This window comes from Notolepis coatsorum (genome assembly GCF_963971535.1).
Source record: "Notolepis coatsorum genome assembly, chromosome: 5".
NCBI lineage: Eukaryota > Metazoa > Chordata > Actinopteri > Aulopiformes > Paralepididae > Notolepis > Notolepis coatsorum.
Window position 1 is genome coordinate 99798903 of NC_140169.1, and position 121232 is coordinate 99920134.

The 121232-nt window shown below is 44.8% G+C and overlaps 1 protein-coding gene across 1 annotated transcript; it reads right to left on the reverse strand.

The window, feature by feature from the left end:
• Positions 1–10563: 10563 nt before the first annotated feature.
• coq8aa (coenzyme Q8A-a) lies at positions 10564–100501 on the reverse strand. The gene is made up of 17 exons (XM_084314554.1): positions 100431–100501; positions 59538–59639; positions 59094–59188; positions 58517–58788; positions 55652–55859; positions 49364–49430; positions 43058–43132; positions 42137–42262; positions 41239–41324; positions 40957–41097; positions 40663–40744; positions 39003–39096; positions 31346–31487; positions 21982–22089; positions 18692–18757; positions 12370–12456; positions 10564–12203 (listed from the first exon to the last, which is right to left on the reverse strand). Exons 2-17 carry the CDS (start codon positions 59632–59634, stop codon positions 11907–11909), a joined length of 2043 nt encoding a protein of 680 aa, XP_084170680.1. The 5' UTR covers positions 59635–59639; positions 100431–100501; the 3' UTR covers positions 10564–11906.
• Positions 100502–121232: the final 20731 nt, after the last annotated feature.

Consider the following 121232-nt stretch of genomic DNA (forward strand, 5'->3'; position numbering starts at 1 on the left):
CGAAAACCCATACCGAACCGTGACTTCAAAACCGAGGTACGTACGGAACCGGTTCGGTAAGGTTCTATGTATTTTATTTATTTTAAGTGTAGTAAGGTTCTGTGAATTTTACTTATTTTAAGTGTAGTAAGGTTCTGTGAATTTAACTTATTTTAAGTGTAGTAAGGTGTATTTAACTGTGTTGGTAGCAGAACTGTCTTCCAGCTCAGAAGGTGTGGCTGCGGTTGTTGCTATAGGAGACTGCTGAAACCCCACTGTTTCACTGTGGAGAACAAGCTATTGTGTGCGTGTGTGTCCATGGGTGTGTGTGTGTGTGTGTGCGTGTGTATGAGAGAGAGAGAGAGAGAGATGGAATGTTGTGTATCATTATTGTTCCTTCAAGAAGCTGATTGGTTAGAGAAGAGACATTTCCTTATTAGGAGGAAGGAGTCAGCCAATGGCATGCTCCAGAAATCTCACAAAATCTCCAGGATTCTAAAACACAAACATTCTGACAACAAACTTCAACCGCTGCAAAGACTGTCCTTAAAGGAACACGTCAACTTTTTGGGAAATTTGCTTATTTGCCATCTACCCTGGAGTTAGACAAGCAGATACATACCCTGTTCTTCTCTGTGCATGCATTAGGCTTAGGGAACAGCCGCACCATTAGCCTAGCTTAGCATCATTCACTGGAAGTAGGTGTGCCAGTGTAGCCTAGTTCCCAACAGTCATGCAATTTCCTTTTAAGGCTATACTAAGGCTAATAACAGCATTCGGTTATTTGCTTAATCAGTAGCTTTTCTGCTCTACTTACCACTGTCTGTTTTTCTTTTTTCCTCCTCCTCATCTTTCTTTCTCATCTTTTTTTCTGCTCCAGATAGATAATTACTCTTTTACAAGTTTACATGTCGGTCCTGATGCTGGCTCAATGTTTCGGTTTCACGTCAGGGTCTTTTTTATAAACACGAGTGACAGGGGGGTTCTCTACTGTCATTTCATTGCATATCATCCATTGATTGTTTAAGGCACAATGGGTTGGTCGCTGCAGTTGCCTGGCTTGCCTGTTCAGACGCTTCGCCTCTGGTTCTAGGTCACGTTATAATACATTCCATGATTCTGCTGCACTCATATAGAAAGCAGTCTTGCCAAGATTAGCTCGGGGAACCTCAAGAACTAAACAATCACTGGAGTGTGTTACACGTGGACCAGTGTTCCAGAGTAGCATAGATGAGAGATAAGGTGTCAATTTACCAAGTAGGGCTTTATAAATAAACAAATACCAATGATTATTTTGTCTGTCAGATAAAGAGGACCATAGCTGTCACCAGTAATAAACCTCAGGGCTGAGTGGTAAACAGAGTCTAAAGGCCTGAGTGTGGAGGCTGCAGCATGTCTGTATGTTACATCCCCATAGTCCAAAACTGCCATGAAGGTTGATTCAACAATCCTTTTTCCTGCATGTAAATGGGAAACAGGCTTTATTTCTGTACAAAAATCCAATCTTTTGACGCAATTTGCCTGCAAGATTCGCAATGTGATGTTTAAATGTGAATTTGCAACAGTGGCAATAGTGGCTGAGGAGGTAGAGCAGTCGTCTGGTAATCCGGAGGTTTATGTCGCAGCATGTCGAAGTGTCCTTGAGCAAGACACTTAACCCCCCCCATCACTTAGCTCCCGATGTGCCTTGCATGGTTGCCTCTGCCATCAGTGTCTGAATGTGTGAGTGAATGGGTAAAATGTGAGGAACAAATTGTAAAGCGCTTTGGATAAAAGCGCTATATAAATGCAGCCATTTACCATTTTGTCATCAATCCAGATCCCAAGATATTTATATGCTGTGACCATCGATATTTGAACCATTTATAGTAGAGATATGCAAATTGGTATAGTATTGTTGCTATATCTTTCGGGATTTTGAGAAAACCATGAATTTAGTTTTATTTGCATTTAGAAAAAAATTGAGATCAATAAGGGCTTTTTGGAGGGAGTTAAATGAAAGCTGCAGGTTGTTCATTGCCAGGTGAATAGAGTCTGCTACACAATGCACAATTGTGTCATCCGCATATGAATGGGCCTGACAATCTTTCAGCGAGGTACACACACTATACAGCCAGCCCTGGTCCTGCATTTGCGGAGCTAATGATGCTAATGATGGAGCATCGCCGTTGGTTGTGTGATAGTAAAGGGCTAACCTTCTGTCGTGTGGCAGTGAAAGGGTTAAATACTTTAGATACTATTGCTACTATGTATGTATGTATGTATGTATATGTGTTTATATATATGCATATACATACCAATTATTAGCTTGTTCTATTCTCCATCCATCTATCATCCATAGCAACACCATATATTAGGTTTTATACAAGGTTTTAGTGGGGCTGTCAGTGGGTTTGAGGCAGTAACGGTACGAATTGAATAGTAAGCTGGATATCTAGAGTCTGTGTATTTCGCCGTCGACTAAAGACGCACTTCTTCAACCATTATCTGAAATAATTTATTTTTTAAATCTAACCCTAACTAACCTTACTGTCATGAACATTGTTACTAAGCTGATAGAGTTGTGCCCTTCCTGATGACTTGTCGTACAGAACTTGTAAGTCGCTTTGGATAAAAGCGTCAGCTAAATGACTAAATGTAAATGTAAATGTAGAGGTGATGTGTGTGGGAATGAATGAAGGAGTTAGCTGGTTAGTGGTAACAGGGGGACTACAATGTTGTAATGACGTTTCACTTCTCACGTTTGTTGAGAGAAGGAAGGCGCCTGAGCAGTTTGGGAGAAGACGATCCGGAGTAAAAAGTTAATCTCTGTCAGAGAGAGTGGTGGAATTGTCCACAAGGACATCCACACCAGAAAGCGTTGTGGGATAGTGCTTCTTGTTGTTTACTGGCACTGGGGACCATGTACTTGATCTTAGGGGGGTCGAGCAGGCCAAGGATTTATGCCTTGCTCCCAGAGCAGGCCAGTGGTCATCCCCTAGAATAGATGGCTGGACAGCATGATAGATGTTGTAGCGTTTGATTTTGTGGGATTTCCATCACAAAACTCGGTGGGTCTGGTGAGAGGCACCTACATAACGTGCGTGCGTGCGTGCGTGTGTGTGTGTCGCAGAGTTTAAAATAGCTGGTACCAATTACATTCATTATTTTTCAAGTCAGCCAATGAGATGTGGTTACCGTGGTAACCAGCCCACAGAGCCACTGGCTGACAGCACCACAATACCAGCTAATTAAATGTGTGTGTGTGACTGTGTGTGTGATCTTTATGTAACAGGGTCAATTATCCCTGCTTAGTTAGGGTGGGGTTCTACACAGAACGATAGGTTATAACTATAACCAAGTTCTGTTAGTAATGGTGACGCTCGGCGTCACTTCCGCACTGTACCTCGCTTGTGCACGCGCACTGAATAAAATTCCACAATGTACCTTTATATCCCAGTATTCGTCTGACCACACCCCCATCAGCTTACCTTCATAAGCAGGTGTGTGGCCACCTACTCGCCTCCTTCCCAAGCTTTCACCACAAGGTGAGATCAAGGGCTGCAGCGGCATAGGACGCCGAGCGTCACCATTACTAACAGAACTTATATATATATATATATAACCTATCGTTCTGTATCGTAACGGCTCTCGCTCGGTGTCACTTCCGCACAAAGGGAGGCCGAGCGAGAGCCATCGGCCGACAAATACACCCCGCTGAGGCCCCCCACAACCATCAGATCAGGGAGGACCGAGCCCCCCCGACCCCCCCTAATGGAGGGTACCCCCCCTATTGGAGGATCACGGGAGGGCAACGGACCCGACCGTGCGAAGAGGCACTCAAGCAACTCAACGCACAGGGTGAGCAGACCGTGGCCTGACCCCACGACTACACACACGCACAACCCGCATGCCACCCGGGAACGAACGGAAGGAACAACCTCGTCACTGCCCCCAGAAATCATGGGGTCAAGAGCAAACCCAACCCCGTGGCAAGGCCGTAGCAGCGGAGCGCGAAGGAAGACCCAGACCCACCAAAGGGACTGGATCCCCTGGAAAACGGGGGCCCGGAGAGGTCCATGATGCCCAGCATCAAGACCCCACCAGGTGGTCACTTAGTGACACCGCCCCCCACATCGCCAGCGTATTCGGACAAGGCCCCTCACAAGAGCGGGCCCTGTCCCCCCAATAGCACACCGCCTGGCACACTGACCCTGCAGCACAGGTAGTCAGCATGGCCGTAAGCACCAAAAAAGGCTTACCACGGAAGCAGGCAGCGCACCGGGGAAACCAGGCAACAGGCTGTAACCCGAGCCTGGAGCACTGCGGATGAGACAGGCGCCAGAGGGGTCAGCTGAAAACAGCCGCCCCGGCGGAAGGGGCGTATGCTGGCGTTGTTGATCACCATGACAAAGCCTCCCTTAATGAGGCAGCGAAGGCCGACACGATTGGCAGACGTCATGAACGTGCAGGGGCACACTCAACCGGGCAACCCGGGAGTTGACTCTGCTCCAACACACCAGAGAACCAACCACCCAGTCGTTACCCTATGCAGTGGTTGGTCCCATAACCCCTCAAGAAAAAACTCCAAAACGTACCTGCGGGCACTACCGCAGTACAAGTGTTTCAGTTTCCAACAGGGTTATCCCAGGCCTACGGGTCAACGAAACATTACTTCGGACCGGGCCCGGCGATACGGGGAGCACAGGGTCCCCCGAGGAGGTCAAAGACCAACCCAACAGGCCCCTCTTCGCCATGCGTAAGAGAAGAGCGAAAAGAATGGAGAACCAGCCCCAAGCACCCCGTACTTGGTATTCCCAGGAGGTCTCCCAACCAAGTACTAACCAAGACCAACCTGCGTAGCGGCCGAGATCTGACGAGATCGGGCGTGTACAGGTTGGCACGGCCGTAAGCCATTACGTCAGTGCAGAGTACAACGTACCCAACAAGGGTCTCCATAGCGCCTAACCCTGTGACACCCGGACCGACCTGGCATTTCTCCCCCTGGAAAAAGCCCAAGTCCCTCAGGGTACCAGAACAGCAGATCTGCATCCCCGGCAGACAACGGGTTTAACTGATCCGGACCAGCGTGACCAGAACCAGTCCCGTGCCCTAACCACGCCGACATGCCTACTCCAAGAGAAGGGGCAGATATGCGTGTTTGACCTTAAAACATGAAAAGAAGGCGCCACCCAGCCGTTCGGTGCGAACCGCGCCCGGTGGCCCACCCCCAGGGCGTGAGACCCCTCTACATATGTTCAGATCCATTCCGTCATCATCCCCCAGATATGAACGAGAATCCGTCGACAACCAACATAGGTCGTCGGAAGAGGAAAAAACCCCCATCCCAGTTGCTTTATAAAAACGCTGTTTTAACCCCAAGCAACCAAGGCACGCCAGTCAGTCGCCTGATGTTCAACAGAACACCCTGAGCTAGCACTATGTGTGCATCGGGCATATCCACATCAATAAACAGGCTATTTAGACCTTTCATTGAATCCCCAAGGCGCCCAGGGGAACGACAAGAGGGGTGTGATGCTCCCTAACCCCAACTCCTTTTAATAAAAAAGAAGGAAGCATCAACAGCATAAAACCCAATCTGCACAGCCGGGAGTAAAAACTGTTTATATTTTTACATCCAGTCACCCCTTATTTAGAGGGTTTAGACCGAAAATCCCCAGAAAGCCTTCCCACATGAGTCGTAGTATGAAAAAGACATGGCAACTGTGAGTCACGTGACCAACTGACTCAAGTTTACACATAAAATCGAGCGTAGCAGACCCGTAAGCCCTACGCTCTAACCCGACACTTTGACACCACAGACCTTACGTAAAGATCTAACTCGCGGAAGCCGTCGTCATAGCAACGTATATGCTATGACGGGGGGAAACCCTGCACACAACTCCTGTTTGTAATAGGAGCCGCGTCAGGACAACCCTTCCCCCCCCCCCTCCCCCGCCAAGTCGTTGAACGGCTTGGCCCTGACTGGCTCAACAGGAGATGAGAAAAAATCCCCTCGACCAATCAAGTGGGAAGGAGGGGTTTATTCGGCACCCCCTCACAAAAAACCCTTTACCCCTACACACCATAACAACTGTAGCATTTGAGACATTTGGTAGAACGCTAATGCATAGCGTAAGCTAATACAATGCACGCTACCCACAGACTGTGAACAGGATTTATAACAAAACCAAGTCGCGTGTGTGTGTGAATCCTACACCCGCATTCTATGTTGTACATAGAAAAAACACTGACAGAGAGTATAACGGCTAGGCCGTGGAACGTGTGTATACGAGTATTACTGCAACTAACACAACAGTGTTGTGGATCAACATTACTTTGTGTAAGCAACAGATCATACAACCAGCTTCTACCTGCATGTGGAGCGTCAGGCTAAGATAGAACCTTTCTATGACTGAGTGTATGCTTGCAGACCTTGCTTAATCTCATAACACGAACGTAACTCATCCCTCAATGTAAACAATGCAGATTCACATTTCGCAGCCTCATCATATGTATTGGTGAAGAAACACACAGTTTGTTTGGCCAAAAAATACAGTCCCCCTTTAAGGGGACTTTTTATTTAGGCACAAAATATGAGAGGGCCGGGGAGGGGTATAGAGGGGACCACAGTTTCCAAGTTTCCAAGTTTCTTTAATAGTTGTCATACAGAAGTACAGAATACTTTTATACAAAATGCTTCTTACTGTTTCACTCCAGATACTGTGTTAGACAAGATAGTATGAAATAAAATAGTATAGCATGTAAAATAGAAGTAAAAATAGAGGTCACAGTGTTCAGTATAGACATATGTACAATGTTCGATGCAGAATAGAAGTAACTGAGTTACCATACAATATACAATATACTATGCAATGTACTAATATACAATACTATATAGTGCAGAGCAGAAATGGGATGAGGTACAATTTAGGTACAATTTACAGTAAGGTGTGCGAGTTGTAGTGCAAATCCTTTACCAATAAATATAAAGTGTAAAGTGTGTTTAGGTGTTCTAAAGTGTGTAAAGTGGGTGCTGCAGTGAGTTGCCCGTTTAAAGTGAGTGTGTGCGTGTGGATGTGTGTGCTGTGTGCATTTGATGGTTGCTGCATAGTGTTTATTGTTCGTTGAGCAGCCTGATGGCCTGGGGATAGAAGCTCCTTCTGAGTCTTTCTGTGCTCGCCTTAAGACTCCGGTATCGCTTGCCTGACCGCAGCAGTTCAAAGAGGCAGTTGTTTGGGTGGCTGGAGTCCTTGATGATTCTCTTAGCCTTCCCCCTGCACCGCTTGTTGTAAATGTTCTGGAGGGTGGGAAGCCCCCCTCCAATCGGCTGAACGTGTCACTCTTTGTAGTCAGCTACGGTCTTGTGCAGTGCTATTCCCAAACCAGGAGGTGATGTTGCCAGTCAGGATGCTCTCGATTGGGGGAAAAAGTCACTAATTCAGCGGCGTCTGCTGCCTCGAGCCGCTCGGGTTTTGTCACCCCGAGAAGCCTGAGGTACCAATGAATGTACGTACTATTTCTGTATGAGAACAGTAAAAACAAAATCAAAGATGCTAAGAGAGAGAAAAGGGGAGGGGGGAGGGGGTATGTGGGTATACGTATAATCTTGTGGAGAAAAGGAATTAAGAATAACTGACGACAATGAAAACCTGAAATGTGTACTGTAAAACCCAATAAAAATATTGTACTAAAAAAAAGAAAAAAAAAACTAAACGACGTCCCCCGCCCCCCCTTTCATGCATACATGCTCTGGGACAGCCCGGATCATATGCAGTTTGAGTTATTTCATTAGCATATATAAAACGGAAATGCCGTTGAATATAACGTTAGTAGCCATTAGCTCCATAACTAGCTTTCCAGAAAATATATGAGACAAAATCTGCGATAAAGCGCTATAAAATGACAACCTACCGATGCATTTTTTTTTCTTTAAGCCATTTTGAAGGGACGGTTTATGAACTCAATTGACAATGAGAATGGACAGATAGCAACACTATAAAGCATAAGATATAGTTGTACAAAATTAGACTAAGCCCAGTGGTCGCCAAAGTGTTAAAGCAAATTTGCATGTTATTTTATTGTTTGTTATTGTTATTATTATTATTGATTGTTAGCTAAGTTGTTTGTTTTAATTCTTTAGTGTGCACTTTACATTTCTTCTTAATTTTCTTTGAAAGCTAATTTGCACATTCTTTTATTGTTTGTTATTGTTATTAGTTAGCTAAGTTGTTTATTTGTTTTAATTCTTTAGTGTGCACTCTACATTTATTCTTAGCTCTTGTTTGTAAAAAATAAAGGTGCAGTACTTTACTGTATAACTCTTAACCCTTTCACTGCCACACGACAGAGTTTACTGCCACACGACAGAGTTTACTATCACACAACCGAAGGTCATGAAAGGGTTAACCTTCTGTGTATTGTCGCAGTGAAAAGGGTTAACCGTTTTGTAGCGCGGCAGTGAAAGGGTTAAGATGTTTTGATTTTTGGGGGGGGGGGGGGGGGGGGGGGGGGGGGGGGGCGCAGTGGTGAAGCTCGCCTAGGGCGCCAAATGTGCTAGGTCCGCCCCTGACTAGGGATGTCCGATATTATCGGCCGATATTGGTATTAAAATGTGATATCAGAAAATATCGGCATCGGTTTTCAAATTATTTGTATTATTATTTATTGTCAAAAGTATGCATAATGTTATGTTAATTCCACAACAAGACATATGTCTTAGAGTAGACGACAGAGTACAGCAACTTGCAATGGGCCTGGTCTACAAGATACACTACACGACCAAGGTACCCAGGTACATGTCAAAATACTTCCCAAAGGTCAGTGAATACCACGATCACAACACCAGAGGGAGCTCCACAAATCATGTTAAACCCAGATTCGGCTCAAATAAGGGACTAAACACGTTTCGCAATTATGCCACATCAATGTGGAACGCCCTACCCAAAGCTGTAAAGGAATGTGGATCACTACCCACTTTCAAAACCTCTCTCAAGGGACACCTACGGGAGACTGCAATTCAACACTGGCCCCTGTAAATATCCTAACCCAACCCCCTCCAATGTACAGTCATTTACCTAGTATGGTTGTCAATAGTCCAATGTACAATTTTGTTTGTTTGTACAGTGTCTCCCCCCCCCCTCAATGTACAGTTTTGCTTGTTTATACAGTGTGCCCCCCCCCCCAACCACCTCCAATGTAGATTACCCAGTATATGGTTGTCAATATCCCAGTGTACCCAACCCCCCCCACCCAACCTCCTCCAATGTACAGTTTCTACGTCAAATGTATATACTCCCTTTTCCTGACTCCTTCTGTATCACAAACAGTACTGTATTTGCAAATCTGGTATGTCATAAATGTATAGATGTAGCAGTACTGACTATCTGTATGTCATGTATGTCATATGTCCTGATGAATTGAAAATGGGGGACCCTGATGTAAACAAGACGAAAGTCTTTCTCTGGTCTGCATCCCCTTAACAATTGTGTGTATTGAGCTGTACTGTATTGTACCCATTCTGCAATCTGTTAATAAAGTTTTCAATCAATCAATCAATCAATGTAATGTTAATTACCTGACATTATTCAGTTTTTTTGGGGGGGGGGGGGGGGGACCCTGCATATATCGGTATCGGTTGATATCGGTATCGGAAATTAAGAGTTGGACAATATCGGTATCGGTAAAAAAGCCAATATCGAGCATCCCTGCTGCTTGTTTTGACTCAGTGCATTCGGACTGTTTTGACACACAACACCAAGGGAATAGTGCAATTTTCTTTTATACCCCCCCTGTTTATGTCTATTATGTCTCACTCTTATCTTTATTATTTTAATACTGTGTTGTTATTATCTATGACTGTGTGACTGTTAGCACCTAGGGCTGCATTTTAAATGACGTACCATTCTTGTGACAATAAAGATCATTCATATTGTTCCGACTCTGTGTATTGACTGTTTTGACTCCCGATAGTGTGTTGTTTTGACTACTTCAAATGTGGTCTCTTTATAGCCATGTTTTAATATTGAAGTGAACACTTCCACATCCATAACTCACATTACATCAAACTCGACGAGGTGAATAAAGCGAATTGGGAACCCCCTCAGCCTGTAGTAACAGACATGAGTATGTACAACAGCGACACCTGCTGTTAATCTGGAGGTGCTGCTACTGTAGCTAGTGCTTCTATCCTAATCAATGGCCTACTTACACAAATAAAAGTTATTTCAGGCTGAAAGAGACACAGAGACAGATAGATACAGAGAGAAAGATACAGATAGAGGGGAGAAAAGGAGACACAGTGATAGAGACAATGTGTGTGGTTTATGTATTAGTATATTTTGGTGTGACTGTGTACCTTGTGTGTGCATCCGTTTGTCTCAGTGTGTGTATATACAGTATGTGTGTATATATGTGTGTGTGTTTATATATATAATGTGTGCATGTGTGTGAATGTCTTTTCCCAGGCTCCTCCTACGAGCTCCAGCAGACTCTGTTGAACAAGACTATATAAGGAAGTCTACAGCTACAGCCCAGAGCTGATCCTTAATATCCTGTTCACACACACACACACACACACACACACCAGAGACACACAAACAGTGTGGAATCAGACTTTATTTTCCCCAGATAGTGATTATAAAATTGAAAGGTGATCTGAAACAGAAAGAGACTACAGGCACCTTGTTTTAAGATTCACACACAACATATGATGTCATTATTCAATATTCACACAATAATAAATAAACACACATTCAGGCCGCTGCTACATGATGGCATCATGGATTATACCTTTAAGAGACAGTTACTGCTTAAAAAGGAAATTCCCCCATAAATATACTTTTTAAGTTGTCAAATATGGTCAAAGCAGAAATCATGGGCCAACCTTTGTTTGAACAGTTATACAAGTTATTATACATTTTAATTTCATACAATCTTTCTTACGCAAAACAATCTTAATGACACAACATTCCGATCGAATTCCTGTCAAATAAAACCCACCACAACCTGGTGTCAGCCTGATGGAAGATATGGCTGACTGGGCCGTTACCATTGTTTCACCTTCTATTATATCGGAAACTGAGCAAAAAAAAAAGAAAAAAAAACAACAAACAAAAAATCACTGTGGAAACGATAGAGGAGGAGAGAACACATTCCTTTAAACGTCCCATGTCCTAGAAATGTTTTTGATTTTAAAGCACGTCTAGGTGCTACAGTATATAAATACTGTGAAAGTATCAAAATGTTCAGTCCAGAGAAATGCATGCAGCCCGTATTCAGAAACCGTACCTTTTAAAACGAGCCGGTTGGACTTCCGTAACTTGGTGATGTCAAAACTACACACCCACCGTTCCAACCACATATACGGAAGGAAACATTCATTCCGTCGTGGACTCGGAGCTACAAAGCTACAAGACAGGAGAAAATGTTGAGGAAACGCTGCGCAGCTGTTGGCTGTCAGGAAGCTAATCAACACTTATTGGTAACCAGGAGCCTTAACCCTTTCACTGCCACACGACAGAAGGTTAACCCTTTACTATCACACTATGTGTGATAGTAAAGGGTTAACCTTCTGTCATGTGGCAGTGAAAGGGTTAACAGGCTGTCGTGTGGCAGTGAAAGGGTTAACCTTCTGTGAATTGTCGCAGTGAAAGGGTTAACCGTTTTGGTAGTGAAAGGGTTAAAGACAGACACAAAACAGCCTGGTCTTGATATTATCACAAAAGTGATAATTTTTCCAAGCAAATTTCAGAGACGTATACAAACCTATGTTGTCATGGCGTGACTCTCTGATGTGGAAAAGCAAAACAGGTTCTTAGAAGGTTAACACGGAACAAAACTGCCAACCAGTACCAGCACCAGCCCAGAACTAGAACCAGGTTTGAAAGGTGGTAAGAGAGTTGAACTCTGTCTATCTATGGCTAAAACCCACACCTTTGATGATTGACTTATGCTGATTCAGAAGGCCGAACACGGCCTTCCCAGTATTTATCATATATGTTCTGAAACATATCCTTACACGCCAACTTGGCGTCCAACCGAGAACAGATCAGAAAAGACCCGCCCATTTTACGATGCAGCGAATAGGTTTCCTCTGGGGGCGGGGTCAGCCGCTGTTTGAGCATCACAGGGATCAGGTTGTGGATTCGCTCCGTCGTGGACTGGGCGCCGAAGTCGAAGGGCTTGATGGATCCAAAGGCCTCGCCAAGGATCATAACAGCATCCACGTGGGCCTCCATCATCGCCTGGAGAGAGACAGAGAGAGAGCGAGAGCGAGAGCGAGAGAGAGAGAGAGAGAGAGAGAGAGAGAGAGTGCGGTTGAGTAAATATGAGGTAGACAGACAAACGGACGGACAGACAGGTAGATAGACAGATAGACAGGTAGATAGACAGACAGACAGATGGTTTAACCTTAGTCTCGTATCCGGTGAGAAACTTCATCACAATGGATTTCTTTAAAACCATCTCTCTATCGCCCTCTGCTGCCGAACGTATGATCTGCAACACAAATATGCATACAACATGAAACCAGATCACATTCATACAACATCAGCATAGCCTAGCTTCACCTGTGTAACGTTACTTAGTACTTGTTGCTTAGCTGGGGAAGACCACTCAATACTGCATAGTTTATACAACGTTTAATCCAAAAGCCAGTTAGGAAACTTTGTATTATGTAATAAGACAGTCAGGGGATGTCTGGTCACGTATTATCCTCCCGGTTTGCATTATCCAGCTGGATGTCAACGCTATGGGAAGCGGTTGGGGTCAAAAAAGGTAATGTGATAAATTGTGTTATTATTTTAGAAAGTTAAGGTTTTCAAATTAATCTAATAAGTTATATAGAATATAGTTATAGCCCTGCAAACAAGGTGACGGACTCCATTGGTTTAATGCGTGGCAGCGCATAGCCATATCCCGGAAACAGCGTGGCAGCCAATGATATATATATAATATAATGTTAATATTGACAGACCTAATATAAACATAATTACAAACAACATAATATAAACATAACTATATAACACCATTTTAAGTTTTCAGAAGAACAATGTTTTAAAACTTTATTATCTAAATGTAGCAGCCTGAAAATATTGTATATTATTCAGAACTGCTGACTGGTGTTTTATATTCCCTTTGTACACAAAGACATCATTGATATTCCCACGAGCAATGATATGAGTTTCTCTTCCTTCTATCGACTGAAGTATGGACTATACACAGTATCGCTGGACCATAATCAACATCCTTCCCTGTGTGACGTAGGCGGGACCAGCAGGGGGCGGTGTCTGACAGAGAGTGTTGGAGAGAGATGGAACGTGATATATGGGAGCGGAAGACGGAAAGAGAACCTCTTCGGCAGTGAACTTGAACACAAACAGTCGCGACGGATGGGGGCTCTGGAGAGCCCTGTTGCAGAAGTTATGCCAGAGGGCCCCGTGAGATAGCAACGGGTGATAGGAAGTACTTGCTAGTGGACACGATATCCTAGCAGTACCAGCGATAGTGTGTATTTATAATATTTTATTTTCAGCTTTTATAGTTTCACAAACACACATCAAGACAAATCACAAACAAAGAAAATAAAAAATAAATAAAAAGAACACAAACAGTATGTTGCCAGACACTGTCACATCAATGAACAAACATACACCATGTCATATGCTATACACTAAGGACGCAAGGGGCTGATTCTCTGACATATATACACATACATATATATATATATATACACACATACATAGTAGTGTTGTCGAAAATATCGAAACATCTACACATATCGATTCTGAATACCCAAAACTGTTTCAATACTCATTTCCCGAAATATCGACACCTAATCATTTATAAAAAAAGATAAAAAAAAAGGAAGTTGCATTGTTCACTTCAATACCCGCAATAGTAGCCTACAGCAGTCCACACACACACATGTGCATTCAGTTAAGTCGGAACATGACTGCAATACAAACAGTTCAGCCCGTCAGGCACATGCAACACAGACCAGTGTTTACATCCGTCTGCCTGAGAAAACACCATGCTCTGCAACAAAAAACGATTGAAGTGAGATGAACAGTTATTTCCAAATGTATGATCTAAAGATAAACAAAGGGTTTCAAAAGTGCCATATCTATCCTCTCCTACAGTACCAGAGAGAAGCTGAGGAGAACCAACCAGCAACAGAAGCAAAACCTATCAAAAAAAATTATAATTTAAGATTGAACCTTTTTCCCTGTGGTATCGAAAAAGGTATCGCATCGAAGCTCGAAATTCCACTATCCTGACAACACCAATACATAGTACAGAAAATACACAGGAGGACATTGAGAAGCACTTATGTTCTAGCTAAGCATTCCAAAAAGGGACCCCATATAATTTCAAATTTGTTCAAGGTCTCAGACCTACTGTGACGAATGCTTTCCAGCTGCAGAGAGGAGACCATCTCAGTGAGCCATCTTTTAAAATTTGGAGACGACGTGTCTTTCCATTCCTTCAGGATAATTCTTTTGGCCACAGCCATACCAAACATCAGGGCCTCCTGCTCATTGTAAGGTAATTCTGCAGTGTTAGCTGAACAGCCGAGTAAAGCTAGAAGGCAGTCTGGGGCAATCTCTCTTTTGTACGCCTTGGTATACCAGTCAAAAATGTCTACCCAGTACTTAAATAGCTTGGGACAAAACCAAAACATATGTGAAAGATTACCCTCTGCGGACATGCAACGATCACAGATAGGCGATACAGAGGGATAGATTCTATGCAGTTTGGTTTTAGAGTAATGTAGTCTGTGAATGACCTTAAACTGTATAAGTTGGACTCTGGCATTAATAGAACATTTATGTATCCTGCTAAGTCCCTCCTCCCACATCTCATCAGAGATTTCCATACTAAGCTCTGTGGACCATACATCTTTAATGTGGTCGGAGGAAGCCATAGATTGGACAGAGAAATATGAAACAAAATCAGAGATCAGGTGTTTTGAAACTGGTGATCGGCTCATGAGATTATAAAACTGGTAATCAGCAGGACATGTCTCAAAGTCTGGGATATTACTGCGGACATAATTTCTAACCTGCAGGTAACGAAAGAAGTGTGAGCTTGTAAGATTAAACTTAGACTTAAGTTTGTTAAATGAGGCAAAGTGACGATCAACATATAGATCTTTAATAGTGGCCAGTCCCTTTCCCTTCCATAGTGAAAAAACAATATCAGATTGTAGTTGTACCCTAACAACTGGCATGATACACATCATATGTTATAGTCCGTGCAGGTTTTGGTGATTAAGAGTCAGACACACTTAGTGGTCAGACATTCCTAATAGTTCTCGAGTTCTGCAGCTGCTGGCAGCAGTCCATGACCATGGTTGTGGAGCCTGATGGCTGCTGGCACGAAGAAATGTCCGAGTCTCCTCAGGAAGAACAGCCTGCTTTGTCCCTTCCTATAGAGGGCTTCCGTGTTATCCGACCATATTGGAGCATATGCCGAGGTTGAAGGTACTTTGAAAACCTTTTTGATTTGACTCAATATTCTCAGTGAGTTCCGAAGGATAAAATTGTTGAGAGCCATCTTATTAATCGTATCACACTTAGAAAATAACATTGCAGGAAGAGAGCTTTTTAGGTTCACATGCGCCTCCATGTCTAGCCACCTGGGGGCGTCCATGGCTACTGTAGCATCACCTATGAAGTAATCTTGCCAGAAGGTCATGGCCCTTGCATTAGCAGCCCAGTAGTATAGTGCTGGAATACCGGCAGGGCCAGCCCCCCCATATGCTTTGGCTTCTGCAAGTGTGCTTTTGAAATACGATGTGCTTTATAGCCCCAGACAAATGGCAGAAGTATAGTGTCTATCTGTTTAAAGAAAGAGGCAGTCAAAAAAATAGGCACGCTCTGAAAAAGGTAAAGGAACCTGGGGAGAACCACAATTTTTATGACATTCACACGCCCCACCAAAGACACTGGCAAAATTCTCCACCTCTCCATATTTTTCTTCAATTTTGAGACCATTTCACCAAAGTTCAGTTTAAATAGGAGTTTGGGATCCTTTGGTATAACTACTCCCAGATAGGTGAAGTGGTCATATTCTATTTTAAAGGGTAAGCTGTCAGTAAAGGAAGAGTCTAGGCTCCCTGAGATGGGCATGAACACACTTTTCTCCCAGTTAATGGAGTAACCAGAGAAAGTACCAAACTGCCTGATTAAATCTAGGAGGCATGGGACGGAGGAGGCAGGATCAGCAAGATACAGGACCACATCATCCGCATATAGCGAAATACGGCTCTCATACTTTCCCAACTTTATTCCTGTGATGTTGGGATGACTCCTGATACTGATAGCCAGGGGTTCGAGGGCTAAATTGAACAGTAAGGGACTAATACAACATCCTTGTCGGGTGCCGCGATGGAGTGGGAAGGAGTCAGATCTATCAGAATTGGTAAGAATGGAAGCTCTGGGATGAGCATACAACATTCCAATAAGAGAACGAAACCTGTCACCGAAACCAAAGCGCTGGAGGACACTGAACATATATTTCCATTCGATCTGGTCGAATGCCTTTTCAGCGTCAAGTGATATGATCACAGGCTTAGTGTCCTTTCTTTGGTTAGAGTACAATATGTTTAGTAATTTCCGAATATTAGAAAAAGCAAGCCTGCCAGGAATGAATCCCGTTTGGTCGGAGTGGACGAGAGATCCGACATGCTGAGCCAACCTAGTGGCCAACACCTTGGCAACTGTCTTTTGGTCAAAATTTAACAAACTTATAGGCCGGAACCCTGCTGGATCAGTCCCATCCCTACCTTTCTTGAGTAAAAGGCACACATTTGCTTCGTAAAGGGAGTCAGGGAAGACATTATTAGTGATAGAATGTTGAATCATTCTAAGAAGTAGAGGGGCCAAAATGTCACTGTAAGCTTTATAAAACTCCGCCCCATACCCATCCGGGCCAGCGGCCTTCCCGCTAGGGAAAGACTTTATTGCACTTGTTATTTCCTGCAGGCTGAAATCAGCATCTAGCTCATCCCTTGCCTTATAACTAAGCACTGGCATATCAATATTGTCCAGGAAGCTCTCAACCTCAGAGTCTGGGGCATGGCATCTAGAGGTATAAAGGCCAGTATAAAATTCTTTAAAACGGTCATTTATGTCTTTAGGGTTAGTCAGCAAGCTGCCTGGCTGGCCTGTACACCCCTCAGCTGCCTAGCCAACAGTCTGTCTGGTTTATCACTTAGTTCAAAGTGCTTCTGTCTGAGTTTAAGGAGGAGGGCACTAACCTGCTTGCCCAGAATAGAATTGTATTCATATTGTGTGAACAATTAGTACAGAGCCAGGCACTAACAATCGGGTTATAATAGTTACTGTGTGCGGTATAAGTAACGTGCGGCTAACCAAGTATCAAAGTCCTTAACAATAGAGTTATAGTAGCTACTGTGTGCGGTATAGAGTGCGAGCCCAGAGACGAGCGTGGGCCAACAACCGGGCTGCTCCGGCTGACTTCAACCAGATCTGCACCCGGCTGCCTGCAATCAGTCTGCTCCGGCTGCCTTCAATCAGACCTGCACCCGGCTGCATGCAGCCTACGGGAGTTCGTCCCGTCCAGCAGGGGTCGTCATCGCTCAGCACACGCTCTCAGCCGGCGCTGCCTCTCTGCCAGCTCCGCCTGCTAACATCCTCACCGAGAGCGTTTGACGCCATCTTGCTTTCCGGACAACAGTGGCGTGGCGAGGCGGCCATTTCGGATGAGTACAAATGGGCATTGATGCTCCCGAGTTATTATACAGTATACAGTGTGGTGCAGCCTGCAGGCGAAAGTAACGTTGCTACTACCATTCCATAGGGGTACCCCAAACAATACATGCCGGCATTAAGATAGGACTTTACTGGTATTTTGTGGGCCCACTCTTTTGTTTTCTGATTATTTCTTTTGAGTGTGATACCGTGTTGGTGTAATAATATTTTCCCATTCAGTGAACCCTGTTATTCCTCCCCTATGTCCTCCCTTCTTTCCCCATATTACGGAGTAGAGCAGTATATGTAAACCCTTAGGGAAGGTATTGATATTATGTCTAGCCCAGACGTGGGCCGCACATAGTCTGGGTACAACGAGAGCACTTGGTGCCTAGAGCGTAATCATCTAATGATCAGACTGTAATTATTGTTTAACAATAACCATGGTGCAATAATCACCAGACGTAGCTATGGTGTAACTAGGCCAATGATATAATAATACTCAGACTGATGGGAGCACGGTGTGTGTGTCTTTTATTGAGCCTAATCCTAACCCTTTGATGCGGGTAATATATCTATTATTAACCCCTTCCTATTCAACCTTCCCTTTTCCACTGTAAGGTTTCTGGTGTTAATGAGGGAGGGTACTGCTTGCGGGGGGAACAAAGTTATTTATTTACCATTCGGTCATTAGGTGTGGGGGGGTGCTAAGGGGACAATTGGGGAGAGTGAGGGCGTGTTGGGGAGTACTGCTGACTGCCCAAGAGAGAGGGAGGAAGACCAGAGTACCGGACTAGGTTTGTAAATCCTGGGCCTCATACACCCCACTGCCAGCCTCCGGTTGACGCTCCTGACCCCAAAGACGGAGGTGCAGCTAGCCAGAGTTCTACTGTGTCTCGCTACCTAGTGACCGTGCACCACAGTTCCCACGAAGCAGGGATAATCCACCCTGCTACATAAATATTGTAAGTTAGTGTTGTGTTCATTCACATTTAAAGACAGTAGAGGTTGAGTACCTCAATGTAAAGATCAGTGAAGCTCTGGTCAAATTCTCTGGTTGCTCCAAAGTCCAACAGCGCCACCTAGAGGCAGAGGGTACAGAATACAAAGAATTGTTTTGGGTGCTGCACCTTTTGGTGTGAACACACAAATACAAGGAGACAGATCATTCTAGTTCAGTGTCGCAAACATATTTAATATATGCAACGGTAGGACATCAGCTTTAGATGTCTGATGCCTACAAATACAAATTCTATGATCATAGACAAATCTCAGAAAAACCTCAATGGTCTAAAAAAAAGGTTCGATGATGATAACAATACAGAACCAATGACAACACAGTGAATCACACAGCTTCCCGCAGCTCTACACCAACTATACATCAGCTATACATCAGCTTCACACAGCTATGAATAAATAACATAAGATATTCCATTACTGACATTACCTGGTATGGGCAGGGTAATAGAAGAAAGACATAAATATAGTCAATAACATAAAATCTGAATATAAAAATCAGAGAAAAATAAACAGTATACACAAGGTGCAAGTGAGGGTCTGTAGTTGTACCCTAACAACTGGCATGATACACATCATATGTTATAGTCAGTCCGTGCAGGTTTTGGTGATTAAGAGTCAGACACACTTAGTGGTCAGACATTCCTAATAGTTCTCGAGTTCTGCAGCTGCTGGCAGCAGTCCATGACCATGGTTGTGGAGCCTGATGGCTGCTGGCACGAAGAAATGTCCGAGTCTCCTCAGGAAGAACAGCCTGCTTTGTCCCTTCCTATAGAGGGCTTCCGTGTTATCCGACCAGTCTAATTTGTTGTTCAGGTGTACTCCAAGGAACTTGCATGTCTCCATCTCCACCTCATCCCCTCGGATGGCATTGGCAGTTGGGGGGAGCTCTTCTTGCCTCTCCGGTAGTTCACCACCAGCTCCTTGGTCTTGCTGAGTTGGAGGTGGTTGCTGTCGCTCCACTCTACAAAGATCTCCACCAGGGCTCTGTACTCGTCCTCATTGTCGTATGCGATGTAACTTTCAATGGAGGAGTCATCTGAGAACTTCTGTAGGTGGCACCCACTCGAGTTATGGCAGAAGTCAGAGGTGTAGTGGGTGAACAAGAAGGGTGACAGCACCGTTCCTTGAGGGGCACCTGTGTTGCTCACCAGTACATCAGTGATCCAGACCACCAGGTCATGCTCCAGCTGCATCACCGTGAGCTTCTTCGCTAGCCGTAAAGGCTGGATGGTGTTGAAGGCGCTGGAGAAGTCGAAGAGCATGATTCTCACGGAGCTGCGCGGCCTCTCCGTGTAGGCTATGTGGAGCATGTAGATGATGGCATACTCCACCTCGATGTTTGCCTGGTATACAATCTGCAGGGAGTCCAGGGAGTCATGCACCAGGGGCTTGAGGTGTTGCAGGACCAGTGTGACTTCAGAGCGACTGGCCTGTAATCGTTGAGGGTCCTTGGGCATCCCCTCTTGGGCACCTGGACAATGCAGGAGGTCTTCCAGAGCTGGGGCACCCTCTCCAGCTTCAGGGAGAGGTGCTGAAACGGTGCTGCCAGCTGCCAAGTGGAACTGTATCCCTCCTTGATATTAGCATACAGCAGGTCCAGTGTCTTTGTTTTGCCTGGTATTGCATGCCACATACTGGGTGAAGTTTGTCAGGGTCTTGTGGAGTTTAACATGGTTGAAGTCCCCATTGATGAGGTTGAGTGCATCTGGGTGTTTTGTCCGAAGTCCGGTGTCCGTGGAGTGGATGGCGTCACTCGCCTGTGCCACCACTGTGCTCGGTGGGATGTGAACAGTCAACACATGTGTTAGCTTATCTCACGGTAGATAATATGGTCCCATACTTAGTGCTCTCCTTCTGTGAGTCTTAATCTTGGCCGGGAGGTTCTTTGGCGGCGCTACAACTCAGTCTTTGAAACCGAGGAGCGCATCACATGTATAAACAGTCTTGCCAGAGTTGTTGTTGACGACCTCCATTGTTCTACCTAGACTAATCCTAACTGGAAACTAATATCTAGCTGGCTACAAGTTATTTACAATAGCAAAAAAAACGATATACATCAGCTTCAGGCAGCTATAGCCTACATGAGCTTCATTTACATTTACATTTTGTCATTTAGCTGACGCTTTTATCCAAAGCGACTTACAAGTTCTGTACGACAAGTCATCGCAGCTATACTATCAGCTTCACGCAGCTATACATCAGCTTCAGGCAGCTATACATCAGCGATACATCAGCTTCACACAGCTATACATCAGCGATACATCAGCTTCACACAGCTATACATCAGCGATACATCAGCTTCACACAGCTATACATCAGCGATACATCAGCTGTACATCAGCTATAATACATCAGCGATACATCAGCTTCACATCAGCTGTACATCAGCTTCACACAGCTATACATCAGCGATACATCAGCTTCACACAGCTATACATCAGCGATACATCAGCTTCACACAGCTATACATCAGCGATACATCAGCTTCACACAGCTATACATCAGCGATACATCAGCTACATGTCATGTGAAAGATTGATAGTTATATTGTTATTGTTTTCCCTTTTGATGTGAATAATGTCTGAACTACTCAGGAATTTAACCGGTAATGATACTTGAATTACATCACCACTACAAAATAAACATGATCTGCGCTGAGGTTGTGTTAGAAGATTATGGATTTTGTATGAGAACATGCCAAAATACATGTCAGGCTGTAGGGAGGGATGATCATTCATTAGAATAGACCACAGAAGTGTGCTGTGGTTTTAACAGCTAGTTAAAGACATTGCCTCCTCAACTAAATAGCTATGAATGTAAAATGTAACGCTATCCCTTTAATATCATAATGCACTGCATGTCTGCTCACAATCACAGCTATTTGCACCACAATGGCAGAATCTTTGCAACTCCTGGTGGCAGATAACGGAACAGCACTTCCAAAAGAAACAGCAGAAGCACCAGCACTAGATTAGATTAGATTAAAATGTATTGCCAATTGTCATTATACAGCACAAGTACAGCACAACGAAAATAAGGTTAACTGAAAAAATGCTTTGATGGAGCTGTTTATGTAGGAGATATTGTGTTTATGTAGGATATACTAATTTATGTTTATGTAGGAGATGTTATGTTTATGTAGGATATTATGTGAACATTATAATAATAATAAACCACTGTAAATCAAATTAATAAATAGACGACAGACAGATATACATGTACAGACAGACAGACAGACCGGTAAACAGACAGACAGACAGGTAAACAGACAGACAGACAGACTCACTCTGTGTGTATTTCCATCGTAAAAGAAGTTGGACCAGTTTGGGTCAGTCTGCATGAATCTGAACTCAAACAGCTCCCTCAGACACAACACCAGAATATTCTCACAGATCTAGAGAGAGACACAGAGAGACAGAGAGGGAGGGAGACAGAGACAGGGACAGAGAGTGTCCTGTTATTGACTGGTAATATTACCGGTCCTCTTATTGGCTGGTATTATCACCTGTCCTCTTATTGGCTGGTAGTATCACCTGTCCTCTTATTGGCTGGTAGTATCACCTGTCCCCTTCTCACTCTTCAGGACATTTACACCAGGCGTTGCATAGGGGTGTGAACATGTTGCATAGGGGTGTGAACATGTTGCATAGGGGTGTGGACATGTTGCATAGGGGTGTGGACATGTTGCATAGGGGTGTGGACATTTCTCGATTCTAAGATGCATCGCGATGTGGACGTGGACGATTCTGCATCGATGCAGTGACGGAACATAATCAATTATTATAGCCTACTAACCTCGCACTGTCGAGTCTTGACTTTAGGCACATAGCGCACATGTACGCATATAACCTAGAACATTTGCGCATATTGCTGCGGTGAAAAATGGTTAGTACAAGTTAGATGTACGTAGTACCTACTTACTGGTCACAGGAGTCTTCAATAACGTTTGGATGGTAAACAATTTTGTGAATCCATTTGTTTAAAAAACATATTTGTTGGCAGACGGCTCCTGCTATCTTAACGTTAGCAAGCTAAGCATGCATATCGCAACCTGTATAATGTTAAGTAACTTGTGTTCCACTGGGAAAGACTGTTCATCACTGCATACAACTTGGTTTAATCCAAACATCCATTCAGAAACTTTGTATTATGAAAGAAGATATTCAGCGATATCTGTGACTATTCCTATGCCTGTGTGTTCAGCTGACACTGTTGACACGCCCACTACGCAAAGCTAGTGCATCCATTCAACTCATAGAAAATACAGCATCAGGCTATTCTAAAGGTATTGATACTAAATTACTAATACAATTATTGAACGGCTTTTAACAGCTGGGTATCGAGATACTTTTCTAGTATCTGTGTATCATGCAACACTAGTAAAGACATTTATTTTGACATTCTGATTTAAGAACTTTCTAAATAAAAGATAATTTATCTGACTGCTTGTATTAATTGATGAAAAAGTATCCATGTGCAGTAATATAGATTATAAAATTGAGGATGTAATATATTATTATCGAGATGCATCGTAGAATCGAATCGAAGACAGCTGAATCGTAATCGAATCGTGAGGCCAGTAAAGATTCACAGCTCTACCATTGCAGGGCCAAGGCTAAGAGAATAGTCAAAGAGCGCTACCGGAGTCACATGGCCAGTACAAAAGAGAGACTCAAAAGGAGCTTCTATCCCCAGGCCATCAGGATGCTCAATGTGTTAGCGTTTGTGGCTAGGGGAGGTGAGTGACCCCAAATTCTGGACAATGGTTATGAACCAAAGAGAGGAGGCAGAGTCGACGGAGTAAAGTATAATGAAAGACTTTACTGAGCAGTAGTAAACAAGGCACGAACAAAGGTACACAACACTAAACTGAGGCAGCTAGAAAACAAACGAGAAATAATATACAGCATGGCTGGAAAAGGCGCACGGTGCAAAACACTACCCGGCGAGTAACAGGTGATACAGGATACAGGGAGCTTCGCGGGAAACAGGTCTCTGTTCCGCGGACAGCAGGAACAGTACATGAGGTAAACAGAAACAAATCACAGCACGGAAAGGTACTGGAACAAAACAATGGCGCGACACTGGTAGACAGGGGGCGGCATGAATAAATACAGGTACTAATTATAATTGACAAGGAACAGCTGGGGGCTGACAGGCTAGGACACATGAATATCAAAACACACGAATACAAGGGAAGGAGACTAGACACTAAACTAACAGGCAGGAATAAACATAGTGTAGGAGCCATTATGATGGTGGCATATTGTTTTATTATTTGTAATATTATTATTGGACACCTGGTGGCGGGTTTTTAGATTTGACAGCACTGGTTAGGTATTTAGAGGGTCACAGGTGCAGCAATCAACTAGGACACAGGTAGTGAGGAGCACACCGTTCTTACCAGTAGCTCAGTAACAGAAGCTCAGCAGCTCAGCAACCAGAGGACAAGAAATACCAAATAAATATAGAATACCATATAATCCCTACAGAACCCACTCTAGCAATAAATTGAATGTACAACTGCAACTTCAGCAATAAACACCCCTAAACCTGGAATCACGACTGGACATCCATCATTGCTGTGTCTACTGCGTAAGATCACTCCCTACCATACCTGTGAAGTAACGGGCAAGAGAAAACAGGACATTGGAAATGGAAAATTGCCGTTACACATAGTAAACATAACAACACTGGGAAAACAGGGCTAGACCAGGACATAAGAATATACACAGGGAACACAGGGCTGGACTAGGACATCTGAACATACTGGGGAGAACACAGGACCGATAATAGATACAGGGGGTAAACAATAGAAAACACAGTGAGCAGGCTCCAGACACTCGCCTGCAGTACCGTAAACAGAGCGCCAGAGGGTGGTAGAGGATTGCCTGTGTTCAGGTAGTTCAGATTATGACACAATGACTCTATGCAACACTAACCCATCCATCTACATTCATTGCACACACATCCACACACTCACCTTTAACATTCACTTTAGACACTTTTAACACTACACCATATTTGATGTATTTATTACCAAAGAATTTGCACTACATCCATACCTAATCTTAGCATTTTTCTTTTTTTCTTTTTTATTAGCATTTTTGTACTTCATTGTTTGCATTTTTGTACTTAATTTTGTACTTTAGTTTGTATATAGCATATTGTATATTTTGTAGTGCTGTCAGGCGATTAAAAAAATTTATCTAATTAATTACAGGATTTGTAATTAATTAATCTAATTAATCGCATTTTAATCGCATAACCATTTTATGCCTGATATTCTATATTCTATAATCATATTTCAAATTGCATGTGTCCAGATGGCAGAATTCAGTACTGTATCTACAAAACCTTCTGTTTAATCATCTTCCATCTATTAATTTGCTTAGATTTTTCAGGTCTGGTCAATTTGAGTATGGTGTTATTCACAGTCAAAGATAAAAAAAAATTATCGATATTCTCATTTGGTTCACTACAATTGACTCAAAATAAAATGTTCATTCAATCAATCACCGCGCAGATTGATTGATTGAATGAAAATGTTATTAACAGATTGCAGAATGGGTACAATACAGTATGGCTCAATACACACAATTGTTAAGGGGATGCAGACCAGAGAAAGACTTTCGTCTTGTTTACATCAGGGTCCCCCATTTTCAATTCATAATGAATTGTAAGTAAGGGTGCACCTTGCAATCCATTCTTTGTGGATCTAGCCCACAGTATTTCTGACACTGGGAATACATTCCCTGAGATTCATAGATGTCCCTAGAATCAGATACCAAGAACATGCAAATGGACCATATTAAAAAAAAGTCTGTAAATGTGTATTCTACATACTTATGGAATGAATGAGATAAAAAAAAATATATATAAAAAAAGAAAAATTATATAAAAAAAAAGAAAAATTGTAATTAATTTTGAGTTAATTTTCATAACGCGATAATTTGCTGTGTAATTAATTAATCTAATTAACGCGATAAACTGACAGCCCTAATATTTTGTATAGTGTTTGGTAGGGGTGTAACGGTACACGTATCCGTACTGAACCGTTTCAGTACCGGACCTTTGGTTCAGTATGCGCTGTGTACTGAATGAATGCAATGGTACATTAACCAACATAAACCAACGTGATTTTTGCGTGCAGAATTTTATTCAAAACTCAAAGTTCACCCCTTCCCAAAATATAACTTGCGCAAATGGCCGGATGTTCGTTCAGCCCATGCACAACACTGAGAGATTACCTGTAATTTAGCATAGCCTCATAGTGTGGCGAATGCACACACACACACACACACGCACACGCACACACACACACACACACACACACACACACACACACACACACACACATACAGTGTGTGAGGAGGATTGGTGCTTGGAAGGGGCTTTCTCTCGGGGATCAAATTAATGATAGTTTGCGGTATATAGAACGGACATTCATACACAGCAACGCGCCTCCAAACAAGGTGTGATAAACATGAATTTATATATTTCCCTTGGCATGAAACAGGAAATTGAACTATTCAATAACATTTACTCTGAGGGATGATTTACAATAAAGTGTTAAAAAAGAAAAGTAGACTACTTACATTCTAGATGCTAGAACTCCCAAAATAGTGTTAGCATAAAAACAAGTTAATCAAAATCCGAAGTATTTCCAACCGGGGTTTGAGATTGCTCAGAATGGCTTTCCATACTGTCTTGGCTTTCCAATCACTGTCGTCGCAAACGGTGGTCGCGGTTGTTGTTGTTATTACTACTCTCGCACGTTATTCAGTTCAATAGTATCTCCTATCTGTCATGCAGCGCATTCAGGCCCATGCCCACAATCTAATATAATTAGGGATGTCCGATATTATCGGCCTACCGATATTGGCATTAAAATGTGATATCGGAAATTATCAGTATCGGTTTTTTTTTACATTTATTTAACCTTTATTTACCCAGGCAAGCAAGTAAGAACAAATTCTGATTTTATTTATTGTCAAAAGTATGCATAATGTTATGTTAATTCCACAACAAGAGATATGTAATGTTAATTATCTGAAATTATTCCGTTTTTTGGGGGGGAAACCCTGGAAATTAAGAGTTGGACAATATCGGTATAGGTAAAAAAGCCAATATCGAACATCCCTAAATATAATAATATATATTTTTTTAAACTGGACTTTTGAGGTGATGAAATCACTGCGCCCAGGCAGCAGTGGTTCGGCAATCTTTTTCCCCTAGGAGTGAGTATACAGTATATCTGCTTAGAAAACGAAAGTCAAATTTTTCTCATTTCTCCACGTGGTAAATACACAGGTCACAACATGTTCACAGGAAAGTTTTGGAGTTGCATTTGGTGTGTATTTTGTGACTGTTGGGAACTAGGCTACACTGGCACACCTACCTGCAGCATTATCTACAAACTATAACTTCACTCACACACCTCGACCCTCCAGACGGGGTGGAGGCACTGGCCTCATGACATCTCCTTCATGGGCTACAAACCTAACGCAACTCCCAGAACTGTCACTCTCCTCCCTCGAATATCATGCAGTATCTGTCTCTAATCCTTTCAATCTCACCATTGTTACACTCTATCGCCCTCCAGGTCCCCTCGATCACTTCACAGATGAGCTGGACATGCTTCTAAGCTCCTTACCGGAAGATGGTACCCCGCTCCTTCTATTGGGCGACTTCAACCTGCCTGACTCATCTCAGTCGGTCCCAGTGGTCTCCCTCCTACAACAATTTGACCTGACTCCCACTGCCATGCCTCCCACCCACAAAGCAGGCAACTCCTTGGATCTCATATTTTCCCGTAACTCCAGCATCATTAACACCACGGTAACTCCCCTACATGTATCTGACCATTCCTTCATATCCTTCTCACTAACTCTCATGCTTAACCGAAAAGTCTTCACCCCAACTCAAACCGTCTCACTCAGACGCAACCTGCCCTCCCTATCCCCCTCCACCCTCTCCTCTGACATAATATCCGCTCTACCTTTGAGTGACACCTTCTCTGCTCTCCCCACAGAGATGGCAACCTCCACCCTCCTCTCAGCCCTTGCAACCTCCTTCGACAAGCTCTGTCCCCTCGTTGAGAAACCTGCCCGCCGTTCCCCACCCAGTCCATGGCTGACGGATGCAGTGAGAGAACAAAGACAGGTCCTGAGAGCGGCTGAGAGGAAGTATAGAAAGTCACGCCTCACTGCTGACATCGACACATATCACAACCTCTTGTTAACATTCTCCAAAACCATTACTAATGCCAAAGCTTCTTTCTTTCACCATAGGATCGAGGCCTCTGCCAAGAATCTTCGCAAACTGCATGCTACCATGTCCTCCCTCCTCACTCCCCCCCCACCTCCTCCTCCCTCATCTTTTTCTGCCGAAGACTTTGCGATCTTCTTTGAGGAAAAAGTGGAGAACATCCGCAGCTCCTTCTCCCAACCCCCACCCATTCCAAACGCTGAATCGAGAACCTCATCCTTCACTCTTGTCATCTTTCTCTCCCATTACAGAAGCCGAGACCCTGACACTGGTAACGTCGAACCGTCCGACTACATGCCAGCTGGACCAGCTACCCTCCCCACTCCTCCAGACCATAGCACCGGACATCCTCCCATTCCTAACTGCAACCATCAACTCCTCACTCAACTCGGGGGTGGTCCCCACCTCCCTAAAACAAGCCAGAGTCACGCCCCTCATAAAAAAACCAACCCTGAACCCCACCGTCATAGCCAACTATCGCCCTGTCTCTCTTCTCTCCTTCCTTTCTAAAACACTTGAACGTGCTGTATCCAACCAACTTACTGCTTATCTCTTACAGAATGACCTCCTAGACCCCAATCAGTCTGGCTTCCGGACTGGCCACTCCACAGAAACGGCCCTCATTGCGGTCACAGAGGCACTTCACTTAGCAAAAGCGAAAGGCCTCTCCTCTGTCCTGATTCTCCTAGATCTATCTGCAGCCTTCGACACAGTCAACCATCAGATCCTCCTCGCGGCCCTCGCAGGAATGGGAGTGGCTGGATCTGCGCTGACATGGCTGACATCATACCTCAATGACCGCTCCTACCAAGTGTCATGGAGAGGGACTCTGTCGGCCACCCGCCCCCTCCGGACGGGTGTCCCCCAGGGCTCGGTCCTAGGACCCCTTCTCTTCTCCCTCTACACTAAATCACTGGGTAACATTATCACATCTCATGGCTTCTCATATCATTGTTATGCCGATGATACTCAACTCTTCCTCTCCTTCCCTCCCTCAGATATCCACGTCTCTGAGCGGATCTCGGCCTGTCTGTCCGACATCTCCGCCTGGATGACGACCAACCACCTCAAACTGAACCTAAGCAAAACAGAATTGCTCCACCTGCCGGCCGAATCCTCCCCCCTGACCGACCTCTCCATCACAGTCGAGAATGCAGCTGTGACCGCGTCGCCGACCGCCAAGAACCTTGGTGTTGTCCTCGACGACCAGTTGAACTTCTCTGCTCACATCGCAGCGACAACCAGAACCTGCAGATTCCTCCTGAGCAACGTCAGAAGGATACGCCCCTTCCTGACAAAAGAAGCCACCCAACTCCTCGTCCAATCAACAGTCATCTCCCGCCTCGACTACTGCAACGCACTGCTAGCTGGCCTCCCGGCCACTGCCACCAAGCCTCTTCAACTCATTCAAAATGCAGCGGCCCGCCTGATCTCAAACCTACCGAAGTCAGCCCATGTCACCCCACTTCTTAGGGACCTGCACTGGCTCCCCATTGCTGCACGTATCCGCTTCAAGGCCCTCGACCTAGCATACCGTGCGGCAAAGGGAACCGCTCCCGCCTACCTCCGGTCAATGGTCTCTAACTACACACCCTCAAGACCCCTACGCTCTGCGTCTTCTGGCCGCCTCAGATCTACTCCTATCCAAGCTCCCGGAGGGTCATCAAAGAGAAGCCGCCTATTCTCAGTCCTTGCCCCACAATGGTGGAATGAACTACCCATCCCAGTTAGGACAGCCGAATCCCGTCCAATCTTTCGCCGTCGACTAAAGACTCACTTCTTCAACCATTATCTGAAATGATAAAAAAAAAAAAAAAAAAAAAAAAAAAAAATCTAACCCCGACTAACCTTAATGTCATGCACTTGTCCTAATAAACTAACCTACACTGTAACACGCAACACTTTGATGAACATTGTTACTCAGCTGATAGAGTTATACCCTTCTTGCTGTCTTGTCGCACAGAACTTGTAAGTCGCTTTGGATAAAAGCGTCAGCTAAATGACTAAATGTAAATGTAAAATGTAAATGTACTTCCAGTGAATGACGCTAAGCTAGGCTAACGGTGCAGCTGTTCCCTAAGCCTAATGCATGCACTGAGATTAAAAAGGGTATGTATCTGCTTGGCTAACTGCAGGGTAGATGGCAAAAAAGCGAATTTCCCAAAAAGTTGGCATGTTTCTCTAAACTTTCCCCCCACTGTACAGAAAACCCGTACCGAACCGCGACTTCAAAACCGAGGTACGTACCGAACCGTGGTTTTTGTGTAGCGTTACACCCCTAGTGTTTGGACTTTATTCTTTTTACTTTCTTACTGTATGAAGCACATTCTCAGGGGGCACATACAGAACTATCATTTCACTGTAATGTACATTATACGTGACAAATAAAAGAAAACTTGAAATGTAACTTATTGGCTGGTATTATGATCTGTCCTGTTATTGACTGGTAGTATCACCTGTCCTGTTATTGACTGGTAGTATCACCTGTTCTCTTATTGGCCTGTAGTATCACCTGTTCTCTTATTGGCCTGTAGTATCACCTGTTCTCTTATTGGCCTGTAGTATCACCTGTCCTGTTATTGACTGGTAGTATCACCTGTTCTCTTATTGGCCTGTAGTATCACCTGTTCTCTTATTGACCTGTAGTATCACATGTTCTCTTATTGACCTGTAGTATCACCTGTTCTCTTATTGGCCTGTAGTATCACCTGTTCTCTTATTGACCTGTAGTATCACCTGTTCTCTTATTGGCCTGTAGTATCACCTGTTCTCTTATTGATCTGTAGTATCACCTGTTCTCTTATTGACCTGTAGTATCACCTGTTCTCTTATTGACCTGTAGTATCACCTGTTCTCTTATTGACTGCTAGCATCACTCATTATGTTCTTTTGACTGAAGCTCATAGTACCTCACTAACGAACAAACAAATTAAATAAACAAACTAACAAATAAAATGCAATAACTAACTAACTAACAAACAAATTATCTAACTAACTAACTTACTAACGAATGAACTCACTACCCAATACTAACTAAATAACGAACCAACTAAGACTTACCAACTATATAACAAAGAATTTACATTAACTACCTAACTAACTAACTAACACTAAATAACGAACTAACACACTAACAAATTCACTAACAAACTCAATTACTAACTAACTAACTAACGCACTAACAAACAAACTACCAAACTCACTAACTTACATAATAACTTAATGAACCCACCAACTAACTAACTGACTACATGATACTACCTAACAAATTAACACTAACTAACTAATTCTTTCTCTCTGTTTCTGTATCTCTCTCTCTCTCTCTCTCTCTGAGTCACTCTCTGGGGTTCTCTCTGGTACTCTCTCTCTCACACACATACCTCGTTCTTCAGTTCTTGTGGTAGTTTTTCGGCCTGGTCCAGAGGGAATCCTGAGACTAGTTCTGTGGTTAAAACATGACTGCCGCTCATCTCCTCAACCACCGCAGGAACCAAGAAGAAAGGCTGATCCTTCAAAAGCTCCCTAGAGAGAGATAAACAAAGATAGAGAGAGACAAGGAGAGAGAGACAGATAGAGAAATAAATACACATAGAGAGGCAGAGAGAAAGAGACATAGGCAGAGAGAGAGAGAGAGAGAGAGAGAGAGAGAGAGAGAGAGAGAGAGAGAGAGAGAGAGAGAGAGAGAGAGAGAGAGAGAGAGAGAGAGAGAGAGAGAGAATATTATGTTAATATTATTGTCAAAATATTTGGATATTGTACTTTGATGCTTTGGTAAAATTGTTCTGGGAACATTCATGTCAATAAAGCCTTTGAATTTAATTGAGAGAGACGGAGATACAGAAAGAGATGAATGGAGAGACAGACAGAGAGAGAAAGAGATGGAGGGACTTTTGATAATCTTTATTAAAACATCCCTTCACACACACACACGCTCACCTGCACACACCCACACACCACATCCCAAAATTTTTCTTCAGCATACATACACAATTGACAGTCAAATACATACGCTCAGCCCCTCCTCTCCCACAGTACATATTGCATTCCCCAGTCGCCAGTCATTCTTGAAAGCAACAACATCATGTCTCAAAGAAAAATACATAAACTAAAACCTAAGGCATGCAGAGATAATTTCCCTCAACATTGCCACTGAATCCGTAGGACAAACGCCTGTGATCTTATTCCTGCAGGTTAGCCAAATTGCTAACTTAGCCTGACCATATATGAAATTCAGTAGCACACTTACAGCCTTATTACGCATGCACAGAATACATAATGACCAAGGAAACACAAAACATTGTTGATTCTTTGGCATTGTAGGAAAACATGGAGGGAGAGACAGAGAGAGAAAGAGATGGAGGGAGAGACAGAGAGAAAGAGATGAATGGAGAGACAGAGAGAGAGACAGACAGAGAGAGAGAGAGAGAGAGAGAGAGAGAGAGAGAGAGAGAGAGAGAGAGAGAGAGAGAGAGAGATACTGTCAATGGTGTACATATATATTAGGGCTGTCAAACGATTAAAATATAAAGAATATGTTCATAGTAAATCGTGATTAATCACACATCTTTTTATCTGTTCAAAATATACCTTAATACTGTTCTTAAAAAATGTTCAGCATGTTCCATGTAGTAAATCAAGTCCCAGGTCCATGCACATTTCTTTAATGCATACAGCTTTTGGTCACAAGGTCAATATTAGGTAAAATCATTAATAATTATTAAAGTCTGTCCATCAATCGAATAAGTCCAATAATCAATAGTTGCACCACTAGATGGGAGGCACACACAAAGGGAGAGAGAGGGGAGGCACACGCGCACACAGAGGGAGAGAGGCGGGAGGTAGAGAGAGACACGTGCAGGGGGAGAGAGATAGGCTACAGAGAGAGGGACAGATGCATACAACAGATACATACAAGAAATGCACGTCAGTGGTTAAAATGTACAAATTTCAACATTTATTATTTCTTGTACATAAAAAGAAAATGTTTTATAAAAAGTGTGGTTTGTGTCAAAAAGAAATGTGGCATTAATACAAATTTGCGTTAACGTGATGTTATATATATATATTAGTGCTGTCAATCGATTAAAATATTTAATCGCGATTAATCGCATGATTGTCCATAGTTAACGTGTGATTAACACTTTCAGTGCCGTTCACGTAGATCTACGGTTCTGTCATCCGATCGTTGAGTGCCGGAAACGTAGATCTACGTTTCTGTCACGGTATTTCTTTTATTATCTATATCCATTCATAATTCAGCGGGGCACCTTGTGCATACTGTTCTGAGTGTGTTATACCGCCCTCGGCCAGTAATGCACCCGGTTAGAAATGGGTTCATTTATTTTCTATACCGAGCTGCGGCGTGGGGGCGGGTCCTAAACACTCCGGCAAAACACACACTTATAGGGATGGCATGGACAACTGATATTTATTTTGACTGCGATTGAAGCCATATGTGTTTATGTGTCTGGCTGTTCTGTCGTTGGGATGCAGGAGGGGGGGGGGGGGGGGGGGGTGGGGGGGCGCGCCGGTCTAAACCACATTGCATGCGTGCACCACAAAGGATAATAGTGATGATCTAGCATTGATTTCAGGAAGATCCGATAATCAGGGGAAAATGTGTTTATTGAATTACACAAAAACGCTGTTTTCGTGTCTTTTCCCTGGAATTGCTCAGAAGTGGCCGGACTATGTTCATATTCAAAACGGTATCAAACGGAAATGTACAGATGAAAAAATTATGTTTTTTGCACGTTGACCAGAAGTAGCTCAATGAGACTCGAGGGCGTTATTAGACCCATAGCGATACTATAAAATATAGGTTTAGTTCTACAAACTACAACTACGTTTACATGGGGTTAATGGGCGGCACGGAAGTGGTCACTTCCCGGAAGGGGCATGGCACTCAATGTGTTAATAGCAAATTAATCGCATTAAAAAAAAATTATCTAGTTTTAATACTCTTATGAGTCAACAAATGGCTTTATGCAGCCATTTAAGACAAAAGGATGACCCTCATGCATTGCAAATTTGCATCAAATTCAAAACAGAGTGATGCACAAAATAACTTAAAAGAAAATAATAATTTAAAACAATGAATAAAGTGTGCATGAAATAATAGGGGAAAGAAAACGTTAGGAACTTGTTACATTCACCAACACAAGGGCTGAGTAATCACCCCCCCCCTCTCTCTCTCACACACACTCTCTCAGGCACGTTGGAACTTTAAATCGGTAGGGGGTGAGGCCTTTGAGCCGCCGCGGGGGGGTCGCCAGATGATTAAAAATAAAATAATCCAATTATTATTTTTTTTTTGCAGTCAGGCCACTGAACTTAGAAGCAGGCCAGGCCAGTGTTTCTAGTTGCACCAGCGCAATAGTTAGATAACCTAGGTGGGGAACAACCAGGAGATCACTGCAAATCACACAAGTTGGAGAACTATCTCTCTCTCTCTCTTGCTCTCACACACACACACAAAGGGAGCCGCATGCGATTGGTGGAGGCGGGACCCTTACAAAAAACTGCTAATCATTGACACATGCTAGCCTGTAATAATCCCCCACTGAAAAATCTACTTTGCATTTGATATATTGCAATATGCCATCACACACACTGGCATTTAAAGGGTTAGAATTATAAAATGTATATGTGGTGTTATGATCAGGGCTGAAGTTGAATAAAATATTGTATTTATCAATTACAAAAAAACTGAAAATCCATAAAAATCTGTGTTGTTGCTAATCATACATATGCTAGCCTGTTTTTTTAACAATAATTTGTGATGCCATCACAAACACTGGCATTTAAAGGGTACAAATAAAAAAATGCCTGCACCAGAATGCAGGAAATGAAGTATTTGTAACAAAAAGAATTCCTGGTGGGGGACCCCCAGACCCCCTGCTTAAAAAGTGGCCTGACTGGGGCTATATTTTGCACTATATTTCCTGGCCTGAATGATTTCCCCAGTCCGGCCCTGGTTAAAAGCCTCCAATGCGTATTAGTGTGTGTGCCTTTGAACGTTTGCATGTTTCAACCATACATTTCCATTTATTAAAAAAAAATAATATTATGAATATTATTATTATTATTATATATTTTTTTACCTCCTATAATAGTGGGGGTCGCAGCTCTCTGACACTGTTTTTTTTGGGTCGCGGCCTGAACAGTTTGGGAACCCCTGGTCTAGCCTGTACCCCCCAGACATGTTGCTGGCCCCGTCAAAACAGTATCCTATCAGCCTCTCCATGGGCAGGTCGAGGCGTAAAAGTCTTTTATACACAAAAACAGCGTCTCGGCTGTTGTGTCTGGGCCGGGCATTGTAAAAACCCCAAAAGAAGTTCTGAGCTTCCAAGTTGTCATCGGCGAACTGTATATTACACGAGAATTGTTCTTTTCCAGTGGTTCCGTCAGCGCTCAAGCCAAAAAATTGGCTTTTGGATGCTTTGCCTCTAATTTGTCGCTGAATATCATGGGCAAACAGCTGTAAGATTTCGTTTTGGATGTTGTTGGACATCCAGTTGTCTCTCTTTTGGAGCCAATTCTTCAACTCGGGATCAGACTCAATGCGCACTCTTTCCATCATGAGCTGCCATAACACCCCATCCCTATTTGCATCACCCCTCAGTGGAAGCCCCTGGCGCCCGAGGGGGGGTATAGGGGAACAGACTCAGTTAACTCTTCAATACCTGATGCTGAGGCTGAACCTGTCGTCTCTGTCTCTCTCTGACGTTTATCAGATTTAGTGGGACTGTCACTGGGACCGGCGGGACGTTTAGAAAATAAATCTGATATTTTTCTTTTCTGCGAGTGAGACATTCTGTGCTAGCAAAGTCTGACTCAGGGTTTGTACACCTTTTCCAAGGCAAAATGCAAGCACTTTTCAAGCATTTTCAAGGTGAATTTTCAAGATTTTCCAGCATCTTATGCGGCTGTGGTAAATTAAATATTTACTCAAAATGATTATTTCACTTCTTCCATCACATTAAATCAGATGTTATTGTGCTATAAACAACCAAAATTATGTAGACTTGGCATTATATACCGGTATAACCTGGCTGAGCCGATGTGTTATGCAGTAACATACTGTATATCTGTATGTCGTGTATGCTATAAATGTCACTATGAATTGAAAATGGGGGGCCCTGATGTAAACAAGACGAAAGTATTTCTCTGGTCTGCATCCCCTTAACAATTGTGTGTATTGAGCCGTACTGTATTGTACCCATTCTGCAATCTGTTAATAAAGTTTTCAATCAATCAATCAAACGTGACGAGCCAGGCCAATTTTAGCATGTTAATTTATGGAATATGCAATCTAACAGCTAACGTGAACTTTACAGTAATTACATGGATAATAATGTTACAATACAGAAGGGGATGCAGACCAGAGAAAGACTTTCATCTTGTTTACATCAGGGTCCCCCATTTTGGTTCATAGTGACATTTATGACATACATGACATACAGATATACAGTACGTTACTGCGTTCCAGACTACAACTGCTCCACACCAGTTCCACACCAGTCTCCGTAAATGTTCCGTTATAAAAATAACGTATAGTCTAGCCAAAACCCTATCAGCTGATTCACAATAAGTTCAGTAGAAGGCTAGAAGCCCAATAGTAACCAAACATTCCTTAAAATGGTCAATAGATTCAGAAATAGTCAGACATGGAATGGAACATATTCTGATTTAAATTGCTTATTTGTTTTTTAACCAACAAAGCAACATTAGGATAGTGTAAATACACAGTACACACTGATTGCAATTCTCACTGGGAGTCTGGGACCTACTGTACAAATTTCACACACGTCACACATTCCCTTTTGTCCCTCCAGTCGTACCGTAGATCGCTGACGTCATTTTAACTTAAAATGGCGGCCCCCATCAGAGCATTCGGCTAACAACATTAGCTTAGCGAACCTGCCACCGCACTTCTAGGTGCATAAAGTGTGGTAACAAAATATCACAGCCCCTAAGACTGGGAGCGTTCTAACTCTACCGAGCATGTACCCAACATTATATGAAAAATAAAAAATCATTACGATGTTTTAGTGCACTTCAAGCGCTAAAGGGATTCATAACAACTTATAGCAGGGTCAATCGCAGTGTTAGCACTCGTCTGTTTCTTTTCTTTTCATACCAACATTACCTTTTTAAGTGAAAGTGGTCTTGTCCTTGTTGTATCCATGTGTAATGTTGATAGTAGTGGGTGTACACAGATGAAAGAGAGCAAGTCTGTGTCTGGGATATAGGTCCCGACTCCCAGGCTATTTATATAAAAACACTACGGGTCGAGCCCAGCCACATTTTGTGTGAAAGGCGAACGCAAAATAGGCTTGCTCGAGTCGCTCCGAGTTATTTTATTTCTTTGTCTAAAAACCAAACTATTCAGTCAGATAGCGATTTATTATGAAAGTATAAAGTGCAATTACAATTTCAATCACTTTCCAGCACTTTATACACAATTCAAGCACATTTAAAACCTTGAAAACAGCACATTGAAATACAAGCATTTTCAAGGATTTCCAGCACCCGTACGAACCCTGCTGACTACTAGCTAAAATCGACTGACTGCGCAAGCACTGTATCACAGTAGCTCAGTGGTTCGTGGCGCGTGGGAAGGGCGGGAGGTGAATACAATTAGTTGTTTCACCTGTCATTCAATCAGTCTGTGACAGTCTGTCATCACTCGAAAATCTACTCTGCTGCAATCTTGTCGGTTTTACACGTATGATTGTGTACGTACAGTAGTGTAATGAATGAATGAAAACTTTATTTAACAGATTGGAGAATGGCTACAATACAGTACGGCTCAATACACACAATATTAAAATGGTGAAGTGCTTTGAGCAGGATAAACTTATAATATACAGTGTTACAGTTATACAGTTACAGTATATAATATACAAATATATAAATACAGTCATAAAAAAAAAACATAAAATAAAAAGAAAATTATATATATATATTTTTTGCAATAACTGAGGGGGGGGGGGGTGCTGTAGCACCCCCCGCACCCCCCCCTTCCAACGTGCCTGCACTCTCTCCCAGCTCTCTTTCTCTCTTGCCCCTTCCTCATCTCTCTCACCCCCCTCTCTCTCTTTCTATATCACACACACACACACACACACACACACACACACACACACACACACACACACACACACACACACACACACACACACACACACACACACACACACACACACACACACACACACACACACACACACACACACACACACACACACACACACACACACACACACACACACACACACACTTCAGAAACAAACATAGTATCAATGAGAGCATCAATAATACACCTGAGTGAAGTCTAGTTAAAGGGGAACTATTTTACTATTTCTTTCACCATTTGGGCACTTTTACACAATTCCTGTGAGTCTATGGAACACCTCTGTAATATATATATTTTTTTTATTCATTGTTTTGTATTTCTAATCAAGTCCTCAAATACAGCATTTTTCTACCTCAAGATCTCGAGCTGTTTTGAGCCTGGGCTCCTAAACCACTGCGCCGGGCCGGCCCCCCTGAACATTAACATGCAGCCTGGGCTCCTAAACCACGGCACCGTGCCGGCCCCCCTGAACATTAACATGCAGCGGTGTCTTTATGACATCACATATAGGGCACATTTTCAAATGACTCAGTTCAGTGAGGGTGAATATTGTGAGAGGAGAATTGGAAGAATGCGCCAATATGAGAATTTTGAGACATAAATCATATTAATATAAGTTCACATAGCTAGGAAACAATGCTAAACACTCAAAAAGGCCATTTATAAGATAGTTCCCCTTTAACAAAAATATATGATTTTTCTTAAAAGTGAATCCTGAGTAAAAAAAAATTGTGGCGTTAATAGAATCGGGCGATAACGCGTTAATACCGCGTTAACTTTGACAGCCTTAATATATATATATATATATATATATATATATATATATATATATATATATATATATATATATATATATATATATATATATATATATATATGGTATATTTGAATCTGACCTGAACCTGGAGGCACATTGAGCTTCTCTGATGTAATCACACTCTAACTCCAGCTCCCGTCTCATCACGTCTATTAGATGTTCTGGAAACAAACCTAGAGAGAGAGAGAGATGAAGAGAAAATTCTTCCAGGGGTGGAGCGGCTGTCATCGTGGTACAAAGTTCAGTGAGGTACAAAGACAGCTGAGGGAAAGAAACTGTTCCTGAGCCTGCTGGTCCTAGAACTGAGACTCCTGTTGCGCCCCCCAGAGGGGAGGAGGACAGAGGTGTGTGGTTGGGGTCAGAGGTGTCCTTGACGCTTATTGCTTATTCCCAGAGGAAGAGTACGCCCGAGTGCTTCCGCGTTTTCCCTGATTGGCTGCGACACGCCCCGCGGCAGGCGCGGCAGAGCTTGCGGCATTATGTAGCCGTAATCCCTGATGATTTTCATTTGACGCTTAGCTCACCTGGCAGCGCTGCGGTCCTGCGGTCCGTTGGTGACAAGTTCGAATCCCTTCAATTTTTTTTTTTTTTTAACGTGCATTCTTTCGCCGGTTAAGTTTAGGCATTAAGGTTAAGGTTAGGCATTGTTTCGGAGTTGGTTAAGGTTAGAAGGGTTAAGTTTAGGCGCTGTTAAGGACCTGGTTAAGGTTAGAGTTTGTCTTAGAGAATGGCAATATTCTTTCGGAGTTGGTTATGGTTATGGTTAAGGTTAGGCATGGTTAAGGTTAAGGTTAAGGTTAGGCATTGTTTCGGAGTTGGTTATGGTTAGAAGGGTTAAGTTTAGGCGCTGTTAAGGAGCTGGTTAAGGTTAGAGTTTGTCTTAGAGAATGGCAATAGACAGCCTATTTCCGCGCTGCAGCTCTCTCGCGCTGCCGTGGTCACATGGGCGTCATGGCCAATCAGAGAAAACGCGGAAGCATGCGACGTACTCTTCCGCTGGGAATAAGCTACACGCGTCCTTGACAATTCTGCGTGCCTACCTCCGACACTGATTGTGCTGAACAGTCTTTATTGCAGGGAGTGATGTACCAGTGATGTGGTTTCAAGTCTGAGGCAGAACAGTTGCCATGCCAGTGTGATGCAATTAGTGAGCATGCTTTCTATGATGTATCGGCAGAAGTTCACCAGGAAGAAGAGACGTTGGTGAGCTTTCTTGAGTGTATTAGGGATGGGCAAAACTCACAAAAATGCTATTCCGATAGTCACTGGGAACTATTCAACTAATAATACTAAACGTTAAAAATATGATTTAATTTGTACTTGATAGCGAATGTGAAATAATCCAACAAATGAGCTAGCTGGCTGCTGTCATTGCTAACGGTTACTGCTAGGGGACCAAGCTAGTGTATTCTCTGGGAACTAAAGCATTAATTCTGACCTTTACATCACTGATGCTTGAAATGTGTGAGCTTAGTGAAACAACATGGCAAACGTACAAAACATTGCTACAATGTAACATCTCTGGTCTCTTTCTTAATCTTTCTTTTCTGTTCCCCCAGCTGTTAACAGACTGCTACCTGGCTAGCTAGCGAGATGTACCCAGCATGCCGTTCAGCGGTGTAACAGTTAATAGGGACCCCTCTCAATACACTAAACAGTGTAGGTGCCGGTAAAAACAAGGGGAAATATATTTTCAGACAAAACTATATTTGCATAAACCATAACTAATTACCATGTACCTTCAGGCAGAGCATTGCTAATGCTCAGTACTGTCATCAGGTTATTGATGTCACTGTCGATGCTCTGCGCCACACCTGGGTACTACAGCCCCAGAGGGACACACAGAACCGGGAGGAGGGAGAAAGCAAAAAACGATTCTCCGATCAGTTTCACTTTCATATTAAAAGGGAAATTCCTCCATATTTCATACTAATCCTAACTCCAATATAAACATACCATATCCATCTAACTAGATTCCTCTATAATATGTTAAGTTACAACAAAAACAAAAAAAAACACACACACACACACACCTGTATCTTCATAGCGACCTCTCTGCCATCTTTCATCCTAGCGAGGTGAACCTGACCGATGGACGCTGCAGCAAATGGACGCTCCTCAAACGATTCCAGTTTGTCTCGCCAGTCAGGACCTAAATCACTGTTCAGTGCTTTCTACAGACAGACAGACAGAGACCGAGAGACAGACAGACAGAAGTGTCATAGTTCCTATTGAAACAAAGCAGAACAATAGGCTGAACACAGTTTGATACATGACAAAATCTCTGAGGAGAATAGAGGAGAGGAGAGGTATACCGCCATCTGTTTAATTGGCATGAAGTCAGCGCTTTGTCTGACACGCTCAAAGATCTTAGCGAGCTGAGGGTTGATGAATGCATCATCTGAAATACACACACACACACACACACACACACACACACACACACACACACACACACACACACACACACACACACACACACACACACACACACACACACACACACACACACACACACACACACACACACACACACACACACACACACACACACACACACACACACACACACACACACACACACACACACACACACACACACACACACACACACACACCATAAACAAAACAAAATACAAGCTCCATATTCTGTGTATTTGTGTGTCATTGTGTGTATATTGACAGTAATGGCTGTACTATTAATGAAACTATCAAAACGTTATAGTTAGAAACTGGCCCCGGTAAATGTCCAAACCCCCCCCCCCCCCCCCACCCAACCCCCTCCAATGTACAGTTTCTTCCCCTTCGAATGTATATCTTTTTTTATGATCTCTTTCTCAGTACTGTACTGTATATTTATGTCTTGTGTGTGTATAATAGTTAGTGTGAGTGTGTGTGTGTGTGTGTGTGTGTGTGTGTGTGTGTGTGTGTGTGTGTGTGTGTGTGTGTGTGTGTGTGTGTGTGTGTGTGTGTGTGTGCGCGGTGGTTTGTTTGTGTGTGGTGGTTTGTGTGTGTGGTTTGTTTGTGTGTGTGGTGGTTTGTTTGTGAACAAATATTCTTGTAGCTGTACTGTACATTCTGAACAGATATATAAAAGTACAATTAATCACAATTAACTATGGACAATCATGCGATTAATCACAATTATATTTTATTGATCGACAGCCCTAATATATATATACATGTGTGTGTGTGTGTGTGTGTGTGTGTTACCTTGTATACTGAGCATCTGTCCTAGCTTGAGAGCAGCTCCTCTGACCTTACAGAGGGTTCTAACGATGCGTTCTGCATTCGCCTCCGACAGGAATGGACTGGAGCTCAGAACCGCTTTCTTATATCCTGGAAGATCAGAACACCATTAGTATACCTTCAGCTATATCTATATACCATAGATCTATGTTCCATCAGATAGATCTATATACCATAGATCTATGTTCCATCAGATAGATCTATTATACCATATATCTATGTTCCATCAGATAGATCTATATACCATATATCTATGTTCCATCAGATAGATCTATATACCATATATCTATGTTCCATCAGATATATCTACTGTATACCATCAGCTAGATCTATATACCATCAGCTAGATCTATATACCATCAGCTATATATATATATATATACCATATATCTATAAACCATTAAAGGGGAATGCCACCCATTTTATCATATCATGTTTTCCCTGTGGCCCTGGAGGACAGTTCAGACAATATTTGTGACGTTCTGCTACATGAGATGTGCTTAAGATGTGCTTAAGAAGGGATTACTTGGAGCCATCGGCCAATCACAGAACAGGCAGAGTTGTTTGTGTGGTTGTGTCAATAGGTCACTAGTAGGTAACGGTGACTAGAGAGTTCTCTCACGCGCGTGCACACACACACACACACACACACACACACACACACACACACACACACACACACACACACACACACACACACACACACACACACACACACACACACACACACACACACACACACACACACACACACACACACACACACACACACACACACACACACACACACACACACACACACACACACACACACACACACACACACACACACACACACACACACACACACACACACACACACCTGTGATTGGCTTCTGGTTTTACCTGCTGGTTCATTAGATCTGATGCTCTTCTTGGCGACTTCAGCCAACGCTCCGAATCCCAGACCCACCGCAAGACCTACATGCACACACACACACACACACACACACACACACACACACAAAAGGACACACACCGACAGACACAAAAAAGCACATTACAATCATGATTTTGAGATAACTGTTTAAACCAGGGATGTCAGAGATACAGCATCCGGCCCCCAAGGTGTTTTTGGAAAGCGGGATGTAAAACAATCATCAATTTTACCACAATATTAGTCACGGCCTGCCCTGCCACACTGAGGTCCTGCCCTACCACACTGAGGTCCTGCCCTGCCACACTGAGGTCCTGCCCTGCCACACTGAGGTCCTGCCCTGCCACACTGAGGTCCTGCCCTGCCACACTGAGGTCCTGCCCTACCACACTGAGGTCCTGCCCTGCCACACTGAGGTCCTGCCCTGCCACACTGAGGTCCTGCCCTGCCACACTGAGGTCCTGCCCTGCCACACTGAGGTCCTGCCCTGCCACACTGAGGTCCTGCCCTGCCACACTGAGGTCCTGCCCCTGCCACACTGAGGTCCTGCCCTGCCACACTGAGGTCCTGCCCTGCCACACTGAGGTCCTGCCCTGCCACACTGAGGTCCTGCCCTGCCACACTGAGGTCCTGCCCTGCCACACTGAGGTCCTGCCCTGCCACACTGAGGTCCTGCCCTGCCACACTGAGGTCCTGCCCTGCCACACTGAGGTCCTGCCCTGCCACACTGAGGTCCTGCCCTGCCACACTGAGGTCCTGCCCTGCCACACTGAGGTCCTGCCCTGCCACACTGAGGTCCTGCCCTGCCACACTGAGGTCCTGCCCTGCCACACTGAGGTCCGTTGGTTGAGCCGAGGAGCAGGGCTCAAACACTTCTTCAAATTACACACAGAGATTGTGCTCAGTTCATGGAGCACAAAGGAAAGCCAGTGACCGAGTTGGATGATCCAGACTGGCTTAGGGATCTTGCCTTTTTAGACATTACAGAACACTTAAATGTGTTGAATGTTAGCATGCAGGGCCGCAACAAACTCGTCAGAGTACTATGATAGCGTTCATGCTTTTAAAATGTAATTAGCTCTGTGGGAGACGCAGCTATCCCAGGACAACACAGTCCACTTCCCCGGTCTAAAATATCTACCTGTCAATCATGAGAGTATGGACACGTACAAGAACATGTTTCTCAGGCGTATACGCCAGTTTGACAATCTATTCACTGTCTTCACTCAACTGGAGAAGGACTTTGCACCTTTTCGCTCTCCGTTCACCACCAACGCATCCGACGTGCCAGAGGAACTCCAAATAGAGCTGATTGAACTGCAGTGTAGCGGCACCGCTGAAGGATACATTTGCATCCGTTGGTTTGGATCAGCTTCCATCAATGCCCGACACCAAATTACACAAAGATCACATCCTTTGCATCAAAGATACTTTGTATGTTTGGGACAACATACCTATATGCGAGCAGGCGTTCTCTGTGATGAACATTAACAAGTCCAAACTGCGCAATCGTCTGACACACGGACATCTAAACGACATAATGAAAATCACAACTGCCCAGAAACTGGTCCCGATGTCGACGGGGTGGTAAAAGCCAAAAAGTGTCAGGTGTCGACCAGCAAGTGACAATGTAAGTAGCCTCTTCCTTTTCCACACTCAATTGCACTTATATTGCAGACCACTAAGTCCATTGGTAGAATGACCCACTCACTCCCTCCCTCCCTGTCTCAGTCTTATTTTCTTCCCTTTTCTAGGCCTACTATAGCGCACTGGATTCATCTGATTAAGCATATCTGAACCAGCTATTTTTGACAAATGTATAATTACCTAATTACTCATATATTCAAACACAATATGCAATTATTGGAAATGATTGAATGAATGAAAATAATTATTATTAAATGCCTTCTGTGGCATTTGTATTTCTTATTTGTTAAATATCTGTTTTATTGATTAATTATACATTTGAAAGAATGCAGCCAACATGCAATATATCCTATTGATTGGTACAATGGGACAGACATTTGGCATTTTATAGCTATACTGTAATCTGCATTCTTTCAAATATATAATTAATCAATTAAACAGATGTTCAAATACACTATGTAGCCTAGTTATTGTTATATGTATGAATAAGAAACATGTTTTCTATGGCACTTGATCTATATTGTTGCACTTCTCTCTTCTATTTGAAATGTTGGCTATTTGCATGGATAGGAAAATGCTTTCTGTTCCACTTCTATTGCAGAACTCTTCTGCTTTATGTAATTGTACATGGTTTGTTACGTTTTGTGCCACATGCAATTTCTCATTGATCTGTAGGCCTGAAGGATTTCAAATATAGCCTAAATACAATACAAGGATCCATGTGTCAAATGTGATTTTAACAACAAGTAGGCTAACCCGGCCCTCATGAGGTCTCATTTGAACAAATCCGGCCCACTGCCTGATATGAGTCTGACATCCCTGGTTTAAACACATCATGATAACAAAACACTAATAGACATACAATTAGCACATTTCTAAATAATTCTAAGAAAAAACTTAAATCTTAAAATTAAAAAAACCTGGTCGACGAGTACATTTTCGTCTTTTTCCCCACTAGATTTCTATAACTCATATTTCACTAATAACACTTTAAACCATTGGTAAACAAACGTATTGCTGAAAATACGGACCACTCGGGCTTAAGAGGTCAATGTGTAATAAAATATAATGTCCCCTCCTGTTAGCTTGTAATAAAAGATCATGTCTTTTATAGTGTCTTTGTAGAGGAGGTGTTTTATCTTTCCTTATTATAGTGTCTTTGTAGAGGAGGTGTTTTATCTTTCCTTATTATAGTGTCACACACACTCTCATACTCCTTATGAGATGTGATCATTAACACTTTGATTACCGGCGATGCGGTGCGCCTTACCGCCGTTGAATGCCAGCACCCACTTCAATGATAGCGTTGTGAACGCATAATCTCTGTCTTAAATTATGGCTATGTGTCTAATCTCCCCGTCGCTTATCAATGACTTGTTTGCAGTCAACATTGTCGAGACGGATATTTTTATTTAATTTTTTATTAAATCGGTTAATTTCCGTTTTATAGCATTTTGAAAAGCCCTCGTTTTTCAGGAAAATATAAAGATTCCGTGATAAACGGCATTTACTGGAATATTCTGGCATACACAAAAAACGTTGAAATTTTTCGGCCTATTTATGAATCGTTTTCAAATAAACGCTAGATTATCGATAGTATATGTGTACTTATGCACGATACAGAAGCGGGCTGAAAAATATATTCTCTCATTTCCTGATCAGCGAGCACACACTCACAGCCACACACACACATATGGGACGCGTATATGCCTTCTACAACGCTGTTCGGTTTCCGGGTTCCTCTGATTGGCCACTAAGCCCACGTGACCCTACGCTAGCACGCCCCCCTTATCGCCGGCAGTTATCGCGTACGCCCGCACATGCGCATGAGCCGCGACAAGCGCCTTCAATGACAGAGCTCTCATATTTGCGAATGCATAAACTGTCATTGAAGGCGCTTGTCGCGGCTCATGCGACGCATATGGGACACGTTGATGTTTCTGTGAAAACAGCTCTGATTATCCTAAGACTCGTAAAATAGATTCCTTACCTCAGATCAGATGTTATCCAAAAAGATTATTCCAATTCCTGATCGCCATTCCAAATATCGATCGCGTTTATTGATTCAGCGTTGGGTACTGTAAATATGTATTCCACGCTCTTCTGATGGGCCACAATGAGAAGTAAAATGTGGATTCCGGATTTTTCTTTTCTCATCAATTTGCATCGAGTCCATTCCAAAAGGGTGCATTACCATCCAGGAGATGATAGGGGGCGGTATTTTCCCAATGGAGCTCAGAGAGAGTTTGCAGCACTGACGTGATACTAGAATGATGAAATATGAATTAAAATCGCTAATAATAATTTAAAAAAAAACGCTATATGGCGTCGTTGGCAATAAACGGTCAGCATGAACAAACGACATATAGCGTTGTTGGCAATGAAAGTGTTAAGATGTGATGTTGTGAGAGGAGGCGTTTTATTTTTCCTTATTATAGTGTCTTTGTAGAGATGTGTTATCTTTCCTTGTTATAGTGTCTTTGGTCCAGTTACAGGCCTACTGTAGAGGAGGTGTGTTGTCTTTCCTTAGTATAGTATCTTTGGTCCAGCTACAGGCCTACTGTAGAGGAGGTGTGTTGTCTTTCCTTAGTATAGTATCTTTGGTCCAGCTACAGGCCTACTGTAGAGGAGGTGTGTCATCTTTCCTTATTGTAGTATATTTGTCTGCCTGTCTCTGTGTGTGTGTCTTTGCATGTGCACATTATATAACTATTATGTAATCTGAGTTTCAGGATAAATATACCCACACATTCTTTGGTAAACAGAGAGGGAGAGACAGTGTGTGTGTGTGTGTGGGGGGGTAAGAGAGAGGAGGAGAGAGAGAGAGAGAGAGAGAGAGAGAGAGAGAGAGAGAGAGAGAGAGAGAGAGAGAGAGAGAGAGAGAGAGAGAGAGAGAGAGAGAGAGAGAGAGGGAAACAGTTCACTCCCAGGTCAGGGAGCCGAGGTGACATTGAGTGAGTTGTCATATTCTATTTCGCACACACACTCAACTGCTATGTGGCATTACATTACAGGTAGGAGACAGTGCAAGTGTGTGTATATGTGTGTGTGTGTGTGTGTGTGTGTGTGTGTGTGTGTGTGTGTGTGTGTGTGTGTGTGTGTGTGTGTGGTGTGTGTGTGTGTGTGTGTGTGGGTGTACACAACAATCTGTACTAGAAGCAACAACGTTTCTAAAGAGTTAGTTAATCTCTGCCTCCACTGTGGTGTAAAAAGATTGTGGTGTGGTGTCATGAGATGCAAGATGTAATGACATGTGATGTGATTATTAAGATGTAATGACATGTGATGTGATTATTAAGATGTGGTGTTATGAGATGTGATAATTAAGATGTGATGTCATGAGATGTGATCATTAAGATGTGATGTTATTATATTAACTCATTGATTGCCACGCTGTTTTTCAATCTGTACTCCCTGGCGCCAGCGTTTTTGACCATTTTCACGATGTTTGCAGACCCATCATATATTCTATATTATAGCTATGTAGACAATAGTATGGCTAATTTGAAAGGCAATATTTATACTCCAACAGGGAACAAACCGTTTATTTCTACATACCATCGTTCCTGCGCAATCCCAGGCTAAAATCCGTCCCGTTTCAAAATAATCCAGTCTAGTTTCCTGGAACACGAGATATTACGTGTTTTCTGTGCAGCATGCGCATTTCGTGCGGGTTGCTTGCCTGACACCTATATTATTTCCAGGTCAAAGGTAACGTTGACGTCTTTTCCAAGGCCTCTGTGCGGTCCCTGTGGTACACAAAAAGCGTTAGTTTCACCTGCCAGCGCGGACTCTCATTGGCGAGGTGTAACGTGTGGGAGGTCACACTACCCTCGCCATCTCCCTCCCTCGCTGTGCAGGCGCCCTGACCGACCTGTAGGAGTCGCTGTTTACAACGACCAGAATACCACCCCACCGGTTTCCCTCCCGCTGACTCTGCCAATTGAGCCAGTATGACGGCCGGCCAAGCCGGAGGCAACGCTGACAGCCGGATTCGATACCAGTGTCTCTCGCGTTGGTGATGAGCACTTAGTCCGCTGCGCCACCCAGCCGCCGAGCCTGGTCTCTTTTGAAAAATAACATTCTGAAGTTACTACTGCAAAAAACTGCAACAAATAGATATTTCGAACGGTTTATTATATGTTTAGTGAGAAATGCAGCCTGAGCCGCTAGACGTTCGCAAAGTGCTGTGACTTTCGTGCATTCCGCACACGGGCATGGCGGCCCATTCCCGGGCCCCCACCTGTTAAAAGGTTAAAGCATTTGTCAGAAATACCTTTAAGTGCCAAACTTTGTATACCTTGGGATATATCCGGAGCACTTTGTACAAACTCAGAGACGGACTAAACTTTGGAAAAAGTTGTTGGAAAAGTATGGATGCTGCACTATGTTGGAAAAGTATGGATACTGCACTATGTTGGAAAAGTATGGATACTGCACTATGTTGGAAAAGTATGGATGCTGCACTATGTTGGAAAAGTATGGATGCTCCGACACTGAGAATGTGGATAAAGGAACTTTCAGATTGTATCGGCAATGACTGACCGAGGCGATTTGTGGTGTGTTGGTTAGTCAGTCAGTAAACCAGTCAACCAGTCAGCCAGGCAAACAGTCAGTCTGTCTGTTACCTCCAAAATTTGCCAATCTTCCGAGTCTTGTAACTGGAACCTTTCTCTCTCTGGCTCTCTCACATAACTAGAAGAAAGAGAGAGAGAGAGAGAAGATGGTTTTCTTGTTGAAGGTTTAAAATTGTAATATGTAGTAAACTGCTTTGGAAATACTGTTAATTGTTTGAAATGCATGCCAATAAAGTACCATTTGTTTGTTTACCCTGGTTGGAATGTACCATTTGGTTATCCAATTAACAACTGTTTTTCCAATTACCTCAGGCGTAGAACATTTTCAGTCTCTATAGACCAATTATTTTCCTCCTCTGCCCCCATCACCTGTGGGGTCCCTCAAGGTTCCCTTCTAGGGCCCATCCCTTTCTCTGTATCTGCTCCCTCTAGGTCATATAATCTGCAAATATAACATCTCCTTTCACTGTTATGCGGATGATACTCAGCTTTACCTCCTTACAAACCTGTGCCTCCTACAAAACCTCACCAACTGTCTTGAGGACATCAAACACACATACAAATGACAAATAACTTTCTCCAGCTAAATGACAGCAAGACAGAAATAATTGTTTCTGGTCCCCCCCAAATCCACAAAGCACCGTCTCTACACTTAGGCCATCTATTTCCATATCTGGAATCACAGATAACAAATGTTGGTGTAATCTTTGACCCAGACCTCAAATTTGATAAACAGGTCAACTTGCGTTGCCATCAAAGGCAGTTTAGTTCAGCTCAGGTCCATCGCAAAAATCAAGCCTCTTCTGTCCTTACTGACCTGGAGAAAGTTATCCATGCTTTCATAATATCCCACCTAGACTACTGCAACTCCCTGTAGGTAGGAATCAGCCAGTCATCTGTATCCCGTCTGCAGCTTGTACAAAATATTACAGCCAGAATGCTGACTAGCACTAAAAAGAGAGACCACATCATCCCTGTTTTAGCTTCCCTTCACTGGCTCCCAGTCCAGTACAGGATCCACTTTAATGTCTTATTATTTGTTTTCAAAGCCCTCAATGGCCTGGCTCCCTCTTATTTAATGAATCTCCTCTCCCGCCATGTTGCTCCTAGATCGCGTATTGTAGCTCCCTCCCTGTCTGCTGTTAAGCCCTAGCCATATCCAAGTAAATTGAAGATCCATTTGCATGATTTTGGTATCTAGGGACATCTATGGACCTCGTGGAATGTATTCCCAGTGTCGGCAATATTGTGTCTGTTACTATGCTTGAGTAAATTGTAATGAACCAAAGGAGAATATGAATTATTATTATTTGTTTTATTTTATTTTTTAATCTTTGACGGTGAATAACACCATGCTAACATGAACCAAAAGTGAGAAAATGAGCTCATTCAGCACCTTCTCAAGATCAAGTGTACAAGAAATCTAAGCAAATGAACAAAGGGCAGATGATTTACAAGGTTTTTGTAGATACAGTACAGAATTTTGCCATCCGGACACATTCAATATAACGGCGGTTACCAAAGTCACAAATGACTTACTGCTCTCTCTTGACTCAAACCTCACCTCTGTGCTCTTATTGCTTGATCTCAGTGCAGCCTTTGACACTATCGATCACTCGATTCTTCTAGGTCGGCTTGAGAACCATGTTGGCATTCGGGGTCTCGCACTAGCTTGGTTTAAATCCTATTTAACTGATAGAACACACTGCGTGGTCTATAATGATTTAACATCTGAGACCCTCCCAGTGCAATGTGGTGTCCCACAAGGCTCTGTCCTGGGCCCTTTGCTATTTTCGATTTACATGCTACCCCTCGGCGATATCATACGCAAATTTGGCATAAACTTTCATTTTTACGCTGATGACACCCAATTATATATACCTATTAAGCCAAATGATTCCTCCCAACTACAAAACCTTGAGGCCTGCTTGCTTGCCGTCAAAAAATGGATGTCGCAAAACTTTCTACTCCTTAATGCAGATAAAACTGAGATGTTAATTGTTGGCCCCCCAAACCACAGAGGCCTGTTTCAGGACATCTCCCTCAACTTTGATACCTGTCATGTATCCCAGAGCTCCACCATAAAAAACCTCGGAGTCATTTTTGATTCCTCCCTCTCATTTAATGCACATATAAAAAGTCACCAAAATTGCATTCTTCCATCTTCGTAATATCGCAAAAATACGCCCCATTTTAACTCTGGCTGATGCTGAAACCCTGATTCATGCTTTTGTCTCATCACGTCTGGACTACTGTAATGCACTTTTTTCAGGCCTACCTAATTCAAGCATCAAAAATCTTCAACTCGTGCAAAATGCGGCTGCACGGATACTAACTAGAACTAGAAAATTTGATCACATCACACCAGTTTTGTCCGCCCTACATTGGCTTCCTATCCAAGCCCGCTCTGACTTTAAAGTGCTACTCCTCACCTACAAAATTTTAAATGGGCTTGCACCGCTCTATCTATCCGATCTCATCTCCCGATACTCGCCCGCTCGTGCTCTGCGCTCACAAAATGCGGGGCTTCTATCGACCCCTAGGGTTAAAAAGAAATCCGCCGGCCACAGAGCCTTTGTCTACCGCGCTCCCTACCTGTGGAACAAATTACCTGCCGTCATCAGGGGCGCCTGCTCTGTCGAAGCTTTTAAATCCCTGCTTAAGACTCATCTTTTCTCTCTCTCCTTCAACCTACCTTGATCTCACCTGGTCGGGGACTGACCTTTAGATTAATCTGTGTAGTTTAGTTATGGTACAGGGTACTACATGGTACCACTGGGTAGTTTACTATAGGGTAGTTTAGTTAGGGTACAGGGTACTACATGGTACCACAGAGTACTACATGGTACTGCATGGCATTACAGGGTACTACATGGCTTACATAGCTCTACATGGCACTACATGGAACTACATGGCACTACGGGGTACTACATGGTACCACAAGGCACCACAGGGTACTACATGGCACTACAGGGTACTACAGGATACTACGGGGTACTACATGGCACTATGGGGTACTATAGGGTACTACATGGCACTACGGGGTACTACATGGCACTACAGGGTACTACATGTCTGCTCCTTTGCAGCACCACAAACATGGGAACTCTCTAACTCTTCCCCCCCCCCCCCCTCTCCCCCCCTCCCCCCCCCCCCCCTCCCTCCCCCTTCTCTCTGAGTACCCGTCTCCTGGCGCTGACCAAGGTGATGGATGCCTCGGGGTCTTGGCCAAGCTTGTAGTGACTGCTCTACATGCACCTCCGAGGCCTTGGATCAGTTATTCTCCGCCGTCTGTCCGTGGTCCTGTCAACTGATTAACAGACTGTTAACAGATTAACAGTCAACGCGGTTTCATTGCTGGGTTAAGTACTTCTATTCTATTCACATAATACGCTTACTTCATATATCTACTCCATTCACATATATGCCTACCACTTGTATCTATTGCTATGTCCGCCTACTACAATCTCATGAGCTGTCTAACGCCTGTCCCGTCTCCCTGTCTTCCTATGACTTGCTGTCCTGGAGTGTTGTCCGGAGTGTTGGACGTCCCGTGACGAAGGCCGGGAGATTGCGACCCCCTCTGCGTGCCCCCCTGTCTCCGGAGGTCTCGTAGTGGTGACCGGAGTGCCGGATGTCCCGCGATGATGTCGGGGAGTTCGCGACCCTCTCTGCGCCACCCCCTATCTCCCTGTCTCCGGCTGTCCCTGAGCAACGACCGGAGTGTTGAATGTCCCGTGACTAAGACGGGGAGGACGTGACCCTCTCTGCGCCGCCCCTGTGCCTCAAATAGATCCGCTATCAACTCTATCTTTAATCTTTCAAAATGTTCAGTTGCTATCGCTATTAGCTCTATCTTTAATTTTTCAAAATGTACAGTTGCTATTGCATGCACTCATCTGTGTTTCACCACACACATGAGTGCATGCTTACCAACTGTCCGTCTGCAACACTACTATCACCAACATCTAAGAAGGGAGATCCCCCCTTGAACGGCCCTTCTAAGGTTTCTCTCCTCCACACTGCCTGTGGAGCTTTTTTCCCTATTGTTAGGTTTTAGTGAGTTTTTCCTTACCTTCGCGTGGGGTATGTCTGGGAGTGCTTGCATTCTTTCATTTATTTGCATTCATCTAAAAAATGTTTGGACCCTATGGTGTTCTTGTTCTGTTCTTGACTTATTGTTATGTTGTCTTCTTGACCTGTTTAAAGAAGACCTGTACGGCCCATGGGGACATTAACGTGTGTTGTCGGGCCCTATAAATAAATTTGATTTGATTTGATTTGAATATGAATATAGAATATAGAATATCAGGCCTATAAATGACCTTATTATGGCCAAGTCATACTTCTATGGATCTGCCCAATCCTCCTCTTTCCAATGGCAGAGTTAAATCTAGATGTAGTACCACCAGGCGCCCGATATAGGGCAGCAAAGACTGTGAATTAAATCTACTGTAAGTACAGTTACTTTTGTATAATGTCCATAGCTCAGCCATTTTCTTTACCGGATTGAGGCGTGTTTCTTTGCTAGACATTCACACAAAGGTAAAGAAACAACATATGCTGTATTTTATTGCAATAGCATTGAGGTTTGTTCGACCCGTGAGATATAAACACAAAAATTCATGTCAATATCTTTTTTTCACACCAAACGACTGCGGCTGGTGTGAGCTGGGTAGTGTAGTTTTATAAAATATCTATGTCATGTCCTTGTGTCTAAATCATCCGGTTTCCGATGCAATGCGCAGAGATTTTTATAAGCTCATATTTCGCTAATAACACTTAAAATCCTTGCTAAACAAACATAGTGCTGAAAATATACACTTTTGATAGGGTTAGGGTCTTTACTGTCTTATTATTTCTTAAGAAATAATACTGCGGCATGGTCATGCTGGACCTACAAAAGGCCTTCGACACTGTCAATCACACCATTCTGATTGACAAGCTAAAAGCAATTGGTTTTGATAGTTGATATCAGTGAGCTGGATGCAATCCTACCTGGAGGGGAGAGAGCAGATGGTGGAGGTAAACGGTACACTATCCCCCCCCCTCACAGTAAGCTGTGGTGTTCCACAAGGAAGCATACTAGGTCCGCTACTGTTCCTAATTTATGCAAATGACATGTCGTCAGCTTGTGACTGCAACTTGTTCCTGTTTGCGGACGACTCAGCCCTGCTGGTCTCTGACAAGAACAAGTTACAGGTTGAAAAAACCCTCAGCTCAGAACTAGGCAAAATCTGCATATGGCTCGCTGATAACAAACTATCATTACACATGGGCAAAACAGAGTCCATTCTCTTCGGTTCAAATAACAAACTCAGCAAGACCGACGGCTTCTCAGTTACAGTGGGTGACAATATTGTCACAAGGAAAGAAGATATTACCTACCTGGGTTCCATCCTAGAGGCAAATCTTTCCTGTGACAAAATGGCATCCAATGTAATAAAAAAAGTCAACCAACAAACTCGATTCTTGTACCGGATCTCCTCACTGGTAAACAAGAATACCCTGAAGACTCTAGCAGGAGCACTCATTCAAGGGTACTACGACTATGCTTGCACCTCATGGTACCAAAGCACCTCAAAGGCGCTAAAAACAAAATTACAAACATCTCAAAACAAACTGCTCAGACTACTGCTTGACCTTACTCCTAGAACCCACCTCACCCCTGCCCACTTTGACAACCTAGGATGGCTTAGAGTAGACGACAGAGTACAGCAACTTGCAATGGGCCTGGTCTACAAGATACACTACACGACCAAGGTACCCATGTACATGTCAAAATACTTCCCAAAGGTCAGTGAATATCACGATCACAACACCAGAGGGAGCTCCACAAATCATGTTAAACCCAGATTCGGCTCAAACAAGGGACTAAACACGTTTCGCAATTATGCCACATCAATGTGGAACGCCCTACCCAAAGCTGTAAAGGAATGTGAATCACTACCCACTTTCAAAAACACTCTCAAAAAACACCTAAGGGAGACTGCAACTCGAAACTGGCCCCTGTAAATGTCCGAACACAACCGCCTCCAATGTACAGTAAATTACCAAGTATGGTCTTGTCAATAATCCAATGTACAGTTTTGTTTGTACAGTTGTACAGTGTTGCCCACCCACCCCTCCTACCCACCCCCCCCCCCCCCCACTCCTACCCAACCCCCTTACTTACTTACTTACTTACTTACTTACTTACTTACTTACTTACTTACTTACTTACTTACTTACTTACTTACTTACTTACTTACTTACTTACTTACTTACTTACTTACTTACTTACTTACTTACTTACTTACTTACTTACTTACTTGTTTGTTTACCCTGGTTGGAGCGTACCATTTGTTTGTGTGGTTTCTGGATCATCTTGCTCCCTCTGGCTTTCTCGATGTCTTCCGCCTTCAGACCCCCTAATGTGGACGAGGGGTCCTGATGATAGCACCTTGCCTGTCCAAAGAACTGCCTGATGGGGTCGTGGAAGTACAGCTGTCCCAAGACCTGCCTGTTAGAACCCTGCTGGTAGAGAACTGGGTGTCCGAGGAAACGCCTGACAGAAAAACAACAGAACAGAACACAATAATTTAAAACACAATAGAATACAATAGAGTAGAACTGAAAATAACAGAACAGAATAGATTTTAATAGAACAGAACAGAATAATAGAATACAATAGAACATAACATAATAGAATAGAATAGAATAAAACAAAACAGAATTGGTTCATAAGGATTTGTGCAATATGACAATGTCAGTTTAACAGAAAATGTTCTCTTTTCCATTCTTCTAGGAGCTAAACTACAACTGTGTTTCATTTAGTTTTTTTGTTGTTGTTTTTTTACAATTCGTTTTTCAAAGGAGGGCTTGACAGTTGAGTTGTTGAATGTAGATTCGATTTCCGGGTCTCAGTGCGGGATCAGCCAGCGTGTTTTCATTCTAAATCTATCTCTGCCTGAGCAACAGACAGATGTCACCACATGCTGTTGGAGATTCACCTCTCTAGTCCTCCATACAGAGACTCTGAACATCTGAGAGGCAGAGCAGAGTTTCTAAAACACATGTAAAAACCTGAGACATTTCTAGAGCAGGCATTAGAGGTAGACAAGTGTTTATAGAGCAGGCATTAGAGGTAAACAAGTGTTTCCAGAGCAGGCCTGAATACCCGAGAGGTAGATACGTGTTTCTAGAGCAGGCATTAGAGGTAGACAGGTGTTTAAGTGTTTCTAGAGCAGGCATTATAGAGGTAGATACGTGTTTCTAGAGCAGGCATTAGAGGTAGACAGGTGTTTAAGTGTTTCTAGAGCAGGCATTATAGAGGTAGACAGGTGTTTCTAGAGCAGGCATTAGAGGTAGACAGGTGTTTCTAGAGCAGGCCTGAATACCCAAGAGGTAGATAAGTGTTTCTAGAGCAGGCAGTAGAGGTAGACAAGTGTTTCTAGAGCAGGCCTGAATACCTGAGAGGTAGATACGTGTTTCTAGAGCAGGCATTAGAGGTAGACAAGTGTTTCTAGAGCAGGCATTAGAGGTAGACAAGTGTTTCTAGAGAAGGCCTGAATACCTGAGAGGTAGATAAGTGTTTCTAGAGCAGGCATTAGAGGTAGACAAGTGTTTCTAGAGCAGGCATTAGAGGTAGACAAGTGTTTCTAGAGAAGGCCTGAATACCTGAGAGGTAGATAAGTGTTTCTAGAGCAGGCATTAGAGGTAGACAAGTGTTTCTAGAGCAGGCATTAGAGGTAGACAAGTGTTTCTAGAGAAGGCCTGAATACCTGAGAGGTAGATAAGTGTTTCTAGAGCAGGCAGTAGAGGTAGACAAGTGTTTCTAGAGCAGGCCTGAATACCTGAGAGGTAGATAAGTGTTTCTAGAGCAGGCATTAGAGGTAGACAAGTGTTTCTAGAGCAGGCATTAGAGGTAGATAAGTGTTTCTAGAGCAGGCAGTAGAGGTAGACAAGTGTTTCTAGAGCAGGCCTGAATACCTGAGAGGTAGATAAGTGTTTCTAGAGCAGGCATTAGAGGTAGACAAGTGTTTCTAGAGCAGGCCTGAATACCTGAGAGGTAGATAAGTGTTTCTAGAACAGGCATTAGAGGTAGACAAGTGTTTCTAGAGCAGGTCTGAACACATGATAGGTAGACAAGTGTTTCTAGAGCAGGCATTAGAGGTAGACAAGTGTTTCTAGAGCAGGCAGTAGAGGTAGACAAGTGTTTCTAGAGCAGGCCTGAATACCTGATAGGTAGATAAATGTTTCTAGAACAGGCATTAGAGGTAGATAAGTGTTTCTAGAACAGGCATTAGAGGTAGACAAGTGTTTCTAGAGCAGGCAGTAGAGGTAGACAAGTGTTTCTAGAGCAGGCATTAGAGGTAGACAAGTGTTTCTAGAGCAGGTCTGAATACCTTGAGAGGTAGATAAGTGTTTCTAGAGCAGGCATTCGATGTAGACAAGTGTTTCTAGAGCAGGCCTGAATACCTGAGAGGTAGATAAGTGTTTCTAGAGCAGGCATTAGAGGTAGATAAGTGTTTCTAGATCAGGCATTAGAGGTAGACAAGTGTTTATAGAGCAGGCCTGAACACCTGAGAGGTAGATAAGTGTTTCTAGAGCAGGCATTAGAGGTAGACAAGTGTTTCTAGAGCAGGCATTAGAGGTAGATAAGTGTCTCTAGAACAGGCATTAGAGGTAGACAAGTGTTTCTAGAGCAGGTCTGAACACCTGAGAGGTAGATAAGTGTTTCTAGAGCAGGGCTGAACATATGAGAGGTAGACAAGTGTTTCTAGAGCAGGTCTTTTTCATTTAAATCTTATACGTATGGCTGTGGGAAAAAGGTTCTTGCAAAAAACATAAAAAGGAAGGCCTTTCTGCACATGGGTAGTCTATACCTACGGCCAGAAGGAAGGTCTTTCTGCACATGGGTAGTCTATACCTACGGCCAGAAGGAAGGCCTTTCTGCACATGGGTAGACTATACCTACTGACAAAAGGAAGGGGACTAGGTGCTGGTAGAGTGGGTGGTCTGATTGTGAGTGCTTTGGGGATCAGGGTTAAGGCATAAGATGATAAGGGATAAGGTGACACAATCAGATAAGTTGGGGGTGGGAATACCAATGCGTTTGCTTCAGAATAATTTACTGAGTATGCACCCCTGTGGAGCGCCGGTATTGAGAATAATGGTGGGTGACAGTGAAGTGTGTTTTTACTCCGGAGCGCTGCTTTTTACCGTGGGTCCTGGTGGTATGAGCGGGTCTGTCCACCGAACTGCATGCTGGGATCTTTGTAGCCCTCAAACAATGATGACTTCCCAGGGGTGTGACTTCCCGCTGCTGCCATGCTTGGATTGGACACTTTCTCACCACCAATCCTTGGTTCCTCTGATACTGTAAAGCCCGCCCCTTCCTCCTGTAACTCTGAACCAGCCAATCCAGCGTCGTCGGGGGGGAAGTCATACTCTGATAAATCTGATGAAGTCGTCTGCTGCTGACCGGAGAGCTCCTAGAGAAACACATACAGACAGAAACATTAGTTCAGTCTTAAATTATGTCCCCACGGGCGCCATGGTGGCGCACCACGTTACTGCACTGCAGACCTACGAGGTCGACCCGGGTTAGTCTCCCGAACCCGACGTACATTTGCTGCATGTCTTTCCCCCATATCTTCTCACGACCTTCCTCTCTCTGCTGGTCATGTCTGACCAGGAAGAAAGCTGTAAAAATGCTAAAAAAAATTATCTTAAATTATTCAATTAAATTATTTTTTTTGTAATTATGTCCCCACACACACCACATCCACACACTAACCTGAATTTTCGTCATGGCTGCTGTGATGCCTTGCTCAGCGGTCATCTGAAGGTTTTGAGCCACAGCACCAATGCCCCCTGGAACCCCTGGAAATCCTGGAACCAATAAGGAATCATTACTGGTAAATAAATAATCAATCATTACTGGTAAATAACTAATCAATCATTACTGGTAAATAAATAAACAAATACATAATTACTAGTAAATAAATAATCAATCATTACTGGTAAATAAATAAACAAACAAATAAAGAATCAACCATTACTGGTACATAAATAAATAAACTAATACATACATAAATGTGTGTGTGTGTTTGTCCATATTTATAACTGTGTAACATACCAAACACTCAACACCTTTACAGTCAAAGCACCATGTGTTAACTCACTCTCTCTCTCTCTCTCTCTCTCTCTCTCACACACACACCCTGGACTCCAGACTTACCTCCGGTGCCGTTTCGCAAGACGCTGCTTTGCGTCTCAACGACCGCCTTGCTCAACTTGGCCAAACCTTTCATCAGTAACTGCATATCACCTGCCATACTGACTAGAGAGAGAGAGAGAAAGAGAGAGAGAGAGAGAGAGAGAGAGAGAGAGAGAGAGAGAGAGAAAGACAGACATGGAGAGAGAAAGAGATTTATTTAGGCCTACTACATCCCTACAGGGACTCTTTAATACAATTCAATAAATACACATTAGCCTCACGAGTGAATACAATCTAAAAACCACTCTGACCTGCCTCTTATGCCTTAAACATAGGCATCAGCTCATCACCTGAGCCAGTTTCTATTTGAATGTTCCTGCTCTTATAAATGGCCAATTCAACAAAATTCAACGTTTGCCACTTCATTACATTTTCTTTTTTGAAACGAGCACCAAACACAAAAGCCGTTTCACTCCAACTCTCACCACAGTTCAGAAACACATTCCTCAAGGTTTCAAACAGACCTTCAAGTCTTTTAAATGGTAAATGGCTGCATTTATATAGCGCTTTTATCCAAATTTATCCAATTTGTTCCTCACATTTTACCCATTCACTCACACACTGACAGTGCAGGCAACCATACAAGGTGCCGACCTGCTCATCAGGAGCAATTAAGGGTTAAGTGTCTTGCTCAAGGACACTTCGACACGCTGCCCGGGGAGGAGAGGGAATCCAACCGGGAACCTCCGGATTACCAGACGACTGCTCTACCTCCCGAGCCACTGTTGCCCCTTTACATTTTAAAAGGAACAGTGAACATTTGTTTCTGGTTCCTGACAAAAATGACAACTAATGGATACTGTGGGATTTAGTTTTGCAACAAAACTATTAACTGCCTAAATTCTCCACTGAAGGTTACCCGACCTCTTGTGTTGGTTTATACAGCACTCCCCACATTGGCGTACAGTCATCTTCAGTCTCTCTCTCCACACAGTGGGGTTTATTCAAAGCTTTGACACAATATTTATACATATTTTTTCCATTCAACATATAAAGTTCAGCAGATGCAACATTTGAACAAACCAAAGGATCCCCCTCATCAGGATTCTCTGTTCCCACTGAAATACTCCCGTAACATTTCCCGCTCCTTGTTGCTATATTTTTCAGTCCATGCATTTAAAATGTCTCGGGGTATGACAGGCTGACCTCAGAAGTATTGTATCTGCATTGTGATTGTGAAGTTCTACTATTGTCCTAAATGTCTAGCCGGGCCCCATATATTAACAGTGAAGTTTCTAACTCTAGTCTGTTCCATTTAAATAAAAACCCATGCTCGAAAAAGACTCTCATAATTGTACACAATGTACAAAATTACAGTCTGTTAAAAACAAAGATGCCCACACCTTCCACTCCCCTTAAAAAGCATTCATTACAGGTTTCCAGACATCATCACCTCCTATTAAAAACCGCTGGATATGTTGCAATAAAGAAACTGCTTTCATACCCTCCAGGTGCACTAAGGGCTTGTGTCCATAGCCGACGTTTTATGAGTTGTCAGCTCCTTTCTGTCATTCATTTCTATGCTGGAGAAGCGACAGGCGCGCTCCTCTTCCCAGCGACGCGCCTTGCGTTTTATGAGCTCTGGGCGGCAGCGTTTTTGGCGGAGCGCTCCCAGCTCATAAAGTTGAAACTAGTTCAACTTTTGGAAAAGGAGCGCGCTCATCAATGTAACTCATCGAGGAAGGGGTGGAGCCGCGGCTGGCGCGAGCCTCAGAAAAAACGCTCAGAACTTTTTTTTTCTTTTTTCAAAGCGGTCCGTCTTGAAAAAAAGGCTTTGAGTGGACACATAGCCTAACCCCTGACCCCCCTCCTCCTTCAGCAGATGAAGTACACTCTGTGGAACCCAATGCAGTTTATCCCAGTAAATAACTTACCATAATAGATTGCACTTTTCCTAATAAATCAGCAGGGGGTTCCATACATTTCAACCTGTGCCAGAGAGTTGATGCAACCAAGTTATTGATAGAACCCTTCCTCTGTATGACATGTGTGACAGCCACCTCCACTTGGCCAACCTCCCCTCTACCTTTTCTTACCACTCCTTCTCAGTTCTTCTTTACATTCGGATAATCTCCCAAGTAAACCCCCAGTTACTTTAAGCCACCCATCTTCCAGCTTAATCCTCCTGGCAATTGATGACGACCTGTAGACCACCTCCCAACTGCTATAGCCTCACTCTTTGCTCAGTTAACTTTTGCAGCTAAAAGGTTTCAACAATGGTATACCCAAAGCTGCCACATCTTGCTGATTTTTAACAATGACAATAATAGCATCTGCATACATGCAGATCAAATTAAATGTGTATTAAAATCAGGTAAAAAGAGGCCATTGATGCTAAAAAACGAACATTGTGCAACATTGGTTCAATAGAAAGTGCATACAGTTACAGCCATTAGGACTGTCTACCATAATACCGCGGTGCCAACGGGGTTCATTTTGAGGTTGATTGCTGTTCTAATGTACAGTTCCCTCCCCCTCGTATGTATTTACTGTTAGGATCTCTGTTTAACAGTACTGTATATTTGCATATCTTGTATGTCACAAATGTAACAGTACTGCATATCTGTATGTCATGTATATCATAAATGTCATGATTAGTTTAGATTAGATGATTAGATTCCATTTTTTTATTCGATGTTTGTCCCTGTACTTTTATGAGCAAACGAAATTCATTATAATATAATGATTTATTTACATATTCGAGGATGTCTGTAGAATGTGAGCGCAATCACCAATGATTTCTTCCAAATGGAGCTTTAAAAACACAGGCGCACACCAATACATACAGATATAGTCGTATTTATAAGTTTCAAGTTTCAAGTTTCTTTAATAGTTGTCATACAGAAGTACAGAATACTTTCATACAAAATGCTTCTTACTGTTACACTCCAGAGACTGTGCTAGACAAGATAGTATCAAATAACATAGTATAGCATGTAAATTAGAAGTAGAAAATGAGGTCACAGTGTTCAGTATAGACATATGTACAATGTTCGATGCAGAATAGACGTAACTGAGTTACCATATAATATACAATACTATGCAGTGTACTAATGTACAATACTATATAGTGCAAAGCTGAAATGGGATGAGGTACAATTTAGGTACAATTTACAGTAAGGTGTACGAGTTGTAGTGCAATCCTTCATCAATAAATATAAAGTGTGGGGAGTGGGTGCTACAGTGTGTTTGTTTAAAGTGAGTGTGTGCTATAAAGTGTGTGGAGTGGGTGCTACAGTGTGTTTGTTTAAAGTGAGTGTGTGCGTGTGGATGTGTGTGCTATGTGCGTTTGATGGTTGTTGTGTAGTGTTCATTGTTCGTTTAGCAGCCTGATGGCCTGGGGATAGAAGCTTCTTCTGAGTCTTTCTGTGCTCGCCTTGAGACTCCGGTATCGCTTGCCTGACCGCAGCAGTTCAAAGAGGCAGTTGTTCGGGTGACTGGAGTCTTTAATGATTCTCTTAGCCTTGCCCCTGCACCGCTTGTTGTAAATGTTCTGGAGGGTGGGGAGCCCCCCTCCAATTGTGCGTTCGGCTGAACGTGTCACTCTTTGTAGTCTGCTTCGGTCTTGTGCAGTGCTATTCCCAAACCAGGAGGTGATGTTGCCAGTCAGGATGCTCTCTATTGTACATGAGTAGAAGTTCTTAAGGATCTTCTGACTGACTTCTGACTGACTAATTATAAGAGAATAAGCATTTATTTACCAAACTCAAAGATGCAATGGATATGCCATATTGATGCAATCACAAACTGCCTCCCAGTTGCAAACATTATATCGTGCTTTAACTTTCTCAATCAACGAATTTTTGAGGTTTAGAGGCAACGCACCTTTACATTGTCGGCAGCTCCAGTTTACTTTGTGAGCCCACTGTTGGTACAGTATAGGTCAGAGAGTCAATAAGCATCATGAACATTCACGCTGCATCATCATCAGGCAGCAGGGCTTGATCTCCCCTCCCCCCTCTGGAATGTTAACCCATCATTTTGGCAACTTAACACTTTGGTCGCCAGGCTTATATTCACAATAAACCATCCCACGCCAGCTCTATTTGTCTATGGAGAAGTTCCCCTTCTTTGCAGGGCTATAACTTTTTAAATTGTATTGCTAAATTGACATTACTATGGCCCATTCAACGTCAAGTATCTATTGTTCAGGGTGTAGCAACGTTATACTTTTTCATTCACATATTCATACTAAAATCGTAGGGTTCCTCTTTACAAACTTCTTATGTTATTTAGAGGAGGTTTAGAGGTCCAATGAGTGTTCTTGAGAGGTTATTTACCAAACAAAAAAATGCTTCAAATATTCACATGAATAGAACAAAGTCTGCACACACAGAGAGAGAGAGAGAGAGAGAGAGAGAGAGAGAGAGAGAGAGAGAGAGAGAGAGAGAGAGAGAGAGAGAGAGAGAGAGAGAGAGAGAGAGAGAGAGAGAGAGAGAGAGAGAGAGAGAGAGAGAGAGAGCATGTCAATGCGAGTGAAAAGCCAGAGTCCTGGCTGTAGGCAGAATCATGAACAGTGGTTTGTTCACTAGTGTTGTCACAATACTGGAATTTCGAACTTCGATACAATACCTTGAAAAGTATCGATATTCGATACCATTTTCGATACCACGGGGAAAAAGGTTAAAAAAAAAAAAAAAAAAATTTAAATACATTTTGCTTTTGTTGCTGGTTGATTCTCCTCAGCTTCTCTCTGGTACTATAAGATAAGATAAATATAACACTTTTAAAACCCTTTGTTTATCTTTAGATCACACATTTAAAAATAACTGTTCATCTCACTTCAATAATTTTTATTGCAGAACATGGTATTTTCTCAAGCAGACAGATGTAAACACTGTAATCTGTGTTGCATGTACCTGACAAACTGAACTGTTTGAACAGTCATATTCCGCCTTAACTGAATGCACATGTATGTGTGTGTGGACTACTGTACTATTACAGGTATTGAAATGAACAATGTAACTTCCTTATACAAAAAAGAAAAAAGTTAATTAAAAAAAAAAATTATGAATAATTAAATATCGATATTTCGGGAAATGAGTATTGAAACCGTTTTAAATATTCAGAATCGATATGTATCGATTTTTCGATATTTTTTACAACACTTGTTCACACAGGTCTACAGTATAGTACCTGACTGCCAAGGTGTTGCCAGACTTTAGATAGTTCTCAAATACTTTATTGTAATATGCAACGTGAGAAAACTGCTTCGCACTGCATACTAGACTGGCTCGCAGCTCGATAACCATTCATAGGCAGTTTGTTATTATGAGTTTTAATAAAATCATGGAACATAATTGTTTGTTCATGTACTTTTACTCAGCAGCAGGCAATTATGAGTAAACGAAGTTCGTTAGATTGGACCTTTTGATTTATTATATCAAGCGGATAACTGAGAAATTCGGCACTACTGATGAATGAAGCTATTTCAGAATATTGAGAAATTGAGTAGCAAAATGCTAAATATTCACATGAATAGACCCAAGACTCGGGGCACGTCCGCACACACACACACAGCAAGCCGCCTGCTGCATGTTAATAAATTAACGATTTATATGGAATTCGTTAAACTTGTCTTTTGTCTCATTTATTTATTTATTCATTCAGTCATTTGTTTGTGTAGTGCTTGTATTCATTTTCGGACATCACGATGACTATAAATGTAAAACGTAATTGTTAATGATACAAATATTGTTGTATTTATTATTATTATAATTAATTAATTCTGAGGATGTCTGTAGAATCAATGTTATTATAGCAATCCACAGGCGCGTGCCAGTCTTTTGGGGAAATACGGTTCACTGAATCCATTGTATTGATTAAAGGAGAGGGGAGAAACTGCCCAATTAAGTTGCTCCATTAAGTTGAACGGATAGTGGATAGGACAAAAACAGAATCAGAATTCATATATTTAACATTTTAAGCATTTTATGAGCAAACAAAATTCAGCTGAGAACACAACCCTCAGCACCGGCTTTCTCCCATCCCCTTTTCCTAGAGATGAAAAGTAACAATACCATTAATACGGCAACCACCAGAAACCACTCGGCAGTGGTAGACCGTCCTAAGGGCTACATCTGTACCAGACATTGAGCAACCCTGTCTTATACCCTGAGTTGATTTAACTCATTCGGTACCATCCACGTAATATTACGTGTTTGCCCGACAACCGCTGGGTGCCAGCCACGTAAAATATTACGTTTTTTGGTTCGTTTTTCTTTTTTCTCTCGATATTAATATCCTATTCACTGTAACAGAGCTGTATTTTGGCTGGAAAAGGCATATTGGGACTCCGAAAGTGCAGTACCGGGCAGATCCTGGTAGTGGCGCTGTCTCGAGAATGCAGTAACCCCTGTTGCAGACCTGGTGTCACACTGTTTACGCTCCGGGCGGACTTTTTTGTTAGTCTGAAGCGAGGACTTCACTCGATCACATGGAATACTTCTTGGGATGCCGAATTCATTATGCAGTAAAGGATTATGGCATGGGCCAATGGACATATGATCTACCAGATGGCGATCAAATAATTGGAAAATTCTTTTTGGAATCCAACCGGCCAAAGGTAAGAGCAATTTGACTCAGCAATGAATCAGAAACTACTTCCCCCCCCCCCCTTTCATGCATTCATGATGGAACATAATACGCATCATATGCATTTGGATTTTTAACTCTAGCGTGTGTAGGGACGAAACGCCAATGGATTTAACGTTATTAGCTTAGCGCCTTATAAATAGCCTTGCAGGAATTATCCCAGATCATTCCGATATAACACTCATATTCACCATGGTATAAAACGGGAACGTATTGATGAAAAAAATATTTCTTTTATGCATCTTGAATGGAAGGTTCATACTGTCAATTGACAATGATATTGGATACATAGCTATAATATAAAATATAGATTTAGCTCTACAAACAACGTGACGCACAGTGAAAAGTTGTAATGGAAAGCTGGCCTAACTACAGCGGGCCCAGTCTAATAGCCAGGCAACTAATTGAGTTAAAGGTTTACTTAGTCCAACATTTATTTTTAGCACGCTCTCAATGTCTTCATACTTTAATCTTGGCAATGAATCCAGGGCTGAGGCCAAACCTTTCCAACACTTTCCACAGGTACTGGTGCTCAACCCGATCAAAAGCCTTATCCTGTTCCAAAGAAACCAAACCGGCATCAAAACCCACTGAACCAGAGACATCCAAAAGATCTCAAATTAGTTACACATTGTCAACAACGGAGTTGCCTGCCAGGCACACAGTATGTTTGTGTCCTGTGGATGACCTGGTCAATCACCTTTTTCAGTCTATTAGCCAGGACTTTAGACACTTGTATTCAGTGCATAGCAAAGAGACCGGTCACCTGCTCTTCATCTCTCTGAAGTCACCTTTTTTTGGCAACAGAGACCTCCAACATATCCTCCTTCAGTTTAGTCCAGAAAGCTCTATAGAATTCAGGTGGGAGCCCATCGATTCCGGGGGCCTTCCCTCCCTGCATGCTCTGCAGTGCCACATCCACCTCCTCTGCAGATCCTCCATCTCCTTATTCGTCTCCTCTGATATAGTGGGAAGCCAACTACAGAAGGAGTCAAAGGCCTCTCCATCCTCTTTGTACTCACTTTTGAACAGGCGAGCATAAAAACCCACAGCCTTCTGCTGGATATCCCTGGCTTCAGTCAGTAACTGCCCTGTAGCTGAACGCAGAGCATGAATAAACCTGCTCTGCCTATTTTCATTTTGATGATGAATCCATCAGAGAAACGACCAGACCAGCGTCCCCTGTGTTCTAGTGCCCAACAAGTCTGACTGCCAGTATGCCTTTTTTGAATTTGAGGTCTTCATTACAACCTCAATTTCCTGTGGACTCTGCAGAAGCCTGCAGCTCCACTAATTTAATCTCCAGATCTCTCATAGATTTGATGATGTCACAAGAGACATCCACTTTCCCACGATCCTACCAATGTTTCAAAGATGCAAACTCTCCTTTCCTGGCTCTAAAAACTTTCCAAAAAACACAAACGTTTCTTTGAAATTAAGTGTGCCAATATGCAGACTTGTGTTTTACATTTGCAATAAGCACATTGCAAGACACCATGGAATGGTCAGAGAAACCTTCAGGCATTATACTGCACCCTTTCACAATACTAAAATGAAAACAATAAAACCGATCTAATCTGGCCATAGAAAAAAGATGATCTCTGCTATGAACCAAAGTGTACCGTCTCTGTGTGACCGGTGTACTCTGACGGCGTTGTGTTAAGGACGACAGACATGGATGACTGTTGACGGTCTTTATTTCCCTCCTGTTAGGTTACAAAGGCAACAATATGCAGCAGCATTAGGAACACATCGACATCTGCAGCACGAGCCCACAGAATTCCGGGTGGGACTCTCTTATAAGAATGACACATTTTAATACATACAAAAAAGGTCAGGCAGACGCCTGCGAATTCTAGAGACTAAGACGGAGAGGCTTAGGCTAAGCTTCTTCCCCCAGGCCATCAGAGCCTTGAACAATGAACATTGAGAGACACAGAAACTGAACTATCCACACACAAGTACATACACGACACGCACGCTGAGCACGCTCACACACTAGCAGCCACTTTAACACTCATGCCGCACACACGCACACTTATGGCCAGAGGAAAGGCCACTTAAAGTAGTATAACATCAGGAACAGTGTATTGCACTACTAAAGCTAACTAGCATGTCCTATATGCTCTGTAAATACTAATGTACAGATACCGAGATGGCACACCATGTACCTGTTATTGCACTGTTTATTGGATTCTATTAATATGTTGTACCACTGTATTTTATTGGATTCTATTATATGTTGTACCACTGTATTGCACATCGTCGCGGGCAAGACCAGCCGCATTTCATTGTATACCTGTATGCCGTGACAATTAAAACTCTTGAATCTTGAATCTTGAATTACATTGGAAAAATATACACAATTGAATACAAAACGGACACATGGGAGCTACTGTACACACATACCTGTTAGGTTACAAAGGCAACAATATGCAGCAGCATTAGGAACACATCGACATCTGCAGCACGAGCTATGGTTGAGAAAAGACGCGACTCCATTAACTCCATGTTACCAGCGCACGTGTGTGCAAACTTCCTACATGCTATTAAAGTGCATTTTACCCAGTCAAACCTCCCACAAAACAACTGCACAGGTACATATTAACAACAGTAGTTACATTACAAACTCGTTTCACAGTTTTAGGAATGTAACATACAATATTTAACAACTTTTAGACCGAAGTCTTTCACTGAACATAAGAAGTAGTGCTCACCCCACAGAATTCCGGGTGGGACTAGCTCGCCACCAGAAAGCAGGCAGGATGTGTGTCCCGGAGGACCGGAAAAGTAAGGGTGTCGATTTCAAAATAAAAGCCTTAACTCCCAAAAGTGCAATAAAACAAAACGAAAGGAATGAAATCAACTTAAATCAATAAAATAAAACGCTTAGGAGTATTAGTGGAATGTATTAAAGTGTATTTTGTGATGGGGTGTAATTATCTATACAAGGCAACAAGGCACTTGTTACATCTGCTTATCATGCATTTCTCTCCATATTATCTGTAGGAGCCATTATGATGGTGGCATATTATTGTATTATTTGTAATATTATTATTAGACACCTGGTGGCGGGTTTTAGATTTGACAGCACTGGTTAGGTATTTAGAGGGTCACAGGTGCAGTAATCAGGAAGGACACAGGTAGTGAGGAGCGCATAAAGATTTTGCCCAACCCACTTTCAGTTCCGCGTTCGCAATCCACGATCTGATTGGCCACTGACGTTTCTCTCAGCGCCAATCGTGTTACGCCTAGTTCTGCCTCTAACAGCCTGCTAGGGTTAGGGTTAGGGTTAGGGCTAGAGACGGTTAGGGTTAGAGAGACGCATAGAGAGAGCTGCCTGCCGCATCTCGTTTACATTGAGAACTAGGCGTAACGCGATTGCCGCTGAGAGAAACGTCAGTGACCAATCAGATCGCGGATCCCGAACGCGGAACTGAAAGTGGGTTGAGCAAAATATTTACGTGTGAGGAGCACACCATTCTTACCAAAGCTCAGCAGCTCAGCAGCCAAAAGCAGAAAGAAATATCAAATAAATATAGAATACCATATTGAGGGGAGCTTCCGTAGCTCACCGCGTACCTCGAGCGCTATTTCGGCGCCGGGGACAACCGTGCTCGTCACGGATCTGGGGTTAGCGAGTTCGATTCCCGGACTGCAGCCGTATCTTTCTCAGAGTGTCTTCCCCCCATCTGTACCCATTCAAACCTGTTTCTGTCGGTCATTCTTGACCAGAGAAAATGCGATAAACGCAAAAAAGAGCCAGCGGAATGGCCAAAGTTTCAAAAAAAATAAAATAAAAAATACCATATTGAATATACAACTGCAACTTCAGCAATAAACACCTCTAAACCTGGAATCACGACTGGACATCCATCATTGCTGTGTCTACTCCGTAAGATCACTCCCTACCATGCCTGTGAAGTAACGGGCAAGAGAAAACAGGACATGGAACACAAAAATTGCCGTTACATTATCAGTTAAGATTGTTACTGTTTACCGGCTGCTTCGTAGCTTGTTTTGAAGCAGGATGTGGTTCACTGTGGTTTCTATCATTCTCTGTACAGTTCAAATCTCCTTGCAAAAATAAAGTCTTCAGGCTCACTCTGACTTAAAACTACTCCAAGCTCACTCTGGAAAGTCCTACATTTGGAGCATAAACATTTACCACAAACAACCTACCCTTCCTTATTTATTCCACCACAAAAGACCTTGGCAGAAGATTTCTGGAGAAAAGCAGTGCCCCTCCTCCACTGCAGTTACGTTTAAGTGGCTTAAAATAACCTCTCCATCCCATTCTCTCCTCCAGTCAGTCTCATTTACTGCACTTCCTGAATCATTATTACATTAAAACATTAAAACTTCAACTTACAGAGTTCAAACAGGCTTGCTCTCAGGCTTTAAAGTTTCCTCACATCTCTGGCTCCATTTATATTGAGTGTGGAAACCTTTGAATCACTCATGGCCTCTAAAGGAAGGAGTGTACACCAAGATACAACACACAGGAAACCATCCTAACCTACTTTGATTCTGGTTTCCCATCATTGTATAATATAGACAATATTATTTGGTTGAGTTTCTGGGGGGGGAATTCTGTCTAAAAACTTCCTAGGAAGTCTCCCCCATTATTTCTCGTTCTCATTTGTATTTTGACACCCAGTGTTTCCCCTACCATTGCCTTGGCGGTGCGGCCCGCACCGCTAACGGGCCCCCCCCCGCCCCCCTGACATTTTTTTAATGTAAAACTATTTTTTTTTTAACTTTTTATTTTTTTTATTAAAGTTTGCTTTAATCAAAGTAATGTTGGCGAGTGTTACGTATTACTTTCACATGGTGGAGGGATACTTACTGTCTGTGGTGCATATTCACATGGTGGTTAAGTGTGCTGTCACTAATTGGTGGTTTAATTGACACACTGTTTCTTCCTGTTTTTCTTGTGTTTAAAATGGCCGCTTTTTTAATTGATCACAGGTGTGGTGATGAGGCACCACGCCCTACAAATGCAGAGTGCAGGCAGCAGTCAAGTCTCCCCCACTTCACAAGAGATCTCAGCTCTCCAGAGTCTCACCTGCTCACTGTTTTGACTTGTCTATTTTTGGCTTGTTGTCCTTTTTGCCTTTGGGCTTTTCTTTATAATTATATCCTGAACTAGGGAGTCTGGAGCACCCAGCTCCCCATCTTTTTGTCCACTTATTTAGTGCTGTGTTAATAAATAGTTATTTTTGATAACCATTGTCCAGTGTCCTGTGTCCACCACGTTTCATTCAAGGCCTTCACGAGCCATATTTTAGGCTTGAATGTAACATGGGGGCTCTAGCCGGTCTACAAACAGGTAAGTATGCTCTTAATTTATAATTTGATTTGACCACTTATATGCTGTTTAAATATTTAGTTTAGTGGACACCACAAGTAGGTACTTTCATTGTTTTCTGGCTGTGTTTAGCTTCCTGTGGACCACGTAATCCTGGGGCAGTCATTGAAGGGATTAGTACCATATATTTGTCTTGTACTATACTATATACTTGACGGGTATATGGTCGATATGATCTTTGGCTGGTAGCAGGTGTGGTTGAAGAAAGCTAGGTCTACAGGGCATTAGCTTTCAGTATAGGTAGGTTAGGGGGCCGGAGAATATAGTTAGTGTGTTAGGACCTGATGTAAGTATTTTTTTTTGTTAGATTAGACATGTGGTGGGCCTAGCAGTGCTTCTTTTGACTGCAGTTTAGGTTTTAGAAGCTATTTGTGAGTCAAATCAGATTGTATGGAGCACCTGTTTGTATTAGAATTTGTTTGTTTAATTTGTTTGAGTGTAACACAAGGGGTTTTGCCTCACTTGGTTGTTACTGAAGAGCGTTTGTTCCAGTTTTGTGGGATAAATGCCTACCACAGGGTTAGTCTTGTGGGTGGTTCGTCTCAGCAGAGGCCTGTAGCTAGTGTCCAGTAGCAGTGTCTGCTGTGATTCTCTAGTATAGGATCTGTGTGCATTATTGAGCTTGACCTTTTTGATCCAGTATGTGTTATGCCGTGTGTCTTAAATACAGTGTGATTTGTTTTGCGTGCTATCATAAATGCCGTGTTTTGAACTACTGCTTGTGAGTTTCATTGCGTGCTGTGTTATGCCGTGTATCTTCAATCACTGTTATTTAATTACGTGCTACACTTTTTTTTTTTTTTTTATATTTTTGTACAAATCTTACAAATATTCAAGAAAAATCTTTCAACAGCATAACATGCAAAGTTCAAGATTTGTTTTTTTCTTTTTCGCATTGACATATAAAACATACAAAAGACTTATACAGACATACCAAAAACAGACATGGAAATTAAAAAAGTACTTACAAAAAAAAACATTGCTATATGTGCATATATAACTAAGATGCATATACGATAATGCATATACATATATAATACAATATAACGTATAGGTACTGTAACTGAGGGGTACAATTCCCTGACTGTATGGTTAGATATGATACTTACTACCACTACCTCTTGTACTTTAGACTCTGGCCACCCAGTACTAGGTATAAATAATTATGATAAACACTCCCACCTGATGAAACGGATCCAACACAAATGTACCAAGTCGAAAGTCTGCGTTTAATAATAATACATAGCAAAAGGTATGTACAACGATCACTTAATTACATTTATGATTTGAAATAGTATGCACTTTTATGGCAAATGAGTATTCGTAGGTAGATCAATATCGAATGTCCAATCTCTGATTGCGCAGGAAGCAAATATACAACCTGGAATATTTAGGGAACAATAGCAATGATACTTGAATGATTATATAGCTGGATACACTAGGGGGAGGTTCCGACTGCTTGTAGGACAGCTGGAGGGGGGGGGGGGTAGAGTCTGGCTGTATCCCGTCTGGCCGAGGGTATCCTGGGAGAGCCCACAGTCGTGCGACCCGGTGCCCAGCGATCCTCGATCCACAGATGAAAGCAGTTGGACTCTCTGTGGCCGGCGTCCTCCGGTCCACGATGGAGAGACGTGAGGCGACCTCGTCGTGTAGAGCGTCTTCTCACCTGTCGTCCTCTCCGGGGGGGGTATTTCCAACACACCGCAGTGTTGGCCTTTATCCATAGAATAATCAAAGTACTCGAAGCATAATCCAAGCCGGGGAAGGCTAGCCGTCGTCGGTAGAATAATCCAATATACAGGTCCACTCGCTCTTTGGCCTGGAGCTCCTCGGGTGCAGCTTCACGTGGGGTCAACCACCCTGGATAAGCGTCCAGCTGATGCCCGAAACGATGGGGGTGCTGATTACTATAGAACTCTTACCGCACGAGGCACTACATATGAATAGACTATTATTAGCTTAATAGAATACGTCCAACTCGACGATATAGTGCCAAATATGACTATTCAAATATTAATATACACGATGTCTCAATGCCGATACTGGGCCGAATTGGCCTTACTGCCCACACGTGGTTCGCGGGGAGGCTTTTGCGTCTGTCACTCTGTTGGAGGGTAAGGAACTGGACTAAAAGAAAGCTCTACTTTAATAGCGCAGTATATATACGCACTATGAACAAATAGTACCATTAGTGGTGCGGTAGACATATTCCTACGCGGAACTAGGACTTGTCCATACATGTTGAGCGGTACGATTGAACCTGGTCTGAGGGGTATGGCGACCTGGCACCAAGGTCTCGTCCAATGGTAGAATGGAGACTATTATGGGATGTTCAGTAGACTAGAAGGGATATTCAATGCATATTGTACAAGGAATATACAGGGGATATCAGGGGATATACAAATACAATTAAATATATATATATAAATAAATATATATATTCGGTTTAATCTGATCCTTCAGAACAGCCGCCCCCTAATTGGTCCCAACCCAATTAGTTAAGCAGAGACAGATTAACCGCACTGTCCACCACTCAAGGGTTCGCTGTAAGGGTCAGTCAACTCACAAAGTCATAGGGTCATGGTCATCATCGATTGTGTCTGGGAGTCGGGGCAGTTCTATGAGCCTCGCCACAGGACGGGTGTAAATGCGCCCCTGGACGAGTACTTCAGCTGCTCGGACCTTGCCGTCGGCACCGGTGATCACTTTGCTTACGCGGCCAGCCGGCCACATAGCTCTGGGTAGTGACTGGTCAATAATCATGACGACTGTTCCTTCCGTCAAATTGTCTCTCTCTTTTACCCACTTCTGGCGGGTCTGTAGAGACGGTAGGTAGTGCAGTAGGAAACTGCTCCAAAACTTGTCGGCTAATACTTGGCTGTACCTCCACATTCGTCGGCCGTTCGCTTCTTCAGGCCGGTACATTGTCTGGGGTAACGCGGGATCTAGCCGCCCCATCAGGAGGGTGTTGGGGGTGACTGGGTCGACATCTGCTACATCACTGGAGACGTAACCGAGGGGCTTTGAGTTCAATACTCCCTCAATCTCCGTGAGGACTGTCATTAGGACTTCTTCCGCCACAGTCTGGGCCCCAAGTACTGCGTACAGGGCTGTCTTTATAGAACGTACTTCTCGTTCCCAAGTTCCACCGAAGTGGGGTGCGTTTGGGGGGTTGAATTGGAAGTCAATCTGGGCTGGAGCGAGGTGGGTCTTAAGTTCTGGGCCCATAGCTTGGAAGCTCTCCCTCAGCTCTCTTTCTCCGCCTTTGAAGTTTGTCCCGTGATCGGACAATAATGTAGACGGTTTTCCTTTCCGTGATGTGAATCTTCGGAAGGCCATAAGGAATGAGTCTGCGCTCATGGTCGGAAGGAGCTCGATATGTATCGCTCTGGTGGTCATGCATTTGAATACAATACCCCACCGCTTCTCGGTGCCTCTTCCTTTCTTTATGTGCAGCGGGCCAAAACAGTCCATGCCTGTTGAGTGGAATGGCTTGTCGCCGAGTCGGAGGCGACATGGAGGTAGGTCAGCCATCCGTGGTATGCTGGGCTGCGCGCGCCACTTTCGGCAGTCTAGACAGGTTCGCTGGAAGCGTCGCACCGCCTCTCTTCCTTGAAGTATCCAGTAACGATGTCTGATTTCCGCGAAGACTCTCTCTGCTCCTGCGTGGTGTACATCCTCGTCGTATTTCTTTATAATCAGCTCTGTGACCTTGTGTCGGCTGTTCAATACGATCGGGTACTTAATGTCATCCGGTAAATTGGGGGCTCTCCGCAGGCGACCACCCACTCTGATGAGGGTATGTGTGTCACTCTCGGGGGCCAGATGAATCAATCTGCTGTCTGATGGGACGGGCTTTCCTCCCTGTAGACAGTCTAGTTCATCGGGGAACGAGTCTCTCTGGGCTCGTTGCAGTAGAAGCAGTTCTGCTTCCTCGTAGTCAGCTGCTGACATATCAGCGGGGGACTTAATCTCTGGGTGGTGCCGCAAGAATGTCACTTGCTGCGCACTCTCTATGGTAATGCAATCGTCTATGTTGGGGTCTGCGGAGACAACAGTGCTCAATCCACAGAACATGGGTTTCTTATTCTCAGCCTCCTCGTCACTTGCTTCCCTCGGGGTGGGCGTGGGCCAATCTCCTTCCGGGAGCTTGAGGAATGCTGGTCCGTCACTGTAGATGTTACGACGGGTTAAGTCATCTAGGGACATTCCCCGGGTGATGACGTCAGCTGGGTTGTGTTTTGTATCAACATAGCGCCAGTTTGCTTCTCCGGTTAACTCTCCGGTTAACTCTTGAATCTCAGTGACTCTGACTCCCACGAAGACTTTGTATTTGCATGAATCCGATTTGATCCAGGCGAGTACTGTCGTGGAATCTGACCACAGGATTGTTCTATGCACCTGAATGGTGAGCTCACGTTGGATGAGCGTGGCTAGATGCGCTCCTGCGAGGGCTGCGCAGAGCTCTAGACGTGGGATAGACTGTTGCTTGCGTGGGGCTATTCTCGAGCGGGCGAGGATGAATGCTGTGTAGATCTCTCCCCCCTCTTCTTGGGCCCGCAAGTAGGCTACTGATCCGTAGGCGACCTCAGAGGCGTCACTGAAGACGTGTAAATCCATTTTACATGTCTCTGGCCTCACCGTGGGTGGGAAGTAGCTTCGGCGTATATTAACGCCTGGGAGTGAGTGGAGTTCCATCTCCCACTCTCTCCAGGTGGATCCAAGGTGTGCGGGAATGGGGTCGTCCCAGCCCTGGTCCTTGTCCCACAATGCTCATACAATCATCTTTGCCCTGGTGGTGTACGGTAGTATACATCCTAACGGGTCATATTGTCGGGCGAGTGTTCTGTACACACTCCGTCTGGTGGTCGGTATTGCCGTCGACCTTCCCTGCTCCGTGGTCAGGGGTTTGTGTCTATAGTGGAGCGAATCTGTTTTGAAGCGCCACACTAGTCCTAGTGTCATCTCTTGGGCTTCTCCTGGGATTGTGGCCATCCAGGTCTCGCTGCTCGCTGCCTTGTCCTCGGAGGAGAGGCTGCGCAGTACGTGCGGATCGCTGCTGGCCCACTGCCTGAGATCAAAGCCGCCTTTGATCAGAGAGGCGCGGAGTTTAAGTAGGAGAGCCTCGGCTTCTTCCTGGGTCGAAACGCTTTGTAGACAGTTATCTACGTAGAAGCTGTTCTTCACACTGTGTCGGACCTCTTCGTCCGCTGCTGGGTCCTCTGCGACATGTCTCTGTAGTGCAAATGTAGCACAGCATGGGCTGCATGTAGTTCCGAAAGGGAGGACTTCCCATTGGTAGATGGCTGGGTGCTCATCTCCTGGCCTCTCTCTCCATAGGAACCGCAACAGGGGCTTGTCCTCCTCTACTAATCTCACCTGCAGGAACATCCCTTTGATATCCCCGCTGATAGCCACCTTGTCCTGGCGGAAGCGGAGTAGTACGCCTAGTAGGGAGGGGCCGAGTGTAGGACCGGGCAATAGCTCTTTATTCAGATTTTGGGATCCGATCTGGTAGCTGCAGTTAAACACGATGCGGTCTTTGCCGTTGTGATGAACCTTGTGGTGGGGCACGTACCACGATTCAGTCGTCTGGTCGGCCTCTTTAATGTCAATCTTTGTGACGTGTCCCGCTGTGATGAGCTTCTCAATCTCAGCGCGGTATACACTTTCTTGGGCGGGGTCCTTGGCTAAGCGCCGCTCTGTGTTTAGTAGGTACCGCTCTGTGGCGTCTTTCTTTGCGTGAAAGGTAGGCATCCCTTCCCGCCGCAGGAGTGGCGTGGCGTATCTCAACACGCCGCTGACTGGGACTCTCTTTGTTCCCGTCTCGAGGAGGTTAATGGCGTAGATGTCGTCTTTAGAGCGAATGTCTTTCTTTTCGTTCTTAAAGGGCATTTGTTCTAAGGTCCATAGCCTCTCTACATACTGCAGGAGTGCGGTGTCTCCCTCTGTGACTCGGGAGTGGAGACAGCTAGTGGCTGTGGTTCGGTTGAGAGATTTGGCGAGTGGGCCTTGGAGAGTCCATCCTAGGCGGGTCTCGACTGCTGCAGGACAGCCTCTGGGTCCGGTATGAACCCGGTCTATCGGGACAATGAGGTCTGCGTGGTCGGAGCCTATCAACAGTGTCGGGGTAGCACCGTCTATGAGTGGGATCGGTAGCTTGCGTAGATGTACATATTTCTCCATCAGCTTGGCTACGGGGTATGTGTACCGCGAGAGTCCTATTTCTTGGCTGGTGAAAGCGTCTGTAATCCTGTACCGTCGCTCGGGCTGGCCGCTTGCTGCGATAGAGAATGAGACATTCTCGCCCTTTATCGTTTTCAAATCTCTTCTTATTGTCCGAATTGTCATTTGGTTTTCGCTCCCCCGCAGCCCTAGCTGGGCCGCAGCGGACGCGAGCAGAAGGGTCTTCTCTGACCCGTCATCAAGGACGGCATAAGTGTCCATGACTTTATTCTGGTAGCTCAATGTCACACGGACTACCTTTAAGAGCACTCTGGCTCCGCTGCTGCTGGCGGGGTCGATGTACATGACGCTTGCTTTGCTGCTTGATGGTGCGGGTGGAGGCCGCCGTCTGTTACTGTCGTGGAGTATGTCCAGATGGGCTCCATCGCACCGACTGCACTTTTTCTTTAAGCGGCATTCGGCTGCCATGTGTGATCGCGCACAGCGAAAACAGCGTCTGTTGGACTTTATCCATTGACTCGCTTCCTCCGCATTCATCTTGGGGAATGAGTCACATTGTGACAGCCAGTGTTCTTTCTCACAGTAGGGGCACACTATCTTCCACTTCTCCTTTCTTGAGGGGGTACTGTGGCTCCTACTGCTTGGCACTGACTCCGATTGGTGCATGACAGTCACCGATCTTCTTCCATCATTTAGTCTCCTGGTTCCTTCTCTGGAGCCAGGGGTGCTCCGTCCGAATGTATCTAGCCGTAAGCTGCTGACTTCTCTCGCCAGGAAGTCGGCTAGATCGAGGAGGTTCGGTTCGGGGCCATTAGGGTCTCGGTGGTCTCTCTGCCGCCTAAAGCGCTCCTGTCGGGCGGGCGGTAGCTTCTCCAAGATCCTCTCTACATTTGAGTTGGCGTATAGTTCATGCCTACCCTTTTCCCTCTGCGCTCCCAGCATCCCTACCAGGGACTGCACTCTGATGGACAGGTCGTCCAGTGCTCGATTGTCTGTTGCTGGGGGTAGGCGGTCGATGTGCCTGATCTCCTGGATCACGTAATCCCATATACGTCCATATCTCTGGTCCAACGCTACCAGCGCTGCGGTGTATGGGGTCGTGGAAGTGGCGTAGGCGAGCGCTATGTTGTGCGCGCGGGGTACCTTTAAATGCTTCAGTAGTATCGCGTATTTATGGCGTTCATCAATGACATCCACCAACATTGTCTCCAGACACATGCGGAGCTCCGTATACTGGGCCCGGTTCTCCTGGGTGAAGTCTGGTACCATAGGTGTGCCAATGTATGACGCGGATTGTTGATACATCGGCGAGCGTTGGGGGAGAGGCCTCCTAGGCGAGTCTCCTCCTGCTCCTTGGCGTGGGCTGGTACCGGCTGTGTACCATGGCCCGCTGGTCCAGGTGCTGTTCCTCGGTGCGGGTCGTGCGTCGTGCTCACCCGTGAATAGCGTCGGGGGTCTGTAGCGCAGCTCCGCGGGGGTATAGCCTGGGCTGTACTGGACCTCCTGGTCCGGTAGAGTACTGTGCTGTCGTCGGGCGTGGTTCTCCTCCGCTTCCTCTTCGTCTTCCGTTAGGTCATCCAGGGCTTGTAGTCTCTGATTTAGCCTCTCCGCAGTGTATGCTGCTCCTTCCCGGTGGCTGGGTCTCGCTTGGACCGGTTGGGGAAGGGGGTCTGCGGGGGGTATAAACCTCGTCTGTTGGTCAAGTTCAGGGTCGCTTACTCGGCTAGGGGATGCCGCCCTGGAGTGATGTCTAGACGAGTTCCTGGAGCCTCTGGTGGAGGGAGGGGGTGTTGTCCTTCTGATCAGCTGTTCTATTAGTTGCGCTTGTGCTCTGTCGCGCTCGGCTTCGCGCTTGGTGAGATCCGATTCTCTCTGGGCACCGGTGGCGGCGCGCTGGGCGTCGGCCCGGTCTCTTGCCATATTCTCTTCCATCTGAATGCGTCTTATTTCCAGGCGTATGTGCTCTTCTTCGCTCCGTTGCTGTATCTGCAATCGATCGCGTTCACCCTGGAGTCTATCGCGTTCAGTAAAGGCTTTCAGGCTGACGAGGAATGCCTGCTGTAGTGTCCTCTCTGCCTCGCTGGGAGAAGACGGTTGTATAGGGGAGCCGTCCCTTGGGGTACTCCGTGCGGAGTCTTGGAGCTCTATCTCCACGGTGCTCTCCTCATCTTCTTCCGTGCCGAGTTCTCTCTCGGTAGTGTTGTCTTCCTCCCGGGACTCGTCGGGGACTACTTCTTCGGTATTGGCGGGGTGTAAAGTCATGTCTGGTTCCCCCTGGTCCCCACCGTGAGCTGGGTCAGTTACGTTAGAACCCATAGGGGCCTCTATGGTCGGGGTAGCCTGGTTGTTAGGGTTAGACATAATTTTACTTTCTAGTTTTACCGCGTTTACTGTTGGTAGAAGACTAGGTTGTTGACTGACAGCGTAAGCCTCTAGGTACTGAGGGAGCTGTCGTTTGCGCCGCGGGCGTTGTTGGTTAGGAGGATCGTTTCGTGGAGTGTTCATCATAGGCCATTTTAATATTAATAACACTATATTAATATTACACTGATTACCATCCGGCTCGAAGGACCAATTTTAACTGAGGGGTACAATTCCCTGACTGTATTGTTAGATATGATACTTACTACCACTACCTCTTGTACTTTAGACTCTGGCCACCCAGTACTAGGTATAAATAATTATGATAAACACTCCCACCTGATGAAACGGATCCAACACAAATGTACCAAGTCGAAAGTCTGCGTTTAATAATAATACATAGCAAAAGGTATGTACAACGATCACTTAATTACATTTATGATTTGAAATAGTATGCACTTTTATGGCAAATGAGTATTCGTAGGTAGATCAATATCGAATGTCCAATCTCTGATTGCGCAGGAAGCAAATATACAACCTGGAATATTTAGGGAACAATAGCAATGATACTTGAATGATTATATAGCTGGATACACTAGGGGGAGGTTCCGACTGCTTGTAGGACAGCTGGAGGGGGGGGGGTAGAGTCTGGCTGTATCCCGTCTGGCCGAGGGTATCCTGGGAGAGCCCACAGTCGTGCGACCCGGTGCCCAGCGATCCTCGATCCACAGATGAAAGCAGTTGGACTCTCTGTGGCCGGCGTCCTCCGGTCCACGATGGAGAGACGTGAGGCGACCTCGTCGTGTAGAGCGTCTTCTCACCTGTCGTCCTCTCCGGGGGGGGTATTTCCAACACACCGCAGTGTTGGCCTTTATCCATAGAATAATCAAAGTACTCAAAGCATAATCCAAGCCGGGGAAGGCTAGCCGTCGTCGGTAGAATAATCCAATATACAGGTCCACTCGCTCTTTGGCCTGGAGCTCCTCGGGTGCAGCTTCACGTGGGGTCAACCACCCTGGATAAGCGTCCAGCTGATGCCCGAAACGATGGGGGTGCTGATTACTATAGAACTCTTACCGCACGAGGCACTACATATGAATAGACTATTATTAGCTTAATAGAATACGTCCAACTCGACGATATAGTGCCAAATATGACTATTCAAATATTAATATACACGATGTCTCAATGCCGATACTGGGCCGAATTGGCCTTACTGCCCACACGTGGTTCGCGGGGAGGCTTTTGCATCTGTCACTCTGTTGGAGGGTAAGGAACTGGACTAAAAGAAAGCTCTACTTTAATAGCGCAGTATATATACGCACTATGAACAAATAGTACCATTAGTGGTGCGGTAGACATATTCCTACGCGGAACTAGGACTTGTCCATACATGTTGAGCGGTACGATTGAACCTGGTCTGAGGGGTATGGCGACCTGGCACCAAGGTCTCGTCCAATGGTAGAATGGAGACTATTATGGGATGTTCAGTAGACTAGAAGGGATATTCAATGCATATTGTACAAGGAATATACAGGGGATATCAGGGGATATACAAATACAATTAAATATATATATATAAATAAATATATATATTCGGTTTAATCTGATCCTTCAGAACAGGTACCATCAAGTCAGATCCCATTTTTCATCTTCATCATTGATAATACTGAAACCCCACCTTAATCATTCATCCCCAGACCGTTCAGTCAGGTGTAGAAAACTGTCCCACACCTCAGCGAAGATATCCTCTCTTCCTGCGACTCTATATGTCACCCTTTCATATGATGCTGTCCGGAACATTAGTTCCATCCATTCTTTAAAAGTAATATCAACAGGTGATTTCCAATGTCGTAATGCAATTCTACATCCTGATATCATGGCCATTCTATACCACATTCCCCGGTATTTAGGCAGCTTAATCCCTTTCGGTACTATACCCAAAACACATGCCATTGGGGCGTTATTTATCTTCACATTCAGGACCTTACTTAGGAATATCACAATTTGATCCCACATTTTCCGGACCTTCTCACATTCGTACAACATGTGCAGTAAAGTGCCTGTCTCCTTCTCACATCTCCAGCAGATGTGACTGTCCCTTAATTTCAGTCTGGCCAGTTTACTGGGCGTCCAATAGCTTCTGTTCAGTACTTTGTAAAAAATAAGTTGTGATTGCGCCTCCCTAGAGAATTTACTCCATTTGGATACCAGTTTCTCCCACATTTCCTCAGTAATCTCTTCATGTACATCGTTCTCCCAGCTCAATCTCAAACCCGCCAATTTGGGTGCATTGTATTCTCTTATAACATCATAAAATCTTGACGCACCGCCTTTCCTGCGCCATCCTTTATAGAATATTTCTTGAATTGCAGTAATTGGGCCGCACTTTGGTCCTCCTATTGATGACGATATACAATGTCTAATCTGTAGGAATTTATAAAAGTTTTTATTATCTATATCAAAATCCTCCTTAATATCCTCAAAAGGCAAAACCCCATCCTCCCCGGCTATATCACCCAGTACATGTATCCCCCTTTTAACCCAATCGTCCCATATGACTGATTTCTTCCCAATCTTTAGTTTCTTATTATACCATATAGAGGCTCTCGTAGTTAAGTATGGGCTATCACCAGTCATTTTGTGCGATTGATTCCAAGTTTCCCTGATAAATGCCATCAAAGGGTTTTTAAGAGGTGTAGGTCTGTCTGATTGTGTCAGGAAGGATTCCAGAGATGAGGGATATATCATTTCCTCCTCCATCTTGACCCAAGCAGGTGCCTCCTCAGACGAGTGATTCAGTTTGGAGAGCTGGGAGAGCGAGAATGCATAGTGATACCAGTCTAGTTTAGGCAGGGATAAACCGCCTTTTTCCTTTGCTGCATACATTTTGGTCCGTCCAAACAGCTGCCTTTTGCCCCCCCACAGATATACATTAATGACTTTGTCATACTGTTTGAGTAACTGGGTCGGGAGAGTCAGCGGCAACATATATAGGATATAGTTTAATTTGGGAGCTAATATCATTTTCACTAGGTTTATCTTTCCCAGGAGGGACATATTCATTTTGGCCCAATTCTGGGTCAGAGCACTAATGTGTTCGATTATAGGGGCTTGCATCAACTCTTTCAGACCTGGGATCAGCTTTATTCCTAGGTATATCAATCCTGACGGCATCCATCTGTATTGCCACCCCCTTCTGATATCAGGGGGACAGCATTTAGAGAGAGGCATTGCTTCTGACTTGCTCCAGTTGATTGTGTATCCAGATATTTCGGAGAAGGACTCGATAACATTTCCAATGATCCCAACTGCTGTTCGGGGATTGCTGGATACCAATAAGATATCGTCCGCATATAAAAATAATTTATGTTCTACCTGCCCCGCTATTATCCCTTTGATGTCCTGATTATTCCTCAGTGCGATAGCAAGTGGTTCGAGGAAAAGCGCAAACATTTGGGGAGAAAGCGGGGAACCTTGCCTCGTCCCCCGCCCTAGGTTAAAGGGCGAGGACACGATCCCGTTGGTCAATACTGATGCCATCGGATTTGTGTATAACAGTTTTACCCACCCAGTAAACGATGGACCAAACCCGAAGCGCTCTAGCGTGTGAAATAAGAATGCAAATTCCACCTTATCAAAGGCCTTTTCGGCATCCAATGAGAAGGCCACTGTAGGTTCTATATCATTCCTTACCTTCCACATTATGTGTAGGAGTCTGCGGATATTATCAGCTGAGTTTCTCCCCTTCACAAAGCCCACTTGATCTGAATGCACCAAAGTTGGTAGTACATCTTCTATTCTATTCGCAAGTATCTTTGCCAATACTTTTTCTTCCAAGTTGCTCAGGGATATAGGTCTATAGCTTCCACAGCATTGAGGGTCTTTGCCCTTTTTCTGTAGTAATGTAATAGTGGCAGATCTCAGGCTAGTGGGCAATCCCCCCTTTATCAGTGAGTCCTCATATACTTTTAATAATCTCGGAGCGATTATATCACTGAATTGTTTGTAGAAATCGGGAGTAAACCCGTCGTCTCCTGGTGCTTTACCCAATTTAAGGCTGTTGATTGCCGCGTGTATTTCTTCTATCGAGACCCCCCCCTCCATTGATTTTACCTGTTGTTTCGATAATGACGGTAATTTGATTTTGTCGAAGAACGCGTCCATTTTTAGCTGATCCACCGCCTTCTGTGGGGTATATAAGTCCTGGTAGAAGCACCTGAAGACATTATTAATTTCCTTTTTGTCTGTAATAATCTTGTCATCTTTATTACGAATCGAGGATATAACATTCTGATTATGCATTTGTTTAACCCGATTCGCTAATATTTTACCCGCTCTCTCCCCTTGTTCATAATATTTTTGGTTGGTCCTAAATAACGCATATTCAGCCTTCTTTTGATATATGTTGTTCAATTCGTATTTGGATTTGCTTAGGTTCCTCCACGTTTCTGGGTCTGGTCTTTGGCTGTGCTGTTTCGAAAGTATTTTAATTTCCTCATCTAACATTGTCACTTTTTGTTTCTCCGCCCTTTTTAGTATCGCACCGTATTGTATGAGTCGTCCTCTCATGTAAGCTTTACATGTGTCCCACATTATGCCACTATCATCTATTGACCCTTCATTAAGTTCCCAAAATTCCTTAAATATAGTTCTAATGTATGTACACAATCCTTCATCATTTAACATTAGGTTATTGAATCGCCATCTCCGAGATCGTTGCCCTTCTTCCATGGATGTGATCACTAAATCAACCGGAGCATGGTCAGATATTACAATGTTCCCTATCCCAGTACTTGCAACCTGTTCTACAAGTGCGCTAGAGATCAGGAAATAATCTATTCTAGAGTATGAGGAATGTGGGTGAGAGTAAAACGTGTAGTCTCTTTCTTGTGGGTTCATAACCCTCCAAACATCCACTAGACCCAATTCCTCTATCAGAACACCAACCGCCAGTCTCCCTGTGTTGTCAGCGGTTTTGGGTTGGTATGATCTGTCTATCAAGGTGTTTCCAACCAAGTTGAAGTCCCCCCCTATGATTACGTTGCTATTCCCTATTTTCCTGATCACCTCACATACCTCATGGAAAAAGTCTGAGGACGACCCGTTGGGCGCATATATATTAGCTAAAGTAGTCCTCTGTCCCTCTAAATCAGCATCCAGTATAACCCATCTTCCCTCATCATGTGAGAAACTATTGTGTACCTTTAGGTCTAAGTTTCTTCTCACCAATATTGCCACCCCCCTCTTCCTAGAAGAGAACGTGCTATAGTATATTTGTCCCACCCAATCCCTTTTAAGCTTGGCCGACTCTTCTTCATCCAGGTGTGATTCCTGAATTAGTGCAATATCTGCTTTTTTTTGTTTCAAGAACGTCAATATCTTCTTTCTCTTAATGGGATGATGACATCCGTCTATATTCCACGATATTATTTTAATCTGCCCCATATTTCTCGTAGTGCATCTCCCCTGTGCAATCCATGACGTAGTCTAGTGCCTGAGAGTGTGAAGATATATATACAGTAGTATAGCATACAATGAAATAAAAAAGAACATATAAAAACATAAATACACTTCCCCCCCCCACATTTACCCAAGCTACGTTCGATATGACCCCAGATAGAACAGTCGTACCGAGGGTGAAATCGATACTCACCCATGCACCTTGGTCCCCCTCGACTAACAGAGGAGTGCATACAGCACGAGGCAGATTGCCCAAAACTGTGCCCCTATTATCTTGTAAACCCTGACGTAACGTATGGCTCACACTGTAATCTATATACAGTGCGATCAATTCAACTGAACTTGACAAAACGGTAACGTTTCCAAGCATTAACATTTGTATACCTTTCAGATATATCTTGGTACATTGTAACTTCTATGACATAGCCATGATGGCCTGTGGTTCATTTCGTTATATTTTTCCTGTATCCATCTGGGATATTTCCCCTCCCATACTTTTATTATATTCTTCTAACCATTGCCCTCTATTTTCATTTCACGTCTTTTTTTTTTTTTTTTATTATTATTTTTCTTTCTCTTTTCCAATCACTTTTTTTTTCTTTTCCTCTATATACATAGACATTTTTTGATGTTATTTACTCTATGACGATGCCCCCGTGACTTATCTGTATTCATGCGCTTCATGAACTTTATCTCAATTGTCCGCCTCCGACTGTCCCCGTCTGAATCCCTGCAGTTTCTCCCGGTATCCGTGATGACCATTGCCCTGCTGTGTGGGGCGCTCAGTCCCCGTCGTCTGCATGTCGTCCCCCGGTCCCCGTTTTCCTCCCATTGTCTGCCAGGTAGACAGCCGCATTATCTCCTCTCGGTCCGGGTCGGTAGTCGGGTTCACCACGGTGATCTTGAATCCACGCTTTGCCATATCCGCCGTCGCCTCCGCCGCGCTCTGGTACAGGCGGGTGCCATCTTCGTAGAATACCCTCATCTTCGCTGGATACGGTGTCTGGAACTTGAGATTCTTCTCCTTCATTATTCTCTTGGCCTCAGCATATTCTCCTCGCTTCTTCAGTATTTCGGTGGGGAAGTAATGGTCGACATAGAAGCGATCGTTGCCACATGAGACGTTCTTCTTCTGCCATGTTCGGCGTATTATCTCTTCCTTCATTTTGTAACTCCCAAACTTAACCACGATTGACCGTGGCTTCAGCTGTGGGTTGTTAGGCCTCAGGGCCAGTGCCCGGTGTGCTCTTTCGATACGAAGGTCCATGTCATGAGGCAGACCGAGGGCATCTTTAAACAAGCCGTCTAGAAATCCATGCATGTCTTTCCCCTCTTTTTCCTCCGGGATACCATACACCCGCAGGTTCTCTCTCCTCGTCCTGCCCTCCTGGTCGAGTAGCTTAGCCTCCACGTCGGCCTGCCTCTGCATTAGCTTTTTTATTAGAGCCGTCGCCGCACCAAGCACGTTTTCGTTTTCTCCGATTCTCCCCTCAGTTTCATCGAGCCCGTCGTTCATTTTGTTCATGTCATTTCTTATCTCCCGAAATTGACGCTCATTGTCTTTTCTGAAGTCTTTGAGCTCGTTGAATATGTTCAGCAGCGTGGCTTCTTGTTCACAATCATCGTCGCCATCTTTTTCTCCCGTTACGTCTTCATTCTCTGCCATTCCGTCGTCCTTTTCAGTTGGAATCGTGTGCGCCATACGTCTCGTGATAGCCCCTTTTTTCATCCCTATTAAATATGTACCCTGGTGTTGTTAATAAATGTTTTCCGGGGCTAAGTCATTTTGCTGTCGGGGAGCTCGCAAGTTAAGCAGCCATGTTCTTCCGCGGTCAAACCGGAAGTCTCACGTGCTACACCTTTTTGTGGATACAGGGAAATTGGAGTTTGAACCCCAGGTCGTTGGAACGGTGGGTGAGTTGCTTGTGTTTTGGATACTGAACAATATCCCTTGTTGTGGATTAATTGTAGTATTGCCTTGTATTAGTAATTAATTAATTGGTTGATTAATTAATTAATTAGTGATTGATATTGTTGTATTCATTTGTTGTCGTTTACTGTGGATAATAGACAATGACGTTGGACATTGATGACTTTATTGCAGAGCCAACACTGGCTAAGGTAAAAAAAAATTCAAAGGATGAGTTACTACAGGTGGCAGCAAGGTTTTCAATAGACCTCGATGCAGGCCAGAAGAAGGAGAACTTGGTAGGTCAATTAATTGAGGAACTGAGTACACTAAAGGTTTTTGGTGTGGCTGCAGGTAGAACTCTGGAGGAGGAGGGAGAAGGCTTTGAGCAACCGCGTGGGCGAGATGTGGAGCTTAGAACAGCGCGTGAGCTTGCAGCTGTTAACAAGGCAGACCGTGAGGACCTTGAAGCTAGTGAGGTAAGGAGAGCAGCTACAGCAGCGGCTACAGCAGCAGCTACAGCAGCTACAGCAGCTACAGCAGCAGCTGCAGCCAGAGCAGAACGTGAGGCCCAGGAAGCTATTGAGGTGGCACGGGAGGTACGCGCCCAGGCAGCATATGACCGGGAGATGGCGTTGCGTAATGCGGGTGGTGCTGGTGCTATACATGTGCATCGGGAGCCGGGTTTTGATATGGCTAGGCAGAAAAGCATGGTTCCGTTTTTTTTGGAAAGGGACGTCGATAGTTTTTTTTTTATTATTTGAGGACATAGCTGGCAGTTGCGGCTGGCCAGCAGATAAATGGACTATCCTCATGCAGAGTGCTTTGCGCGGTAAGGCACAGATTGTGTATGCGTCGATGTATCCTGATAATAAGGATTATGCTTTGGTGAAACAGGCTATCCTTAAAGCCTATGAATTGGTCCCTGAGGCTTACCGCCAGAAATTCCGCAATTTGAGGAAACAGAACTCTCAGTCTTTTGTGGAGTTTGTGAGGGAAAAGCGGTTGCTTTTTGACCGGTGGTGTGCAGCAGAGAAGGTCACCACAGTGGAGGAGATTAGGGACCTAATCTTATTAGAGGAATTCAAGGTGTATGGCGTATCTGAGGATATTGCTATGTACTTAAATGAGAGGAAAGTCAGGACCTGTTCAGCGGCAGCGGTCCTGGCTGATGAGTATGTTTTGACCCACAGGACGTCTTTTGAGAGACGGAGCCATCCTGGGCATGATGTGGGGAGGCCGAAATGGACTCCTAACAGGCCTGTGGTCTCCAGCGCTGGGGGTGGTGTGAGGTTTAGTGGGCCAGGGGTAAGTAAGGATAATCGGACATGCAATGGTTGTGGGCAACTGGGACACATTGTGGATAACTGTTATCGTTTGCACCCTGAGAAGCGCCCAAATGTTAGGCCACCTAAACCAGTGTTGTTAATAGTGGGACCTGTTGCTCTGTCTCCACTAGGGGTCTCTGATGCAGTGGTTCATGACCTTTACACGCCCTTCAAGAGTAAGGGGTTTGTTTCTCTGACAGAGGGAGGTCCTAAGGTGCCTGTGACTATTCTCCGTGATACTGGTGCGTCACAATCTTTTATCCGGAGTGGTGTCCTGCCCTTTACGAGCAGCTCTGAGTTGGATGCTGGGATTATGGTTAAGGCTTTTGGAATGCACACAATGAGTGTCCCTCTGCATAATTTGTTTCTTGAATGTGCCCTTGTGTCAGGCCCGGTGACTATCGGGGTGGCGGCTGACAAGATCCCTATGGAAGGGGTAACGCTGCTCCTTGGTAACGACCTGGCTGGAGGGAAGGTGCTTGTGAGGCCTGAGGTGACATGTGTGCCAGATACACAAGTGGCAGGCGATGATCTGGCGAGGCAGTATCCTGGGGTTTTCACAACCTGTGCGGTAACTCGAGCTATGGCTATGAGAGAGTTGGATGAGGAGAATGTTGATAGTGATGTTGACCTGTGCGACACCATTCTTAATGGGGGGCAGGAGGTATCCAGGGAGGATCCGCATGGTGATGCTGTGTATTCTTCTGTGAGTGAGAATTGTGCTTTGCCTGAGCTGGCGATACCGGGGAAGGAGGAGGTGGACTCTGCAACGGTGCCAGGGAACCAGGGCGTTCTTAGCTTCCCTGTTGGGTATCCTGCGGAGCGCAAGGTTCTTATCTCATGTCAACAGGAGGATTCCAGTTTGCAGCCTCTTATTAACAAATCTGTGTCTGTGGAAGAAAGCGTTGACCTGAAACAATGTTTTTTGATGCGTGATGATTTGTTGTTGCGTAAATGGAGTCCTAGGTCATACACATCGGCGGATGATGAGTGGGGTGTGATTGAGCAGGTAGTAGTCCCTAGGAAATACCGTCAAGATATTTTGGTTCTTGCACATGACATGTCGGGTCACTTGGGTATCCGCAAGACCCATGACAGGGTTTTGCGGGATTTCTTTTGGCCGGGATTGAAAGGGGATGTGAAGAGTCACTGCCAGTCTTGTTCTGTGTGCCAGGTGGTGGGGAAACCGAATCAGGTGATTCCGCCGGCTCCACTCCATCCGATACCAGCGGTAGGAGAGCCTTTCGAGAGGGTCATAGTCGACTGTGTAGGTCCGTTCCCGAGGACTAAGAAAGGTAACACAGGGCTGGTCACCATTATGTGTACTAACACACGTTTCCCAGAGGCGATACCTGTTAGGAACAAGAGACGGTGACTGAGGTTCTTTCAAAAAAAAATTTCATTGTTTGGTTTGCCCAGGGTCATACAGACTGACCAGGGTACCAATTTCACTTCGACTGTTTTTAAGCAGTGGTGCAACCATTGGAATATCACACACAGTCTGTCTTCTGCTTACCATGCTGAGTCACAAGGGGCCTTGGAGAGATTCCACTCCACTCTTAAGACTATGTTGAGGTGTTTCTGTGAGGAGACGGGACAGGAGTGGGATAGAGGGGTCCATTTGTTGTTGTTTGCAGCGAGAGGGGTAGTACAGGAGTCCACTGGTTTTAGCCCTGCGGAGTTAGTCTTTGCACACACTGTACGGGGGGCGCTCAAGCTCCTGCGGGAGGGGTGGCTGGGTGCTAGTGAGCCAAGAAACGTACTGGATTATATCTGCGGTGTCAGGGAGCGGTTGCACCGGGCGTGTGAAACAGCCCGGTCTAATCTAGAGGAGACACAAGGTAGAATGAAGGTGTGGTACGACCGTAGAGCACGGGATAGAGTGTTTACTCCAGGAGAGAAGGTGTTCATTCTATTGCCGGTACCGGGCCCGAGTCTGCATGCAAAGTTTAGTGGTCCCTACACTGTACTGCGGAAAGTCGGTGACCTGGATTATGTAATCAGTACGCCAGATCGTGGTAGGAAGACCAGGTTGTGCCATGTGAACATGATTAAACCATGTCATGCCAGGGGGCCTTCAGAGCTCAAAGTGGCCGGCCCCACTGGGGGGGATGTTGTCTCTCTCCCTTGTTCCAATTTTGAACCTGTCCCTGCCGGGTCAGTCTCGACCTGTGCAGTTGTGCAGACTGTTGGTGACGGTTTTTCCTGTCTTTCAGGGGATGAGTTGGAGCGGGAGGATGATGTCGTCGTCCCGTCTAAGGAAGTGGTGGGAGGGCGCTTGAAGAACTCTGTGCTGCTGGGTGACCTGGATGCACATCTGGTTCACTTGCCTGCGGATCAGAGGGGTGATATAATTTGTTTGATTAGGGAGTGTTGTGACATATTTGAGGATGTCCCTTCACGCACGACTGTGTTGCAGCATGATATCGATGTGGGTGATGCAGAGCCTATTAAACAGCATTTTTATCGGGTTAACCCTGCAAAGCGTGATCGGTTGCGTAAAGAGGTGGAATATATGCTTTCGAATGACATCGCTGAGGACAGCAGTAGTTCGTGGAGCTCTCCGTGTCTGCTGGTAGATAAGTCTGATGGTACAGATCGTTTTTGCACGGACTTCAGGAAAGTTAACAATGTAACCAAGCCAGACTGTTTTCCTTTGCCGAGGATGGAGGATTGTGTGGATCGGGTGGGTGGCGCTACCTTTGTTACCAAGTTGGACCTTTTGAAAGGCTATTGGCAGGTGCCTCTTACTGAGAGGGCAAAGCTCATCTCTGCTTTTGTGACGCCCGAGAGGTTCCTCCAGTATAAGGTCATGCCGTTTGGTATGAGGAATGCCCCTGCGACCTTTCAGAGGCTAGTCAATAAGGTTTTGGCTGGGGTTGTTGACTGTGAGGCTTACCTGGATGACCTGGTCGTCTATTCGGATTCGTGGGTACAGCATATGGGTAGTTTAAGGCTGGTGTTCAGCAGGCTTAAGCTTGCGAACCTCACGGTGAATCTGGCTAAGTGCGAGTTTGGGAGGGCTACGGTGACTTATCTGGGGAAGATAGTGGGGCGGGGTCAGGTTCGGCCTGTGGGCTCGAAGGTGGAAGCTATTGTGGCTTTTAAGCAGCCGGCTACTCGGCGTGACCTCCGTTGCTTCTTAGGTATGGCCGGGTACTACAGGGGATTCTGTAGGAACTTTTCGGCAGTTGCCGCACCTCTGACAGACCTGTTGAGCCCGAAGGTTCCCTTCGAGTGGGATGCCAGGTGCGCCTTTGCTTTTGGCCAGGTGAAGTCCATATTGATCGATGCCCCAGTTTTGGCTGCGCCCGTGTTTTCGAAGCCGTTTATGTTGGCGGTCGACGCCAGTGATCTCGGTGCGGGGGCTGTGTTGCTTCAGGAGGATGACATGGGTATTGAACACCCCATCTCGTACTTCTCGAAGAAATTTAATCGGCACCAACTGGTGTACTCGACGATTGAGAAGGAGTCATTGGCCATGATTTGGGCTCTCTCTCACTTCGAGGTGTACATTGGGTCGTCTAACATGCCTCTTAAGGTGTACACGGATCACAATCCGTTGGTCTTCATTAACAACATGCGGAACAAGAACCAACGTCTAATGCGCTGGAGTTTGTTCCTGCAGGCTTTTAATATTGAGATTTTTCATATTAAGGGTAAGGATAATGTGCTGGCTGACGCGTTATCCCGGCTGTGGTAGTGGCTCGCTTTGTGAGTCACAGTAATTTTTGGTGTACAGTTGGGTGTGACTCTTGACCGGGGCTCACACTCAACACAGTACAGGCGCTGCACGTGTTAGAGTGTGTGGTTGCAGTTTTTTTTGGGTAAGGTTGGTAAGTATCCCCTTATTTATTTATTTATGTTCGTTCTCTTGGTGATGGTTTCTTTGGGCTATAGTTGGGAGAAGAACATAAATCTTCGGTGTGGGGGTGTTACGTATTACTTTCACATGGTGGAGGGTAGGGGTGCACCGATATATCGGTCGGGTATCGGTATCGGCCGATAAGTGCCTTGTTGACTGCTATCGGCCTATCGGCCGATAAGCTCAAATGTGCCGATAGCAGTCGCCGATAACTAACCATCCATTTGTGTAGCGTCAAAAGGCAAAAAAAAAATTCACTCGCGTCCCCCCCACACACACACAAGCTACTGCATCAAAGTTACTATTTATGATTAACAAGGCATTCGTTTTGTGGCATTAACGTTATATAGTTAGTGTTACACGGACAATAACATCAGCATATTATTATTACCCATAGCAGCAAGGCATTACTCCGAGTCCGTTCATAGCCGGGAGGCAGAAGACTAACGTTACTGGTGAAAATGTGATTTACGTTGGAATACTCCTTTGCCAACTTGCTGTACTTTGCTTGCAGGTCTGCAGCCATTATTACTGGATTAAGAATAGCCCCAACTTTAGCCAACGTAACGTTATGGCTAAACCTTTAACATTAGTTAACCCTAGCTTTCGGTTAGCTGTTCAATGTTAATAACACAACCAAGCGAATCCATCAGAGCTCCCCATCAACACCGCTCTGTCGGGAGGATGGCATTTAAGAAAGTATCTGCTGTTAAAATGACACAAACATTCGTTTTGTGGCATTAATGTTATTATAGTTAGTTACACGTTCAATTACATCAGCATAGTATTTACCCGAAGATAGCAAGCAAGCCGTGCATAGCTCGGTTACATTCCGTTGCTCATTCCGTACCCAACTACACATTCTGCAATCTGTTAATAAAGTTTTCAACCAGACAAATGTATAGAAAGGCTTTGTTTTATTATAAAATTTGTTGCAGTAAAATCATTGTGTCTCGTTTGGCCATCCTGTGGAGCGCGCTGGTCGGCGGGCACTGCCGGGCAGCTAACGTATTAGCTTGTTGTGGTTCTAAGTTTGACTCGCATTCTCGCAAGCAGAAGCAGATCAATGGCGGCATGCCCCGAAGTAGAAAAATGAATAAACGCTTGGTGGTAAGCAGGAGGTGGGTGCTAGCGGTGTGGCGTAATTGGCCGAATCGACTGTCAATCAAAATGGTTCCATTGCATTGGTTGAAAGCTCTGGTTGAGAGAATAGTATCCCGCTGCAGGCCGCCAGAATGGTTCCATTGCATTGGTTGAAAGCTCTGGTTGAGAAAATAGTATCCCTCTGCAGGCCGCCAGACGATACTGGGAGAGGGATCAGTGATACCATAAACATATTTCTTGATGTTTCCTTTTTTAAGTAAGTAAAGAGGCCTACAAATACAAACACACATACAAATATACAGTAGTTTCATTAAAAAAATTAAAAAAAATTAAAAAAAAAATTAAAAAAAAAATTAAAAAAAAATTAAAAAAAATTAAAAATACTTATTTTTTGCCACAATTATCGGTATCGGTATCGGTATCGGCCGATTGTGTTAGTTGAACAATCGGTATCGGTATCGGTGGCCAATTTTCATATCGGTGCACCCCTAGTGGAGGGATACTTACTGTCTGTGGTGCATATTCACATGGTGGTTAAGTGTGCTGTCACTAATTGGTGGTTTAATTGACACACTGTTTCTTCCTGTTTTTCTTGTGTTTAAAATGGCCGCTTTTTTAATTGATCACAGGTGTGGTGATGAGGCACCACGCCCTACAAATGCAGAGTGCAGGCAGCAGTCAAGTCTCCCCCACTTCACAAGAGATCTCAGCTCTCCAGAGTCTCACCTGCTCACTGTTTTGACTTGTCTATTTTTGGCTTGTTGTCCTTTTTGCCTTTGGGCTTTTCTTTATAATTATATCCTGAACTAGGGAGTCTGGAGCACCCAGCTCCCCATCTTTTTGTCCACTTATTTAGTGCTGTGTTAATAAATAGTTATTTTTGATAACCATTGTCCAGTGTCCTGTGTCCACCACGTTTCATTCAAGGCCTTCACGAGCCATATTTTAGGCTTGAATGTAACAGCGAGCTAGCTAAATTATACATAAATCGGTTTTCATATAAATCAATCTTCACTAAGACTTTAAAACGGTGGTGCGGCACGGTCTACGGAGACGCAGAAAAAAGCTACCAAATCCATTCCGAGACTGACTAGTTGCATAACAAGTTACACTATAAAAACGAACTGGATAGTTGATATAAGTTGATATACTGTATGAACTGAACTGAATAGCTCATATAAGCCATTCTCCCTCTGTGTGTGTGTGCGTGCCCGTCCCAACTCTGGTCTTCGGAAAGTTTGATAGTATTTACTATTTACTGAGGATGGCCAGATAATGTTGAGATTTAAACTTAAAATCGCCAAATTTTATTTCAACAAAGAATTCTTAAAAAATAATGTTAGTGATAGGGGGGAACTCATTTTGTGCAAAAATGGAAAGCTTTTCAATTTCCATGCGGCAGAATTGTTACAATAGCCGATAATCCATTTTCCCAATGATAAATCCCTATAGGCCTACGGGTGGAACAACCAGTGACGTCAGACTACACCTCCCTATGGTGATGTCAGCCAGAGATGGGGAGAAGCATGAATCTTTAAAGGACATCTCTTTGAAATAAATTACATTTTACAGTTTTTTTTCTTGATTTCTTTTAAACAAATTATTATTTTGTATTATTTAACTATTTAATTAATATTTAGTTATTGCACTGCACTGGCAGTTGAACTGCATTGAACTGAACTTAATTGAAAAAAATAAACCTCATAACCTAACTGGCACTGAACATTGAACTACACTGGCAGTGGCACTGTTTGCAGATGTACTATTATTAAAGTTAGTTAAAAACATAATTTTGTATCGTTTGTTTTGGTTAAATCCAAAGGAAAACATTTTAAATCAAGAGAAATCCGAAAACAGGAAAATTCATATCCGAAAACAGGAAAAGATAAAAACGGATTTCATAGGGCCCTAGTTAAGGCGAGTTAATAAATTCACTCTGAAAATCTGCTCCGCTCTGATAAACTGACTCTTTGGTCAGAGTGTCCAGTGTGCACTCAGAATTTCGCTCTGACACTGGTTGTAAATAGTTATGAGTGTTGTATGTGCCTCCCTCAGTGTTTCCCATTAATTACCTAGACTGATACATTGCCAATAGGGATGTATCAGTAGTATTGGTAGTAGTCGTAATAGTAATCCAGTATATTTTTATATTTTCTAAAAAATAAACCAGTTCAACACAGGTAACCACTTGCAAGTAAACTCATCCACCCATAAAAGGCCCATTTGTGTGTTATTCCATGCTAAACATCACCCCTTTCCAAAATAATCCAGTCTTTTTTTCTAGATCGCGAGATATGACATGTTATATGCATACGCCCAAATCGTTCGGGTTGCTCGCCTGAAACTCCAAATATTTCCAAATCAAAAGGCATACCATATATATATGTTTCTTCACAAAATCATCAAGGGGGGGGGGGGGGGCGTTTTACCTCGAAACTGCGATCGTTAACCAAAAGCATGTTTTAGGTTAAAAAAATACCAGCAGGTTACCTAAACCTTACCTTAGTCAGAAAGTACTCCAAAATGAATAAATCCCAGTCGTCCCATCGCAATCGCAATTACTTGTGTATATTGGGCATGGCCATCATACGGGAAACAATAGGTTTGAGGCATCAAATATCCGACCGATTGCTATGTCCTAATTCACTTTGAGGGGGAAGCAGCTGGAGGTACCTCAGTACTGAAAGACAACCGATATCCCAAGTTCAAAGGTAGGTGATACTGCCACCTTGTGGGATTCAATCGTCATTGCAATTTTAACATAGGCAGCGGTGCCAGGGAGACACAGGCAGCTCCGAGCGAGTGTTTAGAATGGGGATCAAAGGGAAAAGATCAAAGGATCTAAAAACGAGAACTTGTTTTTGGTGCTGAACGGTTGGCGATGAAACACGAGAATACTCGTTTTTGGCGCCCAATGAGTTAACAGGGGTCGAACTTTTAACACAACACAGAGATGGCAATACGAGCCTGGCTACAGTGGTGCCATGACCCGGATGCCCTGGGTGGAGTGAGTTTAGGGGGGTGAATGTAACAGAGGTCCGTGAGTATATCCACAGTCACGATGGACTTCAAGTGTTGTGAAGTGGCACGTAATGGTACTGCAAGTAAACTCATTCACCCATGAAAGGCATGCAGACATGTTACCTCTTGGTATAGTGGTCTGCGATGTCGCCCGTGGTGCGGGAGACCCGGGTTCGAGACTCACTCGGGGCAATCCCTTAACAGGGGTCAAACTTTAACACAACGCAGAGATGGCAATACGAGCCCGGCTACATAAGGATATACTTTTAATGTTGAATGACAACAAAGCCCCCTCACTATGTCCTTTAATCAAATGTGTGTAAGTTACCACCAGAGTAGCTGTCAGTCTTCAGCGGCCTGTCCCAATTTGACCCCCAAAACTCTGCCTTCAAGCTAGCCACTGCCTGGTTTAAGCATGTCCTGACACCATTCATGCTATTTCTATGATCCTATGTGTAGCTGTAACATGAAGATCTAGTGAATACCCCGGGCGAGGTCAGAAGTCAGTCATCTAAGATTAGCTAGGTGGAATGTTTCAACCGGATACTTGAGCAAGAGAGACAATTGACTCTAGTTGTCTCTACAGGGATGAAATGATCAGGCTATATTACTAATTAAATATGGTAAAAAAAAAAAAACGTGATTTTTGTGAACTGTTCCACCCCTAGAAAGTACATTATCAAGGTTAATGTCTGATAAATTTACTGATAAATACATTTAATTTCAAGGGTAAGGAGTCCAGTCAGCAAGTGACTAAACTGGAAGCAGTTTAAAGCATAAGTAATGTGATTCATTACAATGTGTTGTTGAAGTTATCTGGTTAATTAATTTGGGGAAATGTCTGACAATGAGACAATTTAAGTACAGGCTATGGAACTGGGTAGTTTGCAGTATTGTGGTAAGGTTTACAGTAATGGACCAATTTGGCCAGGTGCATGGCAGGTTGTGGTATTCATGGTCTATGTTACTGTAGGTTAGGTCAAGGGTAGCAGTCATCAATGTGAGTTGAAGCTTATCATGCTCTTTAGTATCACTTGCCAGATTCCACTTTTATACTATGGCTAGTATAAAGCAGCCATGATAGTATGATAGCCCATGTAGCCTAGCATTTATTAATATATTGTAGAGAGCAGCAGCACAGCACATCCTGTCCATAAAGACAACAAGTCTTTACAATTGATTACTTGAGTACTCGCCGAGTTTGAGGGAACTTTGTCACTGAAACAGAATTCTTGCCCTGAAATCGTGCAAGGAGTGAGTTGTTGCAGGAAGACAACACTGGAAGCTGTGGAGCATGAGAGCATAAGAAGGATTCTATGGATAGTATAGTATGCTAATGTTACCGCAAGAATGTAGTTGCGTTGGACTATAGCTAGCTTAGAGTTATCTAAAAGATTTCCAAATTATGCCAAAAACATGCCACCCACTTGTGTAGTGTTCATAGACTATTGGTATGGGCATGCTTTTCTCAAAAAATAATATTCCATTATGCCATTCCACAAGTTGAGAGACATGCTGCATACAGAGTGGAGGTAATGTAATAATTACAAAGGGTAATTGACTGATTTGACTGACTATACGCATTAAGCATCGGGTATATTGCTGTGCATTGTTATTGCTGCTCCCATGCTCTTTAAAATGTGTTCTGAAAATAGATTTCCCTAAACAAGTACTCTAGCACTACTCAAGTAATTCATACGAGTACAGAAAAGAAAATCAACTGACACACTGTTTTCTGTATGTTTTGCAAACATCACATTGCCAAGTCACTGGACAAGTTGTCACACGGCATGTTATTGTGGCATGTAATCATTTTAACACACTCTTCTCACTGCTCCACAGCAACAGTTCCATAACGCCTGTGTTAACACTTTGAATGCCCATAACGAATATTCTCGGGTTTACCCCCCGCGGGTTGAATGCCCATAACGAGAATATTCGTTTTTTCTCGTTTTTTTTTAATTTATTAGCGATCTGAATTCATATTTCATCAATCGAGTCTACCGTTGGTAAATCAGCCACCCCAGGCGCTCAGATGTGAAAAAAGCGCCCCCTATCGTCTCCCAGATGGTAATTCACCCTTTTGGATTGGACTCAATGAAAATGCATGAGAAAAAAAAACCCGGACTCCACATTTTACTTCTCACGCATGTAACCGGAGCCGATCAGCTTCATGCTGGACCCTCAGCACAGCGTGGTTACTGTGTTTTACAGTATACGCGTGGGATCAATAAAAGGATCGATTTTTGGAATGGCTATCAGGAATTGGAATAATCCATTTGGATACCATCTGATCTCAGGTAAGGAATCTATTTTACCAGTCTTAGGATAATCAGACCCGTTTTCACGGAGATATAAGCTTTTCCCCTATAATGTGATATGGCTGTTTGACTGTAAGAGCGATCAGGAACTGAGAGAATCGATTTTCAGCGCGCGGCACCAGCATGCACACGTACACATATACTATCGATAATCTAGCGTTTATTTGAAAACGATTCATAAATAAGCCGAAAAATGACAACGTTCTATAATATTACAGTACAGGGCGATTATCATGGAATCTCTTATTTTTTCCGTGAAAACGAGGGCTTTTCAAAATGCTATAAAACGGAAATGAACCGATAAAAAAACAATCCGCTTCGACAATGTTGACTGGAAATGGGTCATTGATAATGCGACGGGCAGATTAGACACATAGCCATAATTTAAAACATAGATTAGGCGATATTAACGTTAACATTGAAGCGGATGGTGGGCATTCAAGCACTAAATGTGCGCCCCCTGCTGGGCATTCAAAGTGTTAAGCTTGGGGGGGACCCTGCTGTTCTCATCCTAAATTGATCAATACAGATTTAATGTTGTGTTTCTTTTTCAAATGTAGCCAAAAGTAAAGACCCTAACCCTATCAAAACAGCAGTCAAAGTGTATATTTTCAGCACTGTTTGTTTACAGATGTTTTTTTTTTAATATATTCTACAGTATATTATATTCAAATGGATTATAATTCTTTAATCATCTTTCCTTTATTAATTCACTTAGATTTTTTTTGTACACTTGATCTCAAGAAGGTGCTGAATGAGCTGAGTGAGCGAAATCTGAACACCCGCAATTTTAACATGGTGTTATTCACTGTCAAAGATGCAAAGAAAAATTATAATTTATATTCTTCTTTGTTTCAATATTTGTATTCAATATTTCTGACACTGGGAATACATTCCCTGCGTTCCATAGATGTTCCTAGATACCAAGAACATGCCAATTGACCTTGTAGAAGTGGAGCATGTACTGGTCTGAAAATATGGCTACAGTACAGCTTAATTTAAGACACTCTTCTCACTGCTCCACAACAACAGTTCCATAACGCCGTTAGCAGTAGCCGTTCTAGGGGTCAAATGGGTGTCTGTTGGCGCCGTGCTGCAGGGCACACGGCACCGACAGACTGTTTCCTCCGCGCGCAGTAAAGGAAAAGAAAAACAAACAAGGAGACGCGCTGCCTTACATACTGTCCTCACGAGATTTCATTCATTCATTCAGAGCTTTCTACCTGTCCTTCAAACCGCTGCCACTTCCCTACAGTCTATATCAGAGTTGTCGCGCGGCGAAATAAAGCACAAATTATTATCATTATCATCAAGGTAGATCAGACCCTTACCAGCAGTTATGACTTTCTGTCCCAGTCGTCCTTGCTTTGCTGTTAATCTGCCTCCGAACTTGAGTCTCAACCATGAGGTCAAAACGCTGTTGTTTACTAACTTTAGCTGTCAGCAGAGAGCCCTACACAGGCATAGTTTGGCCACGATGGTGCTTTTTCGTCAGCGGTTCACCATTATAAATATTGACATACAGTTTATATTGCCAGCTTTAGTAATCAGTAACGGCATGCAACCATTATTATGAATAATTATTAGTTATTAATAATAATTATTATTGATTGATTGATTGCACATTTTTATTAACAGATTGCAGAATGGGTACAGTACAGTACAGCTCAATACATACAATTGTTAAGGGGATGCAGACCAGAGAAAGACTTTCGTCTTGTTTACATAAGGGTCCCCGTAAGTAAGTAATACTGATGTATATTGTTTGTGGTGCTGTCCCATGTGTGTCTGTTGTACTTACTGTGTATGTGTACTGTATGTGTGTCTGTTGTGTACTGTGTTCTGTATGTGAGGTCCTGTTGTCATTATAGTCTGTAACTAGTTCGTTTTTGTTTTGTTATTGATTTATTGTGACGTTTCTTCTCGACTTGTTTAAAGAAGACGTGTCCGGCCCATGGGGACATTGACATGTGTCTTGTCGGTCCTTACAAATACATTTGATTTGATTTGATTTAGTTCTAAGAGGCAGCAACATGTTGTTCATAGTCTAACTCTGTCTATGTATGGCTCTGGTAACAAGCCTGAAGTCCCACCTACTGACGATTTCTATTGGTCTGTCTTGAGAGAAAGGAGTCAGTTGACAGGAGATAGTTGACTGAAATGTAACCTCGTTCGTTCCCAGTTTTATAAATGTGACCTTTCATTGGTCAATCTCACAGAGAAACAGTTTGGGTGTGCGGTTCCTGCATCCAAGCAATCCAAAGGGGTGGAGCTGTACTCATTAGACAGCTCCACTATGGCTCGCCGCCTCCACTGCCCCACATAGGCTGAAGACAGTTGAAGTTTCAAGTTTCTTTATTAGTTTTCATACAGAAGTACAGAATACTTTTATATAAAATGCTTCTTTCTGTTTTGCTCCAGAGATTGTGCTAGATAAAAATAGATAAGTATAAAATAAGTATAGTAAGTATAAAATAGAAGTCAAGTACGTAGACAAAAGTGTTCAATATATACATATACATATACATATACAATGTACAATGCAGAGTAGAAAAGTAACTGAGTTACAATACAATATACTATATACTATATACAGTACAATGCAGAAATGGGATGAGGTACAATTTAGGTAACATTTACAGTAAGGTGTAATGAGGTATGGGTTGTAGTGTAGGCTACATTCTTTACCAATAAATATAAAGTGTGTTTGGGTGTTCTAAAGTGGGTAACGTGGGTGCTGCAGTGAGTTGTTTGTTTAAAGGGAGTGTGGATGTGTGTGCTGTGAGTGCATTTGATGGTTGTTACATAGTGTTATTGTCATTTAGCATTCTGATGGCCTGAGGATAGAAGCTTCTTCTGAGTCTCTCTGTGCTTGCCATGAGACTCCGGTATCGCTTGCCTGACCACAGCAGTTCAAAGAGGCAGTTGTTTGGGTGGCTGGAGTCTTTGATTATTCTCTTAGCCTTACCCACGCACCGCTTGTTGTAAATGTCTTGGAGAGTGGGAAGCCCCCCTCCAATTGTGCGTTCGGCTGAACGGGCCACTCTCTGTAGTCTGCTACGGTCTTGTGCGGTGCTATTCCCAAACCAGGAGGTGATATTGCCAGTCAGGATGCTCTCTATTGTGCATGAGTAGAAGTTCTTAAGGATCTTCTGACTGACTTGGAACTTCCTTAGGCACCTAAGGAAGTAGAGGCGTTGCCGTGCCTTCTTCACAACACTGTCAATGTGTGTGGTCCATATCAAGTCCTCGGATATGTGGACTCTGAGGTACTTAAAACTGTTCACTCTCTCAACCGGTGCCCCGTCGATGCTGAGGGGGCTATAGTCCCTGACCCCCGACCTCCTGAAGTCCACAATCATCTCTTTTGTTTTGCTGACGTTCATGGAGAGGTGTCAGAATGCAGGTAGGTGAATTCCAATGGTTGAAGGCAATCACAGAGACAGAGAGTGTTTACTCTTGAACAGGTTCGACTTTAATAGTAAGAACACAGAGTAAATTCTAAGAGAGAACAAGTGCTAAAAGCACAAGTGTAAGATAAGGTAAATGGGAGCTTATTGGAGGTCCAGAGTAGAACCGTCCGCGTTATCCCCGAACGCAATTAGTGAAGACCTGACAATGGACAAGCAGAAGAGAGGTATGTTAAATAGAGACAAAATACCAACATTCCACACACACCCCCGTGACAGCCAATCAGGAACCACCCCTAAGTGACAGCACTAATTGACAGGGAAATGACAGGTGACAAGCCCAGTGACATATGCCAGGAATGTGGGTGGTCACCGACCGAGGTCGGTGTCCAGAACGTAACAGTACCCTCCCCCGACGAACGGCACCAGACGTTCACCTAGGAGCCTCGGGATTCAGCCGCCGGAAATCAACGATCAGGCTGGGATCTAAAATATCCCTTTGAGGCACCCAAGAACGCTCTTCTATCCCGTACCCCTCCCAATCCACCAAGAACTGAAACCCCCTACCCCTCCGCCTACAACCCAGTATCCTCCGCACCGTGTAAATAGGTTGACCGCCAATAAACCGGGGCGGAGGAACCACAGGCAGTGGCGGGGCCAAGGGCGATGAGAGGAATGGCTTCAACAGGGACACATGAAACGTCGGATGAACCCTCATAGAGCTCGGAAGTCATAGCTTGTAAGCCACTGGATTAACCCGATGAATCACTTTAAATGGTCCTATAAAGCGAGGAGCCAGCTTCTTGGATTCCACCCGGAGAGGGAGATCCCGGGTGGAAAGCCAAACCCGCTGCCCTGGACGGTAAACTGGAGCCGGACGACGCTTACGGTTAGCCTGCCGTTGGGTACTAACCGAAACCTTCTGTAGCGCCTTCCGAACCTGTTTCCACGTCCTGCGACAGCGAGCCACATGTGCCTGGGCCGAGGGCACCTCCGCCTCCTGCTCCTGCTCGGGAAACAGAGGAGGTTGAAAACCATACTGGCACTGAAAGGGAGACATACCGGTAGAAGAGGAGAGAAGGGTATTATGCGCGTACTCAGCCCAAGCCAACCTCCTACTCCACGTTGCCGGACTACCGGCAACGTAACACCTCAAGACCCCCTCCAAATCCTGGTTGACCCTCTCCGTCTGCCCGTTCGACTGTGGATGGAATCCAGACGACAGACTGACAGAGGCGCCGAGGCCGGCGGCAAACGCCTTCCAGAACCTGGAGGCGAACTGAGGACCCCGGTCCGACACGATATCTACTGGCAGCCCGTGGACCCGAAAGACATGCTGTATAATTAAATCGGCAGTCTCCCGGGCCGAAGGAAGCTTGGGGAGAGGGACAAAGTGAGCCGCCTTAGAGAACCGATCCACCACCACCAAAATGGTGGTGAATCCGTCCGAAAGGGGAAGACCAGAAATAAAGTCCAGAGATATGTGTGACCAGGGTCGTTTAGGAATAGGAAGTGGTCGGAGGAGACCCGCCGGTGCCCGTCGAGAGGTCTTACTACGTGCGCACACCGGACAGGCCGCCACAAAGGAACGCGTATCCCCCTCCACTGTCGGCCACCAGAACCTCCTACGGATAAATTCCAGGGTCCTGGTTGCCCCTGGGTGGCTGGTGAGGGATGACGCATGTGCCCACTGTAGCAAGCGTGAGCGCGCCACCTTGGGAACATACGACCGTCCCGGAGGACCCCCACCAGGATCGGGCTCCCGCGTTAGCGCCGACCTTACCACCTTCTCTATGCCCCAAGACACGGGTGCCAAAATCAAGGCCGGTGGAATAATGGGATGGGGCTGCTCCTCCCGCCCAGGAAGATCAAACTGGCGCGACAACGCGTCAGGTTTGATATTCTTGGAGCCGGGTCTATAGGAGATGGTATATCGAAATCGTGTGAAGAACAACGTCCACCTGGCCTGGCGAGCGTTAAGGCGTTTAGCCCCTTGGATGTAAGCCAAGTTCTTATGATCAGTCCAAATAATGAAAGGATGTGCCGCCCCCTCCAACCAATGTCTCCACTCCTCCAGTGCCAATTTGATCGCCAATAACTCCCGATTACCACGTCGTAATTACGCTCGGCTGGTGACAGACGGCGAGAAAAAAAAGCACACGGGTGCACTTTCCCATCCTTTAAGCATCTCTGAGAGAGCACCCCCCCCACCGCGACGTCAGAGGCATCCACCTCCACAATGAACGGAACCTCCGCGTCATGGCGGATCAATACAGGAACGGATGTAAAACGACGTTTAAGATCGCAGAAGGCCGACTCAGCCCTAGGCGACCATTCAAAGCCAGGGAGAGAGGCCTTAGTGAGAGCTGTTAAGGGATTGGCTAAGGCGCTAAAATTGCGAATAAAGCGCCTGTAAAAATTTGCAAAGCCCAAAAACCGTTGTAACCCCTTGAGCGACGAAGGCCGTGGCCAGTCCAAAACTGCACTCACCTTGGCTGGATCCATGCGCAGATCGCCCTTCGTCAACACAAAGCCCAGGAAGGACACGGTGTCCGTGTGAAACACACACTTCTCAGCCTTAACGAATAGTTGATGCTTGAGGAGACGTCTAGCACCTCCCGAACGTGCATTTGGTGTTGCACCATATCGCGAGAAAAAATCAGGATATCATCTAAGTAGACAAACACCGACACCCCAATCAAGTCTCGCAGCACGTCGTTAACCAGGGCTTGGAAGACTGCCGGAGCATTAGCCAAACCAAAGGGCATGACCAAATACTCATAGTGCCCATTGGGTGTGTTAAATGCAGTCTTCCACTCGTCTCCCTCTCTAATCCTGACCAGGTTGTATGCATTACGTAAGTCAAGTTTAGAAAAGACCTGTGCCCCCTGTAAGCACTCAAAGGCCGTGTCCATGAGGGGTAAAGGATATCGGTTCTTGATGGAAACGTCATTCAATCCCCTATAATCAATGCATGGGCGCTGATCCCCATCCTTTTTATCAACAAAAAAGAAGCCAGCGCCGGCAGGGGAAGTGGAAGGGCGTATGTGCCCCGCAAGCAATGCCTCCTCTATGTAGGTGTTCATGGCCAAGGTTTCGGGGCGTGAGAGAGAGAACATTCGCCCGCGAGGCGGGGAGGTACCGGGTAGAAGATTAATGGGACAGTCGTATGATCTATGAGGCGGAAGTGCTTTAGCACGCGTCTTGCTAAAAACGTCCGCCAGGTCCCAATAGATCTCAGGCACCCCTATTAAATCGGGATTAGAGGGTAGATCAGAATCTGCCACGCTCCCCACCATCCTGGAGAAAGAGGGAGGAGACAAAAGAGAAGAGGGGGGGGGGGGACAAGGGTTTGGGCAAACTCCCGCTGACGATCGACTTGACGTCGGCCGCCGTTGAGAGTTCGCCCGTGCTCCAATTAATGACACGAACACATGACGACAACCAGGGATGACCCAACACCATGACAGAATAGGGGGAAAAGATGACAAAAAAAGTAACCCATTCCCACTCCCCACCCTCCACCCGGATGTGTAAGGGAACTGTGCGCTGGGTGACGCTCCCACTGCCCAGGGGCCGACCGTCCAGGGCATAGACTGGTAAGGGAACCCCTAAATCCTCCACTGGGGTTCCCCACTCCTTCACCAATCCCACGTGAATAAAATTGCCCGCCGCCCCTGAGTCAATGAGAGCCTTAGTTCCCCTAATGTCACCCCCACAGTTGATCGCCACCTCAAAAAATGTACGAGAATCCGTGTTTTTGGCAGGAATGAGCCCACCTGCTGGCGCCCTCTCGAGGCCCGACGGCGCACCTTCCATCCCCGATTGGCGCGGAGCCTATACAGCCTGGACCCGACAGCTGTCGAAGCGGTGACCGGTGCGGCCGCACCGGAAGCAGCGTCGCTCTTTGATGAAGCGCTGCCTCTCGTCGTCCGAGAGCGACAGCGCTCCAAGCTGCATGGATTCATCACCCAGTGGCCCACTCGTGTAATGCATGGAATTATCAACACCAGGAGAAGAAGGAAAACATACCTGGGGCTGGGTGTTGTTGACATGCTCCTTCTCCCTCTCCCGGTGCCGATTATCCATCTTGATGGTGGTGTTGATCAGCACTTCCAGCTGCTCGGGGATCTCACGCGCAGAGAGAGCATCTCGCATCCGCGCCGAGAGTCCCCTGACGAACAGAACCACGCAGACGTTCTCCGCCCAAGCTGTCTCCCGAGCCAAGATCCGAAAATTGATAGCATAAGCTGCGACCGTGCGGAGGCCCTGCCGGCAGTCGAGAAGACGACCACCAGCCTCGAAGATCGAGAGTACCCGGGAAGTATCGAATACTCTTCTCAATTCCCGGGTAAAGGCGTCCAGACTGTCGCAGATTATCGCCCCTGCCTCTAATTCCGCCGTAGCCCAGGAGAGAGCTTGGCCGGTGAGCAGTGTGATAATATACGCTACCTGCGCTGTCTCCGATGGAAATGATCGTGGTTGCAGCCGGAAAACGAGTAGACACTGGGTGATGAATTCCCGACAACCATCCGGTGATCCGTCTTTCTGTTTTGCTCCAGAGATTGTGCTAGATAAAAATAGATAAGTATAAAATAAGTATAGTAAGTATAAAATAGAAGTCAAGTACGTAGACAAAAGTGTTCAATATATACATATACATATACATATACAATGTACAATGCAGAGTAGAAAAGTAACTGAGTTACAATACAATATACTATATACTATATACAGTACAATGCAGAAATGGGATGAGGTACAATTTAGGTAACATTTACAGTAAGGTGTAATGAGGTATGGGTTGTAGTGTAGGCTACATTCTTTACCAATAAATATAAAGTGTGTTTGGGTGTTCTAAAGTGGGTAACGTGGGTGCTGCAGTGAGTTGTTTGTTTAAAGGGAGTGTGGATGTGTGTGCTGTGAGTGCATTTGATGGTTGTTACATAGTGTTATTGTCATTTAGCATTCTGATGGCCTGAGGATAGAAGCTTCTTCTGAGTCTCTCTGTGCTTGCCATGAGACTCCGGTATCGCTTGCCTGACCACAGCAGTTCAAAGAGGCAGTTGTTTGGGTGGCTGGAGTCTTTGATTATTCTCTTAGCCTTACCCACGCACCGCTTGTTGTAAATGTCTTGGAGAGTGGGAAGCCCCCCTCCAATTGTGCGTTCGGCTGAACGGGCCACTCTCTGTAGTCTGCTACGGTCTTGTGCGGTGCTATTCCCAAACCAGGAGGTGATATTGCCAGTCAGGATGCTCTCTATTGTGCATGAGTAGAAGTTCTTAAGGATCTTCTGACTGACTTGGAACTTCCTTAGGCACCTAAGGAAGTAGAGGCGTTGCCGTGCCTTCTTCACAACACTGTCAATGTGTGTGGTCCATATCAAGTCCTCGGATATGTGGACTCTGAGGTACTTAAAACTGTTCACTCTCTCAACCGGTGCCCCGTCGATGCTGAGGGGGCTATAGTCCCTGACCCCCGACCTCCTGAAGTCCACAATCATCTCTTTTGTTTTGCTGACGTTCATGGAGAGGTGTCAGAATGCAGGTAGGTGAATTCCAATGGTTGAAGGCAATCACAGAGACAGAGAGTGTTTACTCTTGAACAGGTTCGACTTTAATAGTAAGAACACAGAGTAAATTCTAAGAGAGAACAAGTGCTAAAAGCACAAGTGTAAGATAAGGTAAATGGGAGCTTATTGGAGGTCCAGAGTAGAACCGTCCGCGTTATCCCCGAACGCAATTAGTGAAGACCTGACAATGGACAAGCAGAAGAGAGGTATGTTAAATAGAGACAAAATACCAACATTCCACACACACCCCCGTGACAGCCAATCAGGAACCACCCCTAAGTGACAGCACTAATTGACAGGGAAATGACAGGTGACAAGCCCAGTGACATATGCCAGGAATGTGGGTGGTCACCGACCGAGGTCGGTGTCCAGAACGTAACAGTACCCTCCCCCGACGAACGGCACCAGACGTTCACCTAGGAGCCTCGGGATTCAGCCGCCGGAAATCAACGATCAGGCTGGGATCTAAAATATCCCTTTGAGGCACCCAAGAACGCTCTTCTATCCCGTACCCCTCCCAATCCACCAAGAACTGAAACCCCCTACCCCTCCGCCTACAACCCAGTATCCTCCGCACCGTGTAAATAGGTTGACCGCCAATAAACCGGGGCGGAGGAACCACAGGCAGTGGCGGGGCCAAGGGCGATGAGAGGAATGGCTTCAACAGGGACACATGAAACGTCGGATGAACCCTCATAGAGCTCGGAAGTCGTAGCTTGTAAGCCACTGGATTAACCCGATGAATCACTTTAAATGGTCCTATAAAGCGAGGAGCCAGCTTCTTGGATTCCACCCGGAGAGGGAGATCCCGGGTGGAAAGCCAAACCCGCTGCCCTGGACGGTAAACTGGAGCCGGACGACGCTTACGGTTAGCCTGCCGTTGGGTACTAACCGAAACCTTCTGTAGCGCCTTCCGAACCTGTTTCCACGTCCTGCGACAGCGAGCCACATGTGCCTGGGCCGAGGGCACCTCCGCCTCCTGCTCCTGCTCGGGAAACAGAGGAGGTTGAAAACCATACTGGCACTGAAAGGGAGACATACCGGTAGAAGAGGAGAGAAGGGTATTATGCGCGTACTCAGCCCAAGCCAACCTCCTACTCCACGTTGCCGGACTACCGGCAACGTAACACCTCAAGACCCCCTCCAAATCCTGGTTGACCCTCTCCGTCTGCCCGTTCGACTGTGGATGGAATCCAGACGACAGACTGACAGAGGCGCCGAGGCCGGCGGCAAACGCCTTCCAGAACCTGGAGGCGAACTGAGGACCCCGGTCCGACACGATATCTACTGGCAGCCCGTGGACCCGAAAGACATGCTGTATAATTAAATCGGCAGTCTCCCGGGCCGAAGGAAGCTTGGGGAGAGGGACAAAGTGAGCCGCCTTAGAGAACCGATCCACCACCACCAAAATGGTGGTGAATCCGTCCGAAAGGGGAAGACCAGAAATAAAGTCCAGAGATATGTGTGACCAGGGTCGTTTAGGAATAGGAAGTGGTCGGAGGAGACCCGCCGGTGCCCGTCGAGAGGTCTTACTACGTGCGCACACCGGACAGGCCGCCACAAAGGAACGCGTATCCCCCTCCACTGTCGGCCACCAGAACCTCCTACGGATAAATTCCAGGGTCCTGGTTGCCCCTGGGTGGCTGGTGAGGGATGACGCATGTGCCCACTGTAGCAAGCGTGAGCGCGCCACCTTGGGAACATACGACCGTCCCGGAGGACCCCCACCAGGATCGGGCTCCCGCGTTAGCGCCGACCTTACCACCTTCTCTATGCCCCAAGACACGGGTGCCAAAATCAAGGCCGGTGGAATAATGGGATGGGGCTGCTCCTCCCGCCCAGGAAGATCAAACTGGCGCGACAACGCGTCAGGTTTGATATTCTTGGAGCCGGGTCTATAGGAGATGGTATATCGAAATCGTGTGAAGAACAACGTCCACCTGGCCTGGCGAGCGTTAAGGCGTTTAGCCCCTTGGATGTAAGCCAAGTTCTTATGATCAGTCCAAATAATGAAAGGATGTGCCGCCCCCTCCAACCAATGTCTCCACTCCTCCAGTGCCAATTTGATCGCCAATAACTCCCGATTACCACGTCGTAATTACGCTCGGCTGGTGACAGACGGCGAGAAAAAAAAGCACACGGGTGCACTTTCCCATCCTTTAAGCATCTCTGAGAGAGCACCCCCCCCACCGCGACGTCAGAGGCATCCACCTCCACAATGAACGGAACCTCCGCGTCATGGCGGATCAATAAAGGAACGGATGTAAAACGACGTTTAAGATCGCAGAAGGCCGACTCAGCCCTAGGCGACCATTCAAAGCCAGGGAGAGAGGCCTTAGTGAGAGCTGTTAAGGGATTGGCTAAGGCGCTAAAATTGCGAATAAAGCGCCTGTAAAAATTTGCAAAGCCCAAAAACCGTTGTAACCCCTTGAGCGACGAAGGCCGTGGCCAGTCCAAAACTGCACTCACCTTGGCTGGATCCATGCGCAGATCGCCCTTCGTCAACACAAAGCCCAGGAAGGACACGGTGTCCGTGTGAAACACACACTTCTCAGCCTTAACGAATAGTTGATGCTTGAGGAGACGGTCTAGCACCTCCCGAACGTGCATTTGGTGTTGCACCATATCGCGAGAAAAAATCAGGATATCATCTAAGTAGACAAACACCGACACCCCAATCAAGTCTCGCAGCACGTCGTTAACCAGGGCTTGGAAGACTGCCGGAGCATTAGCCAAACCAAAGGGCATGACCAAATACTCATAGTGCCCATTGGGTGTGTTAAATGCAGTCTTCCACTCGTCTCCCTCTCTAATCCTGACCAGGTTGTATGCATTACGTAAGTCAAGTTTAGAAAAGACCTGTGCCCCCTGTAAGCACTCAAAGGCCGTGTCCATGAGGGGTAAAGGATATCGGTTCTTGATGGAAACGTCATTCAATCCCCTATAATCAATGCATGGGCGCTGATCCCCATCCTTTTTATCAACAAAAAAGAAGCCAGCGCCGGCAGGGGAAGTGGAAGGGCGTATGTGCCCCGCAAGCAATGCCTCCTCTATGTAGGTGTTCATGGCCAAGGTTTCGGGGCGTGAGAGAGAGAACATTCGCCCGCGAGGCGGGGAGGTACCGGGTAGAAGATTAATGGGACAGTCGTATGATCTATGAGGCGGAAGTGCTTTAGCACGCGTCTTGCTAAAAACGTCCGCCAGGTCCCAATAGATCTCAGGCACCCCTATTAAATCGGGATTAGAGGGTAGATCAGAATCTGCCACGCTCCCCACCATCCTGGAGAAAGAGGGAGGAGACAAAAGAGAAGAGGGGGGGGGGGGACAAGGGTTTGGGCAAACTCCCGCTGACGATCGACTTGACGTCGGCCGCCGTTGAGAGTTCGCCCGTGCTCCAATTAATGACACGAACACATGACGACAACCAGGGATGACCCAACACCATGACAGAATAGGGGGAAAAGATGACAAAAAAAGTAACCCATTCCCACTCCCCACCCTCCACCCGGATGTGTAAGGGAACTGTGCGCTGGGTGACGCTCCCACTGCCCAGGGGCCGACCGTCCAGGGCATAGACTGGTAAGGGAACCCCTAAATCCTCCACTGGGGTTCCCCACTCCTTCACCAATCCCACGTGAATAAAATTGCCCGCCGCCCCTGAGTCAATGAGAGCCTTAGTTCCCCTAATGTCACCCCCACAGTTGATCGCCACCTCAAAAAATGTACGAGAATCCGTGTTTTTGGCAGGAATGAGCCCACCTGCTGGCGCCCTCTCGAGGCCCGACGGCGCACCTTCCATCCCCGATTGGCGCGGAGCCTATACAGCCTGGACCCGACAGCTGTCGAAGCGGTGACCGGTGCGGCCGCACCGGAAGCAGCGTCGCTCTTTGATGAAGCGCTGCCTCTCGTCGTCCGAGAGCGACAGCGCTCCAAGCTGCATGGATTCATCACCCAGTGGCCCACTCGTGTAATGCATGGAATTATCAACACCAGGAGAAGAAGGAAAACATACCTGGGGCTGGGTGTTGTTGACATGCTCCTTCTCCCTCTCCCGGTGCCGATTATCCATCTTGATGGTGGTGTTGATCAGCACTTCCAGCTGCTCGGGGATCTCACGCGCAGAGAGAGCATCTCGCATCCGCGCCGAGAGTCCCCTGACGAACAGAACCACGCAGACGTTCTCCGCCCAAGCTGTCTCCCGAGCCAAGATCCGAAAATTGATAGCATAAGCTGCGACCGTGCGGAGGCCCTGCCGGCAGTCGAGAAGACGACCACCAGCCTCGAAGATTGAGAGTACCCGGGAAGTATCGAATACTCTTCTCAATTCCCGGGTAAAGGCGTCCAGACTGTCGCAGATTATCGCCCCTGCCTCTAATTCCGCCGTAGCCCAGGAGAGAGCTTGGCCGGTGAGCAGTGTGATAATATACGCTACCTGCGCTGTCTCCGATGGAAATGATCGTGGTTGCAGCCGGAAAACGAGTAGACACTGGGTGATGAATTCCCGACAACCATCCGGTGATCCGTCATAGCGAGCGGGCGCCTGAAGATGTGGTTCGCGGGACCGCTCCTGGACCCCGAACACCCCCCGACTTTCCTCTGCGTGGAGCGCTGCTTCCCCCGCCGCCGACTGCACACCAGCCACTCCTTCTTGGGCTTGTCGGGCTGTGGCCAACGCCGACTGCGCCACCGCTTGGGATGATCCGACGACCCCATTGAGTCGGATTAACTCGGCGCTGACCAGCTGCTGATGTTCCTCCATCCGTGTCTGGGCTGCTCCCTGCGTCCGGAGCATCTCCATGATGGCCTCCATGGAATTCTGATGGTCAGGTCTTCTGTCAAAATGCAGGTAGGTGAATTCCAATGGTTGAAGGCAATCACAGAGACAGAGAGTGTTTACTCTTGAACAGGTTCGACTTTAATAGTAAGAACACAGAGTAAATTCTAAGAGAGAACAAGTGCTAAAAGCACAAGTGTAAGATAAGGTAAATGGGAGCTTATTGGAGGTCCAGAGTAGAACCGTCCGCGTTATCCCCGAACGCAATTAGTGAAGACCTGACAATGGACAAGCAGAAGAGAGGTATGTTAAATAGAGACAAAATACCAACATTCCACACACACCCCCGTGACAGCCAATCAGGAACCACCCCTAAGTGACAGCACTAATTGACAGGGAAATGACAGGTGACAAGCCCAGTGACATATGCCAGGAATGTGGGTGGTCACCGACCGAGGTCGGTGTCCAGAACGTAACAGAGAGGCAGTTCTCCTGACACCACTGCGACAGATTCTTTACCTCTTCCAGGTAGGCCCTCTCGTTGTTGGCAGAGATCAGGCCCACCACTACTGTGTCGTCAGCAAATTTGATGATTGTGTTGTTGTTCCACTGTGCCACACAGTCGTGTGTGTACAGCGAGTAGAGGAGGGGACTCAGAACACAGCCGTGGGGGGCTCCTATGTTGAGCGTGATGGATGAGGAGGTGCAGTTGTGTGCTAACACCACCTGGGGTCTACCCATCAGGAAGTCCAAGACCCACTGGCAGAGGTCATAGTTCAAGCCCAGGTCCCTGAGCTTGGCTATGAGTTTGGAGGGGACTATGGTATTGAATGCTGAGCTGTAGTCGATGAACAGCATTCTCACATAGTTTCCCTGCCTCTTGTCCAGGTGTGATGCTGCTGTGTGCAGCACATGGGCTATGGCGTCCTCCGTGGACCTGTTGGGGCGATATGCAAATTGCAGGGGGTCCAGGTTGATGGGGAGGGAGGAACAGATGTAGCCCTTCACTAGCTTCTCAAAGCACTTCATGGCTATGGAGGTGAGAGCTACAGGGCGGTAGTCGTTGAGGCAAGCGGGCGTAGATTTTTTTGGTACAGGGATAATGGTGGACTTCTTCAGACAGGTGGGGATGACAGCCTGTTCTAAGGACAGGTTAAATGTCAGTGAATACTGGGGCCAGTTGGTCGGCACAGACTTTTAGGACACGGCCGGGGATGCCGTCCGGTCCTGCTGCCTTCCAAGGTCCTCCTCACCTCATGTTCTGTTAACCTGAACATGAAGTAACTGCATCTATGGTTAGGCTAACAAGTTGTGCTTCTCCTCTCTTCCTCTACCTCTTATTGTCATCTGTCAATTCAATAAAGTAGGAGACAGAAGCAGCAGATGTTTTCTCTCCAGGTAGCAGCCTGAATGGCGTGATGGGAGTAAAAAAAATACTTTTAGAATGGTACATATATATTAATGATACATATATATTTATATATATATATACGTATATATATATATTATTGATACATGTATATTAATCATACATATATTAACGATACATATATTAATGATAGATACATATATATATGTTAATGATATATAAGCCTATATATATTAACAATACATATATATTAATGATATGTATTAACGGTACACATATTAATGATACATGTATATTAACCAAGAATATAAATACCTTTGAGATTAATACCTTGAAAGTTGATGACAACTTATATTTTAGTAGACAGAAAATAACCTGATAAAGCTCCTTGATGAATAAATAGCATATTCACAACGGGTACTGCCCAGTACAACCAGTCTGTGTTGACCACTAGGAGCTGCCAGGGCCGGATTAACGACCGGGCCGCGGCCCCTGGGCCTCTGGTGACGAGGGGCCTAAAAAAAATGTTTTATTATTTTTTTTGGAGGCCCCTCGTCACTAGAGGCCCCAAAATAATTTTAACTTACATTTTTTATTTTTATTGGAGGCCCCTCGTCACTAGAGGCCTTTTGGAGGCCCCTCGTCACTAGAGGCCCCACATTTTAATTTTATTTTTTTTCTTATTTTGGATATCGATGTCATACTGTGACACTGAAATGAAAACATATTTCATCAACTAAAATATTTAGTCAACAAAAATATTTCATCAACTAAAATATACAGTACGTCACACCCTGCCGTCTGCATGTGGCTAATCTTGAGTATTTTTTCTCCTCTTCATAAGAGTTTGAGGTTTTCCGATTGAGGTAAAAACAGCAATAAAAAGTCAAAACTTGCATCTCCACATCCCAGCCCCGACGCCTGAATACTTTTACCAACGGTTTTCCAGTTCCGCGTTCGCGTTCTGCGCTCTGATTGGCCACTGACGTTTCTGGTAGCGCCAATTGTGTGACGCCTCTTTCTTTCACCGGTTAAGCTTAGGCACTCTTTCGAAGTTGGTTAAGGTTAGAGTTTGTCTTAGAGCAGGGCGATAGAACACCAGCCCTGATTCCAGGCCCGGACTGGCCATCGGGAGCACCGGGAGTTTTCCCGGTGGCCTGGCCTGCACAGATAAAAAAAATAAAAAATAAAAAATAAAAATATATAATTTTTATTTTTTTTATAATTTTTATTTTTTGCCAGGCCATTGTTTCTAGTTGTGGCGGCAGCGCGGCGCGATAGTTAGATAACCTAGGTGGGTGGGGAACAACCAGGATTTCACTGTCTGCGACAGAGTTGGAGAACTATCTGACTCTCTCCCTCGGATCACACACACACAATGGAGCCGTGCTGCCGCTTGTGATTGGTGGAGGCGGGACCAGGCGATACAACTGATTGACAGTGGAGGCGGCGAATGGAATGGCAGATGGCACTCTGCAGAATACTGTAACAGCCAGGCAGTGAGCCAGGTAGTTTTGTAATAATGAAAGGTCTGTTATTTAATGTTTGTGTAAGGGCTATTTTAACTGTTGATGGGTAGTGCATCAGTAAAGTGAATATGGTATTGTGCTCTTGCTCTGTTTGAATAGGTGGAGAGAGTGGTTAACTGTATTATAATAGTAAATAGACAAATATGTTGTGCTCTTGCTTTTTTTCTTTTTGAAGGTGGAGAGAGTAGCATTGCTAGTGCCACAACATTTTTATTTGAGGTTCATAACAGTACATTGTACTAAGCAATTGTTGGCTCATTAGTTTGTGATTCACATGCACTAAAATTCACCAGAATGCAGGAAATTAAGTCTTTGTAACAAAAAAAATCCTGGTGGGGGACCCCCAGACCCCCCGCTTAAAAAGTGGCCTGACTGGGGCTATATTTCGCGCTATATCTCCCGGTATGAATTATTTCCCCAGTCCGGCCCTGCCTGATTCCATACTCTAACCTTAACCAACTTCGAAAGAGTCGCCTAAGAAACGTCAGTGGCCAATCAGATCGCAGAACGCGAACGCGGAACTGGAAATCCGTTGGTAAAAGAATAGACACAGCCCCGACACGAATAAGGCAGATTGGGATCATTATTCATGACAGACAGCAGAGACCCGCCGGTGCTGATAGCGGATATCATCAAGCTCCCCCTAGTGAATAGGGGGCGTTATTTCTAAACCTAGCCGCATTTCTGGCAGACGCTCTCTGATTGGCACTGACTGGCGCTCTCTGATTGGCCACTGACATGTTTGCCCAATAGCGTGACGAGCTGTGTCTTTGCCCATTTCCGGGTCTAACAGCCTGCAAACTACCTGGCGTTCTATTGCCATGCTCTAAGACAAACTCTAACCATAACCAACTTCGAAAGAGTGCCTAAACTTAACCGTCGAAAGAACTTGCCGTCACGCTCTAAGACAAACTCTAACCTTAACCAACTTCGAAAGAGTGCCTAAGCTTAACCAGTGTAGAAACAGGCGTCGGCCAATCAGAGAGCGTCTTGCCAGAAATGTGGCTAGGTTTAGAAATAACGTGACTAGGGGCCTCCACTACACACTAGTGATACGAAAAAAATATACACATAATCAGATCCTCATCCAGCGTTTACTTTCACAGCATCTATAGTGACTACTAGTATCATCTCATCTCTTCTCTATCTATTTTTATAAAAAAAATTGTATTGCAAATACAAATATGATTGATTGTTTGATAATGAGGGGTGAGAGAAGTTGAGTCTACGTGACACTGACGTCCAGGGGTCACTGTCAGGTCAGGTGACCACTGATCGCGAGAATTGCACTTGCAAGTTGATCAAGTAGGCTAAGACTCGAGTAGTACTGTATGATCATATGACACTCACTGTACAACTGTACAAGCAAAACTGTACATTGGAATATTGACAAAACCATACTTGGTAATTTACTGTACATTGGAGGGGGTTGTGTTGGGACATTTACAGGGGCCAGTTTCGAATTGCAGTCTCCCGTAGGTGTTCTTTGAGAGTGTTTTTGAAAGTGGGTAGTGATTCACATTCCTTTACAGCTTTGGGTAGGGCGTTCCACATTGATGTGGCATAATTTCTAAACGTGTTTAGTCCCTTGTTTGAGCCGAATCTGGGTTTAACATGATTTGTGGAGCTCCCTCTGGTGTTGTGATCGTAGTATTCACTGACCTTTGGGAAGTATTTTGACATGTACATGGGTACCTTGGTCGTGTAGTGTATCTTGTAAACCAAGCCGATTGCAAGTTGCTGTACTCTGTCGTCTACTCTAAGCCATCCTAGGTTGTCAAAGTGGGCAGGGGTGATCAAAGTCCTTTTAGCTTGGCCCTCAGAGCCCACCACTTCTAAATATTCTATATATTTTTTAAAGTGACATAAAAACGCCACTGTGCGTGCGTGTGTGGGGGGGCCTCCACAAGAATCTGGCCCAGGGGCCTCTGAAGTCTTAATCTGGCCTTGGGAGCTGCCCAGTACAACCACAGTCTGACACTGTTGACCACTAAGACCTGCCCAGCACAACCACAGTCTGACACTGTTGACCACTAGGAGCTGCCCAGTAAATCAATCAATCAATAAATTAGTGGCTAAGTATGTTTTTCATACTGTATCTTTTACTGATGCACCAGGTTGAAAACCACTGGTTCCTACAGTATCACATCCAGCAGCCCGTTGTGTGACTGACCAGCAGAGGGTGCCACAACCCCATCTCACTGTACAATACATTTACATTTAGCTGACGCTTTTATTGATTGATTGATTGAAAACTTTATTAACAGATTGCAGAATGGGTACAGTACAGTACAGCTCAATACATACAATTGTTAAGGGGATGCAGACCAGAGAAAGACTTTCGTCTTGTTTACATCAGGGTCCCCCATTTTCAATTCATCATTATTATGACATACACGACATACAGATAGACAGTACTGCTACATCTATACATTTATGACATACCAGATTTGCAAATACAGTACTGTTTGTGGTACAAAAAGAGTCCAGAAAAGAGAGTATATACATTTGACATAGAAACTGTACATTGGAGGAGGTTGCGTAGGTGGGGTGGGGTTGGGTGGGTGGGGGGCACTGTACATTGGAGGTGGTTGGGTGGGTGGGGGAGGGGTTGGGTAGGAGGGGTGGGTGGGGGTAACTGTACAACTGTACAAGCGAAACTGTACATTGGAATATTGACAAAACCATATGTAGATTATCCCTGTTTATGGGAGTAGTTATACACAGCCACCTGGTAGCAGGATACAGTAGAGTTTAATCTATCTGCACCCCCGTCTTTGGGCCCGGAACGTCGTTCTGGAGGGCGGACAGCAGGAGCGGATGGGGCCCAGGGTTTACTAACCTGGGGGGTGGTACTCTGGTCTTCCTCGCCTTCCAAGGCGGTCAGCAGTAGCTCCCCACACACTCTCACTTCCCCCAGTACCTCCGTTAGCCCTCCCACACCCGGTGACTGTCAGTTCAATAGTTATATTGGGCTTCCCTTTAAGCAGTACTGTAACTGAGGGGTACAATTCCCTGACTGTATTACTAGATATGATACTTACTACCACTACCTTTGTACTTAATATTCGGCCACCCAGTACACGGCATAAATATATTATGATGAACACTGTCACGTAGATGAAACGGATCCAACACAAATGTACGAATTAGAAATAGGTCTTTATTTCTACACAGCGATGGTGTGTAGAGCAAGCACTTAATCAATCACATTTATGAATGGAATTAGTATGCACTTTTATGGCAAGAGTATTCGTCGGTATATCAATAGAGAATGTCCAATCTCTGAAGGCGCAGGTGGTACATATACGACCTGGAATAGTTTAAGGAATAACAGCAGTGATACTTTAATGATTATATACTGGACACACTAGGAGAGGGGTTAATCCGGTCGCTTGTAAGCCGACAGGAGTAGGAGGGGGGGGGGGGTAGAATCCGGCTGCCTCGTCCGGCCAAGGGTATCCCAGGTGAACCCACTGTAGTGCCGTTCAATGCGCCGGCGATCCTTGGACCACAGATGAAAGCAGGTGGACTCTTTGTGGGCCGGCGTCATCCGGTCCACGGAGGAGAGACGTGAAGCGACCTCGTCTTGCAGAGCGTCTCCTCACCTTGCGTCCTCTCCAGGGGGGGGGGGTTCCAACACACGGCAGTGTCGGGGGTCTTTATCCATGGAATAATCAATGTATACAAAGCATAATCCGTGCCTGGGAAGGCAGGCTGTCGTCGGTAGAATAATCCGGTATACAGGTCCACTCGCTCGTCGGCTCTGGGGCTCCTCGGGTGCAGCTTCACGTGGGATTAACCACCCTGGGTAAGCAGCCAGTTCTCTGCCCGAAACGATGGGGTAATGACTACGGTAGTATTCTCACCGCACGAAGCACTATATATTAACAGACTATTATTAGCTTAATAGACTACGTCCAACTCGACGATATAGTGCCAAATATGACTATTCAAATATTAATATACACGATGTCTCAATACCGATGGTAGGCGAACTTGGCCTTACTCCCACACGTGGCGTCGCGGGGAGGCTTTACGTCTGTGACTCTATTGGAGGGTAAGAAACTGGACTGAAAAGGAAGTCCTACTTTAGTAGCGCAGTATATATACGCACTATGAACAAATAGTCCCATTAGTGGTGCGGTAGCCAGATTCCTACGCGGAACTAGGACTTGTTCGTACATGTGGAGCGGTACGTTTGAACTGGGTCTGAGGGGTATGGCAGCCTGGCACCAAGGTCTCGACCAATAGTAGAATGGAGACTATTATGGGATGTTCAGTAGGCTAGAATGGATATTCAATGCATATTGTACAAGGAATATACAAGGGATATCAGGGAATATTAGAGAATATACAAATACAATTAAATATATATATATAAATAAATATATATATTCGGTTTAATCTGGCCCTTCACAACAGCCACCCCCTGATTGGTCCCAGACCTAATCAGTTAAACAGAGACAGATTAATCGCGTTGTCTATTTACACATAAGGGTTTGCTGTAGGGGTCAGTCAACTTCACAAAGTCATAGGGTTGTAGGGTCATGGTCATCATCGATTGTGTCTGGGAGTCGAGGTAGTTCTATGAGCCTCGCCACGGGACGGGTGTAAGTGCGACCCTGGACGAGCACTTCAGCTGCTCGGACCTTGCCGTCGGCACCGGTGATCACTTTGCTTACGCGGCCGGCCGGCCACATAGCTCTGGGCAGTGATTGATCAATAATCATGACGACTGTTCCTTCTGTCAAATTGTCTCTCTCCTTTACCCACTTCTGGCGGGTCTGTAGAGACGGTAGGTAGTGCAGTAGGAAACTGTTCCAAAACTTGTCGGCTAATACTTGGCTGTACCTCCACATTCGTCGGCCGTTCGCTTCTTCAGGCCGGTACATTGTCTGTGGTAATGCAGGATCTAGCCGCCCCATCAGGAGTGTGTTGGGGGTAACTGGGTCGATATCCGCCACATCACTGGAGACATATCCGAGGGGCTTCGAGTTAAGTACTCCCTCAATCTCCGTGAGGACTGTCATTAGGACTTCTTCCGCCACAGTCTGGGCCCCAAGTACTGCGTACAGGGCTGTCTTTATGGAGCGCACTTCTCGTTCCCAAGTGCCACCGAAATGGGGTGCGTTTGGGGGGTTGAATTGGAAATCAACCTGTGCTGGAGCGAGGTGGGTCTTAAGTTCTGGGCCCATAGCTTGGAAGCTCTCTCTCAGCTCTCTTTCGCCGCCTTTGAAGTTTGTCCCATGATCGGACAATAGGGTAGACGGTCTTCCTTTCCGTGATGTGAATCTACGGAAGGCCATAAGGAATGAGTCTGTGCTCATGGTCGGGAGAAGCTCGATGTGTATCGCTCTGGTGGTCATGCATTTGAATACAATACCCCACCGCTTCTCGGTTCCTCTTCCTTTCTTTATGTGCAGCGGGCCAAAGCAGTCCATACCCGTTGAGTGGAATGGCTTGTCACCGATTCGGA

Bases quoted from the DNA above. Each gene is read 5' to 3' on its own strand.
- coq8aa (XM_084314554.1), bottom strand. From the start codon at position 59,634: ATGGCAGGTGATATGCAGTTACTGATGAAAGGTTTGGCCAAGTTGAGC. The intron at 43,133-49,363 runs GTAACAGACAGA...GTGTGCATGTAG, and splicing joins AAGATTGGCAAATTTTGGAG to GTCTTGCGGTGGGTCTGGGA. The intron at 40,745-40,956 runs GTGTGTGTGTGT...CTGGGGCTGTAG, and splicing joins AGGTCGCTATGAAGATACAG to TACCCAGGTGTGGCGCAGAG.